The 144179-nt window shown below is 37.8% G+C and overlaps 3 protein-coding genes across 6 annotated transcripts; 1 reads left to right on the forward strand and 2 right to left on the reverse strand.

Moving 5' to 3' along the window:
• Positions 1–6588: 6588 nt before the first annotated feature.
• On the reverse strand, positions 6589–45154 carry VTA1 (vesicle trafficking 1). Of its 2 annotated transcripts, none has more exons than XM_054628959.2 (8): positions 44965–45154; positions 30420–30514; positions 27300–27427; positions 26575–26650; positions 23085–23196; positions 16370–16546; positions 15861–15941; positions 6589–8079 (listed from the first exon to the last, which is right to left on the reverse strand). In XM_054628959.2, exons 1-8 carry the CDS (start codon positions 45071–45073, stop codon positions 7934–7936), a joined length of 924 nt encoding a protein of 307 aa, XP_054484934.2. In that variant the 5' UTR covers positions 45074–45154; the 3' UTR covers positions 6589–7933. The 2 variants fall into 2 exon arrangements, with proteins under 2 accessions (XP_054484934.2, XP_054484935.2); XM_054628960.2 differs by having other exon boundaries at positions 16370–16543; positions 44965–45152.
• Positions 45155–48052: 2898 nt separating this feature from the next.
• On the reverse strand, positions 48053–51856 carry GJE1 (gap junction protein epsilon 1). Its single transcript, XM_054630104.2, has 3 exons — positions 51589–51856; positions 50854–51036; positions 48053–50441 (listed from the first exon to the last, which is right to left on the reverse strand). The coding sequence occupies exons 1-3, from the start codon at positions 51625–51627 to the stop codon at positions 50046–50048; spliced, it is 618 nt and encodes a 205-aa protein (XP_054486079.1). The 5' UTR covers positions 51628–51856; the 3' UTR covers positions 48053–50045.
• Positions 51857–57592: 5736 nt separating this feature from the next.
• Positions 57593–90595, forward strand: NMBR (neuromedin B receptor). Of its 3 annotated transcripts, none has more exons than XR_013181388.1 (4): positions 57593–58534; positions 72482–72830; positions 75138–75595; positions 76326–78338. XR_013181388.1 is itself a non-coding variant. In XM_054630317.2 (3 exons), exons 1-3 carry the CDS (start codon positions 58119–58121, stop codon positions 75537–75539), a joined length of 1167 nt encoding a protein of 388 aa, XP_054486292.2. In that variant the 5' UTR covers positions 57594–58118; the 3' UTR covers positions 75540–78338. The 3 variants fall into 3 exon arrangements, 1 of the variants encoding a protein (XP_054486292.2); XR_013181387.1 differs by adding an exon at positions 89551–90595 and having other exon boundaries at positions 57594–58534; positions 75138–76402; XM_054630317.2 differs by having other exon boundaries at positions 57594–58534; positions 75138–78338.
• Positions 90596–144179: the final 53584 nt, after the last annotated feature.

Genomic DNA, 144179 nt, shown 5'->3' on the forward strand with positions numbered 1-144179 from the left:
GATCACATGAACAAAACAAGCCTCTTCTGCACTCTTTTGCACTTTTTGTCAAAGCTCCTGGTTTTCTGAGTATTTTGAACCTAGCCACCCAGTGAGACCCAGTCAGCAGGATCTTTGCTTTGGAGTGATGATGAAGGAACCTACCAAGATACAGGCTGATAAAGCATACTATCCTTGCAAAGTACTTCTGCCACTTGATGCCAAATTTTCGAAAAATTACTTTAAATCTAAGTCTTAATAGAGAGTTTCAGAAAAATGGCTGAAAAAAATTTCAGTATAAAGATGATAAGATTAGAACCTCCACTCTGGAGAGCTATCAGCATACCACACTTGGACCCATTTAATGCCATTGCTATTGTTCTTGTATTTTACTCAACAGCAAGCAAAGCTTTCTGAACACAGCAAACACTTATGTACATGAGCACTCTTACTGCCTCACTAAGACCATTCAAATGGATGGAGTTACTCAGGCAAGTAAGTGTAGTATGAAGGCCAGATGTGTGTGGTTTCTGTTACCAAAAGCTGTTGAGCTGAAGTGCAGCAGTTATGAGTACCTGCATGCCTGTTCTGCAAACACAGATTTAGAATTGACACTGAATGAAGTATTTTTCCCAAGACTGTGCCGATACACTTGATTAACTTCAGCACAAAAGAAATATTGCTGTTTTTTACAACAGCTTACAGAGATTTCAGTATGGGCTCATTCCTGCAAAGCTGAATTCACACAAAGAAATATGGATTCTATCTTGAGCAGTGCCATTTCTTAACAATATGCTATCATTATCAATCTTTGAAAAGCTTTAAAAGCTTTTCACACTGCAAATTGAAAAGGTGTTTGCATTGAGAAGGATGCTAACTGTGGGTATTCTTTCACAGTCACAAGCAAATGCACATTAGGTATTGAATTAATACAATCACTAAATATCTCTTCATTCTACCCCACACTCACTACTATTCACAAAAATGCTTACAATGCATTGTAGCAAACATAGGGCCTAATACAGATAAAATTATGTGGAAAACATTTTCCCACTGGAAAACATTGGGAGAAATCAGGTCATCATGATGTCTCAAGTTCTGCAATATCTTTTTCAAAAGTAACACCTCCAGCTATTTTGGAAGATGGAGCATTACTCAGGTATTTTGGAAGACGGAGAAAAACCTTCCCAGAAGCCCTTGACAAATCGAAATTTTAACTCTAGAATAATTTCAGTTTTGCAATCCAATCCACAAATTTATCAAGATGTCTTAAAATAAATGCTTCATCATTAATGCCTTAAGAAAGCCATTTTGTATCCATGGTTAACATTTTTTCAATAAGATTTGCATCATCTCAGTAGCCCTTCTTTGCATCTCGTACTGGTAATGATCAGAATCAAACTAGTAAGTGACAATGTAGTTTTTGTGCTGATATAATCTCATCCAATGCATACTAAATGCACATCATAAACAACATTGTTTCTGCTTCCAGTATCCTAATTTTTATTAAAAAAACACCATCTTGTTAGAACCTATGTGAATTAATTGCGTTTGCAGTTTCAGTTGTGTTTTCAGTTTCACTCCATTCTAATCCTTCAGTTAAAATCACAGGATTTTCCCAGTTCTCTGCAGGTCTTCCAACCCTTCCCAACTTCATCTCATCCACAAATTGCATCTGACTTAAATGGTGACCTCAACCTAAGTCACTGACATGTGAAACAGGATGTGTCCCTAGGCTGATCTCTCTCCATTTCCATTATGAAAATAATTTAGAATTTATGCAATCTTTTTCCACCAGCTTTAATACAGTTTTCAATTCTCATCTTAATGTATTTCTATTCAAGTATTTTAGAGTCTTATGTCAAGCATTATTTCATTTTAAGTAAATTAAATTAATTGCATTCATTTTCTAAAAACTCCATGTCCCAAACCACTTGGGATGAGGGGAAGAATGAAAGGGCAAGGAGGAAATATACTATATGCTATCATATCCATATTTGTACTTCCAAGGCTTTTGTTCACCATCTGAAGTAATCTCTTGCTTAGTCTTGTGGTTAGAATAGCAGGTCTGAAGTTGATCACAGCTTTTTTTTTAATACAATTGTCCAATTCTATTCAAGGTTCTTATTACTGCATTTATACTTATCTCAGTATTGTAGAAAGGAGGTTAATTTGGACGTCTGATAAATTCAGTATTTTAAGATTTGCATTAGATGCTACTACTTTATTTATTCCTGCCTGTCATTTACAACTACAATGTTTCTGTATCTCAAATCTTCTAATTTCTGCCCATTGTTCCCTAAATTATCCTAACAAGATTTTTTCTGTTTCTTCATGTAGTGAGTTGACCTTGGCGGGACATCAGGTGCCCACCAAGCTACTCTATCACTCCCCTTCCCAGTGGGACAGGGGAGAGAAAACAAGATGGAAAACAACTAGTGGGTTGAGATAAGCCAAAAAAAAAAAACAAAAAAACCAACCAACCCAACCCAGAACAAAACAACAACAACAAAAAAACCAACCAAAAAACCACCTTCTCTGCCTCACCTAAAATTTCTATTTATTTGGGGAACTTATAATAATCAGCCCTTGTCCTCTCATTACTTGTCAGAATTACAAAAATCCTGACTATATTAATAAGCGTTAAATCTAAATAATCCCATTTTATAGATGGGCTAATTGAGGCAAAGAACAGTTTACAATTGCATCAACTACTTAGCTGGAGGTCTCCAAACTTCTACAGATTAGTTTGTTGGGCTCTGACTTGTGAAATAGCTCTGAGTAGTTAATTTCCATATATCCTTCTTTAGATGTAGCCAAAGAGACTCTGAAGCTTTTCAAAGAATGGAAGTAGAATGACTACCTCTTTCTTTACAGCACATACCAGCTAAAACCCAGACCAGATAATCTTTGCTAATTACCCAAGAATGCCTAAACATGCAGGCTATCACTCAGACTTAGCATTGTATTAAACTACAGCAGACTCAGCATTGTATTAAACTACAGCAACCTCCTCCCAGCTCTGGGAACACCACAGATTGAACACAGACACTGAAAATGGGGAGGCAAATCAAAAGAGGAAAGAAAGCACAGAATCAGTAGACAGCATTTTAAGGCAAACAGACCTCTGTAGTTATTTGCAGATACTAGGAAATAACTTATGCAATCTCCCAAGTTCTCCAAAAGGGCACAAAAAGTCAATTTTAATTACTTAATAAATATGACATATTTAATAAGCATAAATTCTTAGGATGAGAGGATCTACTCTCCATTTTCAGAATGCTGTCAACTTGCATTTTTGTTGCTTCCCTTTTATAGCTAAACTTAATATTCTGCTATTTTGTCAACTAGGTTAACTTCCTCCTGTGCTCTAACTCACATTTGTTCCAGACTGCATTAAAAAAAAGTTGTTTTTTTTCCCCTGTCATTCTAGTGCTCCTTTCCACCTCTTCTATTCCCCTGCAATCTTCTGCCTTAAGAGCCAGCACTTTTTCTCATCACTTTCAAGGTTCTAAAGAAATTAGACAACTTCATTTCAGTCATTGTCCTGTTCCCATTCCATGTGGGATTTTAAGTATTTCTTCTGCAATCACTTCTGTGCCCGCTCTCATTCTGTGAAGAATGCGATTTCTTTTTCTCCCCTGGCATATGCTTTCCCTCTTTCAAGTTTGTTTCCAATGCTCTTATAGATAAGTTTCCTATTCTGAGATCATTTAGGGGATTACAACAGTGTCTCTAATCAGACTGTTCCAATATTCTTGTAAGCCAAGGAGAGCTCTGCTGGCAGCACTAATACTCTTTTCTTGATTGATAGTGAAATATCTAATGGAAATTCATGTTTTGTCCAGTTCTCTTGTTACTACAGCTGTGCACTGAAAGGTGATGATGCAGTAAGAAAAAAGTATTGCTCCTTTTCCCAACAAACTTGGTTAAAATTCCAACTTTTAAAAATAGATACTGAGGTGATTGTGAAAAACGGTTGCTGTCAGTACCTGGATGCTTTGGTGGTTTAGAAACTTGGCATAAAAATCTAGGTTTTCCTAGCCCAGATATCTTGGCTCAGGCTGTAATTCCATTAACCGCACGACAAAGGATATTGTAAAAGTATGCAAGAATTACACTTTATATAAGCATGGGCACTTTCCAATCTCAACCAAAACATTAGCACAAAGACTTTACAATAACAGAAACGACATTTGATCTTTTGTAAATTTAACTTCCTCTGAATTTGTGTTCTCATTCTTTTTGTATTGGGCTCCTATTTTACAGTTGACTTGACATGGAAAAGAAGAAAACTGAAGATCATCCATTTGGAATACCACACAATTAAATGCTAACTTTTGGCCCTATGACAGTACACCTAAAACCTCACATTAAGAACAAAATTTGTCAGCAGTATCTATATATTTGTATCTGACATTTTCCCAATACTTGTAAATAAGGTAATAATTTTTTTTTTGAAAGGCATTCCTATAGCTCACCATTGAATTTACATGCATTATATTGTACATGCACTGATATGTCTGCACACAAACCACCTCCACCCCCCAATTCTGCTTCAGGCAAGAAGTTTATCTGCTGTTAGTTTCTCATAGGTCAGTATTATACAGTCTCAAATGTTACTGTTACAATCACATTCTGGAATGTGATCATACTTAAGCTTGTGCTTCTTAAACTTTACTTACAAAGGACACTGTTAAATATTCCACCTGAAATGACTTCAAAAATTTGAGAACATTGCTTCCAGTATTAGTAAATCCAACTCATTTGAAAAAATCTTCACCGTTTCATAAAGGATGACCTCCTCTGCAATGCACTTTTTAAAGACTTCTGTAGGAATCCTGAACTATAATATGGAACTTTCCCTGGAGAGAAATGAAAATACAAAGAACTGCAAAAACATAAAGCCTTTTAACTAACAAACACTGAACAGGTTGACTAAAATTCTAGCTTACATAAGTAGCAAAATTGAACATGGTATACCTGATAGAAATCTGGCAGAGGCCTCCTTCTCCTTTCTTAAGCAAGACTTAGAAGATTGAGAACTCTCAATCCAAAGAATGGCCAACAAGTACGTAGGTGGCAGTCCGACTGAAAAGGAGAGTTGTTAACTGCAGCATGGAACAAAATCAGCACTCTGTTTAATATTGAACTTGTGTGGGGAAGCAGTTGAGAGAAGCTATGTATTGATACTTTATCACTCAGAATGCCTGTAAAATGAATCAGTCAACACTTAAAAACTCACACAGCATTTAACAATGGGGCCATAAATTCAGTGCCTGTTACAAATTCCAATTTGGAATAGTTATAGCCTATGTACCTGCATTCTCCTGACATTTTCAAATATGTACACTGTTTGAACTGCTTGCAACAGTGGTTTGTACTTTTGGGCTATCTCCTGTATTTAAAGCTGCCCCAGAGGCTATACTAAATGGAATGGAAATGCTTTGCTATAATTTACTTTAGGCATCAGTTTAGATGATAAATATTGTCTGTTACATCAAAAATTAGCAGCTTAAATGTGGGGTTTAAAACATGGTTTTATGAGCTGTTACAAAACTTCTCAATTAAGAATAAATTATTACAGCAAAATCATTTTATGGAAAATAAATTCAATAGGTTATGTCAGGTATTGTGATCTGAAGGTTGGTATTAGGATATGTTCCATTTTACATGAAAATTTATACAGTAATTTATTTTCAGAAAGAATGTGTCTTGTTAGCTTCTCTAAGACATTCTTAAACTTTTGTATTACCGTTTTCATCTCCATTCCCCTCAGAAACATTTACTTTAATTTCTTTCTAGGTGGAAGAAAGATAGTGAATGTGCAAATGATAATTCAAACAAATTGCTTATGGCTTTTACATTGCTTATCACTTTTTTACTGATGATTCCCTGGTTTCATAGAGGAGCCAAAAGGTACACTATAATCATGGCAAACAGAAAATACTTTATACACTTTAAGAAATACTTAAATTTTCATTTTCAAGCGTAGTTACGTATTCCATTTCAGATCAATTACAAAAAACCCCAATAACTTTAATTCAAAAGCCTCAAATCAATACAACATTATATCATAGCTTACTTATTTTTGCATATAATACAAAAGCTCCAAAGTTCTTTTTATTGTTTTATAAACAGAAACAGGAAAACTGAGTTTTTTCCCACAAATTCTGGGGACTGAAGCTGTTTCAAAAAACAGTAGTATGATCCTGAAATGAAAGGAACTTCTGACTATTTTATAGCAATGCTACATATACTTTATAGCAATGCTACAGTGTAAACCAACAACTATATATGCAGAAGACTTGGCAGCAATTCAGTTTGATACTGAAGTGAGAGATCTATCTTGCATGAAACACTGTACAAAACAGACTTACTGCTCAGGTCTGTACAGCATTACTGTCAAAAAAGTTTCAGATAGTTTTATTCTAAATTTCCCCAAATGATTAAAATCTAACCCAAGATTAGCATGCTATACCATATCAGAAAGCAACACAAAAAATACCACATTTTATCTTTTAAGTCTCAGTCAACTAAAGTGCTTAAACACACATTTTTAAGTTTCACATTACCCATGTGAAATCTGCTGTCAAAGACACTACACACTTAAAGGGATTCCACCAGCTAAACTTTAATGCATGCTTATGTTTCATTTTCTTTTTCTTTCTTTTTGCTTTGAACATAAGACTCATTTTAGTCACTCCAAAGCAGTGCAGCTATAAATAACATGGATTTGATCCAGCAGCTTGGAAAGACAGAGAGATCAGATAGAATGTCATTAAAATTTTTACATATATCAGACATGCTTAATGGTGTACTCAATTATTATGTCACGCCAGTTCAAAGACTGTGTATTCTTTCTTTTAAACAGCATGGGGGGCTTTTTAACAATCAGGAGATCTATAATTACAGTGGTAGACCTCATAAAGACTCAAAATTCAGTTTCCAAGATATTTTAATTAAATCCCAAGTCCAAAAGTCTTCACAACAAAGCAGACAGGAAAAATATTAGTTGGAAATACAAAGCTCTATGACACTAATACCAGAGACATAACTATAGTGTTTTAATGGATGAAGAACGAGCTTTTTTTCAGCCTCTTAAAAAGATGGAACAGTTTTGTTCTTTCAGTGAGTCTTCCTAAAATTTCAAATTATTTAGAATCTCTGCCTCCAGTTTTGGGATCATTGTTGATAAATATTAGTATTTTCTCTTAATTACTCATACAGATATATAAAATTTTAAGTGTTCATACAGAAGGAGCAAGAACCAATAATCAAGAATACATGTAGTAACCCATACATCTGTGGGGGATTAAATTGGAACAGCATCAAAATTACTCCCTCTGAAGTATTGGGAGATTTTTTTTCCAGAACATTTTCAAATGAAATACAAATGTCCTCAAGACTCCCTCAACTTAGACTTATGTCTCAGATAATACAAATACCGAAATAATTTACGTATAGAAAAGTCCTTCCCAGTGTGGACCTGTCAGCCTTCTCACATTCAGCCTCTCATTTCAGGAGGAAAGCACTAATCTTAGTTACCATTTTAAAGCTATTATATCTATTAAATAATTGTTTGCAATAATAAAACAGGAGTAAGAATTTTAACAAAACATCCTAATTTTGAAGTTTTTTACATTGACATTTTCCAATTCTGATAGTCCAAATATTGCAAAATTAATTCTAACTCTTGAGTGGTGTTCACAGTACTTTCTTTAATATTTTGCATACATCAAGCCACTGCATTCATGTTTCAAGCTCCACTGTCTTTAAAATGAAAACAGAGATTCCTACTGTACCATTAATTGCTAGTCTGACACTGAAACAGTGGTTTCATAGTCATGAGTGATGGGATTGAGAATTTCTGTGTAACTCCACTTCCCTAACAGGTACAGTAATAAACTGTTAGTTCCTTAGGTGAAAGACATGAATCTGTTGGATTAAAGCTTCATTCTCTGCCTGTAATGAGTAACTTGAGGGCCTTCTGTAGATTTTGCACAGCAGTGCTCACATCTTCATACTGCAACGCACTGCCAGCATATTTGCAATATTTTTGAGCTCTGGCAAAGTCCTCTGGAGTCAAGCGGACTTCTCCTGCAAAAACATAAGTATTACAAAGTTACTACAAAGGAAATGTGACTTAAGCTTCCTTTCTTATGATTTTTGTGTTTTACTGGTGTTTGTGGTAATATTATGAAAACCAGGCTAATATTTGTGGTAGTATTATAAAGACCAAGGTACAGTATTTCTTCTGTTCTGTTCTCTTTTCTTTCCATTCATATAAAGCTTAACTTCTTTGCTATTGAAAAATGTGAGGACCTTTCTAAACACTGGTATTTTCATGACCCAGTGCCTTTCAAAAGTAAGCCAATACCTTTGAGAAAGATCTGCTCTTCATCTAAGACAGCAAAGGAAAGCTTTTATATGACATTAAGTTAGCTGTAATCATATTACAACCTGCAAGAAACAAGTACAGTGCTTTTTGTGTTTACAGCATAATTACTCTGCTTCCTTCAGAAATAATACATAGTTAGAAACTGTTCCTTCCCAACTGGAATAACTTTTCAGAATGTAGAAGCATTTCTCACTGGCATGTTTTCACACATTTTATGTTTCTGTTTTTCCAAAAAATTTTTGTTGCCAATTTTATGTAAGATGTCTGAAAACAAGATTGATGTCATGTAATGTGCCCATTTTTGTGACATTGGAGAACACTAGCAAAAAATATTCCCATAATATAGTATAAACCATAGTATGTTACTTATTAATCAGAGTTCTCTTGAAGTAAGTTAAAATTTTAGGAATTATGTTGTGCTCAAATACATGCATTCAGTCTTGGAGAAGACATAGTAGGGACTTAAGCCCTAAATGGCAGAAGATTTTATATGTGAATAGTATCAGTGACGTGGGTGTAAAATAAACCATAACTGTGTTACTGTACCTCCTTCCACCCACAAATTCACTGTGAGTTTTAAGGCTAATCCCATGCCACTCCAATAATGGACAAATTTTTATATATCCAAATACGGACAAATTATAAAATCTTTACTCAGGTTCTTTCAAAACAACTTGTAAATGATAGATTTTTATGGGCACAGATAAATAAATATATAAACCACGAAATTTTATGCATATATTTAATAACTTCCCACACAGTATGGTATAAGCACTGAATAGATTTCACAGATTAATAGAAAGTGTGCTTTTAAATGCACCATACATTTTACATAAAATTTAGTTACACAAAGATTTAGCTCTCTAAGTACATTTTACTCTTAAACAACTACATGAACATACTTAAAGCCATTTTTATGGCACAATTTCCATTAGCTGAATCCTTTCCTTCAAAATAGAACTGTTGTTAGCAATACTGTGAGAATGTTTACTAAAGAATCTCTTTTCTTATCAAAAAATGTCTGTTATATTTACTTTTCCTTCTCCCAATCTTACTATTTAAGTACAGCTTTTGAACAAATAAAAAAGAAAACCTGGGAACATTAAAAATTAGACTGGTCTGCTGATTTTTAAAACAACCCTACCCAAATAAAATTCGAAAGGTAAGCACACTGAAGATTACTTTTATGAATTTTTAAAATGTACTCTAGAACTCCACTTCTTTTCCTTTCAATAAATAAATATAACCATTGAGGTACACAAAAACTTGGTGGGCTCATTATGATTGCAATGTATATTAATTTCATGCTAAGTAAGGGAAACCACATTAAATCTCTTAAAATACATACACATGTGAGTAAATCCTTGCGAGGGAGTGCATAAACACAGGCACACATCTCAGGTATTCTGTAACCTCAGGAAAGTCACAGACTAAAAAGCAGCTGGGGTCAATCTGTGACCACATTTCTGAAGATCTTTAAGAAATTAAAAAGACCAAGTTTCCCTCAAAGTAGCTTTATGCTGTGATGCCAAAAGAAACTACAAAATCATTCTTTAAAAACTGGCCAGGGCATCAGTCCAGTATTCAAATAATTTATTGGAAGCAAGCCTGAATTCACCCTCTAATCTTATTTTTACAGTATGAGCTCTATTAATGTTTTGCTGGCATAAAGCCTTATTTATTATGAAATCTACCTCAGATGCTATTATGACACCACTTGAGGGAAAAAAATTATTAGTTTTAAATTTATAAACCAAAGTATATAGAGTAAGAGGGTTGATCTTTTGATGTGCTCAGTAGCCTGAGCTCCTATTGAAGTCGACACCTCACAATGGAAAAGCAAAATAGAAACAAACCAGCTCTGTGTTCTGAAGTTTTACAAATAATGTAAAACTTAACTGCAATGACTGTACTTACATCAAAGGTATAACCACAAAAGTTAGTAACCTACCTCAATTTACATATTCAAAGATTAAGCAGTTTTGGAGGAAATGCCCTGGGGGTCCTGGTGGACACAGATCTGCCCATGAGCCAACAATCCACCCCTGTGCCAGAGAGTGACAATGGCATCCTGTCCTGCATTAGGAAGAGCACTGCCAGCAGGTGGATAGAAGTGATCCTGACCCTTTCAGCCATATCCTGAGTGTCATGTCCGGTTCTGGATTCCTCAGCACAAGAGAGACAGACTGACATCCTGGAGACAGTCCAGCAAAGGGCCACAAAGATGACTAAGGGAATGGAGCATGAGAAGCACCCAAGGAAGCTGGGACTGTTCAGCCTAGAGAAGAGAGAGCTCAGGGGGATCTTATATCAAGTACACAAACACCTGAAGTATCTAAAGGACAGAGACAGGCTTTTTTAGTGATGCCCAGTGACAAGACCAGAGGCTGAAACACAGGAGGGTCCTGTCTGAACATCAGGAAACAGTTTTTACTCTGAGGGTGACCAAGGTCTGGGACAGGCTGCCCAGAGAGATTGTGGTGTCTGTCCCTGGAGAGATTCAAAACCTATCTTTAGAACTAGCAGTGACATTTTTTCTCAAACTTCTTCAGTGCAGGAAATTAAACCACAGGGAGAGTGCACAAGGAAGGGGAGGAGAGAAAAAGGACATGGTCATGAGTGACTAGTTTTACATGACCTGTGGGAACGCAGGGCACCAGGAATACTTCCCTGTCTGCTCTGGGGTGCCCTAACCCCCAGGAGAACATTAACTTTGACCCTCATTCATGAAGAAAGTTTCCTAAACTCCAGAATAGACTAGAATCCACTAGAGTGTGAAGTACATTGTAGAGAGTAGTGTAGATGTATCACTTCGGTGGGAAATTTAGGTTTTAGGATTTTTAGTATGTAGTAGAGGGAAGCAAGATGGAAGGCACAGGGTGTCATCCTGGGCTTCTTCTTCTTCCTTCTTTTTCCTTCTTCATGGGTTTCGGTGGCATTTTGTAATTGGGTGAAAAAGTCTGCATTGTGGGCTTTTGGGGATCAGTTATTGGGTTAAAAAGGGAAATAATCTAGGTGTCAGTTCTTAATTGGATAGTTTAGTCCTAAAAGACCTTGTAACAATAGATTGTAGCCACTTTTGCGGTCCAGTGCGCTGAGCCTTTGTGTGCAAAACTCTAGATAAGATAACAATAAACAAGAACCTGAAGACTGAAAGATCCAGTGCATCTCTCTTTCCTGACACAAGACCACTCCAGGAGGGTCTCCCCTGACAGGGGAGGGCCCTGACAGAGTCCCAGAAGTCGGGGAATCGGCAACAGGTACGCCAACAATGACCCTTCCTTGAGCAGAAGGGTTGGACCAGACCACCTCTTGAAGTCCTTTCCAGCCTCAAGTATCCATGATTTTTGGCTCTAAAAAAGTCCAACAGCGCTGAGATATAAAAGGTATGCTTTATTTATTCTGAAACAAACTTGCTCCCTGTGTTAATCTGAAATTATTAGGACTGTAGTTATATTACTGAAACATGACAGGAATATGGAATCTGTAACAACAAGCATGATTCCCTTAGTTTAAGAGAAACACAAAGTGAAACTGATTTGACTAGAGCTGCTGAAATAATTTTGTGAAAAAAAAAGTTTTAGAATGAAAGTAATGTGCATTTTACATAAATACATCTGCTTCTCCCTGGAATCCTTTTCTACCCTTCAGATGTCTTTCCTTTTTACGATGCCCAAATATAAGGCAGATGATATAAGAACATTTCAATCATACAAACTGGTGCATGAAAACAGTGATGGAAAAGGTAACAAATGGATTTTGAAACAAGATACTCTTTTTTCCCCATTAAATCACTTGAAATATTTGAAATATAAGTACTCAAGGATTTCTTTTTATGATCATGAAAACACATTCAATGTCAAATTATTATTTATACTTTGCATGTAGAATATCAAACATTATACACAGAACTACAATGAACAAATGCCTTCTTTATACTATGCCACCTGTGGAAGGGACCATATGGCAACATAAGAAGATCTTATAAAATCTGTGTAGCACAACTATGAATGCCTCTAGTGTTAGTAAAATCTAGGGGTAATAAATTTTTTAAGACAACTACATCAGAGAAGTGCACACACACATACACAAAGTTGCTGCATAATTCTACATTCTGTTGTCAGACACATTAACCCATGCTTAAATGAAAAAGTTTTGACACTTTCAAAAGTCAGTGTTAAACTCTGAAACCTCTTCCCACAGGACAGGACAACTATTGAAAGATTTATGCTAACTAAAAATCAAAGAACACTATTCCTTTAACTTAATCGTCCTTTGATAAAATATTCTACTCCTCTCCACCAGAAGTTTTTCTCCTGTAACAGCTTTAAACAAAAGGCTTCTCTCATGTTACAGGAAGCAAAGCAAAGATATAATTTATCTTTAAAATATACATTTGATCTTACTACAAGAAAGAGTCTTGCAGGAGTATGTGGAATATCCTGTTTGGTTATACCTATACTACCACATTCAACACTGCCAAGGAAGGCATCTCAGCACTCAAACTTGACTGTCTGCAGCATCAAACTGCTGGAACAGATTCCAGTATGGTGTTGGCCCATGAAAACTAGCACTTTCCCAAACAATTCCTGGGCATGACCTGTGGTCAGAGCAAGCTACAGACCATTCAATATGAGCAGTCTTAACAAGCTACCTTGTTTAGGTTTAAAAGTTTAATAATATAGATGTGAGAGGTTCTGTGCCAGCTACTCTCCATGCCAAATATCTGCAAGCCTGTGTAATTTGTTAGCATGGACATAGACATCGTGTGTAAGTCATGGAACAAATGTACCTTGCACTGTGCTAGCTCTGTGGATCTGTTGGATGGAGGGCAACACTGATCCCTCCTTCTCATGCAAAGGAAACCTCAGCTCCACAGGAATGGTACACACCTCAATATGCAGCAAGGATCTAGCCCAGATATGTATATTGCAGCTCAGGAACTGGAGAGGGCTCATGGGTCCCACAGTTTTGTACATCCATTAACACATACAGGCATTTCTCAATCTACTGATGGGTTAGAGAACAAGGCCACTGTTGGCATAGAAAGGACTTCTCAGCAGCATGAGAAGAATGCACAACAAGACAATGACAGGCAAGGACAAACACTTTCCATTCCTCTCAAGCTTCTTAATTCCACACATGCAAAGAAAACTATCAGTGTACCTCTGCTGACACATCCATCCCCTGTGCTCTCTGAGACTCCTGCATAACTGACAGGGTGTTTTCTAAGCTTTCAAATGAACAACCTGTATGACTTTTATCATTTCTTGCCTGCACTTTTGTAGCACTCCCTCATAAGAATGTGAGACTTTGAGCTGTTACAAGACCCAAACTTGTAGTGACACCACAGAGATGTGCAGAGGAGGAACACAGGCATGCAAATACGCAGGTTAGATCAAGTTAAGAGATTTACCATGGTGCTTAGCAGGTGCCTTAATCTTTGAATTACACAATATTACTTATTACGCATTATCATAAACACACTTAATTCCTTCTTATTTATGTACTTATTAAACCAGGTTATCTCAGGTAGGTAGTAAAAGGGAGCAATGCAATCATACCATTCAGATATGAATAATGGAATGTCTTCAACTTAATTAAAAAAACTATGTTTCAATCTAAATTATGACGTTTTCGACAACCAGGAACAAACATTCAAATCAAGAAACAATGATGACCAAAATTTTTTGAGTAGTTACCAAAAAACCTGGTACAATGACTATCTAGAAGATCATGATAAGTTAGTTAAACATGAAAGCTTTGCTTCCAAACATCACAAAATTTTCCTTCCAACTAGCAGTTACTATAGCAAACCTTAAGTAAAGCTTTGAGCCATTTCAGTTGAGGAGCTACCAAAACCCCCACAGCAGTCCCCAAAACTCAAAAACTATCACCAAGTTTAAATGTTACAGCTACAGGTCTGAGGTGTTGTTTTCAATGAAATGAGTTACTGCCACATGAGACATCAGTGCCAGCTCAGCTGGCCAGAGCATGGTGCTAATAATGCCAAGGTTGTGGGTTTGAGCCTTGTATAGGCCATTCACTTCAGAGTTGGACTCAATCCTTCTGGGTCCCTTCCAGCTCAGACTATCCTGTGATTCTGTGATTACAGTAACATGCCGGAAAAAGTGTAGCACCTACAGTACCTTTTGCTCTTCAGGAGAATACTAAGATTAGTACGTCTCTATCAAATTTTGCTATTTTTATTTCTTCTGTAAAAATGGCTTTCTAATATATTAGAATGGAAATATCCTTAAGCATTCTTTATGCCAGCAGATTAAAAACAAGTTGAACAATAAATTCCTACTATAGCATTTGATTGAAGCAAAAATGCTTTTTCTGAACAGCTGTTTTAACAGAGTCTTCAACAACATAATAAAGTAACTAAGTATCTCTAAGTTATAATATACAAGAACATACCTATCTAAAATTTGTAGTCATAACAGGCAATGTTTTACTGTGGTTAGTACTAGAACTTAACATAGCAATGACATACAATATTGTACACTAATGAGAGTATATCCTGATGAGGATAAACTGTAGGCCTCCAAGACCTCCTCCTCATTCAACATCCACATTATATTGCCAAAAAAAATCTGATTATTCCAAACAGATGTAATTTATGGAGGTTTTTTACACTTTTTTCTCTTTTCCATGGACAGAAAAATTCTTAGAAATAGTTAACTCTGTGTCCATATGTACTCATGTACCATATGTACATGAGTGTTCAAATGAAAATCTAGGATGATTCCAGCTTTATTGTCAGTTACTACTCTTCCACAAGCCATGATTTCCCTAGGGTTAGCCCTTATGTGTACACTTCAAAGCATGGGATATGCAAGCAGACATAAAATACATATGTATGATATAGGTTATCAGTGATTTCAACATCAAAGACAAATGACATCCTGGAAGATAAAATCTTTGATTAAATGGTACATCAAAATAACATCATTAGCAGTACCTTACAAATTGATTGCTTCATTTAGCACAAGTGCTACTTCCAGTCAGGAAGCACACACTATTATTCTGCACAAAACTGCAACTTGAATGTTTTATGAATTATTTTGTGAAATTAATAAGTAACTTACATGCTGACCCTGTAGAATAAATTTCAAGTAAAGGGAATGTATATTAATTACAATAAATACAATTTGGCAAGGCTATCAGGAATATAGACTTTGCAAAGTATATCAGAACCTCACCTGAGAAGCAACAACATAAATAATAAAAAACCTTAGGCAATGCTAGCTCATTAGTTCAAAGCAGTCAGACAGACAACACTATTTTGTAGCAGCTTTCAGAAACTACTAAAATCTTAGCAACACAATGCTTAGATGCTGTCCACTCTTTTTAAAATTCTGGAATAGCGTTCAGATAATAGTGACAATATTGCTCAAACTTCTTCCTTCAGTGCAGGGGAGATATAGAGGACACAGTATGTCCACCTACAACAATACAAATGCCACAAGCTTACCTGTAGACTGAGCACTGTAAAGGGAAGGATCAACCAGAGGAATATTCTGAGGAGCAGGCTGAATGGTGTTACTTGTCACTCCTGCAAATCAATGCAAAAAAAGGACTTTGATTATTTTTACTTATTGACTTTAAAAGTAAGCAAAAAATCAAACCATATGAAGCGTTCTTGTACCTGTGTTCACATTTTAGGTACACTCATTTGTTTTGATCGAAAACTGTATTTTTGCAATATGTCCAGAACATACCAGACTATCATGAAGTTATTTCTGCAACATCTGCTGTCTAGGAACATACATATATTCTGTAAAAGTGCTCCAAACTATGATATACATATTTCAAGAAAACATTAAAAAATATTTCCAATGGCATTTTTACAATTTTAGCTTATGAAGACGCTTTTGCCACACAATAATGTGTTATTTTACTTTCTATGTGATGGACTAGAATTTGGGCAAAAATTCATCTCCCATTGAAGGCATGGATTTCTCAGGTGTAATTTGGAGATACCTGTGTTATGAGGTACTTCAGCTGGAGTGTTGGCAGGTGCATGGGCACCTGGTGGTATATGTATGCCAGTGTAATTACTAGTTGGTATGTTGTTAGCTTCATATGTAGATGATGATGATGATGGAGCTGTTCCACTATGGACAGAAGATGACCCCGCTTCTTCCCTTTCAGCATCTGCTAAAATGATACAAAATAGGAATTACTGCAACTACTATGTATAAACACTTTAAATCTTTGGCTTTCCTTAACACCTCCTTTCAAATTTTTATTGCTAAAAAACTTGCCACCACACAGTGGGACATAAAACATCAACCCAAACCACATAGGGTTGATTTGAAAAGGTAAAATGCAACATACCATACAACAAAGATCTAGACACTCACATACTTTCAAAGATCTCTTCTGTTCAACTTGAGGAAACATTTAGTTACTTGTCTGAATATAAGCTATCTGTCTCATTAGAACAATTTGTTATACCTTTGTATTCTGCATCCATAGAAGTGGAACAAGTTATTACAAATAGGCAGTAATCTACATTTTAACATATACATGAACCAGAATATGGAAAAATGTATTTGCCTTACCAACTCTGCATAAAAGGCTAGACAGTGCCAATTCGTTTACCCCAAATCAAACCACAAATAAATAAGAGCCAAGAGGAACTTTGGGAAAGTAATACCAAACAAGAAACTAAATGCAGCTTAGCCAAGTCATAATTGCATCTAGAACAGCTAGAGTACATAATGATCTGCAAGAATAAGGTTCAATATATCCCACAGCATGTACAAAGAACATACATATTTTTCAATCTAGCCATGTTCTTAAGGTTCTGATCTACTTTATTTAGTACTGATTTAAAGGCTAAGGATCCAGTCAACTCAGAATAAATGGTTGATTCCTGCTCCTTCACTTGAATTAAGTTCAATTAAAAAAAACCTGATTTTCATTTACTGTGTATGCATTCACCTGTATCAATAATGTCAGATAGAACAGGCAATTTTGGGAATTGCTTATTTAACAGCCAGTGCTTGAAAGGGAACAAAGAAATAAGGGAGGACAAAACTTGTATGTGTGTAGAGCTAGCAAAAGAGATCCACATTGATCTTCAGTTACACAAGACTATGAGTTATGCAAACACTTCTGCTGCTTAATAATTAAATGGTCTGCTATTAAAAATATTACTATTATAAATATTTGAATTGTTTCCTATGGAAGTTCTTCTACCTCCCAGAAAAAAATTCACATGCTATCTTTAGGAAAAATATTAAAATACCTTCTAATTTACAATACAATTTACTAATAAAAAGGCAGAGTAAAATAAAGTATTGTTATTAGAGCATTTTTAGTGGACTTTAATAAATACACTCTGGTTTATGGCACAATTTCTAACACATGCAAATGAACACCTGAAAAGTTTCTGGAAGACAAAAAACACCTTAAGGTGCCAGATTTTTCTTTTGCTGTATTTTTTGTTAGTAACTCATACTGCAATATTGTGTGGCTAACATGTGTGGAAATAAAATTAAATGTCTGAAACTGGCAAAAAGAAGATGAGATTCAAGAGTAAACATTGCATATGCTATCTTTTAAATAATAATGTAATGATAGGAAACTACTGTTTGAATGCTGTATTTTTCACTGGTTTTGGTGTCAACTAAAAAAAAATACAAAACAGTTTCAGAAAAAATAATGAACAAAACCAGAGGCTTACTTTACATAAAATGAATTAGTTACACACAACACTCAACAGGCCCTCTGAGGGTGAGGCTGCAAAACATTACTTGCAACACTGTTACCAATTATTTACAGCTTGGGCAAATTGTAGCCATAAAGTTGGAGTTTCCAAGTTGAGGGTCTGCTTGAAGCTAGATTTTGGGAAAGCTGTTGTAAAAACTACTAAGCAACTGTTGAGCATGAGGCAGTGAGAGCAAATGTGCTTCCACTGTGCTTACTATCTCAGCTATGAGAAATTACCTCTAAATTCATGCCCATATTTAAGCTGTAAATGCATTTATTCCTTTATTCTGCTCCTTGCAGCTTCCTGTTGCCCTAATCTGGTTCTCAAGGCACATTCTGATTTCCTTCTCTGCACTAGGATTACATATCCCATATTGGCAACCCTGTGCCACATACTGTGTCCCTCTTGCACTGCCCCAATTTTCTCTCCAAGCCATTCCCAGTTTCAGCTTCCAACTTCCTCACTGCACAGTTCAGGGTCTCTACAAAGTCCTGTAACAGTGCAGTGCTGTGGCCAACACTAGCCACAGAGGACATGAACTCAAAGGGTTAAAGTCTGGCAACGTTAAAAACAACCAAAAAAAGTGTTAGAAGTGCCAACCACCAGTAATAACAGTGCCTGCAAGAGGCAAATTCACAAATGAGCAATCTGCTTTTTAATCAGGTTTATGTATCAAAAGATTAAGCTCAACTGTTTGATTTACTCATTGTGCAACTGGATAATGTTAAAACTGTATTAAACATAAAAGTAGTTTTGTTTAAGTTAACTCTCCTTAGTCTTTAAAGTGCCCAAATATCATAAAAGCATTGTAACTATTCTTTCAGCAAAGCAAATATTTAAAATATTCTTTATCAAAGACTAAAGTATTAGAAACATTTTAAGATATCCACTCTCCGTATTTGTGAATAGTTTTTAACAGTAGTGCCAGATAGAAGTATTTCAGGTTGCTATAAAAGAACATTTAAGTCAACAGAGGTTTTAAATTCTATGGTTAGAATGTCCAAAACATAATTGAAAAAAAAATCTTTTCCAGGGAATGAGAAAGAATGCTACAAAATTAGAAAATTATTTCCTCATGCAGCAGTAATAACCTAGAATTCAAAGTTCCTTACAGTTAAAAAAATTCCTTAAAAATGCTGAAACTAGGCTGTGAAACAGTGACACAATTGTTTTACATTTCATTTCAGCTCCAGCTGAGTTTTTTGTCTTGGAACCTCATCAGCTTTTGTGCTTGAATCCCAGCATAAAGAATTCACAAGCTCTCTAAATTTTCTGCAGAGCTACAGTATACCCAGACCACCTGTTTGTGTTTTTTAAAATTATTTATTTACTGAAGGCAAGATTTTGTGAAATCATCAGTGCAGCCCCACAACCAACCATCCAAAGATACTTTTACATAAACAGAGGATTCTCAAGGCTTCATGGCATTCCCTTTTCTAGTGCAAGCAAGCATCAAGCATGACTTAATTTCAGTAGCTCAGTGCACTAAATATAAAATTAGTAAAATTTTTTTAAGGAGTCCAAACTCCTCCAGTTCTCTGGACTCCTGTTTTTCATGAGTTCAGATAATTATAATCAATATAATTTGTTTTTCTTTGTCTCATTCTGCTGAGTTGTTTCTCTTTTGCTTGAGATGTTGCCAAAAGATTCACAATGTAAGGTTCTATTTGAACACTGCTTTTAAAAAACAAACCAACCATGTATTTTTTTCCACAACATTGAGAAAAGAACTCAAATATCCATCAACTTTTCCCACACTGTTCTTTTTACTAGTTGGAACTATTACGGTTTTCTGAAATTCTGAAATGGAAATGTAGCCTACATATTATATATTGCAATAAAGGTGATTAAATTGAATGTATTTACTATGGCTATAGTATGGCTATTTAGGAACTTTTTTCATTTCCATTTTTTTTTCCATTAGTGTAAATCCTTGTTGGATGACCTAGGGCTAATGCTAAGTAATCTTTATGTGTATTCTAGGACTTCTATTCCAACTGCATTAATAAATTAAGCATGTCTTTTAAGGTTTCCATGGTGGCATCCTGACAAAAGCATCCATAAATCCAACAGCAGAACTGCATAAAGCATGCCTATGTACTGTAAAAACATCTCCAAGAGTTACAGTATGGTTTTCAAGAATCACAAAAACAAAAAAAAAACCCACTTTGGAAAAAAATGGTAATTTGTCAAGCTACAGAGACCTAGTTTCACTCTGTTTAAACAGACTTTTTCCACATGCGAGGGGAGGAAGAAAATGAGCAAGCAGAAAGGAATGGGGAAGGTCCAGTCATACATTCAAACAATACTGCTTTTCTTCTTATGATGCATAAAGAGGAACTGAAACTCTTTTGTACTGATTCTTCTCATAAAAATTAATTTGCATGAAATTTTTGTCTTGATTATGTGAGACATTATGGACACCTACACCATGGAGCTAACCATAAAAAATAAACACCAATATGTATTTTTTATTCAATTTCTTAGAAAATTAGGAATGGGAGAAATAATCTCTCTACATGAAATACAATTCAACAACAAAATAAACAAACAAAAAACATATTGTCAAGTTACAGATCTTGCAGGCTCCCTGTCAAAAAGGATGTTAAAATTTTGATTTGCTCAGCATTTGTGTCCCTTTTAACATGCATGTAAGACATAACCTGGTAATGAAAGCAAGTGTCTTCACCAATTCCCATTACCACCTGTAATGAATGTATACCAGGGATTTGAGGAAAGCCTGAATTCTGCTTTCCTTCCTACAACAGTTTCTTTTGTAGCCTTGAGCAAGTCAGTTACTTCTGTGCAATAAATAAAAATGAAGAAAAAGCCTATTTGTTGCTCTACTGAGAAATAATTAGCTTCTACAAGTTGCACACATGGATTTTTAGCAAAAGTTTTGTAATGTTTACTTAGAAATTCTATTTTTGCACTTGTTTAAAATTCATAGATCGCTTCACATACTCAGGTCAGCTTTACCACACTATGAGCCAGACCACTAAAAGAGCACTTATTTAAAGCTGAAAATATTTAACTGAACTATTCATTACATTCAATATAACAAGAGATTTTTCTCTCACGTGTTGCTTTCTCCATTAAATCATTACTCTGCTGTAATTTGACAAAGATGAAGTGATGTTTGCAGCTGGAGTTGCATCATAAGTATCTCTGGCTACAGATGCATGGACAGCTAAGGAAACTGCCTTGGAGAAGATGGTATGTTGAAGAAGAAATTAGTTTGCTAATGCCTCACTTCAAATACAGCTGTGCCTATACTGGAGCACATTTCAGTGGGTAAGATACCCATGCCAGTGTTTAAGTCTGTAGGGTGCCTTTAGGTTAGGAAAACATAATAACAAGAACAAACACATAGCTTGGATATAAAACTACCATACTCGGTATTTGCTCACAAATATTTGAATTTACTTGTGTTGCAGTGTTCCTGGAGCACTAATATATAAATAGTATTTTATCCAGGAAATTTCAAATAAATTATATTTGGCACCCAGGCTCTTAGACACTATAAAGATAATAACAAACTGAAATAGATGTTCGGTTCACATCCTCCTTAAAAAAAATCATGATCATATCCTTTTTTTTTTTAATGTAACACTGTCCAGGATATATAAATGACAATGTGGAGATGCATCAAAATGTGAGATTACATGATGAAAAGACTGAGAACCAGAGAAGAAACTAGTTTGCTAATGTTTTGACATGTTTAAAACAAAAGTACTAAGTAGAAAATTACAAGCCTACTCATAATTTATTTTTAAAAGCAATATTTATATTACTTTATATTAATTTATATTTAGTATGTGTGCACAGGTATAAATACACTGGTCATCTATATTTATATATACAATCAGAAAACTTCATGTAGCCACCCCTCTAAGGTGGCTCTACAGGTCAGATAGATACTCTACAAGGTAGATCTTTCCCTTTCACACTGTAGATTTGTTTATTGACCCTTTTAATTTGGAAAAATTTGTTTTACTAAATCTAAGCTTAAGAGATAAATTAGCATCAACTGAATTGACAAGCCACAAAGTCTCACGTGCCAGCTCAGAAGAAAATTACAAACTATTTGATGGTCTCAGTTGCTCCACTAGGTATGTGAAGAATGATATACAGAGGTTGTCATTGTGCAGAATTAGTCTATTTTAATCTGCATAGTGAAAATATCCATTCCAATACATCTTATCTCATAAAAGATCAACCTTTGAAATTTGTATTCAATCTGCATTGAGGAGAAAAGTAAAGAAACTGGTCACTACCAAAACCAATGAAACTGATTCATGATCTAAAGCAAAACAACTTGTTCTGACACACATTTAGTTTGGTTAAGTGGATGTCCTTGGAAATCATCTCCTTAACTGTTAGATAAAGTGGGAACCTCAAGGAATCCTGTACAGGGAGCTCAGGTAGCCAGGGGAAGCAAGGAAAAGGAGGATGAGTGAGAAAGAGGCAGAAATCCAACTCAGTAAGAGTAGACCATAAACCTGTTTTGAAACTGACATTATTACACAGGGAGGAAGGAGTTGTCTCACAAGCAGGTCTTTGCTCTGAAGTTGAATTCACTTGCCATCAGTCCACTTTTAACTCCTACTTAACTTCTGAGAGAGGATACACTGGCAAAGGGATCACAAGTTTACAGAACAGATTTAAAAGAGGAACTGTGGTTAATGTTAAAGAAATGTATGGTTCTGGCCTGAAGCTGACAATACCTTCTTAGAGAGTAGCTGTATAACAATCTCCACAACAAGGAAAAGAATATTTTATTAAATAAGTCAATCACACAGTAAGGTCCAATAAAAATAACAGCAGGAGAAGCTGAAAAGAAGGCAGCTCATTGTGAATGGAACATCAAGCTGGGAATCCGTGCTTCCTGAGGGGTGCTCCCTGAAGAACTGTGCATACCACCACTTCACCTTAACACAGCCTTCCTCTCTCTTAAAAAAAAAGGGAAACACATACCAAAACTCTCTCCCTCCATTCCAATGGGGCCAGGCTGAGGAGTCTCTCCATTCTTTAAGCAGTTATGAATGTATGCTGCCTTCCACCTGGCGTACTTCCTGTGCTGGGCGTTCTGGGGGACGGAAAAGGCCAGCCATTTTAACCACTCACTTCTGCAAATTAATGCATTCAAAGCAGAAATACAAACATCTTTTCCACTTTCTCTGCTGTCATTTGATACCCTTTTAAAGATAAACATGTAAAATTAATAGGTGAATTACAAAAAATAATTAAAATAACACTCTAACAAGATCTCAGCATGAAAGGAAAATGTGGAGATCTTCAATTAGCGCAGCATATGAGGAAAAGGAAATAAATGATACCAAGAAAAACTAGTACAAAAACATAGCACTGTGTAGTAATTACTGAAATGAAATAATGAAGAAAGCTTCCTATCTCCATAAACTTTGATAATTATTTACTTTAGATTTAAATACTTGAAACTTTAAATGCTACTGCTGAGTATCAGAAATATGGAATTTCTTCTAATTATATTATTTAAAAATTTAAAAATTTAAAATTTAATTTAAAAGCATGAACACAGAAAGGCTGATGTAACTGCAGAATAATGTGATTTGTTTGTAATATTCTATGGCATTAAGATTTTCCATTTTGTTTTTTAAAATATACTTTACTGTTCCTAAGTACAACTTAAGCATGTCAAAACATGAAAGGAAGATTGGCCACTTTGTATCTCCTGGGCAGTTACAATAGTGTTTAATCCAGGAAGAGCTGTCAATTGATGCAAGAAATATTAAACTGATTATGCAAATCAAATGTTTTGCCAACAGTTGCATGGGAAACAACCAGTTCTGACAGTTATGAGGCAACATAAATCAAGGATCAAGGCTGAATATAAATGTTAGAAATGTGGGAGGATGAGTGGAATAATTTGCCCAAATGAACAATGCAGGGTGGGAGACTGCAGTTCACACCAATGCCAAAATTTTAAAAAATAATTTTTTATTTTAAAAAATTAAAAATGAATTTGAAAATTAAATCCAAAGTTTCTAAGAAATTAATAAACTGAAATTCAATACTGTACTTCACAAAGCCTATTGAACTGTCATCTAGAACAGGGTAGAGAGACACAATACAAAAGGTATCTCCAGCAAGCTCCCTTGCTCATATTTAATACATTGTATCACCCAGGATGCTCACACAATCCAAGAGAAAGATCTGGTCTTCATTTTTGAAAACAAGATGTTCTCCAGAAAAAAAGCCTATTCTGATGACATATTTATTAAAATGCATTCACTCTACCTCAAAAAGGTAAAGTGCAATTGGAAAACATGGCTCTCTGTTAAACTTTGTTTTAATAATCATTTCTGGTCAGTCAACGTTACAGATTAAATTCCTTCATTTTTAACAAACACTCTAGAAGCCACAAAATGCAGAAAACACATACCCAGAGCATGCTACTTTTAGGAAAGATTATTATGCAATATTTAAGAGCGTGTACATCTCCCCCCTATTCTAATATGGTGATTATTTATTGACAAAGTGTGAAGATGCAGCTGCATCAGGTGTCCATCCCAGGTGCTGGCAACTCAGCATAGCAGGAGTGGTGTCTGAGAGGACAGGCCAGGGCTGCCCCACACTGGATAAAACAGCCCCAGTGAAGCCACCTTGGGGCACAGCTGAGGCCCTTGGCTATCTGGTGGTGCCCTTGGGAGAGCATATTTAAGGACAGGCCAAGCACTCCCAACCCTGGCACCAAGATGATGGACGGGGAGAGGAGAATGGAACAAAGTGTTTGATGTCTGTCCTGCATCCCCACTGCAAAGCTTATCGTTCCAGAACTGAGAAGTGAAATGCTGTTGGTTTGGTCTGTTTTTAACATGCACTGCTGCCCCCTTTCAGAAGGCTGCCCTATTGAATGAATGCTACTCCTGAGGTAAATGAAAAGAATGCTGCTATTGCAGAGCTTCCTACTGCTCTGATCTAAGCTGTGTCTTGTAAAACTAAATCTTCCAGAAAATCCTTTTGCCTAGGTCTAATATGGAGATATAGAACAACCACTCTTCATCTGTGACAGAATCCCTTCATACTACCCAATAATCAATCACTTGCCATTAAAAACATACGTATTATGCTCAACACCCATTTTCTGATTCTAGGTGTCAAATATCTGCTTTCTATGCCTTCTGCTGTTGCTTTAAAAGCCTTTTCATAATTGATAGTCCACATATGAAGGCAATTTTAACTATCTATTGAAAAAATAGGCAGGTGGTCTGAATACAGATGTCATGCTCTATAAGCAGGTGTCAGGCTGCATTCAACTTAGGCTGAAAAAAACTTCTGCAAAAGTCTAAGACAAGTCAAGTCATACTTCTCCCATCATCCCTTTACATGAGAATGGATAAATAAACTGTTGAAATGTAATGATTCTATACAGTGGAGCAAATATTTTCTGTATTTCTTGTACACTCTCCTTTACCATCGGTATTCTCCAATTAAACAAAATGAGAGAATTCTGCTTCTTTCCAATTACAAAGCATTTCTGTCCTTTCAGCATCAACAACAAAAAACCCCAACACACAACAGAAAATGTACCACTGCTAGCATTCTGCACTGACATTTGTAACAATTTCTTCCATCTTCAAAGCAGGATTGCTTCAGGTACTCTGAGGAGTCAATTGATCAGTGCACTGTCCTGTGCACTGGATTCCTACAGACTAAGATGGTTTTTTTTCAGTCCAATTCAATGTGCAAATATGCATTCACTCTCTGGCTCTAGGAAATGTTATTACTGGATCTAGTAAAGGATGTCAGGGCACAGAGCAGACAGTTTTAAGAGAACACATCAAAAAGCAAACTTATTTGTGCCTCTCAATAAGATGAGTATTTTGATAGAGTCTCAGGCTACGGAAGATGGAGAATCTTGCAAGAACTCTTCACTAAGCATTTCTCTTGGGTAAGACCTATCTTTAGTATCTACACTTACATCCTGTAGTATTCCAGAAGTGCATCACTATTAAGACCATGCCTTACCTTCTTTCCAATATTTACAAATGAAAGTAGTCACAACAACTGCATTTTAAACTGAGCAAGTACAACTGCACTTTAGGCACACTTACCAGATTGGGGATTTACATACAGGATGCCATGCCTGTGAATTTCAAGCAGGACATGGAAAAAAGTGAAGGTGGACAAAGCTAGGAACCTTGCATTACTTTTCCCCCTATAAGCATTCCCACTTGCTCAATGAAATGCTATATGTCCCACAGTAAAAATTAAACTTTGAGTTTCTAATTGGTACTTGTCATGAAGCATCTTCTAACAGATGTCTAGTATTTCTATATAAATCTACAATTTATTTGAAATACTTATAGCTTTCTAACAAGTATTTGGCTACACTGTTCTTTGAAATTCATATTCACGATGTATAAAAGTGATGTCTGTGCTTGGAAAAGCAATCAGATAATACACTCACATGCCTGACACTTACCTCTTCAGAGAGCTCCCCAAATACTGTTAGAACATCTATCAGGAGACTTGCAGTATAAAAGGACTTTATCATGTTTCTGCAAAAAAAGAAAGCATTTTGCTAACTTGGCAATGTCACTCTCTCAGAATCACATTTTATGCATTGTAATCTTAGATCATACTGGCTTATTTCAAGCCAAACATCGCTTTTTTTTCTCTTTTAATCTGATGTTACAGAAGGTGCTTCACAACATTTAAATCTAGCAATATTGATTAGTCTCCTAACTACTATGCAGAAAATATTCAGCATTTTTTAAAACTGGTTACGTGTTCTGCACTTAGTTTCTAGCTTGGAATTTGTAGGACATCAGAAATCCTGTATTAGCTTAGAAAAATACATGAACATGCCATAGTAATTGCTGTAAACCAAATCTATAATGGATCATCACAACTATTCTACTATCACTGGTCAATAGAAACTATAATATGCTTGATAAAATAAAGCACAGTATTAGCATGTGGTTTTAGAAGGCTTGCCAGTAGGTAAGCAACTCCCTAAGGAATATAAAGAGGAGGATACCAGTTAATGTGCGATGCTAGAGACCTATAAGTAGTAACAAATTGAGTTTTCCAGAAGAGAAAAGAATGTATTAAATCTCAATTCTTGCTTCCATTCAAATTAAAGAGTTTGGATATTCACATTCCCTGACCAGTATCTTCAGATAAGAAAAAAAGATTTTCACCTACTTATGAAATTGCCCAGCTCTGTCTTCATTGTCTGCATACAAAAACATTTTCAAGGCATAATTCTCCACATGAGCAGAGCCAACAATTTCCTGAGTAATTGCTTCATTATCACCAAATTGCTTTTTCATCTGAAAAATGTTGGAAAAATACATTAATTACTTTATTAGACCTTAGCAATTCTGCAAACACAGAAAGAACTGGCTGATTTACACAGTCAAGTACAATTTAAAAAGAAACAACTTACACTTTGTTTTACAAATCTGCAGCTTCTAACATAACAAATGCTAAAAGCAGCATGTGAAAGAGAATGCACATTCTTGGGGAGAGAGAAACATTATGAATAAGTAGCTCTGAATCTTCAGTCACAAAATGCTTAGAATAACCACCAACACCCCAATATCTTCTTCACCAAGGTTAAAAATAAACACAGCTACAATGTCATGAAGGAACAGCAACAGATATTTTTCCCCTTAGCATCTTAAAGACCCAGCACTCTGAAGCTTGTGTCAAGATTCAACACAGTTCAACTGGTAAAGTAATGCATGCTTTATAAAGGTGCTGTAGATCAGAGTCATCATGTATCTCCTCTTGTGAGGTTATTTCACTGCAGTTCATTACATCTTTCAAAGTATCTGAGCCCTGCCTTGACCTGCCTGGTGACCTATGGATTTACTGGAATTTTCAGTGTAAGCACAGTATTTCAATTCAAAGAACTCTTTTCAAAGATGTAGAGTACTAGAATCCTCAGGTTTCCTAATAAAAATCAGTAAAGCACACAGCCCTCTAACAGTTACAACAGGTGGATTTACAGCTTCTGAATAGGCTTACTGTTTGCACATAAGGAAATCTCAGGTTATCCTTAGAGAACAAAAACAGGAACACTGCATGATACTAACCTGCAGCCTTTATTTTGCCAAAAGATTTAAAAACAATCTCTGAATGGCAGTTATTTTTCACTGTGCGTGCGAAGAAAATTTTAATCATGCAGGCAGTATTTCCATATTTTTTAGATTGCTGCCAACTTTCTAAGACATAGAATGTTGCCAGAAATGTTACTTCATTTCAGTAGTTAAATATAAGCTTTCCAAATAGAATTTTAAATTTAAAGGCTTTAATCAAACTACTCTATGTAGTTTTCAAAAAGTATTTGTTTTACAAAGTGTAATTTTCTTGTTAAAGTACCAAAATTCGTGTGTTCAAATGAAACATTCAAGACACTGAAGCTAACTCAGGAAGAAAACTGTTTGTATACACATATATTTCCCTAACCTATCTGTATACCTCACTCTCAGAAAAGAACTGATTACTATACTTGATCTGATGCTCAATTACTTCAAACACACAACTGACACTTACATACACTTCTAAAAGTACTAAAGTGTTAACCAAGCTGTTTACTGTTGAAATTATGCTTCACACAATCTATGATTCAATATAGCAGTATTGGTCTTTTAAACATCGATACAAAATTTCAAACTAAAACTCAAGGCATTTAGGCTTAATCTTAAAAAAAATTAAACCGCACCCGTCTGCGCCCCCTGGTGGTTATGGGCAGACTCAAAACAGCAGTTCCTAAATTACGGCAGGAGCTTTTCCATAAACCCCAATTTCTTAGCCCCAAAACTACTCTATTAGACTTGACTAGGAGTGCTCTCTCCATCCTTCACCCACCCGGATACATAGAAGAATATTCAATACCTTTGCATAAGTTGTCACCCAGACAATCTTACCAGTAACCAAAAGGTGAAACTATAGATTTTTGATGCTTTTTTACTCTTTTCAATTTTGAAACAGAAGGGGTAACTGAACGCTGCAGATAAACTGCTGCAGTACCACAAGTAACCCAGCAAATCCCAACATTTCTTAGGAAACGAACAGCAAAATCCTTTTGAGTTTTAATCTCACTTCTCCTGCTATCTCTCTCTCCCTTTGAACACAAACCCCAGTCCTATTAAAGATGTCAAAATCTGATTAAATAACACACCAAGAAATCACTGTACACTGAATTTTCCATTGCAAAAAATCAGTGATAAAAAAGCAAGAAGTACAAGTTATGAAAAAAAAGACAAATGTTTCATGTTTCAATTTTTTTCTGAAGAATCACAGAATGGTTTGGATTGGAAAAGACCTGAAGGGTCATCCAGTTCCAACTCCCCTGCTGTGAGCAGGGATGCCATTCACTAGAAGAGGTTGCTCAGGACCTATCCAACCTGGCCTTGAATACTTCTGTGGGCAAGTGATCCATCTTTCATAAGTGAAGGCTGTTATACTAGTTCCACACAATCTCTTCAGGCACTGCTAGACTTTGGATGGAATCACCAGTACTGAACAAAAAAAGAACTGCTGCTTCATTTTTCAACACTACTTTCTGCTTCCAAATGAGCGCTTAGACCTTAGAATCAACAAACTTCTTCCTTTGAGAACACTGAAAACTACAGGGTATGAACATAAACAACTCCTGGAACTTAAACTGATCATCTGTACCACAACTTTACTTTTCTTAAACTCTCTTCTACTTAAGGCTTTCAATTAGTATCAGGTCCACTTAGAAGAGCATGGCATAGCTATCCCTTACCCACACAGAATAGACTGTGTTTACAAGATTTTATAAAATAAAATCTCCAATCTCTAACACAGGATACAATCAGAAGTATCTTTATCTTTTAAACAGTATTTTTAAAAACTCCCTGGATACAATAGTTTAGGTTAGAGATTTCAAAAGCATCCCAGGACTAGGCTATTAAGTCCTACAGCAGTGAAAATAACTGTACAGACTTCAAAGAATCAAAGGTAAATTAATTTTAAAAAGTCTTCTAGAACACCTGCATTAACTTCCTAATGAATTAAGATTTGTCATGAGAACATGTATAAATAAATCATTTTAATTTATGCTGTCTACACAAAATCTTATGGCAAAATTTCAATTCCATTTGTGCCTGCATACACACATAGAGCTTTATCTCCTTCCAACCCTTCTGCAATTTGTTACATACAACTGAAGTTCATGCACTATGCTTGCATGCAGAATAGCTGCAGAGAAGAGACAGCATTTCCAGAAATTTAAATAAAAATTAATTAATATTATGATAATTTTTGAGGAAAGCAATAAATTCTACTTACAGCTTCCAACTGATCCATAAGTTTGGACAAAAATTTACGGCATTCTGGCGTTTTACTGTCAATCTTCATCCCTGTCTGCATTGCATACAAACGACCTTGAAATGATACAAAACACACAAAAAACACAGCAAGTCATTATCTGAAGCAGAACTCTTAAGCAAACAATGCAATGCCCCCCAACATACATGAAAGTCAAACTCATCATTTAACCATATACTGACTCCCATAGGAGTGAGCAGTGACAGCAAAGTGTAAGGTTTGGCCTTGCAGAGATACTAGGAGATAGTTTGGGGAGATTTACATTTTATTTTCCCCCAATGACTATTCCTACTCATTTTAAACTGATGTTTGTACCGCTGTTATGCAATATCAAGTGGTTTTATAAACTACCACAACCTCACTTCCAACTCACCCAAATAGGAACTTGGAAGTGATTTGAGAGAGTGTATGTGTATAAATGGAACTTCATGTAGCAGGAGCCAGTTATCCTTAAAAGCCTTGAGCAAATGGTACTAAGCACCTACTATCTCCATGTATATGCATACATAGCATCAAACACTGATCTTTACACAAACCTGATCTTTACATCAGGCAAGACAGACTTTATCAAACTTCCCCTCCAAGTAGAGTTGCCAGTTTTTAGTAAGATCTTGAACATGAATGAATAACATCTTCTGATTAATAATTATCTTTTTACTACCAAAAAACTGTGAGTTTTAGATTTGCACATGGCAGAACTTTATAGGCTTCATGAAACTGTGAGCTAACACGAGCAAGCATTATTTGCTAGGATTAACACACGCGGAGAAGGGAAAATAGCCAGAAACATTCAGTAATCAAATGCAGAACATCTCCCACAAAAAAAATTCCTCTCTCACTTCTGACTGTTAAGGGAGTCCTACAAAACACTTTCAAATGCAGAATTTAAGAATCAAAAGCCATAACTCCACCAAATATTGTCCTGAGGTAGTTATTATGGAATACCCCATGTCCTTCTTGCAAACAATCCTAACTTGCCTCACAGCTTTAGCATCTTGCTCCTCCCAAGCACCTCTTCATACACTAGAGAGAATCTTTTCCCTTCAAATTACCTTAGTAAACATGAATATAACACAATTGCTATCACATTGCACTTATCCTGATGGTTGCCGCAGAAGAAAACATTTTAGATTCACAAGCTTGTCTGCCTTTTCCATCTATTAGCAATTTGTCTAATAAAATTCAATCTCTTTCTACAAAACTTAGATTCTGCTGGTGAGTGCCATAATTTAAGTTTTCTTGGATTTTTAAAGTAGTATTTCCTATTTTATATACAACTGAGTGTTCAAACCAGACGAAGCACACATTCCTTATTTGGGACTGCAAAGCTCACTTATTTTTGAATGATAAAGCTGTTGGGTTGCCTAACCATTTAAAGACACTCTCCCTGAAAAATAAAATACTTGTGCTCTCCAGTGCCTGTCTATTTTTACTATTACAATGTATAGAAGGATCTAGCATATTGGTATTCAAGTTTTCAATAAAGAACAACCAAGTGAAAGTCCTAACAAAACTGAAGGAATTAGTAAAAACTTAAGAACAACTACAAAACTTGAACATAACAAATGGAAGAATTTCTATGTGGGTTTCAAGTGACACATTACTATTAAGTTAATTACTGATAAGGGTACTCTTAAGCCCACCTAATTTACCTTCCGGATGCTGACATGTTGATGTTAAACATTACAAAACTAGCACATGTAAGGTTGAAATTAGATTTCAAAGACAGTCAAACACAGAGAGAGACAGAATTGCATCTAAGGCACTAAAATAAATATTAAAAGCACTCATCAATTAAAATACCATCATCACATGACAAGGAGCTAATTTGCAGTCTTCAATTAAATTGATTTTAAAGTACATAATTGATTGTAAGCTCCCCTGAACCCATTTCATGGTATAATTTAACAATATAAAACTTAAGAATTAACGTAAGGCTGCTAAACCTATGAACCATCTTGATCAGTTATTTCTTTTTGATGAATGTCAAGATCAGATATTTTCAGAGGCAAATAAATTAATTTTAGACTGATACGCATTAGAGTGACAAATTCAAAATACATTTGTTCATTATGGGATATAGGTTTACCTTACTTGCTGAAGTACGCATCTTCAGATCTCATCCATAATTCATTTACATAGAAAGAACTCTGTTTCCATATAAAGGGACCTTGAAAATGTCTTTAGCCTTGATCAGTTTAAAAATTAAAAGATCTTCTACATTGTAACTGTTACTCTTGTGTTATCTGTATGTAGGTTTTTCCACTCTCATTCCAAATGCATCCATTTAAATTGTGAAAGCCAGATAATTTTTCCTTCACTAATATCCCAAGGGTTGTATTTACTTGACTGAGACATCTGTACGCTCTGTACAAAGCCCTAAAAAACCAGCCTTCTCCCCTCTTAGGATTTCAACAGCTGAGAAAGACTTTAAGACTCTTTCAGGCACTCCAATGAACAAATGCAGAACAACTCTTGAACACACAAAAATAACATGTCAGAGAACAATAGTTACAGAAACAAGAAAAACATTTTTCTTGTTCATATATAAGTTTACACTGTGGGTGACACCAAGCAATCCTCCCCACCAACACCTTCCTCCTAACAGGATTCTAGGACCAAGGTACCCAAGGCTCCTAGGTTGTTAAAAATCAAAGTACTATTATCCAAAGCACAGACTGTCAAGAAAGAGTGAAGGTGCTCTTGCAGCAGCAGCTCTAAGATGCCAGGAACAGAGACAGACTATTAATGTCACCTGAGATAAGATTAAATGTGTTCCACCTGTCACAGCAGTTACCCTTCTGGCCACACAACTGACTACAGCAGAGTTACCACATCCAGCCATCAAGTCACAATTTGTATCACTGCCTATAGAAATTAAGATTTCCTGAAAGATCTCATGAACTAGCAAAAGGTCAAAGCACACTTAAGTTACCCTAACAAGAGAGTATACTGTGATCTTAAAAAGCTTTTGGAGTCTGGAATTTTTGCATACTCACTTCTTCACATAGATTTATATGTTTGAAAGAAGGACTAACCTGTCCAGAGACAGGCCTCTGATGAGGCCATCGTTGAGATAAAGGCAAAAGCTATTCCTTTTTTGTCAAGCAAGTGGTGATCAAGAAAGAGCACGATGTCTGTGAAAACAACTATTGACAGAGTATCACTACCTAGAGGCATGCAGAGCCAAGAGGTAGTCTTGGCTCAATGCTATTGATAAAACACTGATAAAACCTGATTGCAATGAAAGATGACACAACCTTCACGTCAGGAAATGCAAAACAGACACAACCAGTCAAAATCTCCACAAACATCAGTTTCAGTTGAACTGAAGAAACAGAAGAAAAGTACACTCTACCAGTTTGAATCTCATCAGTGACACACAGAATGTTGATAAGTTTGTTTAGGTACACTTACTGCTTTACTCAGTGCTGGTCTAGTCAAAAGTAAAACTTTGGGATTGAAAACCTCTACCATTAAACTTACCAAACAAACAGAAGGTGAAATAGTTGAAAAACCGAATGAACTAGAGATTTCTAGGAAAAAAACCCAAAATTGGAAGAGGAGGAAATAAATTGGTATTTATCTTGAAAGACAATACTGAAATAAATTTAATAACCTTTTAATGTTTTAAAATTTTAGTTTTGAAATTATCTCTATGATAAGCAATATGGGAGTGAATCTGAAAACAGTAAGCAATCCTTTGCCTTACCGCTGACAACAGGAAAAAGCATCTACTAGTTATAATTTTTCCATTTTTGAGTATTACTATATCATATTCATAAGAAATTAATTTATTTCCAAATGCAAGTTTTTCCACATCTGTGTCTTCTGTTGTCCTCACTGCTCTAATTTTGAAATGTCCCAAGTATTTTACAAGAAGGCTATCTGTAAGACTGTGCTGGTTTTATCACTACTACCTTTGCCAGTTAAGGTGTTCTCTTGCATATCTTTTGTGTGTGCTTGATCACACAAGTATTACTTATTGTAAAAACACGCGTTTTTACAACTGAAAAACCTACTTCACACCTAGTGAAGTAAATCTATTAATGTCCTTTTCCTGCCTAACTTGCAGCAAACAGACAAATGCACCTCATTACTAAATTTTCAGCAGCAAGAGCAAAACATACCTTTCCTTTGTGAATATAATCAGACAAATTTTAAACTAGCAATTAATGGTCAAAGAACTCTCCTCCATATTTACACTGACAAGTAATCTCAGTAGCAAATAACTCATGAGTGAGAGGTCAAAAGTTTACCACCTCCAGGATCTCCACTAAGAAAGTCAACAGTGACATGAGTTCAGTTGCCCCCTTTCCCCACATCCAAAAGAAAACAAATTATTTACATTCCATTAAATAAAGCTGTTCTGATTTCTGTAATTTTGCAAAAACAATGGACAGTATTATTACTATGTTTGCTAAATCACAAAACTTTTGCTTCAATGGAAGTGGTTCAATTTCTAATAGGTGGAAAGTAATCTCCTGAACAGTATAGATGCCACAAAAGAAATCCTCACAGTGTTATGTATTACAAATGCATTGGTTTACCTTATAGAATACGACACTTGAAAGACCATTTTACATCAAAATCATTTTGGTTTTCTCTTCAGAACTTCTCTAAAAATTGAACAAAATGTTTAAAGTGCATGTCCCTAATGACCAGTGACACACTCTTAAAACTAAAGAACTTGACTAAGAGGAGGCATTTGTTTAGGAACTTCTAATAAAAGAAAATCCTCTGTGAACAGCCAAGGTTCTGAAAATGTTGATGTAAAAGAAAACTAAAACCATACAATGTAGCTGCAAAAATTTTCAAGTTTCAAAGCCTAAATGTATATGAAGAATGTAGACAATCTTGGAATTAAGTGACCTGTATTTTTTATCTCTCTTCACTATTTATGATTAAGATCTGGAATATCTGGGATCAAACAGATGAATGAACTTATTCCTCCTTTTTGTTTTACGCACTCAGTTTTATAATAGATACAACTATTTTCTGCCCCTCTCTATTCAAACTAAGTAGCAAAAAAGACTTTTATGTGGCCAACAAAGTAGTACTGTATGTGCAGAAATTAAAGTACTAAGGAGGTAAAGGAGGCTAGAGAGAACTAATGTTTAAATATTAAATAACATCAGAAGTAGAGCTAAAGTCACTTGTAATTTCACACACAAAGACACAACTGTTTTGCCAATTATTAACTAAGAGAGTTTGCTCAGAGTTTGTAGACAGGACATTTATCTTCAAATTCATAAAGACTTGGCAAGTAATCATTCTCACAAAAATGTTTTGCCAAGACAACTACAAAATATACATCTTGATTTGCTGCCCTTAATCTTTGTTCAGTAAATACTAAGTGTGGGTGTGCTGGCTGGAATTATACAGTGAGTTTTACAGAAACTTCTCTGCCTTTATTTATGTCACGTAATACCATGTTATTTTTCCTTTGCTAATACATAGCACAATTTCAGAGCAAGTATTTTGTCTCTAGTATGTGCCAGACATTCATTCCTCATACACAGTAAGTTACTCCAGATTTATGTTTGGATAACAACTGAAACTCCCCTCACTCCCATTTTAAACTAAATTTGTGCCAAGTAAAAAATACCGGAGAACAAAAGTTCCAGCCAGCAAGCATGCACAATAGTTTTATTCTCTATCTTCTAAATTCTGTCCTACTATCCATCTTTCTTTTTCCTGGCCTAACAGGATCAAAAGATTATACTTCTTTTTTCCTGTGTGCATTTAATTCTCTAGCATAGAAAATAAATTATTAGCAACTGAAATATTTTTGACATTTGATAGTAAGAAACTGACATAAAATAGTAACAAATAACATTGCAATAAATTTTAGTAATATTTTGATTCTGATTAAGGGATGAAAGCTTTACCAGGCCATAATTTATTACTCATTCATATTCTACATCCCTTTGTCAAACCACTGACAGAAAAACGTTTGTTAAATGCTTGGTACAGGAATCCAACAGCTGGAATACAAATGTGGGAAGCAAAGGGCACAAAGACATTAAATCGGATTCTACTCAAATCCAAAACTCCTGGAAACATTTTCATATAAAAATGTTCTTGCTCTCATAAACATTAGTGTGTCATATTTCAATCATGTAATTTCTGCATGCAGGTAATAAATATATTTCTACATGGCTGAGTCCAAGCTGTCTGAATTCAAGGATTTTTACAAATAGATTTAACATACTGACAAACAAACTTGGAAGGTCTTACACTGTCTCTTCACTACATGATGCCAAAGGAAACTTGCAAAAGACAAGACATTAGGCGAGCAGCATCAACTGAAAATCTAAAACATTCCAGAGAAACCAAATTACTTTCAAATACTTATTTTCAAGTAAAATTAACTTAAGGAAACCTGCAAGAAAAAAAAATATATATATAATGCAAAAGTGGAGGAAATAAAGACTAAGAAAATATAATTAAGAAACTCAAAAGAAGATAGCATCATGACCCTCTTGCCTCCCAGATTCTTTTACAGTATTTTAAATCTTACTGAAGAAAATGAGCGGGTAACAGTATAGTATGTTACATGCCAGACAAATTTTATTAAGTCAAAATGATCTCAAATTCCTCTTAAAACTCCTGAAAGTAAGGACTCAAGTAAGTCCCCTTACAATTCATTTTAATAATAATAATAATAATAATAATAATAATAATAATAATAATAATAATATTAGAATGTTATAGACAAGCTAAATAGGCAAAACAAAATTTCCAATGACAAACATGACTGGTAACTATTAAGGTTAGATAACAAATCAAATAACATAGCAATACCTACTATGAATCTCAGGAAATAATTGTATTCCACATTACCACACTTCTGTGTGGTTTAAGGACTTATTTTGGTCTTGTAAAATTTGAGCAAGAGTTATAAGTACAATTCATAAACCTCTTAGCTTTCCTACAATATTTAAACTACGCATATTTTTAAAAGCTGGTCTCTACAGTTAAATAAAGAAAATAAAGCATTTCCAAATAAAACAGAAAAACTATATTAAACATAGGATTTATAGCAATTGAGATCTCTAGAATGCAAAAAGAGTAGAAGGCAGCTACTCTGGATTAGTTGTGGTCAAGTCACGAGGATAAAACAGCTTTTAGTGATTATAGCACAAATCTGAAACACCATTTTGTTTAGTTTAAACTGGAAGAAGCCTATTTCATGTGTTTAAACTACTGTGAGGTGAACCAAAGCACCCTAGATGACCAGGAGCTAAGCTTCCAAAGTGTACTCCTAACCTTATTGGCTACCAGCATCCACAGCTGAATTAGGAGAAGTGTTGCCAGCAGGTTGAGGCGAGTGATCTTTCCATTCTACTCAGCACTGGTGTGCCACACCTGCAGCCCTGGGCTCCCAGTAGGAGACATGGGAAGGGCCACAAGGCTGATGAAAGGCTAGGGACGTGTCACACCAGGAGAGGCAGAGCTCAGATTGTTTAACTCTTGAAAAGCAAAGAGGGTCTTATCACTGTGTCTAAATACCCGACGAGAGGAGGGGATCAGTGGGGAGTGAAGACAAAGCCAGACCCTTCTCAGTGGTGTCCAGCAGACAGGATGAGAGGCAACGGGCTCAAAATGAAATACAAGAAATCCCCCTTAAACATAAGAAAAATCCTCTACTGTCTGGGTAATCAGACACTGGAACAGGTTGCTCCCAACAGTAGAGTCGCCATCCCTGGGGATGTTCAAAAACTTCCTGCAGAGTCCTGACCAACCTGCCCCAGTGGTTATGCTCTGAGCAGGGCATTGCACAAGGTGATGTACAAAGGCCTCCAACCTCAACAGTTTTGTGATTCTGCAAATCAGAATGCTGATGTTGATGCACCCCTTCTTCAAAGGCAGCAGCATACCTCAGGCAGGAAAAGACAGCTGTTAATTCTACTTCCAGAGAAGTAGAGTAAAAAAAGATATATATAAAAAAAAAAGGTGAATTATATGACGGAAAAATGCACCTTAGTATATTTACACTATACAAGTGAAGTTTAGGAGTTTAACACAAATACATGTAACTCAGAAAAGGTTTCAATCTCTGAAGTACACTTGTTCTATACGTTCTCATTCTCTGTTAGAACAGATTATTTTAACATATTACCTACGTAATCAAAGCAAAGCCCAAAATACTACACAACAGTTAATATCACCCTAATTTTTGCCACTACCCACAGTCTGCTTTAAGGATTGTGGAGTTTATACAATTATCTTTGTTATTCCCACCACTTTTTTAGTTTTTCTGTCTCCGCAGACAAAGCAGTTTTAAAAGCACAGTCTTCCCCAGTTACAAATCTTTGAAATAATCAGAGCAAACAAAAGACTTAAAACAGAAAAAAAATAGAAGGCAAAGGGAAAAGTTTAAATTGAGAAAAATTTTTAGCTTATACTCATAGCAGAATCAAGACTCACAGTACACTATGAAACTGGTATTTACTTAAATATCTGACTTACACATACTAGTTTACCCTGAGTAAAGAACAGATTAAATCTCTTCTTCTGTATGCCAGCTCTAATAAAAGCCTTTAAAACATTTGTTGTATTAGTAGTCCACAAAATAGTTCTCTGCCACAAGCAATATGAGAATATAGAAAATGTACTTTTACAAATGGACTAAATCTGAATATTTAAACTGGAAAGCTCAGGGATTTTATCATATTAGATACAGAATTCTACAAGCACGCTTTTTATGCATTTGAATTCCACAATATCCCAATAGAAATGAGGTTACTTAAGCATGTGCTAAATCTCTCCAAATACAGCAAATACCACTTACTTTTAATTTTATTAATAATTCCTAATTACGTGCATCTTCTAAATTAATCATTCAGAATGCACCAAGATACAATTAAAAATTGAATAATTTAAAAGATCAATTAAAATATTTGACCATTATCAGTAATTCCTATTAAGAATGACTAATTGGATAGGTAAAGGATAAGAATTGGTAAAAAATAATGGTATTTCAGTTGTAAAATTGCACAGTAACTATATTTCCCAAATTCTTAGTCTGGCCATGAACTTCACAGTCCTTTTTTTCTAATAATAATACTAAAAATCTCTTATCATTTGTATGCAGAGAGAAGCTTGTTTCACAGGTGTCTGACTACACTTGAAAATGACAAGCCAGTCACATTTAACAGATGGATATTTCTGTTAAAAGCTGAATGACTTTTGGTTCAAGAGGTTGTCAACTAGTTGTGTAATAAAAGTTGTCTCTTGCTTTTCTCTCTTGCTTGATCTCACAAAACCCACAAATGTTAATACAAGAGTCTGGAAGCATTTCTTTGATGCTTTTCTATCTCAAGAATTAAAAACCAAAGGTTTTTTTCATGTCTCTTTTATATAAATCATATCTACTTACCTTACATTATTTTTTTCTGATATTTAGTAGACTGTAAAGCAAAAATCACCACACTTTGCTTTTTGAAAGTTACTAGAAACATAATTTCTCACATGAATTCATTGATTATCCAAACACTGTTCATGAAACATCAGTCCTTTTCTGGTAACCCACTGGCATTCTCTCAAGACTTTAGAATTAAAACATTAATGTTCAGTAAATACAGACTACCATACATTTCTGCAAAGAGATTAACAATGCAACTGGAAGGCTGAAACAACAGCCATTAATGAAAATCTTGCTTTTAACTCTAAACTTTAAGTTTTTGGAAGATACAGTTACCTCTAAAACCTTGCAATTTGTAAAAAAAACCGACAAAACAACTCATCAGTCCAACTGCTTATGCCACAGTTGGAGACAAGATTTCTTCAGTTTTTACAGGCCAGAGATTTTTTTATTGGAGTCTGCCTCCTTGTGTCTGCAAAATAACATCTCAAAGTAGTCAAATAGTTAGACTCAAGTACGTTTTTAACATAAAAAGTTATTTTATTGACCACCAATTGCATATTTGCCCTTTGCTAGGCAACCAATGTAGCATACTTTTCAGGTATTCCATTATACCTGCTGAATAAACTGACCTTTACTGAACCTGAAATAGCTACATACTTAATGACAATGATTAACAAATAACACAAAAATGAAAAAAGTATCATATGGGGAAGAAACAATTTTAAAATAAGGCGGTAGATTACCAGAGTGCTGGACACTTATGTTAACCATTAAGTGTCTAATCTCTTTAAAAGGATAATTATTTTGTGAAATCATGTCCTACTAAAAATTTCTAAAAAATAAACCTGGTTGCTCTACAGCCTGTGTTCTAGGTAGAAGAAATGTTACAACCATGTGAATTTATGGTGAACACTGGCAGGAAAAAAATATTTTAATTACTTCAATCAATTACATCCATCTACTAATAACAGGGCTAAAAAGGTAATGGTATACACACAGCATATAAAGCTACGGATCATATTCTGCTTTGAATCTGAATCATATTCTGCTTTGAATCTGGATCTGAATAAAAGAAGGTTAAGAATGAAGGTTTTGTAAGGATTACACAGGATTACCAGCAACAAACCAGTTTTTAAATTTTTGCAATGTGGAAGTACCACTACAAGAAGTGTTGTGTTAGAGTGTACAAGAACATCAATGTTCAACATTTTACTTTTCATGTGGAAAACTATGTGATAGTTGTAAAAGACAAATAATCCCTGCTGTAGCTATTTATATTGTGTAAAACAGATTAATGTTAATTAAATTACAGTTTCTGTAAATCAACATACGTCAGCAATACCAAAAAAGCAGGAGTCCTGCCTTTGCCCCCAGGCACTGTGTCTTGTTCTTTTTCTTTGTGTGGGAGCACAGCTGTTTAGGCAGCAGTGCATTGGCCTGGCTGAAAAATAGCTTATTTTTGTCTTTCATCATACAATTACATCAACATTTGCTTCTAAAGCAGTCCAGGGTTGGGAATGAGTAGTTAGAGAAGGACTACAGCATTTTCTTTAGGTGGCATTCTGATTTATGCTAGCTTAATGCTCAAAATGCACAACAAAAGAAAAAAAAAAGGCAAATACACTATGCAATTATCACATAAATTTCCAGCTTTAAGAGTGGCCCTACAGCACCTATGATGAGAGACAAAAACATTAACAAGAGCAGTAAGTAGTTTCTCGGAAAATTTTATTGCTAAGCTATAGAAAGCAATATGTTATGTTGCAAACACATCTTGCCAGAGTCCACTTGCATCCGATCCTCAAATTAATTTGCATTATTATTATTAATAACACATTATACAGCTCTTACTATTAGACATATAAAAATGCAATTTAACTAAAATTAACATAAATTAAAACCTAGCATACATATGCCCATACTACAAACTACTGTGCCATGGCAACATTAATAATATTGTGACTGAAGCTTTTTTCTGGGTATGACCCATTTATGGCAACATTCCAAAGCTATAAACACATCACTGTTTCAGACTGATGGTTACATCCACTAGCTAACCAATGATCCCCCTCACAGAGTGGCTGCATAAGCAGCTTTGTGATGGAACACGGCCTTTCAACAACACAGGGTGCACTCTGCTGTGCCTCACCAGCCCCCTGCTCCTGGGACACGCAGGGTGCCAGGCACAGGCCACAGGAGTCCCCCGCTCCTGGGACACGCAGGGTGCCAGGCACAGGCCACAGGAATCCCCTGCTCCTGGGACATGCAGGGTGCCAGGCACAGGCCACAGGAGTCCCCCCACAGGCCACAGGAGTCCCCGCTCCTGGGACACGCAGGGCGCCAGGCACGGGGCATGGAGGGTGACAGGCACAGCAGCCCCCTGCTCCTGGGACATGCAGGATGCCAGACACAGCAGCCCCCTGCTCCTGGGACATGCAGGGTGACAGGCACGGGGCATGCAGGGTGACAGGCACAGCAGCCCCCTGCTCCTGGGACATGCAGGGTGACAGGCACAGCAGCCCCCTGCTCCTGGGACATGCAGGGTGACAGGCACAGCAGCCCCCTGCTCCTGGGACACGCAGGGTGCCAGGCACAGGCCGCAGGAGTCCCCTGCTCCTGGGACACGCAGGGTGCCAGGCACAGGCCACAGGAATCCCCTGCTCCTGGGACACGCAGGGTGCCAGGCACAGGCCGCAGGAGTCCCCTGCTCCTGGGACACGCAGGGTGCCAGGCACGGGACACGCAAGGTGACGGGCACAGGCCACAGGAGCCCCCTGGTGCCAGGACATGCAGGGTGACAGGCACAGCAGCCCCCTGCTCCTGGGACATGCACGGTGCCAGACACAGCAGCCCCCTGCTCCTGGGACATGCAGGGTGACAGGCACAGCAGCCCCCTGCTCCTGGGACATGCAGGGTGCCAGACATGTGCCTCAGATGAGGCTGCTGGGGAAGCACCAGCTCAGAGAATACCACGCAATCTAGCACACAGCATTTTCTGCACTCTATTCCTTGCACACAACACATTATATAAAATGCATAGAGCTCCTCTGAAACCCATTTCAAAATCTCCACAAAGAGATGCTCCTTTTTTTCAGTGAAGCATCTAATGAGAAGTGTTACTTTAACCCTACATAAATCCACATGGCTTTCAAAACATTATCTGAAAGGAATACTGAAATCTTTTTGTATCCCCTGCTCTACACTTCTAAAACTCTACCTTTCTAGTAAGGCTTTTACTTTTCATAGCATGCTAGGAGTATATACAGTATATTTTTTTTGACAAGTAGCAATATTAATAATTAATACTTTGGGATTCCATGTAATTATACCAAACCCCTGATGTTAAAAATTAATGTTTCATAAACCTTACTTTTGCTTCAAAGCCAGAACTAAATGAAGGAAAAAACAACAACTATGGGGTAGGAGTACTGCATTTTCTTCAATCAGGACAAACTCATCCACCATGGGAGGATGTAAGTGTCATCAGTGGAACACTGATGAAAACACATTCTTCTCCGTTGTATATTTAAAAAAACAAAGGATCTGAGCAAGACCTAACTTGAAAAAGAGCTTCAGTGGTTTTTACTTTACATAATACTGTAATGAAACAGATACCTCTAGAATACAGTCTTTGCTATATTCAGTAATGAACTAGATGTGTTGAAGTACTCAAATGAAAAAATAATATTTTCGGACTACTTAGGATAGATAAGGCAAGTGACTTTACAGAAAATAGTAACTATCCAACACAGGCTTTTTTTCCCTCGACACTAAGATGTAAGTTTCAGAATGCAGAAGACAAAGAAAAGTAGAGATTGAACACTAAAACATTTCTGGTTTAAAATAGACTTGTATTTTTTCACCTACACTAATGCATGTCTTTTTCTTGTATAGGCAGACAGTGTGCTACATCTGGCAGAAAAATCCAAAGAAATAAAGAGAAACAAACAAAAAACCCCTCAGTGCAACTTGACCTAGCTGCTGCTTCCTGCCACACACAGTGTCACTTGTCCTGTGTTCTTCCAGTAAATAAAGAGTGAGTACTCTTTATTGTGGGTGAGAACATCCAGTGTTCTAGTATGTGGCTACCTCACCTTCCTGGCTTCACTTTTCCATGTTAGCACACTATTCCTGTTTTACACAGAAAACGTAAAATTATTCTTCTGTCACTCAGACAACAGTTTTTTCAGAGCTGTCTGAAACCTGAATTTCACTCATTCTTCTAAATTAGTATCACCTTACAAAGAAAAAGTACCAGTTCTACATCTATTTTTTATTTCATTTTTCTTGAAGACAAGACACGTAAACCCCTCGAACGACCTCCTATCTCAATAAAAATACCAACACTGTGACGACCCATCTTCCTTCCCTTTAAGGGTGAGTTGTCAACAACATAAACATACTTTTCTGGTGACCTGCTAGTGTTAGGCCCTTTACCACTGAGGCTTAGCTGTAAGAGGAATTTAAGACTAACAGCAAGCTTGTATGCTTGTATTTCTTAATTCACTATAAAAAGTCGTTTAGAAAGGCTCACAGTCCATGCTGACAACCATTAGCTTAGAAGTCATATCAGCTTGAAAAATCTACATACTAATTTGCAAGTTTTACAGTAAGGTTTTGCTGTGCTCATTTCAGCGAAAGAAGCAGAAAAAGAGCAAACCTCCCTTTGAGAACTCCGAGAAAGTGGCAAAGCCTCACAGAAGAGAAAATGAAAGCTTCTATCAGCACTAAAGCTTCTCAAACTCAAAACACTTATTCAGGTTTACACACGACCGAAGGGAGGTCTTTTCAGGAAAACGAAAAACTCTGAGAAACTTCTTAAACGTTATTTTTTGCCGTGCTTATTAGGACTGTCGCATCAGGACCACTTTACACGGTGTCGTACAAGCCGGCGGCGGGGCAACCGGGACGCGCACTCCGACCGCCGAGGGGCTGGAACTCCGCAAGCACGGAGCAGGGGAAAGGCGGGTGCGGCTGCCGCGACCACCCCGCACCGCCCAGAGGTGGGGCTTCCCCCCGCCCCCGCGCATCCCGCGGCCCGCCCGGGCAGGAGAGGAGCGCTCCGCCCGGTGCAGCGGCGGCCGGGCCAGGCCAGGCCCGGCGGGACGGCGCCGCGGCCGCCTCCTCACTCACAGTAGTACGCCACCACGGGCTCGCGCTTGTCCAGCTCCTGCGCGGTCCGCAGATGGTGCTGGATGCTCTTGAGCTGCGGCGGCAGCGGGGGCAGCGCCGGGGCCGCCATAGCGCGGGCGGCGGCGGAGGCGGCGGCGCGCGGGTCTCGCTCCCGGGGCTGGCGCGCGCCGCTTCCGCTTCCGGCTCGGGCGCCGTGGGCGGGCGGGCGGCGGGGCGCGGGGAGCGCCCCCTGCGGGCCAGGAGGGGGCGGGCGGGGCTGTCCGTCCGTCCGTCCGTCCGTCCATCCTGTCGTCCGTCCGTCTCTGGGGACCTACAGCCTCGAACGCCACCTGCGTGGCCCCTTGGTGCTTGAAACGCATCCCACAGCAGCCGTGAGGAAGGGCTGGAGACTTGGGGGCGGTCAGGGCTGCTCCCTGGCGCAGCTGGCCTGGCCTCGGCTGCCCAGGGCTGAGGAGAGACGCCCTCCCCGTCCCTTCTGCCTCCCTCCCCTTGGCAGGCCAGCCCAGAGAGCTGTGCACACCTGGCATGTGTAGGTACACCTGCAAGTAAAATCGCTTCTCAGACTGAAACTTCTCCTTGGGCTGCCCAAAGGCTTCCCAAGGTCCCTGAGGCCCTTGGGGGCTGAGGTGCACTTTTTCTTCTGAGCCTCTGCCCTTCATCCCCAAAAACTGTTGTCTGCAAAAATCGCATTAGTTACCCGGTATGCAACAAGTCAATAAATACACATTCGAGAGAGATACTGATTATTCATTTCAGAGTTGTACGAGCCTGGGTGTTCTGGGGTATTCCATAAATCAAGCACCCCAACTATCAGCACTTTGCTATTTATACATTTTAGCAAACAAAGGCTGCTTTGTTTTTTAATAAGAGAACAATAGTTCTCTTATTAATTAGTTTTCTGTATTCTGTTAGTTAATGATTCTCTTGCTTGTTCTGCTAATTGATGACCATGTTTAGTCTTTCTCGTTTGAGTCACTGGGTTTCTTGGGTCACTTGTCCATGAGCTGGTGGTGACGATTTCCCCCTGCCAGAACTGCCTTTTACCTAGTTGGAGCTGATTGCAGCACAGTAACTGCGTGACCTTATTAGTTTCTTCCTTATTTTGTGAGTTCTGCCAAATGGCCCTGTGGCCTGTAAATTCCTTGTGTCAGCTACCAGTGGGCATCCTTCTTTCCAAGCTTTGTTAACCTCCCCCAGGGTCTGAGATGGATGAAGGATGTCAAGCTCTAAACCTGGCAAACAATGTAAACCTGGCAAACAATGTAAACCTGGTAAACAAGGCAATTCTACTACCAAGTGATTTGTTTTTCTAACACTTGGAGATCAGTTAGAGCTTGCTTGTTAGCTGCTGTCTGTTTTCACAGATTAAATCTCCCTTGTTGATTAAGCTTGAAAGTATTTGAAGATTAAACAGCAAAGAAAATCCTTCCTTAAGAAAATTTAACATATTCCACATTTTGTAATACTACCATGGCCTGGCTAATAGGACTGGGCTGCTTCCTGATGGCTATCAGAAAGTCTGTCAGCTCTGGAGCATGCATCTTAGAGGATCACCACTTCCCAGATAACTTTTTCTCAGAGGAACTCCCAGGGCTTTCTGGTTTTGCAGAGAGGGGATAAGAACAGGATGAGAACTGTTGAAGCAAAATGGTTTTAAATGAATCTCACAAGTTATTGTAATATAAATTTAGTGTCTATATATCTCATTCTGATGGCATAGTTAAAACTATTTTTACATTTCTTTTAGGTAGCCCTTTTGCCAAACCTCAATCTCAAAGTGTCTTGTTTGCAAAGGAAGGGAATGTATAAAGGGCATAAAGAAGGGTGCTTGCTGGAGGGAGGCACAGGGTAGGAGAGGTGGTTGTGTTGTCTCATTGCCGGCATGGGAGTGTGCCAGAAAGGGAACAGAAGGGAAATGATGTCTGAACAGAAGAGAGGAATCCATGAAAGGAGAGAACAAGGAGTGGTTACAGGACTGGGATGCTGTGGTGCTATACTAGAGGCTGTCTGGCCTAGAGCAGCTATACCTTTGATGTAAATGCAATCATGTCACAATTACGGCTCTTTGTTAAGTGAGAACTGAAATGGTCATGATGTCTGACTAGAGACAAAACTGACTGCAAACACATAAGCTGGGGATTGCTTTGAGTGCTATCTGTGAAAATTAGGTGGCTAGAGTATGGTGGAAAACAATGAAAAAGTCAAAGAAGCACTTACAGTGTGAACCTGATGTAAGCAACAAAAATGCTTCCTCAGTGTTCTGGGAGACAGGACTTCATGTTCGCTGTGTAAAGAAATAGAATTGAATCAAAGAATCCCCAGCTGTATTATAAATTCCTTTCTTAATGGCAAAAACAAACAAAAAAAAAAGCCTTCATGATTGTCTCAAATACTTGCTAAGCCTTTGAGCAAAAATCAGCTCAACACTGAGAAATGCATGAAGGCATATCAATCTCAGAGGGAGTAAGGGTGGTAGGAAGCCAATAGAAAACATTGTAAATGAGAATGAAAGTGGTGGGAGTTTGGAAGACTAAGCAAAAGAAAAGTTTATAGACATTTGAGAATACAATGAGCGCCATGAAAACAAATGGCAAATATAGGAAAGAAAAGTGTTGACATCCATGGGGAAATGATTTCTTTACATGGACATAATATCTCCATCAATGTGTTCCAGAAACTAATGGCAGAATGAGGCACAGAAAAACATTTGCACTAAAAGGCAATAATGCACTTTTTTTATTTAAATGAAAGACTGAGGAATTTGACAATTTTAATTCCTCAGGAAATGCAGAAAAAAAATCAGTGTATCTGATTTGGAAGAAGGGAAATATTTAATATGTTCCAGAATGTGACCAGAAAGAAAAAGGCCATGGTGATCAGTAGCCCAGCTCCTAAATCACTCTATGCATCCTCAGAGAGTCCCATGCTAGTACGTGTTCTTCAAGGCTCTTGATGTTAACAAGGACTTAAAGAACTCCTGAGGGCTTGGGGGTCTTGGCACTCTTCTGACCCTTCTGAAGTGTTTGGAAATTTACAGAAGAACAACAAGCAATGACATATTGAGCACCAGGGAAAATACTGACAAGGCTGTGATTAAGTTATTTTATTATTATACAAATAACTGATGAATTGGCATTCCAAGTGTACCGTTGGTAACAACTGTTCCTAGCACATGAAAGTACATTCTTTTTCTTAGTAGTTCTATATACTGTATATTTTTCTAAATATTTTTTTTACCTGAGATTACAATTTTCAATTGGAAAGAATAATTCCAGATGGATATTGACATATACAGAGAAAATTTAGACATGTATCAACCAAAGAACATGGCATATTATGTAAACAAGAAGTTAGCACAGTGATTTTTATTTCACTTGTAATGCTTGCAAATATCAAATAACTAGTTTAATATTGCATAAATCTGATAGCTTTGACTGGACATTTCTTTAAGACAACATATAACTTATTTTCATAGGGAAAAATAATATTAATGCTTTAATATAGCAAATGTATTGAAATATATAGTTTTGTTCTTGATCAGCATATTTAAAAAAACCACACATCTAGTTGTAGCCCACTTTGTTTTAAACAGCCCAGATTCAATCAAATCCAAGACACCTAAAACTTGCTATTCCATTTATTTATCAGGTTTACTTTTGTGGGCGAGAATTACAAGGCTATGATAATTCAGCTGTGCTTTGGACTAATTAACTAACACTTGGTGGTAAAACAGTTGGTAAGATTTTTTCCAGAATTTTCTAAATATTTCTGAAATTACCCAGATTCTGTTATCAGGATCTCAGCTTTTTATGTTTGAAAAACAGATGGAAAATAGTTGATTGTTATTATAGCTATTTGCTATATATAATAGCTATTATTATAGCTATTATAGCTATATAGATATTTTATACAGGAAACTTCCTCCTCCTTTCTTTCTGATTCTGAAATCTGTTTTTTTTTTCCTTTATCTCACTTCAGCACAAGGAAATCACTTCTAAATTTAATATGTTTATTAAACCTTAAGAAGAAGCTGTTGCACACAAAAATATCTGATGCCTATAAAAGGTTTAAGACCTAACCTAACCCAATACACTTACTGCATAGAATAATTTTAATATGCAGAGTTCTTTTTCACTGTTATTCTAGCAGCTTTAGTCAGAGCAAGAAAAAGTTAGATCTGACACAAACATCAGAAAATTCTGTGGGCCCAATTCTGCAGTCACACACAAGCAAAACACATTGAAATCAAATCATGATTGGGCCTAGGAAAGGCTTTTCTCTAAGATTTTATTTTGACACTTTGAAGCCGCTTATGCAAAATTGTTAAAAAGCCCTTTTCCTCCTTCAAAATGTGATCATACTAAATTGGTAAAAATCTTCTACACGGTAAGCCAAAACATAATGAGGCATTGCAGTCAGCACAAAGAATACTATGCTACTCTTTCACTTTTAAAAGGGGATTCTGAGGAGGCAGGTGACAGTAGCTGAGCCTCTGCAAAGTAAGCTGGTATCCATGGATATGTTGTCACCACAGCCTAACCAGGAGCCTCTGCCCCTGGGGGCTGAGTTGCAGGTTGCATCTCAGTGGCACTTCTTGGGAAGACGTTGGAATGCTTTCTGGTACACAGAGAGCATCCACTATTATTGCTCAATTCTCAAGCCATAAGAACATGTAAAAAATTTGCAATAATTTTTCCTAGAAGGGCAATGGCCTTATTAACTCAGATAGCATGTGTTCAGAAAAGCTGTGAATAGAAGTGTGTTTATAAATAACCATCTCCTCACACACAGGCACTCCTCTGGAGGCAGAACTATCATAGGTGGCAGGTCATGAAAATATATTGCTCTTGGAGATCTTAGTGCCTTTGACCTTCACATGGAAACAAAGATTGTTCTCATAGCGTGCAAGTTTTTAGATGAGGAGTTTACGTCAAGTGACCATTCTGCCTCAGTAATCCTGAGTGTGGTTCTCTTTTGCAGCACTGCATAGAGGACGGGAGATGTTTTTCTGCTGTGGTTTGAAACCATTGTTACAAAACTGCAGGTGGACAGAGCAGTAAATGAGTGCGAGGTATGTGACATCACTGAGTTTTTAAGATACCTAGCCTTCTACATGAGATTTCAAAAATTTCAGCAACACACAAGATCACTGTAATCACAGTAAATGTGTACATTGCAATAAGAAAGATTGTCTTTTCAAAGTGCTCTGGCACCATGCACCGGGTAATGTTAAACTTTTTATCAAGTGCTCCCACATCACACATGTAGATTGCGTTCACTTTGAAACCAAAGAGCTGAATCTGAAGCCAAAAAGCCACAACTTCAAGGACAATCCTTAAGAAAACAGAGAAGATATAAAAACCAGTGTATGATGACTTTTGGAGAATATCTTCCTGTTTGATGCTCTTACAAGCAGCATAAAGGTGAAAAAAGGCTCCAGGTACAAGTACAATCACCAGCTGTAATGCCCAGAATACCTAAAATGTAGCAGAAATGTACCTGTTAGATCATTTACAACTGCTTTGGAACAGCTAAAACACATTTTATTAAAACACATGCATATTGGAACATTTTGCAAGTCTGTTTTTAATATATATCAAATGTATAAAAGCTTAGATGACAATAAAGGTAAAAAGCAGTTATGTTTTGATTTGAAAAGTTTAGTTGGGTTCTGAAACATGAGTATAATTTTGAAGGACAGGAAACACAGCTCCATATTTAGTCACAGTTAAAGGGATAGTAAAAGGAAAATATTAATGAAAAAAAGCTAGTGATAATTAGCCTAGTCAGTTAGTACTTATATGGAAAAATCATGCTTTAATTTTTGCAGTTAATTTGCTTTACATTGGATTTTTACCATGAAAAAAAATAACAGAAAAAGATAATTACCTGAGGAGTTATAGGTCTGAACTGGTTGTAACAGAAAAGATTAACCTCTCTCTTGTCTGGGTCACAGCTGAAATGCAAGGCCTCATTTCCATAAACAGCAAAGCCCAAAACACCAAGGAAAAACATTCGAATTGAGCCAAAAAAAAGAGTGTGGAATTGTCCAATTACTGTTGGCGGCCTAAGCTGCAAACCAGAGGGTTCATTCAACACAAAAAACAAAAATGAACAGTGTTATTGTTGGAGGTCTACTTGCTCTTTTTCATTATCCAGAATATTTATTTTATTCTACTTGTTTTAAAGGAGACAGTTTGCCTATGAAGGGTGCAGTAGCTCTCTAACAAAATAATGTTCTTACAACACTTTATTGTTCCTTCTAACTTTATATAAACGTTAATTTGTCTAGCACTTGCCAGTTCATTTGTTTCACTGCCTTTATCTGTATTCCGCTGCTGCAGAAGGCGCCAGACGGAGCTGAGCGCTTCGACCCAAAGGCTATTCGTTTTGCTGTTGTACTGATTCATTCACATGATGTCAGGTGATGGCAAAGCACGGACCGCCGTGCCACCATCAAACCTAACCATGCTTAGAACCATCCTTATTCCCGCAAATTAAAGTTCACTTTCCCCAAAGGGGCGATTGTCAGCCCGCTCCGGCCGCCTGCCCCGCCGGCCCGTGCGCGCTTTGGGGCCGGACCCCCGGCTCCGGTGGGGCCAGGGGCGCGCCCCGCGTACTCACACATCCCTCCGAGAAGCTCCGGATGTAGTTGGGGGACATGGCTGGGGAAGATGCCCTGTGTGGGCGGCGGCGGCCGGAGCCGGAGCCTGCCCTGGCCCTGGCCCCGGCCCCGACCCCGGCCCCGGCTCGCTCCGCCCTTTGTCCCCAGGCGGGCCCCCGCGCTCGGGCCGGCAGCGGGCGCAGCAAAAGCGGGGCCGGCCGGCGCCCGCCGATAATCCCGGGGAAGCACCGTCAGCAGCGCCGGCCGCCACCGCTGCCCGCTGTGCACCGGCCCCTGCCCCTGCCCCTGGCCCGCCGGCCTTTCACCGCCGCGCCGGGGTACCCGCTGTACCGACTGTCACCCCCGCCGGGCCCCGGAGCCGCTCCGCGCCCTCGCCCCCATCCCCGTCCCGGCTGAGGCCCTGGCGCAGCGCTCCTACCCTGCTAGCCGGAGCATCTAGAGTTTATCAACTTTATTACTAAATCCAATAAAAAAGGATGCTGCAGGACTTGGAAGCTGTAGTTCCACGATTCTGAATTCAAAGAAACAGAAATTGAATGAAAACAAATAGTATTACCCACTTCAAAGTTGCTACAAATAACTTAATGGCAATAATTGCTACTAATAGTTTGCCAGCGTGCTCGGTATGTGGAGTTGAAGCAGCTCCAGAAGAGCTGTGCATGCGAGTCCATGCATGAGCCGGACACTCCTGTTGGTAGACTGCCGCAAGGAAGTACTTCAACTCAGTAGTTTGAACCCAGTGGCGGTTCTAAGGGAAGATGGAGAGTGGAAGGATGGAGATGGGAAACCAGTAAAGGGGAAATGCTTTTGTCATTCATTTTGTCATTCACTCAGTGGTATGCAGTAGTTTATTTGGCGTGCGAAAGAAAGTGAAATCAGGTCACCAAATCCAGTGAGGGGCAGTTATTCTTTTGCCTCTAAACTCAAAAGAGAGCCTCCCTTGTAACTGGCTGCAGCATGACTTCAAGCTGATGTATCAAAAAGCATTCTTCCCTCTGTCATGTATGCTCATAGGTATGGAAACATAGGCAGAAGGGGGGAAGTGATGGAAATTGGTGTTTATTTTATTTATTTATGGATTTAGCTCTTGTGTCTCTAAGAGGTGCCTCAATGACTGTATTAATGATATGGTTGAAATAACTGTTGGAAGACATCAGAACACCCTTTGTAAAGGGAACCCGCCCTGCATCTACTGAAAGAAGTTGAAAAGTGCTCCAATAAGTGCATGTTATTTACTGCAGCCCCTAGTTCAGGCAATTAATTAAATGTCTGTCTCCTGGAGTACTGTAAAGGTACTGTATCTGTAGCACTCAGACTGGGTTTCCAAACGTTTTTAATGCAATCTGCTGCTCTGCTGCATAGAGAGAACACTGAGGTTCATGTATGTCAAATGAACTAAAAGCAATGATGTCTCTCAGTGGTGTGTGATCTGCAATAAAGTACTGTGGTTCTCAGTGTGGTGACTGACTTTCACCAAAATGCAGTGATTTTGGTCACAGTGAATTGTTTTTCAATACATATGGAACTTAATTATCATCCAAATGCAATTCTAGTGCTCCCACAATACTATGAACTGACTAAATTAGTTCAGCATGTTTAGTATCAGTAATATTTCAATTATTTAATTATTTTAAAATGTGAAATGCCTGTTGAAAATCTGCTGTTGAATGTACGTCAAAAAGTAGTTGTGTTTGTGTTTAGTAGGATCTCTTTAAATAGAAATGTTTAAAAACACCAGAGAAAAACTCAACAACTCCTAGTTGCTAAATGAAGATAGATCTTTCAATATCATGCTTGGTAGAGTAGTGATTATTTGCACATTAATTGATGAACATGAACCCATAAAGTTTGGTCAGCATTTGATTCCACTATAAATAGAAACAGTATTTCAGAATACATTTTAGGTAAAAATCAGCACAATACAAATGTTACTTTCTATCTTTTTTAATTTTTAGGTGAGAATCACATGATTACTTACCTGATTGGATTGTCTAATACATGACAATCAACAATCAACCTCAGTAACAATATAGAAACTTGAATTTCTGTCATGTGATAAAGATGCTAAAAGAAGACTTAGCTGGTAATGCTCTGATTTTTTTCTAGGAACACATAAGGAATACAGCTGCACTGAAATATAAAAAACAAATTAATTCTGGAGAAGTTGTCAGATAAACCCAATACAAACCCCATGGGTGTCTGCAGTAAAACCCCACTGAGTGTGATGAATGGGCCCACAATAAAATTGTCACTTTCTCTGAAGTAGCCCCAGTGTCATGTGAGCTCAAGCACAGGAATCCCATTATCTTCGCACTAGGAGGAACTAATAGCAATGTTTTTCTTTTGGCATGTGTGTTCAACAATGTCCTTCTTAACACCACATTAGGAAGATAACTTGAGACGGAAGTAGAGTAAGCTCGCATTGTGCAGTCCTTTTGAGTGCAGAGGGAACTCAAACCATCCCTTGATACTTCCTTTGACAGAAAATCATTATTTGTTTTGAATCTGTAGGAGCAGCTGTCTGTTAGTTGTCTATCATGAACAAATGGGATATAAGATGTTGATATCACATTTGTTTCTAAGTGAGTCTGAAGCCTGGATCTTGACTCCAGTTGGGAGCTCAGCGGTGTGCTCTTTAACCTTTCAATGAGTTGAAGTCCTACTGAATGAATACAGTAAAATAAATAGAATGTAAATGCATGCATAAAGCTACAGTTGTGCTTAGAGGGATGACCTGTGTGTTTAACATTAAGAACCCAATTCATTCCTTTATTAATGTGGTTAAAGATAATGGCATCTCTTACCCTCATGCCATAAATAAAACCAGCACCATGAAAATGGTACAAAAAATTGAATTGATATCAATAAGATAAGGTTTTGTTTCCCAAAAGAGAACTTGCATGAATATTGGAGAAAGCTACTCCTGCTGGCTTTCCAGCTTTGTCTAGTGCTGGAAGCACCTGATTTCCATTTTGGTTTGCAGAGTTCCCTCCATCAAAATAAGAAAGCTTCTGTTGAAATAACAAGAAAAAAACCCGTGAGTTACTTTAGGTTATTGTACATTTGACTGCCTGGAAGAAGTCACTCTCTGCTACAATGCATGCCCACTTTCCAGCTGTATCTACTGGTGTAATGAGTGACATTACAAAATTTATTGAAGGTTTGGTTCCTAATGCTCAGTGTTTAAATTCAGGTAGTATTTGTTCCTTGGCTGTTGCTTTGTTTCTTTTTAAAATTTGACTGACAATCAGGCCTTCAAACATGATCACTTCCAGGGCTCCATTTGAACCCGGTTTTCATTTAATGTGCAAGTACACATACTTATTTAAAGGCTACTTACTGCAGATAGCTTTAGTGGCAGATATGCTTGGCTCTTCATGGGACTACACATGTTGTGATGTGCAAATCTGGAATTAGCTCTGGAATTATCAAGTGCCTTGAGCTGCATAAATGTGTGAAAAGAGTGTTTTTTCCTGTCAGACCCACTTCTCGGTAGAGGGCATTTATGAGATGTGTGGAGCTCCTCATTCCTACATGAACTGATTATGAATTCCTACACATGGGAATTACTGATGAAATTTTCCCTCTCATGTTTCCAAGTTGTTGTCATTTCTCCCCTATGGTGTTGCACTCCATCTGTGGTGGCTGATTGTGCCTGTGCAGTTTCTTTCCCACTGGGGAGATTCACCTGTGGCACTCTGTCCCTCACTCTTGTGCCAAGTACTATGTCAGAGCTCCACAATTAAATTGTCTCTTGGCTGTAATCTGAAACAGCATCTAGGCATGGGTGGACTCTTGTTTGAAAAGAGAATGATGAACAGTTTGTATGTGGAGATCTGAATTCCAACTGGTTTATGTCAGGGTCTGTGGATCTTCCCCACGCATGCCTTTTTGCCTCTGCATTCAACCTCATACTGGTTGAATATGATAGCTGGTTGAATTATATTTATACTGCAGTAGAAGCATTATCTGACTGTCCGTCTTCCCTGAGCTGGAGCCACTTACTTTCTTCAAAGCTTATTTCCTTGCTGTTAGAGTTCTAAAAAACATGGAGTAGATAAAGTCAAGTACTGATAAAAATCAGGAATATAAATTTCCACTGAAAATGTTTCTGATTCTTCAACCTTAGGAATTCTATCCTGTGGACTAAAGGACAGATAAAATTAACTAGGATAGAAGAAATTCTCCTGGAAGGCAGCAGTAGGAGTGGTAGTGTTGTGAAACAAGAAGCAAGGGGTCTCACCTCTCTCCATGCAAACTGCAACAAGTTTATATCAATAGGAGTTTCTAAAGGGTTCTTTTGTTGATATTCATGCAAAAAGACTCAACTTCCTCTTGTCCCAAGAAAATCAATATTAAAGACAATAATTCAATATTAATTGAATTCAAACTATTCTCCCAGTGGGAACCATATTGTCTGTTGATATATAAACCCATTTTGAAACAAATTAGCAAGAGGACCATACTCCCACTGTTAAACTCACAGAGTTAAAGACTTATGTTGGATCCAGCCAATGGGAACCAAGAAGAGCGATTTGGAGTGTTAACAGAAACATGACTATAGTTGATGTTAGAAAATTTCACGTATGCTCAACAAAATAGAGGGTCACAGCAATTTATGTATGTATGTATGTATGCATGTAAATATATGTAAGCCATCAGTAAGGCTGCCTCAGAGGGAGCATAGCTGAATTTAAAGCTGTGTGGAAGGAACTTGATCAGTAACAAGAATCACCTCCAGAGGAGCTCTGTGATGATTCTGATGAGCTGCTTAGTGGTAAAGGTGAAGCATCTAGCCTGATCCTTTCTGAGGTCTAGCACTGGTTGGGTTCAAAGAAATTACTCATTTATATGAATCAGTAATTTACACAACTTTGACACATTTATATATTCAGGGACCTGAGAAGAGTCACAACGATCAATGAATAGATACAGAGAAGTGTAACTTTAAAGAAACATTCTTTAATTCTTCAATTTTTTTTTATATAAACTTAGTAAAACTTTATTTAAGAAGAAATCACTGATTTAATTCCTGTACTAGACAGCATGCCATGGACAGGCCATGCACATGTGTCATGCTTTGCTTCTGATATTTCAGTGGTCAGATTCTCCATAGACCTGTCATAAACTCACAGAGCTTCTAGAGAACTGCTGTAGTAATATGAACAAGCTAGTTCTCTACAAGCTCATGAATCCTCTCTTTTGAGGAAAAGAAATAAAGGAATTGGTCTGCAGTGCATGTTACTGGACAATGCTGTTATTCTACCTAAACATTTTATCTTGGAAACTTCAGTCCAACTGGTCTGCCTGTCTTCCAGCATATTTACATGACTACCTACATTCATGACTTCTGCTGGAAACAGATGGAGCTGTTTGGAAAGCCTGTACATGTGCAGACACTCGGAAGTAAAAGACATTACCTCACTGAAAATCAAGAAGCATTAGAGACAAATTCTACTCTTCAAAGAGGCAAACAAAATTCATTCTCCACTGTGTTATACCATTTGCAGAGTAAGTAATAGATAAAACACATCACCTGTCCCCCTTTCCATAGTCAAGACCACCATGAAATGCAGCTTCACAAATCAAACCTTAAAACTTTAAACACAGCTGATGTCTTTGAGTAAGATCTATGCACACCCCACAGCTGGATGTCAGGAATAAAATCTCTTCATTCTCACGCCCCTCGCTCCCTGCCACCCTGCGTTTCAAAGCACTGTGGTTTCACCTGAGTAAGATGCTGGAAGACGAGTTTCCGGAGGCGATCCTGCGATCTGTCCGACGTGTCGGACAGCTCTCCGGTTTGCCGGGCAGAGCCTGGCGGAGGCTGCTTTGCGGTGGGCAGCGGCGGGGAGAGCGGCTTCCCTCTCCCCTCCCGCTCACCACGTCGTGCCCATCGCCCTCAGGGGCTGGGACCCGCGGGACGGCGGCAGCTCCGGGATCCGCCTCTCCCTCCCCCGCAAGATCCACCTCGGCGGCGCGGGGCTGGGGCGAGGGCACGGGCGCTCGCAGGAGGAGGGCGGGGCGGGGCGGCCCCTCGCCGTGCCAGGTATAAGCCGGTGCTGCCGAGTGAGTGAGGAGCGGGCTCGCTCTGCGCCTCGCACCCGGCAGCCCCGGCAGCACCGGCGCCGCTGGACAGCGCTGGCGGCTCCGCGGGGGCGGCGCCCGGAGCGCGCATTCGCCGCGGTGGCAGCGGCGGCGCACCGAGGGCGCTCCCGGGGGACGCGGGCAGGGGGCGGCTGTCCCGACGGCGTCCTCTGCCCCCAGGCTCAGGATCTCCTGCCCACCGGGAGAGGCTCGTCCGAAGAGCCGAGGGGCAGCGCACGGGAGTTTTTATTTCCCTCCCCGGCCACTGCTCCGGCAGACATTCCTCTGCATTTCTTAAGGGAGAAAACTCGGCAGAGAAGGAGTAGGAAGAAAGGCAGTAGAGGAGGGGGAGAAAGTTGATTGACTTGCAGAGAGGTGAAGCTTTGCTGTGGCTCCCACTGCACTTTGCCCTGGAGACGTCCAGTCCACGCGAAGCTGTAGGATGGAGCCAGAGCCCCCGCCCGAGCTCACAGCAATGCCCCTCGGGGAGAATGGGAGTGTCCGCCTGGTGCCCGACACAGCCCTGCTGTCCCCGGGGAGAGACACGGCCGTGTTCATCATCCGCTGCGTGATCCCTTCACTTTACCTGCTCATCATCACTGTCGGCTTGCTGGGCAACATCACCCTCATGAAGATCTTCATTTCCAACAGCGCCATGAGAAGTGTGCCCAACATTTTCATCTCCAGCCTCGCTGCTGGTGATCTGCTCCTGCTAGTGACCTGTGTGCCCGTGGATGCCTCCCGGTATTTCTCTGAAGAGTGGCTCTTTGGAGAAGTGGGCTGCAAGCTCATCCCTGTCATCCAGCTGACCTCTGTTGGTGTCTCTGTCTTCACCCTCACTGCCCTCAGTGCTGACAGGTAGGAAAGTTGGGCTGCCACTTCATCTCTCTGCAACTTGGGCTAAGGCTGATGAAAGGTAAAGCACCTCTCTAGATAAGGCATCCCTGGTTTGCAATCCCCTCTTTCCAACCTGTGAGGTGCCCATGCTTCTTCTTCCCTAGGTGGTAATAATTGAAGCTAAAGGATATCTGGAAATGGCTGTGCCTGGCCCCCAGCTTCCAGGGTATCAGCTGCAAGAATTGAGTTTAGCCCTGTCTTCTGCACCTCTGGGATGGTCCTGTAACAGTCCATATATTGAAATTTTATTAATTAGGTTAAGGTTTTAGATGCCAGATATGACCCTTGCCAAGTCACAGTGTTGTGTCTACGGGCAGTGAGTGACTTAAACCAGGTTAGGCACAGATGTATTTTTAATCCATTTATTTCTTTCTGCTGAGAAGCTGTACACATGTGTGTGCATATGTGTGCCTGTGCTTAGTAGAAGAGCAGGTTACCAGAGGTGACTGCCAGAACTAGCTTAGCTTCTGGGAATTCAGGGACACCAAATTGCTCTGTATTAATTGTCAGTCTTAAACTTTTGTTCAATATTCTTATTATCTTCTGAACTTTTAGAAAAGAAGGAGAAAAAAAAAAAAAAAGGAAATACCCCCAAACAAACTAGAAAGTAATACTTTTATCTCCAGTACTTGTCAAATTAGGAAAAAACAAAAAGCTGAATCCCCATTTTTTCCTCCCAATTACTGTGAATGGGTACTTAAGGAATTTATAGCAACTGAGTGGCTGTAGAACTATGCTTCAGGCTCTGAAAGACAAAATCTTGCAGTGTAATTGCTAACTTAAATTATATGAAATGATCTTTATTTTTTATCTGAGCAATTTTTTGGGCCAGAAATGAAAATGTTTAATTCTTTCTCCAGAGACATTCATCCGTTTTCTTTTGTTGGGTTTTGAACTGAGCCACTGCATTATATTGGTGCATAATGTGAAGAGTTGAGTTTAGAAATACATCTTCACACTTAGAGTAATGTTTAGGATGTTAATGTTTAAAACTTTTAATCCTTTATTTTCTGTTGATTTTTTTCATTTTTTTTTTTTTTTTTAGCTAATTCAGTCCATTGTTTGATTTCACTTGAGGGTAGTTTTCAGTGAACATTAATTTCAGCTCTGTTTGAATCAGGACCTAATGTATTTGTCTATAAAGACTGTAACTTGTGAAAATGGGTTATGGTTTTGAAGAAGAGATTGCAAAACATATCTTAAAGTGAACACCTGTAGCTCTGTGATTATCTCAGTTAAATAGTATTTCAAAATCTGTCCTTACAGATCCAAGGAAACCCTGCAGTTCTCTTTCTGCTCTATTTCCACTCCTTAATATCTTGTGGTGTACATCTTGTTTGAAAAGGGAAGAAGTTAGTGGAGATCATTTCTCTAGAGAAATGTAACATGAGGGAATGCTGTTGATTTAGTGTTTAAGGATTCATTCATTTGCTTTTTATATAGCTTTGGAACATTCACTGCTTGATTTTTTTCCAGATAATTTTATATCCCTCTTTTTATATCAGTAAAGAGTCAAGAATTTAAAATACTGACTCTATTTATGCTTTATGCATCTAGAATTGCACATACTAAAAAACAGTTACAGTTGGAGTGCTGAGACCAAATAAGCTCATAATAAATACATTTCTCCAGTATTTTGGACTCCACAGTATATGCCAATGTCAGAAATGGTTATACTAGGAATTTACAACATTTCTTTAACATTTGTAGTTTTATTTTAGATCACTGAGATAAAAAAACTTTTATTTTCCAGTCAGAAGATCTTCCACTGACTTCAGAGACCAGTCTCCTAGGGTCCAGGAGATTGCTGAATGAAGCTGGCTGAACTTTCAGCTGTGTCTGGGTTGGAATCAAATCTACTCTTTGTACCACACTTGTGTTGGACTAGAGGGGAGGCACTTCTGTGGAAGGGTTTCTGTGACAGTAATCTATAGCCAGATTCTAATGTGTGTCGTAACTAGATCAGTTGTGGGTAGTTATGCTGGCAGATCAGAAGTGTTGGCAGCATCCTGCACCCAAGAGGTGCTGAGAGGTGAGGCCTGGCTGTGGGCAGTGTTTTCTCCAGATAAGTGAATCTAGGGTTGGATGTTAGCAGTTTGTAAGCAGTGATGCCACCAAGAGGGCTCCATTACAATCCAGTATTTGGTCTGGTGCACAATGTCTTCTTAGTGGCCCCTTCTTTCACAGATAATGTTCAAAGTACATTTTAATTAAAGCCCTTCATGCTTTTTGCTCTTGTAACCATGAGGCTGTATAGAATGCCAGACACGGATTACACTACAGAACAGATTTAGGAATACTTAGGATTCTTTGGAGCATGCTTGTGTAAATTAGGATGAGGGAGGTTGTCTTGGTTTCCACAGTCAAACTAATACTTATTGTTTATGTGGAAATTCTGCATAATGATTTCCTTGTGTGTGATACATTTAACAGAAGTAGCTACAGAAGCTGCAAACTCTGAATGATTGTTGCCAACAAACTGAAGGAAGAAAAATTATATACTACTACTTTTACTTCAGTAAAAGTAGTAGTATATAGTTGCATATGTATATATTTTGTAAAGTTGCTTGATTTCATACAGATTTTTTTTTGTCACAGAAGTCCTTTTCAGCATCAGTAATGCTTTCAGTGTGACAAACATGCACCTTTTATTTGGAAGCTTCATTATCTTGTATTGAGATTATTTGAGTTTTAGTTTGGGGGTTTTTATGTGCATGTACAAATGTAATATGTGATTTTTAACACTTTCCAGACCTCCCTTCCATGCAGATGGGATTTAGCAGCATATCTGCCTGAGGTTCCCCATCCCCATCACAGGAATAGCAGCTGGTTCTTCCCACCCCTGAGCTCCTGGAGGTCTGGCTGCCAGGTGTGGGGAGAGGTGCCCTGCTGCAGCCCTACTCTGTTGGGGCAGAGAGGGGTGGGAGGTCAGTGGTGCAGGTGGGGATGGTGCAGTGGTGGCACTGGTGGTACAGGGTTTTGGTGTCAGAGCAGGATGCAGTCTCCCTCTCCTATGGGATGGAGAAGGCAGCACAGGAGATGTGCTGCTGGGCCAGCTGTCCCTTCTCACTGCCATGCAGGATGCATAGGGACAGCAACGCTGCCCGTCATGGCCACTGAGTTTTCTCTGTGGTGGAGAAACCAGTCCACCTCTACAGACTCTAAAACCAAAGGAAAAAGAGAAGGTGGGCAACAGAAAGAGAAAACTTAATAGACTGGATGACAAATGAGGAAAAGGAAGAGGGCTGAAAGACAAAAATGTACCAAAAAAAGAGGGGAACTAAGGGGAGTGTAGGACAGAACACTCCTAATGGCACTCAGCACACCCTAAAAGTGCTCAGAGAGCTGGTGCATGGTAACCAGGGATGCACTTCCTAAAGATGTGGTGGGACAAGAATTGATAAATGGGGCCTTGATGAGCTTGTTTCTCCAGGGCCCATGGACTGCAGTTTTGGCAAGGATGTTGATGAGAGCATCTCAGGACTTGGTGTGGTCTTTGGTAAGAAGGATCAAAGTAAAGAAGTGAGAAATGTTTGCCAGAGGGACAGCAGCATGGCACACATGAAGAAAATATGTGCCAGCATCTCCTCACTGCAAAAAGGGCAGAAGCCAGGGATGAACCTGACTTGAACCATGCAATGAACTTGCCTAAATGCTGCATGAAGTGTTCTTCCAATTTGTGTCCATGATGGACCATACATTTAGCTCAGAAGGCAAACCGGGCCCCTAGGGATCGTCATCTTATTCTCAGGGAGAGGGATCTTGCTGTTTTGTGCATGGGAAGGAATCTAAGTAGGGTAAGAACTTAAGCAGGGCAGTATGGAAAGGTGTTTCCAAGATGCTTTTCCGAGTTAGAGATCTGGATGACATTTTAACCTTGGTGTGGACAGCTCTGGGTGCAGTGAATTAAGACTGGGTGCTACAATGTGCACCTCTGGCATTACTGCATTGTGTGGTGCCCACAAAATGCCAAGACATCTGCAGTGAACAGCCTTTGGAGGAATAAACAGCAGCCCCTGCAACCAGCTTTAATTTGTCCCACAGAGTCTTGGCTGTCATTTATGCCTCATTTTTAAGTGATCTGTAAAAATAGGATTAAATTTAATTATGTTTCTTTTCCTACACTGAATTTTATTTCTAATGAAAATTTTAAATATGTTAGATCTAATGCAATTCTGCTGCACTCTAATGGAGACAGCAAAGCTGAACTCACCCTACTACAATTGGAATAGCATTGTATTTGCTTTCTTTTTAAGTAATGTGACATAGACACCTTTGATGAGACAAATACTTGATTAACATGTAACAGTTTGAAAATTTAAATTCATACTTAAATAGCTTAATATAGTGCCTGAGATGCTTAAAATGTATTCTATAGATTTTCATAGCTAAACTATTTGTTCCATCTATTTTTTTCTTTATATTTGTTTTAGATTTTGGAGACTGCACTCTGTATCTAAAAAAAATAAAAAATGTTTTTTGCACGTTTGCACTCTGTGCTGACTTCTGATGACATCTGATAGCAAAATCTGGTTTGGTTCAGTTTTCTAATCTGTCTATAAATCTCCTTTTCTTTGGGAACTTTGGAAATATTCTGAAGTGTGAAAAGCTGCCCTACTACCTTCTGCCAAACCCCTTCTTTGGTTTTTTCATTAGTAATATCACTTTAATGAAAACTTCTTTTTACTTTTCTCACACTTTATTTTTAGTTTCTTCTTTTATTATGGCAGATGCTGATTCAGGCTGAAATACAGTGATTGAAAAATATAAAATCTTCATTTCTTATTACATGTAGTGAAGCAGGTGAAGCAGGACAGTGGACATGATTTCCTTTTGAGCTCTAATAGCTGATAGTCAGGAACTAAGGACTTCTTTTGAGTAAAACAGTAATAAATGACATATTGAAAATTACTTATAATTAATCAAATAATAAATAAAAAATAATCAAAGGTAAAATGGAAGATTATAAGTGAAAAACTATTCCTTAGCACTATACAGTAGATGGGAAAACAAAAATACACGGACCAAGTAGAACTATGATATTCTATAAATATTTATTTTAGATACCGTAACACTTGAGGTAAGTGTATTGAATGAATGAATTAGCAAAGTACATGAAAATAAATGATGGTCCAGATGTTTCTCTCACTGTAGGCTATAGCAGTATGGTTATAATTATGCAATAACCGGCAATGCAAAAGAAATTTAGGAGAGGTTTGGCAAGCTTTGTCTGTCACACTTTTTCAACTTGCCTTTTAGTTCATACATGCAAATTGACTCTCAAAATAAAGCTTCCCAGAAAACCTTTGTCAAATGAGACAATGAGGCCTGTCCCCACTCAATAATTTTCCAATTAATTTATATCTATCTTATGCAGATAAAAGGAGTACGATGTAAAATATTCGAGAAAAAAAGAGAGATAGCAGAACCACCCCCTCCCCAACATGTTTAGACCTAGAGATTGCGGAAATAATTTTATGTCTGGAGTAGATTAAGGAGTTAACTATTATAGGGTAATATTGTCCAAGCCAGGCAATTCAAATCAGCCGTTGGAGAAGTTCCTCTTGTGACTGTCTTTGCACAGCTGAAAATGATTTCTCAGCAAATAACATTTTCCTGCCAAGTTAGGCAACTGTTTCTCAAACTTCATACAGACACATGCATCTGTTAAACTCTTGCCTTTGTGCATGTCCTGTGTGTACTCTCCAACCCACAGAGAAACAGCTTAGGTTGAGGATGGTGAAGTGAGAAATGGCTGTGGTGTTTATCCCAGTCAGTGATCAATGCAGTGCCTGTGTTGAGCTGGCAGAAGCCACTTTGTTTTAACTATTGCAAATGGCGGTGTTTGGATTGCCTTTTGTAGGCTGCAACCTAAACAGGGAGAAACAGCTTCAATACCATCCCTCCTGTTTCCTGCTGCTTTGAGCTATTCAGTAAAAGCCTGTGTCTGTGACAGACAAAATAGCTGCTAAACAGCAGATCCAGCCCAATTCTTAACAAGCATGGATATCACCATTCATTTATTTTATTTGTTTGCCCCTCAGCATAATGTGGTACACGATTCCCTTATCTATTACACTGCAATGGGTTAATATGAATTGGAATGCTGGAATTCTCAAGTCAGCATTTAGCAGATCCTCAGAAATGATGTCAAAGATCAAGTATGCTCTACCAAAGCTTTGTCTAGGGAAAAGATTTCACATTATAAGTTTGTTAGAGAATAAATAATACATCTCTGCAGTGTGATGGAACTCTTCAATATCTTCCTGAAAGGGATAATTTAATTGAATCTTCATTTTAAATTGGTTAATTACAGAAGAACTTGTGTATTTATGATATGAGTTCTGCTGCAGAACCAGACTATATATTTCTGGTGCTAAATTATTTTATGGGTTTTTATCTGTATTAATGAAATAAGGTATACGTAGTCACAATCCCTAGGTCTAAACATGCAGCTTCTAAACCATGCTGAGATTCAATGTAATTTGACAGTGTAATTACAAATAGCAAGTAAGTTCTTCATTAAATTTGTAGAAAAAGAGGAAACCTACTTTGGTGTCCATTGAAGAGAAGCATATTTTGGAACTAAGTTGACACAACTTTTCAGGTGTCCAAGATAACAACAAGATAAACAGTCCACAAAAGCTTTTCATAATTGCAGCTGCTGCATGTAGATTTGTGTATTTCTAGGTTTGTATGAGCATATATCAAAATAAAATTGTGGTGTGTGTATAAACATAAGAGAAATGGGTTATTCTGATATGATGTAATTGTATCTCACATAATTTTATCTTTTCCTTCACATGATTATTCCAAATATTGTTTCATTTTTTCCAACTGCTTTTCATAGTGTTTTTTAAGAATAGTTTCATGCTTGTGTTTTGGCTCCAAGTTTATTTGATTAAATGCATTTTAAGGATTGCTACATTAACTTTTCCCTCTATAATGTTTTTATATTCCTTTTTTTTTTTTTTTTACCATGGTATGTACTTCTGTATTTTCCATCTACACTGATTACAGGGTAGCCCAAGATCAGAAGTTGCAAATAAAATTGAACTGGAAATGTGTTTAAAAGAGAGAAAGTAGAGCTTTTAGATGATAATACTGGAGCAAATAGATGAATTTGCTGATTTTTGAATTTAGAAATTAGAGATTTAGGGTCTATATTCTCAAATGGGAAAATCTAAGTCTGTTCTGGGTATATTAATAGAGGTTTGGTTATTTAATTCTTCCTGGCTTGTAACATTTCTAAAAATTATCTGACCATGTTATGTTCTCCACAACAGTATGTTATCTGCTGTGGCCTGGATTATAACCGAATTCATCAATGAAATGGGAGAAATTGTTTTGTAACAACAAAAACTTTATAAAGGTAAAATAGCACTAAGCATATTTTACACTTGGGATTTCTTCTTTCAGATACTCTAGTTTCTGTAGCTGATATTTTTATTGGCCCTCTGATCCAGCAGTGATGATTTTATGAGATCTTTTTCATTCAAGTATGTATAGATATTTTTGCTGAGAGACATGCAGTAAGCACATAGTAAATATGCAGACAAGCATGCAACTCTGTGTCATCAGTCTAAAGGTTGGGGTATCAACGGGATTTGGATCAAACTCATTTGGAGAAATGGATTTCTCTTTTCTCCAAGTTCTTTGACCCTTCAGGATTGAGACTATAAACCCTGAAAGAATTAAACAAGGTTAGTTGTGGTTTTCTAAGCTTTTTTAACAGGAGAAAAGAGAACCAGGGGACAAAGCCAAAAAGTACATAAGCTTGTCCAGGCTGCACACATTGCAAGGCCTAATATCTAGCCTAGGTACTGACTTTCCCCTCATTCCTCCACCCCTCCTGAGCACAATCCAAATCCAGAGTTAGCACTGGAATGAGATAAATAGTCGAGAAAGGTGATAGAAGCCAAGAAACTACTCATGCTAAACTTCCTTATACTTTCCCTTGGGAAATAGTATATAGAGTTGTTTGTGTGATGCAGCAGGCTAAAAATAAAGTTCTCTCCTCACAGGTGAAATGTTAATTTTGAGTCACTGTCTAGTGGCCTGGGCAATGGCTCCCGGACACCCTGGCTGCACCATTTTGTTCCTGGAGAGGCACATGCCAGAGCTGCCTTTGCCATGGCAGTTTTGTGAAGGGTGATGACTTTGGTGTACCCCAGCCATTATTTAAACATAACTTTGAGATCAGACCCCTTAACTTTGGCAGTGCTTAATGCACTTAATTGTGCATTACAATGGATTGTAAATGAAGCTCAGGTGCAAACAGAGTAGATGCAATCCAGGGAGCTCCTGGCATGAACAGCAGGGGAAATAAGCTTGCTTATTTTAAAAGTCAAGAATGGGCACAGTGGGTTGGGATGGGCCAGCCATTGTGTAAGGCTGCTGGATGATGTTTTCAGGCATCTGAAAGTGTGTGTGGTTTTTTTTTTTAATGCACATACATATGTCTGTGTATATCTATCTATATATGCACAAACCCATATTCAACAGTGCCAGGGCATGGGACTGAGGACTGGCAGTCAGACACTTGTCAAACTGGTTTTGTAGAGGTCCATGAGGTGGTTTTGACCTGGGTCAATCAGTATTCTCTAAACAATTTCTAGGCATGATTCAGGATTAAACACAAGCCCAGTGGCCATTACCAACAGAAGTGTAAACTTCCTAATTTGTTTGGATGTGGTGGTCTTGTACTGGGCAATTAGAGAGATTAATTAAATAGTCATGGATGTTTGGCCTCCAGGCCTAAAAATAGACTGTGGCACTGTTTAGTTTGCTCATATAGATTTAGCATCTTTATTAGATTTGGTTCTCCTCTGTCCTCGCCTCCTTTTCACAGTAGAAACTTAGAGAAACTGCAACTCTAATGAAGACCTATTAGTCTGTCTTAAGATATGCTTAAGACATGTTCATCAGTGACTTGAAATTATCAAACTTAAATATAAATTTACCGGAAATACTGACATATATGAACTTTTCTGAATAATAGCTGGTGAAACAACTTACTAATATTGTTTTCAGGAGCAGAATTGAACAAATTAATTATGGAACTTTTAACTCGTGCTTTTAACTAGTGCAGGTATCAATAAATGGCTTTAGAGAAGTAGAAGTAAAGTCCAGATTGCAGGCAATGAGCTGGCATTGCAAGATTTGCACAAGCTCATAAGAAGCATAGTTAGCTGATGTGAGGCAAATAGTGAGTAGCAGAAGTAGAAAGAGAAGAAAAAATGAAAAGGAAAGAGAGGATTTCTCCTCTGAAACACTGGGTGGACAGGACAGGTAATACACTTCATACAGAAAAAACCCCTTCCACCATCCTGGGAAACTTCAGGTTTGATTCTTTTCAGGGTGGAGAAATCATCAACAAGCGTTGAACCATTATTGATAGTCTTTGGCTCAACAGAGTGTATTTTTACAGAGTGGAAAACTTTTTCCACTTAGGAAAATCTTAAGATTTTCCCCCTGAGAAACAGAACACATGTCATTGACATTGACTTTAAGTGTGTTTGCACATGGTCTTCTAGTCTGCATTTCAAATATTGTTCATTGTATTCACTATCAGACCTCAGAGATGCTCATTCCTGAGTAAATGCAATTCTTTGCTCTCAAGAGATAAGCACAGAATAATATTGACATTACCTGGAAAAAAAAATAGAAATGTACTTTACATTGCAAGAATTTATGAGAACAAAATAGAAAAATGCACATCTCAATTCCAGTGATAAAATGATACCACAATGTTTTCAGCTAGATAAATTGTTGTGCTCTTAATGATTCAGCAGGAGTTGGGCCAATAGAACTGCCCATACAAGGAAAAGGGCTTTGGAACATCCAAAATTTCATTTTACTGTAGAGTGGACTGCAACTGGACATGATATGAGTATTTTTAAAAAGTATTGATTACACAACGAGGTTTCCTTTTTGGATATATTTATAAGCTTTTATGTTGTTAAAATTTTTGTGTTTGAAAGCACCATGCAGGGACACAATAAAAGACTAACATATGAATGGTTTTGATAAATTACTCTAGTTTGCAGGAAATGCAGTACAATGACACAACAACATCACTTTAAAAAGCTTATTTATAATGAGGCAGATAGTACCAACCCCTCCAGCTCCAGGATTAAAATGAAAATTAAAGCATATTAATGTGAAACTTCCCTGCCTGGGGTCTGACACTTCATTATTATATTTATTTTCATTGTGATGTCATGTAGGAAATTAGGTGATAATTTAGGGTCCCCTTAGTGGTAGGTACTATATAAACAGCAAGAAGAAGTCCTTGACCTGAAGCATTTTTAAAAAAGGGCAAGAGACCATGCAGAATCAAAAGGGCAAGGAGATATTGAGGCTAATCAAGTTAGAATGGTAGGCTATTTTCCAGTGGCTGCCTAAGTATTGACTAGTTATTTTGGGGTTTTCTTTTTAGTTTTCTTTAAGGTCATCACAACAAAGTACTCTAGAAGAAGATGTAGGAAAGCAAAGGAAGGACAGCACAGGTCTAGTAAAGGAGCTCCTTCTTTTGAAATCAGCTGTGTGGGAGGGAAACAGCATTGTGGATGCAGCAGAAACAGGAATAGAGCTTTCCATTCTAATTTGGAGCTGAGAAATACCTTTAGAAAGTCTTTGAAAACAAAGGTCAGGAGAAGTAGATAAAATAGATTAGAGTTTAGAAGGTAGCAAAATGTTCTATCTCTAGAGAAAGAGGATATTCTTTTCATGAATTTATTTTGGGATTGTGTAGAAGGGAGGAGATTGGTTTTTTTGTATAATGTTTTTTTCCCATTTTAAAGCAATCTGCTGAAAGAGAGTGGGCAAGTTTGTGCTTGTATCTGTTGGCAGAAACCACAGCTCCAAAGGCAGGAAGAGTTTCCTGAGCTGGGGTTGCTTTGTTAACAGTGATAATGACAGAAGATATATGAAGACAGAATTTACGTGACAGCTTTTAATTAAAACCAAATGCATATTTATAATTATTTCCTGAACTTCATGGCAGCCTACAATTTTCTCTTTTTCATCAGTGAAGTAAAAGAAAATATGAATTTACTTACTAATTTGACTAATTTGCCCTGTTAGTCTAATTTACTGACTTTTTTTTTTTTGATGGAAAATAAATGGATGGTCTTTGTAATTTGAATGGTTGGTGGTATGTTTTAGCCTTGCGCTGGTTTTATACAAAGGAAGAGGTTGGGTTTTCACTTTGGGAACACTTCTCATTCCACTCAGTTTACATTTCATTTTATCTGTAACCTGTTTCTTTTCACTCTATAGTTTTTTAAAGATATAAACAAGATGACAGGTTTTTTGTAAAACACAGTGCGTTTTTCTTGACACTGAGTACTGTGAAGGGCTGATCCTAGGAAGAGTGCCACCTTGTAGCCACTAAAGTAGCAAGTGGAATGAAAGGAGGGATTTGTTTTGCACTAAACTCATCTGTTTTGTGAAAAAGGGCACTCTGCTTCAATGCCTTTCCACTTGGAGTAAGTTATGGCTCAGGGAAAAGCATACTATTTGCTGAAACAGCAATATATGCCAAAGTACAAATATATGTCACATCTTCTGCTAATGTAAAGACTTCTGAAAAATTATTCCATTTAGAGATTAACTAGGCCAATTTGCTGTTAAAAGAATTATTTGTGATGTGGTCATTTACTTGGGTCATAGGACCGTGGTCAAAATATTTTGAAGCCATGAAATGGAAAAGGAGAGGAAAAAAAATCTGTACAACAAAACATTGCTTTTATCCAATACCCCAAAATCCCCAACTGGCTCTCTCCTAAGAATGCAAACTTTTTAAAAAATGAACAGACGTAAGGACTTGACATCATCTCAAAAATAGAGGGTCTGTCTTTATGTAATGAAATAAAGGCAGACAGCAATAGGAAGCAATTATTGAATAATAAGGTCACAGTTTGTGCTGGGGAGTATTCATGCTTTGTGCAGAAGCTTCTATCCTCCCTATGGCAGTATAAAGGCTTTCTTTGCACCTTGGTGTCCAGGGAGTTTCTCTCTATGTGTTAGCAGAAATGGTAACTATAAATTAACAGAGACAGTTTGCTGAATTGTGTTTTCTATTCCATGATAGGGATGAAAATACAGTAAAAATGATCTCTGAATTTAGAGAGGATATGAACATTAATAGCTATTATTTTTAATTATTTAATGATCATATGATTTATCACAAACTTGAGAAAGAGAACCCCAACACACATTTTGACTGACATATTCTGTGAAGGAAAGGTTTCCTTGGGTACCATGATAGTGCTCTGCTCCAGATGTTTTCATGGCATAGCCAGTTGCAAACATCTGCTTAAGGTGTTGAAGGGCTATGAACTACCTGTCAGGACCTGCAAATTAGCCCTGAGGGGTGTTTGGGATCACAGTTTCATTTATCATCATTCCCTTCAGCAACCAAGTTATATTTGGGTATAAACTAATCCTTGGTAAGTATTTAGTCACTTGCTCATACTCGTACGTATTTATACATCTATAGGCATGTACATCTATCTACATACATGGATATGGAATTTTATCACAAAGTAGAGGCATCTAACTTACTCTTCTCCTTAATCTAAGTTCATTGTGTAGCTAGCAGAGAAAAAACCCAAGCACCCTAGAGGGTGATTTAATAGAACTAAAATCTGAATCACTCGTTGAAAGTGATTCATACTTCTTCACAGACTACAAACACTTGAGGATGAGCAAAGTTATGTACCTGAAGTACGAACCTGTACTGACTGTCCTTATGCTGTTAAACCTTTCCTTGAATATTAAAGAAGAATAATTTTTTCCATTTCTCAAAACTTTTGTTCTTTCAGAAGAAGTAACAGCCATCCCAATCAAATTGAAAGTAGAAACAAGAAAATTAATTCAGTTAAGAAAAATCCCCTGAGCTTCCATATTGCCACAGCTTAGACAAAATGAAATGTCTTGTATAACCTTTGTTTAAGATTTAGTTTTTAATAAAAATATTAAAGCATAATTTACTTACATTTAAAAAAAATTAAAATAAATTAAAAATGTAAGTGGAGCTTTAAGGCATCCTTGAAATATTTTTCTCAAATTCTATTTGTCCTTATAACAATTACATTTTCTTGTGGAAAGTTTGACTTTGTATCACCTCCTGAAATGATTTTTTTAAATAAAAAAAATTCTGACCAAAGTCTACTTCTATTAATTTATTTTACTTTGCTCTAGAGTGATATTTCCATTCTCTGCAATTATTCCTATTTCCATTGCAGAGGCTATGAAATTATCAGTTCCACAAAGGTTTATATGCAATCATACATTATGAGATTGTTTTCCAAAATGCAGTGTAGAGCAGCAGCTTCCAGCTATTGATGTGGAAATGTTTACTTTATGTAGGAGTTTATACTTTCTGCACAGGCCATTGGGAGTCATAAATGCCTGACTTTATGAAGATGCATATATTCCTTTGAGGGGGGCTGGGAATGTCCTGTAGTGGGAAAGTTGTGGTGGCAGCAAGAGAGAGCCCTGGGCTTCAGGAGCTGAGGAAAGAAGGAAGGAAACACTAAGTGTGCATGTGCTGGTACACGTGGAATATCGAAGTAGGATGCACATGTGGATATTTGGGTATTTGAAGAAGGAAAGGGTAGAGCCATAGCTGATTCTTCACTTCCACCACACTGGCACAGAATTGGCACCTACAGACACAGGTTGCATCCAGGTCTTCTTCTGCCTCCTCTGATGAGTGTATACAAAAAAAAAAGGTGGAGATTTAGAGAATGCAAGTTAAAGAAAGATTAAAAGCCCCTTGACATTTCAAATTAGAAAAAAATATGACATTGCTTTAATCAAAGATATGAAGTAAGCTTGTGGATTGCATGTTGAATTTGAATACATTTTAATTTTTGTCTGAATTTTGGTCAATTTCAGGTACAAAGCAATTGTAAATCCCATGGACATCCAGACCTCCAGTGCAGTGCTGTGGACTTGTCTCAAAGCCACTGCCATCTGGGTAATCTCCATGCTCCTGGCAGTTCCTGAAGCAGTGTTCTCTGAACTGGCTCACATCAATGACACAGATAATGCCACTTTCACAGCATGCATACCATACCCCATGACAGATGACATGCACCCAAAGATCCATTCTGTGCTGCTTTTCCTTGTGTATTTCCTTGTCCCTCTTGTAATTATCACTATCTACTACTATCATATTGCAAAGAGTTTAATAAAAAGTGCTCACAACATCCCTGGGGAACACAGTGAGCATTCCAAAAGACAGGTAAGCAATTTGCTTTTTACATCCTGGTAAAAGACTTGTGTGCTGTATACACTTATGAATGAAAGTAAAGGAATTATAACATCCAAGTTGTTGGATTTTGCAGAGGATTAGTTCAGTTTCCACATGAAATAAACCTAGGATTATTTCAAGATTTTTCACAATTACTCAATATTAAGCCCAGTATGTAAATGAATATGAACAAGGAAAATTATAAATTCACTGCCATGAATGCACATTCCTAACAGCAAATGAGATTGGTATATATGTTTGTATGTGCTGTTACTGTAACCACTACTTGTATTCTTACTGAGGAATGATGGTTTTTTTGTTAATGATGGTGGCTTCACCTGCCTCTATAGGCAGTCATTTTAGAAAAGAAATCTTACATGAATGTTTTGAGAATTGTCATTTTATTTGTCCTTGGAAATGAGAAAACTGACATAGGCAGGGAAAACTTTACTTAGGGGATCTAAGATTCTTTTCAGATTAAGGAGTGCTGGAAACATGAACATAGAGCATTAACTGATTTTTTTTACTTGGATACAATACTGAACTTGCACTTTTCTAATATCTTTTCTGTTAGAGATGCTATAAAACTCCTGGTGTAGATTCTGTATATCTTTGAGACAAACCATTACAAAATGCTAGACAAAGCCAATCTTTCCCGTAAGGCACAGGAAGCAACAAGATAGTAACATTAGCAGGAACACACATATGTACAAGCAACAGCTTTTGCAGTGAAAGTACCTCAGCTGCTTTGCAAAAGCATTAGTACTGATAGGGAAAAAATAATTATGCTAATTTAAACAGTTTTGAATTGTTTTCTCTGCCAGTAACTTAGACAACTACTTTCATACTCAGAAATTTCTTTGCATGCACACATTCTTTTCAAAAGACTATGTTCCTTTACGTCCTTTTCGAGCTACATTTCATTTCTACTCTAGTCTGTTTCTTGTCAAAAGTACATATATATTAGCACTTCATGTATTATTTTATTTCCCTGTGAAATATAGAGAGCGCCTTTTGGCTGAACCCTCTGGATGGAAACAATATTTAATTTATACCACATTTCTAAATTCACATGTATTTTCAAAGCAAGAACACATTTTTTCATTCTACTTAGTTTTTTTTCTCTTTGTTAATCTATGAGGCTCTGAAGAATAGAAAATTCTGGTGGACTTACATATCTCCCAGCAAGAGGAAATAAATTCAGACCATTGCTTATCAGCTCATGTTTCTTTAAGCCAAGTGTGATATTCACACTATACTTCTGCACCTTTTAGTCTGCTCTTGCAATCTGTCTGAGTGCAAATGCTACCAAATTTGAATGTTAAGAGTTTTCCCATATTTTTTGATTTCCCCAGTTTTTTGTTTAGATAGACCTAAGAAAACAATTAATTTCACAGGTTTTGAAAAAATGTTAGAATAAATTCACTTGTTTGTTTTTTCTTTTTTTCCCAGAAAATTGAGCAGAGTACAAAACTTTCCTTCCTCTGCAAAATTTCATACCTGATATACATAACAAATCTTTTAGGAGGAATATGAGGAAATTTTCTGTTTCTCTTTGGGGCCCTCTACCCAGCCAGTTTATCTCCCTCTCTCAGTTTGAAACCTCTGTGTAGGCTCTTACTGTGCCATCTTTTCAGCCACTTTCAGTATCTACAATGTAATCTGTTATGCCTTAGCACTGCAATTCAGGTACATTTTGTGATGTTATTGCAATTAATGGAACCTTTCACCTTACCCTGGAATTAAGATGCTTCAGATGGTATAATACAATTTTGGTGGTTTCCCCAGGAGAGAGGTGCAAGCTGAGACCCTCAGTGAAAAACAAAGGGATATGAGTACCACTGTGTAGCTAACACCCTAGTATCTCATGATACCTCTATATTTTGAAGCCAGAAGCTATTTCTAAATAGCTTTCTAACTAAAACTTAAGTTTTGAGCCAAGCACTGAGATCTCATCAGAAAAGGTTCCTTTCCTAACACCCTTTGGTGCATGCTTACAGGCTAAAACCCAGTGCTTCCTTGGGTCATGAATCACCCTTGCTGTGTATATCATATAGAAAGAGCAACCTTCTGTAACTGCAAACAGCTAAGAAAGTTCACTGAAAGTTAACTGAAAGAGGAAAAGGAAAGTAAATGAGATAGCAAAAGTAATTCAGGCCCTGAAGGAAGCGTTTTTGCTGGCCTTACTCATGATAATTGCTGAAGCTAATATATCAAAATGCTACATATTTTAATGAAACCTGTTATGTGGGATAGCTCTGTGTGTTGTTCATTTGGGTTCTCTTCATCTTTTTATAGATGGAAACTCGGAAGCGTCTGGCAAAAATTGTTTTAGTTTTTGTTGGCTTCTTTGCTATCTGCTGGTTTCCTAACCACGTGCTATACATGTACAGATCCTTTAATTACAATAAGATTGATCCATCAATGGGACATATGGTTGTTACCTTAGTGGCCCGAGTGCTAAGCTTCTGCAACTCTTGTGTCAACCCATTCGCACTGTATTTCCTCAGTGAGAGTTTTAGAAGACATTTCAACAACCAGCTCTGCTGCAAGAAGAAAGCTCAGAAAGAGAGATCTGCCAGCTACTTGTGCAACTCTTCTGCCATTCAAATGACTTCCCTGAAAAGCAATACCAGGAACACAGTAACTACCATGACACAACTGAATGGGCACAACTTGAAACAAGAAATGTCATTATGATCTAATGAGTGTGATTTTTGACTGTGAAACAAATCTGAACTTTTCCTTTGCAGCTTGTAAGTCACTTTTGGCTCTTGTTCTTAGACACTCCTCAGAAGAGAGGGTCTGTTAAATTCTGGCCAATATGAGGTTATTTCACACCATCTGACTCTTAGAAGTGAAGAGTATGTTTTATTGAGAGAAAACAAAACTGACTGACATAATATTGTACTTTAAAGGAGATGCTGATATATGTTTTACATAAAGGAAAGCAGTGTATCTGATAAAACATTGCTGTAAAAAGTATAGATTTTCTGATATCAAAATATGTATTTTTAACTGAATATTGATCCAGGCTCATGTTTTGCTTTAATTGAGTTTGCATGACTTTAGCTCTGTGGTGTGTGTGCTAGCTTTGATGATTAATATTGTTAGGCATTTTGGATTCCATTAAACTTTTATTTTTAATTTATATTTTCTTTATTCAGCTCACATGTCAGCGCAGGTAGTCAAATAGACACGATGACTGAAGCTTATTGCCACTACTTATACAAGGCTGTTCATATAAAAGTTTGAAGAGGGGTGTCAGAGCTAAATCCCCCCCTTATACAGTGGCATAGAATCTGACAAATAATCATTCCCAAGCCAGGTGAGAGGTTAGCTTTCATGTCTGAGCTCCAGAGAGAAGGTGCTCGCAGTGTCTTTCTTAGAAGGGGCAGTAATAGCAGACAAAGGCACCTTGTGGAAGTAATTTTTTATGGTCAGTTCATGAGCCAAATGTAATTTTAAGTATGTTTTTCTTTACAGTTGGGTGGAACTGCTCCAGCACAGATCTGTCTCTGTCACAACACTGTATCCTGTTCTTCTGCAGTGACTTCTCTAAGGTGAATACTAGAGAGTACACTAGAAATTTAGATTGGACTTTGGAATTAGTTGCTAGTCTTATTTCAAGAGATGAAGTGCTAATGCTATGTATCCGTTCATTTTTCCCTTTGTCCTTAATAATACACTTGCCCTTATTTAGTTCTGTTTGTAACTCTGACAATCATCTAAAGTTCAAAATTTCTTTTGCAATTCCTCTTTTTTCAAGACTAGTTATATCCCTATCCAAATTTTAAAGCAGTGAGAACTTATATTGATGTAAACTGTAAGTGTTCTAGCTAAATATCTAGGAAAAAAAAAAGGCAAAGTAACAGATTGAAGTTCTTAATGTCAAGCGGCAAGATCTAGCTGGTGAGACCTATAGGAGGATGTAATGCACTTAAAGTTGTGTGCAGCATTCAAATGAGAAAACTTACCAAGTTCAGTTTAGACTGGCTCCATATGGCCTACCCGAGCTGGTTGCAGTTGCCCTGTGTCTTCAGTGGCTCCTTAGAAGTCTTTATACAAAGGAGATGACTGACATGAATTGTAAATCTATGTGGAATGGCTTAGAAAGTTGTTTTTTTGTCACAGTTTAGGAATGGAATTCCCCTGTTTAGTGTTCCCACTGAAACACTCCAAACCATGTGCCGCTGTCTCACTCCACACTTCACTCTCTCCTGCAGTGGGGAGGTGAGGAGAAATTGGAGGCACAAAAGGTACATATCAAGGGTTAAGATGATAACAATTTACTAGAAACAGCAATGAAATAAGCAACAAACAGTAGCAACAATAACATTAATAACAGAGTGTTATTAAAATTAATAACAAGAAGTGAAGGATTCATATGCAATCACTTAACACAGGGAACCTGGCACTTCCTGGACCACTCGCTTCACCATTGGCCTGACTGGAAGGAACCCATCCCTCCCCTGCCCCCTGCTTTGCCATGAGGTGGTATAGAGTAAACCCGAGGTCCTGGTCATGTCCCCCCTGGCGACTGCAGAAATGAACCCTTTTCTGGCTGGAACCAGGACACATCCATAACTGCCTAACACTGCCTCATCCTTCTTTTTCTTCATTTTGTCTCTTCTCTTTCTTCTTGCCTTACTTCTGAGAACATGCCCACATGTTCTCAGAAGTACTTTTTAATTTTATATCACTAGTTCTTCCTGGATGCCAGACATGGTTTTGGATCCTGCTCTTCTGATCAGTCTTAAGTCCTTTTCACTCACAAATATTTTACACCTGCAAAGCACTAATGCTTAAAGTCTTCCTTTGTCAATTCTTGGTGTTTATCATTGACTGTGATTAAGTTTTCTGTTTATTTCTGCTGGGGATTTTGTGGTTCCCTGCTCCTCATTTTGTTTGACAATCTTTCTACACTGCATAGCCTTTCACAGAACTTCTAAATCCACTGTAGTTTTTATTTCCAAAATGAATTTTTCTGATGTGAACATTACCACATGATACAGGTGACCTACTGGAAAAATAGTTATTAATTGTAGTAGATTTGATGTTTTCTGTTTGATTCATGCTCTCCCCCTCAATGTCTTAAATTGCTGTTTGTGGTATGGACAGCATGAACCAGCTTTCTGGCAGAACGGAAAGCTACAGTCTGTTCCTTTTTGTTGTGAGGGGAAGGTGTTCAGAGGTAGACTATAACTCCTTGTTGTCAGGAAATCAGCACAGTTTTGCTTCATTATATCCCAGACCTAATATGCAAAGTCTGTTTCAAGTAAGTAAACAATTTTATATACCTCCTTTCAAATTCTTGTAGCATGGCATGGGGGAATGAGTTAATCTGTCTGGAGATTTACTAGGAGTGTTGCTAATACAATGTGCACATTTTGGAAGTGTCTGTTGTTGTGTTTTTGTACATGTTGTATATAAGCTGTATGTATAAAGCTATTTTCAGACAACTCTGCTTGCTAACAATTAAAATGATAGTAGAATGCATTTTATGAAGTATTTTCTTCTAACTGTAGTCAAAGGAACAAAGAAAATCTGCAAATAAGATCATGTCAGCTTTTCATATACTGCATTGAGATCTATGCCAAAATAGTTGTTAAAATGCCATCTGATTTTTTTTCCTGTTATAAAAATATTCTTATTTCAGGAACATCAGTTCTTTTCTATCTTCCTTTCCTGAGTTTTGAGATGGCTTCTTTCAAAAATATTTTTGCAATGATTGAGAAAACTACCATTCTTTCTTAGTCTTTGAAAAATGAGAGAATAGAGGTAATTACTGTTTCATCTGTGTAAGACATTTATTTTTTGTAGACTAGAGCTAGTACAATGTAAGTCTGATAGCATCTTCTCACTTCACCCTGTCAATAGTAGAACTATAACATACTACTGAATCCTGAAATGTCAGTATGGTTAAATTCTCAACCAACCTGAGAGATCTCATTTAGCGTTACACTGTGATGTGATAATTATCTTCAACAAAGGCACTTCACTTTGAATACAGGACAAATTTTTACAACACACCTACCCTATAGATATTTTTCTTAACTCAGTCAAGACAGACTCACAGAAACTATGGCCCAGGAATTAGCAGGGCTGATTGAGAGGTATTAAACCATGCTCAGAGGAGGAAAGGGATAAGACCAGGCTACTAGAGATCAGTCTGGGGGTAGCAGGCTTGTGATGAGGGCAAAACCATTAGCCCAGCTGAAGTGCATCTCCACCAATGCACACAATATGAGCAGCAAGCACAAGAAGCTGGGAGCCATTGTACAACAGGAAAGTTATGTATTTGCTGTTATGAAAATGTAGTGGGATGACTCTCATTACTGGAGCGCTGCGATAGATACCTATAAGGACTTTAGAAGACACAGGGAAAGCAGGAGAGGTGGTGGGATGTGCCTGTGGGTAAAGATCAGGAGGAAGGAAGCAGGGTGGACAGCAGGGTGGTGGGAGTCTGGTTTATTCCACCCAGCCAGGATGAACAGAGGAGGCATTCTACAAGCAGCTGGCTGAAGTCTCATGATTGCTGACCCTTGTATTCATGGGTGACTTCAACTTGCCAGATGTCTTCTGGAAACACAACACAGTGAAGAGAAAACAATCTAGGAAGTTCCTGGAGTGTATTGAAGACAACTTCCTAACACAACTGGTAAATAAACCTACCAGAAAAGGTGTCCTGCTAGACCTCTTGTTTGTGAACACAGAAGGACTGGTGGGTGATTTTGTAGTCAGTGGTTATCTTGGACACAGTGGCCAGGAAATGTTAGTTTCAGTAATGGGTGAAATAAGGAGAGGTACCAGCAGGACTTTCACCTTGGAAGAGAGTTTGGAAGAGCAGACTTTGGCCTGCTTAGAACATTGACTGACAGAGTCCCTTTAGTGGTCAGTGAGTTCTGAAGAGTAAAGGAGTTTAGAAAGGCTGGATGTGATTTAGAAAGGAATTGTTAAATATTTAGGACCAGGCTGCCCCCAACTGTAGAAAGACAAGTCATCAGGGAAAAATACCAGCCTGATTAAACAGAGAACATGGGCTGGGATTTTGGGGGAAAAAAGAGAATCTATCATCTCCCAAAGGAGGGTCAGGTAATTTGTGAGGACTATAAGGATATTGCAAGGTTATATAGGGAGAAGATTAGAAAAGCCAGAATACAATTTGTATTTTTTTGAGATGTGAAAGTCTGGAGGTACACTAAGAGCAAAGGGTAGATGATCTCAATATAAGAAGTATGATCTAAAACCACTGCCAATTCTAAAATTGCAAAGTACTTTTACTTTTGAACATCCCAATGTCTGCAACTGAATGTTGCTGAGCCCCCATCAGCTTTACCTGTCTGAGAGCAGATTTAATTAACCTCTGTAACAGTGCACACATTTCTGAAAAGCACAGCATAGCTTTAGGTGGGCTCGTGAATCTACAGCAGCTTTTTCAATCTGATTCTGTGGCTGTGGAGAATGGAACTGTCAGTAGCAGAGGAGGTATCTACCTGTAGAAGAGAATGACAGCAATGGCAAATATTATAGCTTTCACTGTGCACCAGCCTCTGTTAAATGCTTCTCCTATGTCTACACACTGTTTGCTTTATTTTCCTCTGATGGCAAAAGCTGATGTGTTTGACACATTTCAGTATTACCACTTTCACACAGATACAGATCAAATAAAACACATGGACTATAGTAGATTTCCATACAGTGAAGGAATGATTGTGTTCTGACAGTGTTCGAAAACATCTTTGTTCCCCCAGGAGTGATATGAGCATCATTATAACCTCTTGATCCAGATAGTAGTCCTACCAGAGGGGATATCACTGAATCTGCTGGTAACCAATGCCAGTGAGCTAGCTGGGGATATCAAGATTGGAGGCAGTCTGGGCCACAGTGGTGGAGTTTGCTGTCTTTAGGAATATGGGTGAAATAAGGAGTAAGGTTAGACTCCTGAACTTTAGGAAAGCAAAATTTCAGCTTTTCAAGGTGATAGTCAGCAGGATACCTGGGATATTGCCCTCAGGGACAATGGTCTAGGTGGAACAGAGCTGGTATATTTTTAAGGATGTCTTCTACAGAGTGCAATTAGTTAGCAATCCCCAGGAGTAAGAAATAGGGCAAAGGAGGCTTTTCTCTGGGCAACAACAGACAGAACAAGAGGACATAGTCTCAAGCTGTGCCAAGGGAGATACAAGCCAGAATTAAGGAGGAAGTTTTTCACAGAAAGAGTGGTCAAATACTGGAATCATCTACCCAGGGAGGTGGTGGAGTCACCATCCCTCAATGTGTTTAAAAAAAGACTGGATGTGGCACTTGGTGCCATGATCTAGTTGAGGTGTTAGAACATGGGTTGGACTCGATGATCTTAAAGGTCTCTTCCAACCTAGAAATTCTGTGATTCTGAGGCAAGGGATCAGCATGGCTGAGTTGGGAAGTGCTTGTCAAACTACAGGGAAAGAAGCACATACACAGACGGTATAAATAACAACAGGTAACCTTTGAAGAGTGTAGAGATGAAGTTTGGTTGTGCAGGGAGGGGATGAGAAAGGCCAAGGTGAAGCTGTAACTGAGCTTGGCAAGGAACACAAAAATGACAGGAAGATCTGCTACAGGTATATTAACCAGAAAAAAGAAGACAAAGAAGGTGTACTCCCCCTGATAAACTCGTAGCAACAGATGAGAAGGCTGAGGTACCCAACAACTTCTTTGCCTCAGTCTTCAATGGTGCCTCTCTTCCTGCACATCTCAAGATGACAGAGAGCAAGATGAGGACTGGGGGAGTGAAGTAAAGATCACTGTAAGTAAAGATCAGTTCATGACCACCTGAGGAGCTTGGATGTAGGTCAATGGGATCTGATGAGACACATCCCAGAGTCCTGAGGGAATTGACTGATGTAGTTATCAAGTCACTTTCCTACATTTGTTTGAAAAGATGTTTCCTTTTCAAAGATCTTGTTTATGAAGATATTTGAAAAGTTATGGCAGTTTGGTAAAGTCCCAGGAGTACAAGGGAAAAAGCCTGCAAGAAAGATATGGAGAGACACTATTTACCAGATCATATAGTGACAAAGGAGAATGGGATCAAACTGAAAGAAAGTGGTGAGAAAAGGTTTCCCAGAGAGGTTGTGGATGCCCCATCCCTGGAATTGTTCAAGACCAGGTTGGATAGAGCTCTGAGCAACCTAGTTTAGTGAAAGGTGTCCCTGTCCATGGCAGGGTGATTGGAATTAGATATCTTTAAGATCCCTTCCATGATTTTAAGATATATGTTTGCTCTAGCAGTCTGGCTCAGCTTCAGATTAGAGCACAGACAAAGAAGAAAAGGTTAAAATCAGTGGTGTGTCTCTTTTGAGTGAGGCATTATTGATATCATTATTTCTAGGACCACAAACTCTTCCACTCCCACAGGACTTTGCTTTATGCACTGCACAGGGAAGGATATAAACATAGTAAGGATCACTGTAAATCCAGTATTTACTTATTTTGGAGATCTTTGCTTTGCCACTTGAAAAATGACCTTTTACTATGATTTTCTTGAATGCTCTGTATGCTGTTTACAGAGAAGAGTAGTTTTTTGGGTTTAGCCTGTATTGAAAAAAAGTGTCTGCATTACCCTGCAGTTTGTATCACAAGAAGTCAGGCTGCATTTTCCAGCATACTGACCAGTACTAGCAACAGGCTCAAAAGTACATTTCAATTAAACATCAAAGCTTCAAATCAGCTTATACCTGGAAAAGATTTAGCAGCAGCTGACCAGAAAATCAGCTAATTAAGATGTATTTTGGAATAATATTATTAAAACCTGAGCAGATGGAAACTCCCAATTTGAGTCTTTTGCCCACAAGTGCAATAGAGAACAGAGACTACGTGCAGAGAGGAGGAAATGATCCTTTTACACAGTATGCATGGGAGGACCAGCATGATGATGATCACACCCTGTGAGACTCCCAAAAGGGCAAGCACATGCTAGGAATTTAACCAACTTCTGAACTGCTCTTCAAAGATGTAAAGATGTTTTATGATTATTTTATAATGACAGTAGCAGCCTGAATTGGGCTAAACAAAGGAGCATGTTGCTAAGGAGTTTTTGGTAGTTTTTAACAGTACGTAATCAAACACTGAATTGAAGACATTTAGATAATAGACCAAGGTCCAGAGAAGAGCAACAGAGCTGGTCAAGGGCCTGGAGCACAAATCTTATGAGAAGTGGCTGAGGGAGCTGGGGCTGTTTAGCCTGGAGAAAAGGACTCAGGGTGGACCTTATCATTCTCCACAGGCATCTGAAAGGAGGTTGCAGCCCGGTGGGTGTTCATCTCTTCTCCCTGGTAACATGTGACAGGATGAGAAGAAATGGCCTCAACTTACGTGTACCAGGGAGGGTTTACATTGGATATTAGGAAAAAAATTACAGAAGGGTTTGTAAAGGGTTTGAAACAGACTTCTTGGAGAAGTGGTGGAGTCACCAGACCTGGAAGTGTTCTGAAAACATATGGCTACAGCAGTTCAGGACATGGTTTAGGGGTGAACATGGTGGTGCTGCTGAGTTGACAGATGGACTTGGTGATCTTAGATGTCTTTTCTAACCTTAACAATTCTATGAGTGTATGAATGCTGTGGATCAATTGTTGTTTACATGGCGGTTGTAGAGTCTTTCCTCCTCTTTAGGAACACTCATCAGCTTTCTGTGGCAGTGCTTGGATTGTAGATGCAAGTCTGATCTGAGAAGTTATGTGGTGATGTACAGTATCAGCATTCAGTGACATTCAGCTGCCAACAAGCAGAGCTGTTGGCAATTCCCATGGCATATTAGATCTGCAATCAGATGTGTAACTGGAGAAAAATAGGTACAATAAATATGTTTTTAAGCTTCTTATATGTAAGAGAATGACTGAAGTCAGAGGAGCTTTCCATTATGGAGAAGAAGGGAAGTTTTTTAGGTCATACCACAACACTTAATACTTGTTACCTTACTGCCATTACTGCCATTTAGCTAAGCTGCCAAACCTTGTCATCATTTTGATCATCCAAAAAATTGTTCTTAAAATATAGATTATTATCCTACAGAAACCATTTTGAAAACAAAAAATTATTTTTGGAGAAAAAAGCTTGAGCTTAACAAACTAATCTAAGTCCACATCAAATTATCTTATAGGAAATGCTAATCAGGTAGGTAATTAATTGTTAACATTTCCTGTTAAACATTAAAAAATAAGGAATGTCAGCATTTTGTGACTCCAAATTTCACCAAAAAATATTAGAGCATGAGTCAAGAAAGGCCATTTGTTTAGGCCTCTTTTTCTTTACTGTTTTTGACCCTCCTGATCCTCCATCGTCTTGTACCTTATGTTGTGCCTTATGTAGAGAGAGCATGAGGATCTCTGCTCATGAAGATTTCTGGTCTAAATTCTAGTCATATAATTAATTAGAAATCTCAGATAAAATCCCTTAAAGGCATCAAAGAAAAATGGTGGAGGTAAGAAAATAGTCTGGATCTCTGTGTTATTTTGTTGTTGTTGGGGATTTTTTTAATAAATTTTATTTTAATGGATTCACATATAGCTTAGAGATATTTGTTAAAACTTCATTTTAAGTCTGGAATATCTAGAAGTCATGAGTTTAGAAGTATTATTTTGGGCTCACATTGGAGTGAGTTCAAAATAGGAAACCTTATTTTGTATTTTCTCTGAACGTTTTTTTTGTACAAAGGAATATTAAGGTGATACTGGTCTTCCTGAAAGATTTTCTCTTTATCTTTCCACCAGAAACTCTCGGGTCCTGAAATATAACATCAATTTATATATGTTTATTCTTAGCAATGTAAAGCCATAGTAAATATATAGTAAAATAGACATTCTTATATAACTTTATTTTAAAATTTTTCTCAAAGACATGCAAAGAAGCCATGCAATTCTAATGTACATTAATAGGAAATGCATATAAATATAGAGAAAACAATAAGGTAGTTCTTCAAAGTTCTTGTAGATTATAAATCAGATCATATGGGACTGAGTATCCATTGCACTACCTCAGCAGTTACCTCAATTTCAGTATAATTGGGTTCTAATTAAATTTTACTTTTGGAAAAAGGCAGCTAAAAATTAAATCTTAAGAGCTTTATGTTTCAAGCTGAGAACATGTTGGCAAGTGTTCATAATAAGCCTGTTGTAAATCCATTTATTCATCTCATTTAGCTTCTATAATTCCCACAGAAGCACAAAACTAACAAAGAACAACTAAAATCCAAAGTGTCCTGTGTGATGCTTTCCCTTAGGATTGTCTTAAAAATGGAAATTGCTCCCAAGAAAAGAAATTATGCAAAAGATATCAATAATTTCTTCTTGAAAATATCACATTTTATGTAAGAAAACCCCAAATTATAAACCTTCTAAGAAAAATTACAGTATTTCTTATATCCAAGCAAAAATGCAGAGAAAAATCAGATATTTTACTAATGACAGAGATTTTCTGGTTTTGAGGAGAAGAACATTTCCATTTAGCTCAGTTGGTCAGTGCTAACTATGTGCTGGTTGTGGGTTTGATCCCCAGATGGGCCATTCACCTAAGAGCTAGACTTATGATCTTTGTGAGTCCAGCCTAGACTATTCTGTGATTCTGTGAACCCAAACTGCCCAGTTGAAGCTCCCTGGCATAAATCTTAAATCTAGGGAACTGTTTGGCAGTCCCCATGCAGAAGTGATATGTGTAAAAATGATATGTGTAAAATATATATATCCAAAAGTGATATGTGTCAAGTCATGTATACTGTGAATTTTACTAAAGAATTGTCTTCATATTTAGCAACATTATGTATAGCTTTTATTTAATGTGAAAGATATTGGTACGAACAAGCACAGCACAGAACGTCAGAAAGCAAAAGTGCTTATTCCATCAGTCTGTCAGGTGAAAAGAAAGATATTTTCTGACACAGCCTAATATGAGACACTGAACGAGGGAAGCCATGGCACATCAAAACACTTCAGTGTTTTCCCAGAGTTTGCACTACAGCAGAACTAAGAGAATGTTTCAATGCAAAAGCAGTTTCTCTTCTTACTGAAGCAAGAATATACACAGCAGGTATAGTTCTTGGGTACACCCTTCAGACAAGTCAGATAGATTAAAACTTTCCTTTTTTGTAGCTGTCTTTCATGTAATCCTGCTGGATCAATGGCTGCATGCAGTACTCATAAAGAATAAGAGAAAATGTCAAGTCTGTGACTTCTACATTCTCTTGTGCTTTTGAAAATGCAGCAAACAATGTCTGCTAAGTGAGCAGAAAATACCTCAGGGGGTGTAATCAATGGGAAAAAACTCATTTTGCAATGCATGTGCTTTTGCACTTTTTTGCTAAGTGACAAATAGGTTTGAAATGATACAAAATTGTCACAATCCATAATTTCAGGGAACCAGAATAAATCTCATACCTGATACTGCTGAGTAGACACTTCCATAGGGCTGCTGTGGGCTTCTGTACCCTTCAGAGAGTGTGTTTGTTGCCTTATGGCATAGGTCAGAAGCAGGAATGGATAACAGCACCGGACTCACCATGAAAAGGCACTTGACAAAACCCCACAAAATCAGATCACTATCAGTCTTCTGATGAATCAATTAAGATATTAAATGTTAAACATGTTAATTTAACGTAACAAAGTTAAAGTAAAAATTAAGAGTGTGCTTCATCTGGCTGTAATTATTCATCCAAATGCAGTCTAGACATGTCTTCCAGGATTGGTGTTCATTTTACTTGCAACCCACTCCACCTGGCATAGATGTGTAATTCACCTTCTACAGAGTGTGTTGCTCTGATATACAGAGTCTATGCCCTCGTCCAGCCTGAATGCCTGAATATTTATACAGTCCTTTAAAAGAAAGGTGTTTGCTGGGCACTCATAAGTGAGACCACTTTGTTTTCCATACATAGTCCTTTCTCAGTATAATCAGAAGTTCTGCAGAAAAGAAGGTGGAAAATCCTTCTTGCTTTTGAAGACTCATTAACAGAAGAATCTCATAATCTGCAAATCATGGTGCTCTGCCAGGACAGAAAGGCATAACTTCTGTAAGACCAGTGCTGAAAGCAGAAGTGGTTGAGTATCTCAGAGAACACTGTATCACTACCATAGTGCATGCTTCACTGATAACCCTAAAAAAGCTCCCTTCCATGTCTGTGTAAGAGTTTGATCAGTCAGTCCTGCAGCCTTTCCTGTGCAATTCAAGAGCTGCTCAGCATGCCCAACAAGCTGAGCATTACATGTGCTCTTATGAGGGTGCTACAGTGGCATGCTCACCCAGAAGGAGGAATTCCTCTGTATGGGATGAGGAAATAATGAAAGATGACAATAGGTGCTTTTATACCTTCACTCTCCTAGTCACCCATCTAGTCTTGAAAGATGACAATAGGTGCTTTTATACCTTCACTCTCCTAGTCACCCATCTAGATGTGTGACAGTGCAGGTCACTGCTGAGAAGTTCCATTAGTGCAGTGTAAGGAACACAGACACAATAATTACACAGAATTGTAGAATGGATTGGAAGGAACCTTAAAGGCCATCTAGTTCTAACCCCTGCTAAGGGCAGGGAACCTTCTACCAGAGAAGAAGCCCCTAAGGTTCCTCAAAAGAGGAGACATTATTCTGAAAACCTGACTTGGTTTCATTCTGGACTTAGAGTCCAAGTGGAAGCATACTTCAAGGATCTCATTGTATTTTCTTAGGTTATGGGGAATAAAACAAGTTGATGCTATACATGCCTATCTTCCTGCAGCCATAAGAAGCTGATTGAGTTAAGGGTGTCATGAAGAAACAGGAAAAATAGCGATACGTCATTGGGGATTTTGGACAGAGATGGAGCTTCCTTTGCTTCCCTTCAGCAGGCATTTTTAAGTGTGTATTGCAATGTAATGCACACACAGACTTTCCATTCTGTCAGGCATTCTGATTGTTCACACCATGATAAACATCTGGACAATTTAATATGCTGCAGTTTGTGCTGTAGCTGTTAAGAGAACTATTTTTTATCTTCCTATTTAAATTCAGTAAGTTTTTCAACTCCACAAGAGAAAGAAAAAAACCCAAGCTAGAAATTAATCTTTTATACAGTAATATTATGATAGAAATGCTTTAAAAGAAAGAAAGGAGGAATATGATAGTCTCAGTCTGTTTTTACACCCCCAGGTTATGGCAATAAATAATATTTGGCTTTTCCTCTCCTTCCCCATTCCAGTGCCAAAGTTAGTGTTGCTCTTTCTGGAAAAAACTCCATGGTGCAAGTAAGAGGACAAACTTACTGTCACCATGGTGGGAATTGAAGACAGAACATTAATTTGAAAAATTAATGGTTCTCATAAGATTATAACTTTATGGATGGAGAAAGGAGGCATCTGAGGCCAGCCTTTAAGTCTTAAGAGGTAATATATGAAATTTCACAGGCTATGCAGAACTAACTATACCTCCAAGATGTTTTTGGTGTTTAGGAAGGAAAATTCCTGAAACTGTCTACAGCCTTCTGTCTGTGATGTGCTGGAGGATGTAGCAAGTACCAGAGTCTTGTGATGATATAGGTAGGACTTTCACTCAGGCCTGAAAATTGGAAAATGCTTAAAAATACAAGACATTCTTACTGCACCAGTAGGCCTTCTAGGAAGAAAAAACATACAAAAATATTAAGGCTGGTCTCAGAAACTTACCACACAGAAGGAGTTTTAGTAAAAAGGGAACTTCTCCTTTTAGCCATTTTTTATTAGAAAAAAAAAAAAAGAATGGTAGGTCTTTGTGGTAGGACCCTTACTGTGATCTAGATGAGTGCTTTATTAGAAGTATGACAGAGAGAGAGAGGAAAGTACCTGAGAAGGAAGGCAAAAGGACCTTAAAACACTATTATTTACTTTTAAAAGTAAATCCCAGCACCCTGTATTGACTGAAGAGGTCCTATATTTGTTTTAAAAGCCTTACTGAAATAGGACACTGTTACTTTACTGAGACCAGATAAAGGAAATTTCAAGGGCAGATCATGCCTGGAAAAATTCTCAAACTATTGTAGCCCCAAAGAAGATTGAGAAGCATCAGGCTCCCAGTGCATGAATGTGCCTTTTGTGCTGACTGAGCCAGCCTGGTCTTGCTGCAAAGAAAACAGCCTGAGGAGAACTGGCAACCACAGTACATGTCCCATTGCGGACACCAGCTGAGCAGTCTGACGTAAGGACAGTTTGTACTCAGGGCTCTCAGGCATGCAAGATATGATGGTAGCAATGTGCTGGTGCTCTGGTCCCTCCTGGAGCTGTGTAGTTAGGCTAAGTAGACCTTATACTCCCTAAACATATTCTATAGCTTGTCTTATACACATATCGAAAACTGCTGATGGATACACTACACCTCCACTAAATCCTTCATATGTACACCTGTCAGTCACAGGCTCTGTCTCTGGGCACAGTTCAGCAGAACAGAATCATGGCCCATGACAAGAGTCCAAACACTCCTTTAACACACACACACACACATAGAGACATGAAGTACTAGTAATAATTAATGCTAAATGGATTACTGTGACGGTGGTCACAGGGGTTTGCAGGTGAAGAGAGAGATGAGAATGTTGACTCCATGATCAGAAAGCTTGATTTCTCCAGCTCCCTTGTAGAACCCCTTCAATACTGGAAAACTGCTATTTTTCTCCAGTTTTACCTTCTCCAGATTGAATAACTCCCAACTCTCTCAATTTTTCTTTGTAGGAGAGCTGCTCCAGCCTGCTGGTCAACTTTGTGGCTCTCCTCTAGACTCAGTACAGGAGGTTTAAATTATTCTTAAGTTGGGCCTCCAGAGCTGGACACAGTACTCCTGGTGGGATCCCTCAAGAGCAGAGTAGAGGGCAAGATCCCCTCCCTCGACTTGCTGGCCATGCTGCTTTTGATGCAGCCCAGGATCTGGGTGACTTTCTGGGCTGCAAATGCACACAGCTCATGTCCAGGATCTTATCCACCAGCACCCTCACATCCTTCTCAGCAGGGCTGCTCTGGACCAGTTCTTCCACAAGTCTGTACTGCTATCAGTCCATGACCCAGGTGCAGGACCTCACACTTGCCCTTGTTTAACTTCAGGAGGTTTACACAAGTCCATCTCACCAGCCTCTCAAGGTCCCTCTGGATTGCATCCTTTCCCTCCAACATGTGGACTGCATCATGTAGCTTGGTGTTGCTGAACTTGCTAGGGGTGCACTCAATCCCACTGTCCTTGCTCCTTACAAAGATGTTAAACAGTGCTGGAAGAGGGCAGCCTTTTCTTGGCATGATGTGTTTTAAGATGTGTCACCTATTTTATTTCCTTTCCTTTCGCCAGCTTCTCTATTTTTCCTGTAAATATGTGTACATGCAGGACCTTTGAAGGCTTCCACTCTTTCTTGGTGTTTTAAGCATTAGCAGAATGAAACTAGTGCTAATAAAAATAATATCATGTTATCTATTTCTTAAATCAGACTGTAACGTTAGAAAAATATTTTCAGTACATCCTACTCAAAATACCTGCTACATAACTCTTATTCATTTCTATAAATGCTGGTAAATAAATTGGTTACTTTTTATGGTCTCTATTAGTCTCAGTGATTTAACATTCCAGAAATCACACTGAGGGTTTGAGAGCCTGAATTTTGCCTCTCTTGTGGTTTATTTCTATATGAACATTTTATAAACTTAGACTTACTGTCTCCTGCACTGAGCTGACAAGTAGATGTACCATTAAACCATATAAGGATTAATTTATGAAATATTTTCCTTCCCCCACCCCCTTTCTTGGCATGGTAAATGAAATCTTAGAACAAAAAATGTTGCTATTAACAATGCCTCAGCTTTCACTTGAAAAATATCTTTGATGAATTGACAAAAAATGTGTTGCTTGATTTGTCATTCCCTATCTATAAAACTATTCTATTCAGCTGTTAAAAAGAGAAAAAATAATATGCAGAAAGGGGGTTATTATGTAAAAAAGAAGGGGGAAAATCAGAAGCCTAGTCCCTAGTTTGCATACATTAACCTTAGTCCTCTCCCCTAAGTACAATACTCATTACCTAAACATATAAAAAATTTTTTTTCCTCAGACGAACCTTGCATTTCCACAAACTGCCAAGCAATTTCCTTGTTCCCAGACTTCATGCTCATTCAGCTGTTACCCTATCTGTAATGACTCTCAGGAAGAGGGTTGATTAGTACGTACTATGGTAGTTTTTAAAATTAAGGCTTTTTCCCCAGGAGTGAGAATTTCACATTTTGGTAGGAATCCACAAAGGATTAAACTTTTAGTTGACGTAGCTGAATAGGATTTGAAGTTACTTAATCCCTAACAACTGGCCTCTCTATCTTTTTGCCAGTTCACTTCCCCAGAACAGTATTTCATAATCAACCTCAATGTTTTTGTTTTCAGAATTTTTTGATGTAGTACTTTTAAGCAGAATTGTTGCTTTTTACCAGTTTTCGGCAGACATTCTGGCTCTGCAGAAAAATAATATATTTTGATGCAGATTTCCAAAGTATTCATGTACTCAAAACTGACCAAAAAGGTGTCCAAATCTATGTTTCTCTCTAGTAATTAATGCTCTAGCTGTTTCCCTAAAGCCAACTCTTTTGTTATGCTGATGTTTTTCCATCAATATAAGCAATGAGAAGATTTTTCTTGGGAGGAAGAAATGAAGAGTCAACCCTGTAAAAAGAGTAATATTCCCTGTTGGGCAAAGGGGTGCTCTTTTGGTGTGTCAACAGCTGAAGCGGTCCAGCTGGAGAAAGATTGTCCTTCTCGGACATCCCGGCTAGATATCCAGCACCGCTAGCAGTACGGGGGCACTATCCCGATCTCCGTGGTTTGGGACAGCACCTAAGGCAAACACTCTGTGCTATGACAGCAGTGCTACCTTGTGGTACAATGTGGCTTGGCTTGTGGCTACAGTCAGAAAAAGAAAGTGCTCTCCAGCTGCAGTGAATCCCACTTTATTGGGTCCCAGTGGAACCAATGACCGAAGAGGAAATTGGGGAGGTTGAAACAGCTTATAAGGAGGGAGGGAGACAGGGGAGGAGTCGGTCCTCTGGCGAATAGAGTTTTAGAGGGGAGTGGGATACAAAAGATTGACTTAGGGAGAACACCAATGGGGATAACTTGAGGGTGGGGCCCTGGCCCCTGAACCAATCACTCGACGCTCCAGCTGGAAGTTTCTAGAGAGAAGGGTGGGAGCGCTGAATGATGGACAGGGCACTGGGGGGGGGGGATTTGAGAAAGGATACATTAGTCTCCAAGACAGCTGGGGAGGAGTTGGGATAACTGGCAGCACAAGGGAGGGAGGAGAGAACCAGGGCAGAACCATTACATAAAAAGGGGAAAAGGAACAGTCCAACTTGTACAAACACAACGCAACAAACAGCAATGTTATGGACCAAAAGTAGCTGTGGTTTAGTCCATCACTCATGACTGAAGTGACTGCAATTGTCTAAGATACACACAAAGACTATTGTCATCTTTGAGAGGAAGTATTCCCTGAATGCCCTTTTAGGGATTTTCAAAATCAGAAAAGCATCACAATGGGCACTAAGGTAGTAAGTAGACAAGGAGTTAAAACTTACACAGTGACATTCAACACTGAATGTTTTTCAATAGCGTACTCTTCCAACCTACCAGCTCCTCTGGGGATTCACAATGAAGTTAAGTCTGATAATTCTTCAATTAGTTTTCTGATTAACATGCATATGACATGCTCTCATCTTCCACCCTTTGCTTTAGCATGTGTTCCACTAAGCCTGTCAGAGGAGCCAATAATCCTAGCAGAGTATGGACCATGAGCAGTTTCCACACATTGTACTGAATCGTAGATCCTAAATCTGAAGCAAGAGTTGCCTGCTGGAAAAAAAAAAAAATAGCAATCTGCTTGTGACCATCTTGGCTTGGGTAAATGACAAAAGTGAATGGGAGAGGAAGGAAAGAATGATTAAGTGTCTAAAGTTTCCAGCATTACTTAGAGTGAAGTAGGTGTCAAAAGATAGACCAGCTGTGAAGAATAGGGAGATGCCAAGAGGCTGTCACGCACTCATGGGAATACGAGAGGACACACAGGAAAGGTTGGGATAGGCAGGGTCAGCCTGAAGGTAAGGAACAGGCAGCAGTGATATCTTGGAGACTGGAACCTGGGTTAGGGGAAGCTGGAGCTACCTGGTGAGTGTGTCAGTAGCCTGCTGTCACATAAGCCTTTTGGCCATGCAGAAGCTCTCACAGCTTCAAGGAAGACAGCTGCACTAAGAGATAATGACTCTGTGATAAAACCATGCAGCACCTGTGCTACTTCTGGCAGCTGCTGTATCAGCTTGATTAATTTTCAATTTACTGTATACTGTTTTCTGGGGAAAAGATCTAGCTGGGAAGCAAGGAGGAAGGTTGCTTATTTCTGGGTCATGCTGACACATGCAGCACTCTCTGGAGTCTTCATCCCCTGGAAGAAACTAGGAAGAGAGGAACACCTGATATCTTAATTTTCTAAAAGTGATTAAATATGTTGATTCTAGCAGTGGATACTGTCATCTCTCAGTATATGGTCAATGAAAATCAGTCAGCCCAAATCCTCCAGGACCCATGCTCCAGGGAACATCTAGGTATTTTCCGCAACAGCTTCCATGACATAGGCAGAGAAAGTACTCCTGAGACTATCTTTTGAAGAGTCAGGCTCAAACAATGAATAGGACAGAAGCCTTGTGTGCCTTTGCTGAAAGCTCCAGATGCTGGTTCATTGGCAGCTGCTCACTGTCACTCTAAGTTTTTTATTATTTGCAGAACAAATTGGTTGTCCTTCAACATATGTCTGCCTAAAGAACACCTGCCAGACAATTAGCAAATTGATAGCCAACAATTTTTGGGCAGTGTGTTGCAGGGTCTCTAACATTTCAGCTCATTTTTTTTGAGGCAGTACAAAGTAAGAGAAGGCTGCTTCAGATGAAAAACTACTTTAAAGCTGTTCTAGGTAATGTCCCTGTCACTCCCAGTTGCAGTGCAGGAAGGGGTCTGGCACAGAAGGGCAGTGTAGACTTATCCCAGAGCTGTATTAATGATTTTGCAAGGAGAACTTTCTGCCTTCATGGGCGATGGACTTCATCTCTTAGTAATGAAAATATACATTTTCTTGCTCTATTTCACTCTAGGTATTTTATTAATTTATTTATTTTCCATGGTGGACACTCAGTTGTGCCCCAAGGCAAAACCTCCTGTTAATGATGGCCACTGAATAGCATGGACCAGCAGAGATGAAATGTCAGTAGTTTTTGCCTGGTAGGGTACATGCTTGGTTTCCTACCATTCTTTACCACAGCCTGCTAACTCATGTGAGAGCTACAAGAATGCTCTTCCATCACTGGGATTAGTTGCTCTATTTCAGCTGCCACACCATGGAAATGCCTTTTTCAAGCACCAAGGAACTTGAAATTGAAAAGACAGTTTAGGCATTCTTTTCTTGCTGAATTGCTTGCAGGTGATGACAGAAACATGAGCATCTTCAGTAATGTGGTAAGAAAGAGCTAAACTAAGGGATGTGCAGTTGTAGAAAAGAAGGGATGGTTATAAATGAAGTATCTTTCATTTAGATCTGAATATGTAGATCCACTTTGATGAGTTAACAAAATCTATTGCCTTTTCAACACAGTATTAGTTCTTAATAATATTAAAGGCATTTGATTTCTTTGACTGGGAAGAAAGCCAAACCTAATCACAGGCACTGTAAATACTGGTCTAATCTCTTTCTCTGATTTATTTTCCAAGTATTAGTACAACAATATTTCTATGCATTTCTATTTCTTTCTATGCATTGCCAACACATGACAGAACAGTCCTCCAGGAGGTAGATTATTTTATGTTCAAAAAAAGATTGCTGCAACTACTCTTCTAATCTCCTGATTCATTACAGGGACACCATGTGGGTTTTGAGAGCATGAGTTACTGTTATTACAATTATTGTAGCCAAGAGTGAACAGAAAAAAAAGAAAGCGGGGGAAGAATAGTAGAAAGAGGATAGAGAAAAAAAATACAGAATCATTATAGTGAAAGGAAAATAAAATCAATTTAAAAAATCTGTTTTATCTAGTCATCATAGTCCCTTTACAGATAATAGACTGGTATAATTTTATGGGAATTCATGCACAAGATTAAATCCCAAGGAAGAATGTCTTGCTTAAACACATTTAAAGAACTTTGTTAGCTTCCAAAATTTTTAATTGTTAATAAGTGATCTAATGAATAGCTCTGGGGAATAATTTGGACAAGTTAAAGGAAAAGCAAAAAGAAGAAGAATTGAGCTCAGCTATTTGTTCAGGTCACCGGCACACAAAGTAGAAATCACAGCCCTAATATAGGCATCTTGTGCAGATACATTCTTTAATGCAACTCATGGCTAAACAAAAAAAGAGAGGGTTGATCCCATCTGTCTCACCCATCCTTCTTGCTCTCAGTATTCCCTTCTAGTGTCACAATTTCATTTTAAAGCAACCTACTCCCAAGTATTTTATGCTTTCCTGGGAATTTATTACATGTTTTGTTGTTTTGTATGGTATATCAACTGTTAATAATTATAATCTACTAATGCAAAATCATGTTCTAATGTTGTGTAACACAATTCCTTGATACCATCTTCAATATACTGATTTATTCCTCTATATTAACATATGTTTTTAACTTAAATCTTCATAGTTCTTCTTTTAAATAATCTTTTGACTTAGTTTAATGTTATTGGTGTTAGAATTCTGCACTAGCATTTGTTAAGACTTTGGCTTTGCAAGCTAACAAAACATGAAAAATATCATTTTTAAGGACTATATTGAAAAGACCTATATGCTTATGTACATGTATAATTACTATGATGTCTATAGAATATATTTATAAAAAGAAAAGAATCAGTGCCTGTTTAAGTGATAACTCAACTGGTGGTATAAGCATAACTTCTTTCACTAATTTCAGTTTTGCAGGTGAAATTTGTTCACAGCTCAACAGAGTAAACATTGGGAGTGGTTTCTTTAGGTGACTTCTGTAATCAGGAATGCCAGGTGAAAATAAAAAAAATCAGAATAATTTCTGACATATTAAGTATGGCACAGGGTTCAAAGACTGCTACAGGCAACAGGGTGAAGGGATTATTGTATGAGGTGAATTTAATGACACTGTCACAACTGGCTTCAGAATTCTGCAGTAATTATGATAACTGGGATAAAATAAACCAAATGACAAAAGCCACATGTACCTGCTCATGTTTCAGTAGTGCAATATATAGGTACATGGTTAATGGTGGTGCCAGCCTCTGCTATGGCAAGTGATGTTCCCCCAATGGCCAAGATGCCACACAGCAATGATTCAACAGGTTCTGCAGATGGGATGGGCTTCTCTTCCACTGACACCTTCTTTCCTAAGAGACAGATAGTAGTACCTAGATATTTTCTTGGTTGTAAATATATGCTTGTGTATCACTGTTATGTAAATACAGTATTGCCATTTCAGTGTGTACTCAATGTATTAAAAAAATCATAATTTATTTTTAAAAATATTATTTTTCAGTTGTTTTATACTGACTGGGAGTATACCTACTTGATTTCTTCTAATAATGGATGTGAAAAAAATTAGGCCTATTTCAGTGTGAATTTTCAAGGAGAAAACAGGACTTTTAAATATTACACATCTGTGGTCTTATTACATGTTCATAGGAATTTATTTCAAGCACTGAGCCTAAATATAGTATTACAGTCAAGTCACAAATTAAAGACTCTACAGTGATTAGGACACCTTTTGTTGCAGATGTTGGTAGCCTGTTGTACCATGATTTATCAGCATTCATGCTTAAGGACATCTCTCATGATCAGTTATTTTTGTCTTAGATAATTTAAACCTATTTTTCTGTACAGATGAAGAATAAATGATATTAAAAAAATTCACTTTAGGAAGACATAATTTACAAATTTCACAGAGTTGCCTGCATTAACAGTATTAGCTTTACATCCAGTGTATATCTATGAAGTAACATGTAATTCAAGAATGAAGTGAACCAGAGTTTAACTTAGGGAAATTAGAAATAATTACTCCACAAAAGCTGAGGTTCAAAGACCTAACTTGAATATTTCAGGCCGGAGAAGAGACAAATCATCAATTTTGCATTGCAGGTGCTAAATGGATATGTTTGACTTAACTATCACCCACAACAACCTATCAGCTCAGTGTGAAAGAAGTGCCTTCACCTATAATTTCATCTGTACTATATTTTCCTGAAAGAGTGTCACACAAAGAGAAACATAAGGATCTGAAAATTAACAAAAAAGATAAAACAAAAGTGAATTTATAAGGTTAGTATGGGGTGTAAGGAAAACCTACGTGATCACTAAGACAGAAAAAATTATACAAATGTATTCCATCAGATCCCACTCATAAAATATTGTCTAATTAATGGAAAATAAAGTTTTCATAGCTGCTGCCACTGTCTAAGTTTTCATGACACCGTTTTTTTTCCCAAAAGTTACAATACTCAGCTGTTGAGTGACAGGGATTTATTTCTCATCATAAAAATGGAAAAAATTCTTGGGATGTAAGAAGAACAGTACCTCTCCCTGATATTGTCCTAGTAAAATAAATAAAACAGGAAGACACAGCTCATACCTTATTATATTTTTAACTGTACAGTATATTTCCACTTCTAATGTTGGGTGACCAACTCTATCAAGAACTTTTTTCCCAACTAATTTGCATATTTACTGGAGTTTTTGAACATTTATACAAGTAGTTAGCCTTAAATGAACGAGAAAGAACTTCATTAAAAGTAAATTTCCAGACAAAGAGGTTTTTATTCCGTGAAATATACTTCAATCAAATCCACCACTGAACAAATCCATTATGGATCCCTTCCAACTCAGCATATTCTATGATTTATACATTCCAGCAAGCTTTGATCCCTTCCCTTTGAGAAAGTTGGAAACAAAGCCTTCTGGTAGGCAGAGTTCTCTTTCTTCTTTTACTGTGGACTGCAACGGGCCTGATGAAGTATCATAATTCAATATATTTGGGTCTCTGTTCATAGTTAATAAGCACCCAGGCTAGTTTAGAAAAAGGATTAAGTTGCTGCCTACATACCTCCTTCCTAGCTCCATTATTTAATCTGGAATAATCAGTCTCCAAAGCATGACTTACTAATTGGGAAAACTAGGAAACACTAAGAGCTACTAAGAAGAGGAACATGCCATCCAGCAAGGAAGGGTGTTACCAGTGCTAGTCCCTTCCACTATTGATGGCAAAACACTTGGAGATGGGAAACAGTATAAAATGGAATGAAGTATTTCAATTCCACAGCCACTCTTTCATCAAAGAACATACTAGAAATATTTTTTTCATAAGCAGCTTGCTATTGTAGTACTAGCAATTCCCATGTTGACACTAATTGAGGTTTCATAGGACTACTGTCAACAATATTTTGTCAAGTAGGAATAGATAAAATTGGTCTGATTTTCAGCCCTTTCAATGAGGCCCATTTCACGTGTTAAAATCAGGTTACAGAGAGATGCCCCTGCCTGAATTAAGGTGCAAAGGTAACCATATGATGACAAGATACAGATTTTATTTAAGATAGATTTTATTTAACAAGAAATGTGAGGGAGAGAGATAGAAAGAGGAAATAATACTAATAATAGTAATAATAATATCAATTTCTTGATCTTATTATTCTTATTTTTCTTATTATTTTTATTATTATTATTCTTTTACTTCTTTTAATTATTTCCTGCTATTACTACTATTTTTTCTTATCTTATTCTTATTATTATTGCTTTTATTATACTTATTCACATTTTCATTCTTGTTCTTTTTCTTCTTCTTCTTCTCCTTATTTACTATGACTAATTTTTTTTTACATCATGTGATTCTGATTCAGATTCTGATTATTTTTCTTTTTTTATTTTTCCTTTTTCTTATTATTCTGATTTCTATTCTTCATACTTTTATTTTTCTGTGTTTTTTTTGGGGGGGGTTATTTTGTTTGTTTGTTTGGGTGTGGGTTTTTTTATTTTTTTATTTTTTTCCTACTACTGTTTCTTAAAACCAACTTCTATTTGGTTTGGATGAATTGTGTGTGTTGCAGTCCTGCAGTGTGCAGCGGGGTACTGGGAGCAGTACCTCCTGTATATGCCCATTCCTCATGGATAAAATCCCAAAGGATCACATGTAATCCTTTCAGGAAGAGAGGAAATGGCTTTAGATTCCACTAGGAGAGGTTCTGATTAAATATCAGAAACAATTTTCCCTGTCAGAGTGGTCAGGTGTTGGAAGAAGTCGCTCAGGGAGGTGGTGGAGTCACTATCTCTGGAAGTGTTCAAGAGCCACCTGGATGTGGCAGCTGGGGACATGGTTTAGGGGTGATGCTGGTGGTGCCAGAGTCATGGTGGGAGTGATGACTGTCAAGGTCTCTTCCCTCCCTGGTGACCCTCTGTGATTCATTACTGAGCCACCTGGCACCAACCCATGGGTGCTGGTTTGGGGCAGGCCACATGGGTAACACTTGGTCTTGGGGAGGCCCGCTTGGGGTGATCCAAAGCAGCCAGGGATTGCTCAGCCTGCAGGGACATGTCCAGGCAGAGGAAACCTGTGTGGCTCCCTCAGGATGCTGGGCAGGCTGCACACCAGCCACCATCTGTGGGGCCCAGCCTGGCACTGGCAGTGGGCACTGATTTTCTGGCGGTGCCGCCAGGCAGGGGCAGCAGAGGAGGCTGTGTGGTGCCTGCAGCACTAGCCAGAGGTGGGAGGGACGTTTCTGAGGGGAAGCTGGCAGCTGGCTGAGGTCCTGGGCTCCCAGCTGGGGAGCTGAGGGGCTGGGGCAGCTGTGCAGGCTTTGCCTTCGGATACTTCCCAGTAGATACCGGCATCTCCAGGGGCCAGCTCTGGCTCACTTGCAGGCTACTGTTTCCTATGGAACACTTTTTCGTAGCTACCAGACCAGCATTTCCCTGGGATGGCTCTGGTTCCATTTGGGAATCTTCCCAGTAGATACCAGCATCTCCTGGGGTTAGCTCTGGCTCACTGTAGGTTTCCTCTTGGGGCACTTGGTGGTAGCTATGAGACTCTCCCGGGGATAACAGTCACTCACTGCAGGACTCCCCTTGGGACACTTTCTTGTAGCTACCAGCATCTCCTGTGGAGAGCTCTGGCTCACTGCAGGCTTCCCCTTGGGATACTTCCAGGTAGCTACCAGCATCTCCTTCAAGTCAGCTGTGGCTCACTGCAGGCTTTCTTTGGGATATGCTCCAGTATCTACCAGCATCTCCTGGGGACAGCACTCGCTCACTGCAGGCTTCCTATTAGGAAACTTCCCAGCAGATACCAGCATTTCCCTGGGACAGCTCTGGCTCACTACCCGCTTCCCTTTGGGACACTTCTGGTATTGACCATCATCTCCCTGGGTCAACTCTGGCTCATTACAGGCTTCCCCTTACAGCTATCTACTGCCATTCCCTGGGGACACCTCTGGCTGACTGCAGGCTTTTACTTAGGATACATTCTGGTAGCTACGAGATTCTCTTGGGGTCAGCTCCCGTTTAATGCAGCTTCCTAATAGCTACCAGCAGCTCCCTGGGATGTCTCTGGCTCACTACAGGCTTCTCCTTGGGACACTTCCTGGTAGTGACCAGCATTTCCCTGGGACATTTCCGGCTCACTGCAAGATTCCCCTTTGGATTCTTCCAGGTAGCTAGCAGCATCTCTGTGGGGAGTGCTCTTGCTCACTGCAGGCTTCCCCTTGGAAAACTTCTGAATAGACACTGTTCTCTCCTGGGGACAGCTCTGTCTCACAGCAAGTTTCCCCTTGGGATACATTCTGATACTTCAGAATGTATACCTTCTGACATGAAGTGATATGTTCAGCATTTCCCTGGGGTCAGCTTCTGCTCCATGCAGGCTTCCCCTTGGAAATTTCCTTGTAACAACCAGCATCTCCTGGGGTCAGCTCTGGCTCTGTGCAGGCCTTCCCTTGGGTCACTTCTTGGCATTTGTTGCTTTCTCCTTTAGATAGCTCTTGACCTTCTGCCTCATCCAACTGGGAAAGCTCAAGCTCGCCAGCCAAGGCGGCTCCTTGCTGTCTTCCTGTGGCAGTACTGTGGGGTCCTGTTTCTGCCTCCTCCTGCTGCTCACTGAGGGCGTGCGCTCCCAGGGGGCTGGGAGGGCAGCAAGGGCTGTGTGGGATAGAGATCTGGGTCTCTTCCTTTTATCCTTGAGCTGCTGTTTCTAGTTGTGCAGCCATGCTCTGCTCCAGGTCCCTGTGTTCTACTGGCTGGCAGCCAGATGCCTGAATCTCCAGCACAGCCTTGCTCACGCTAATGTTCCACAGTAAGTCCAGCAGAGCCTGGCTGCAGCCTGGGGTGGGAATGGGCTCTCTGTCCCTGCTGATGGCACCTCCTCACTGAGGGCAGGGAATTTCCTTCTACTATACCTTCTTCAGCATCATTTTATTCTAATTGTTATTCTGATTCTGATATTCTTTTATTCATTTCACGACATCCCATTCTCCCAAGCACACACACACTTTTTTTTTGCAAGAATAGTTCACTTGTTTTCTTTAAAGGGGGCTGGAGAGGTAGAGACTGTTTTTTGAAGGGAACTAGACATGTTCAAAGGAGAAGCAAGGTCTTAAACAGACACAAACTTGCCTTTTGGGAAGCCTGTTGGTGAGTAAACAAACAGCTAAATGCAATCCTACTTGCAACATGCCTAAGGGAACATCTGAAAGGGAAAGCATGCATAACCCACATGGGAGCACAGAGATACAAAATCACATGTTATCTGATTGTTCTAAGTGTATTCATTTTGTTCTTGTTCTTTTCTGTTACATCCAAGCACTTTCTATGCTATTCTTTTCTCCTGAATCCTATTTCATGTTCTTGTATTAATTGTGCAAATAGCCAGCAGCACCTTTGTAGAAGGGGCCACAATGTTTAAATTTTTTTATTGCAAAGGAATCTCCAATGAAGACTTTTCCAGGCTTAAATAATACTGTCTCTTGGGGTGAAAAAAGACATGTAGCAGAGACGCCTGAAATCACATTAATTGAGAAGAACTTTAAAAGCTGGCTTTTAGTTTTTGAAGTCAGTGTTCTATAACAGAAAATTTAACCACTTATATTTTGTCTCTGATAAAGAGATATAAATTCTTACTTTAAATAATGGATGATTACAGTCATTGTGGCTCCACAATCTGCCTTGCCAATGAATACCATTGACCAGATGTTTGATACACTGGTATTACTAAGCTTTCCTTCTGCTATTTAAAGTTATGCTGGATTATACTTAATTACATTAATCAGTGTAGTTCTATTATCATCTCCCTTAATTACAAAATCTTGACTTCTCTGCTTGAAAAATTGCCGGCTGTGATCAGGCACCTGACAGCTTTTGAAGAAGAGTGACCTTTAACATGAAGCCAAAGAGGATGTTTGCTCTTATTTATGCTTGGGTGAAGTTCAGCTCATGTGCTCTCAGATTTCTTTCTGAGAAGGAAATTTGTGTTAGACACAAACACTCTAGCAATGTTTTCTGATACTGTAGAGCTTGCAGGTGTTATGAATCTAAGTCTAGCATCAGGAAATAATTCCGATACCACACATGGCTGTTTTAGTCATCAGCTTTTCTCATTTTGAGTTGAAGATTTCACCATCTTCTGATGGCTAGACCTAGAATCTAAGCTGCTTCAAGCTGCTTAACAGATACTACAAAGAATAACTTAAAACATTTTGAATATTTTGGAATGTAATATTAGATCTCAAATTATGTTTGGATTAGGTTCATTTCTCCCTGTTGTTAAAATAGGGAGAAATAGTGTATTGTCACTTATTAATACAGCCTTTCCTTTCCCAGAGATCCTTGGAGCATGCTCTACTTTCTTCTGCATGATGGCCTGTAACAAATAACTTTTCTCTTTCAGACAAAAGTCCATGTTATCACTTGGTAACACCAGAAAGAGTGCTACCACTTTACCATATGAATACCCAGTTCTTGCTTCCCTAGCCCCAGGGGAGGAAGGATGAGGGAAAGCGAGTGTCACGAATGTGAGCTCCTGTCACTTCAAAGTCCGTGTTTCATTAAGGCAGGGAATTTAAACTCTTCCTTTCTGCTTTGAAAAGCATTTAATTTGCCATAAGTTACACTAGCAACAGCACTCCAGTGTGTGTGGCTATATGAGCAGAAAACCTAGAGTTCTGAGGGCTCCAGTTCCAGATTTTGTCAACTGTTTGCCTACTAAGAAGAGGAGCAAGCCACATATCCTCAAAACATGCAGCTGCCTTTGCATACTCACATAGTTCCTGGCAGTAAGCATCATTTAGATTTTTGGGGTGCAGTCTTTTCATTCTAGACTGATGCAGTAACAAAATCATACCCCTCCATTTTCAGTAACCTGGCAAACTACCACATCATTTTGCAGTTACAGTATCTTTATTTTTTTTTTTCCAAAAATTCAATCAGTTCAGAAGATTTAGATATTTTGTGAGTTTTATTCCCTAATCCATGGCTTCAAGCACTTTAGTTAGATTATATCAGTATTGAGTATATCCGACAGTAGCACAAAATGTTGGCTTACAAAATTTATATGGAAGCAATAGCTTATTTCTATTTTTGCTCAATTTTGGGGTTAAAACATAAAATATTAGAAGGTTTTCTTTGATATATGACTGACCTTTTTCTAGTAGTTTTATTTTCTAGAAAATGAAAACAATTTCAATTTTTCTTTACTTTCTTGCACCTATTTCAGCACCATAGTTATTTTCTTTCTGTTTCTAATTGTAAAGAAAAAAAAAGAAGAAAACAATGTTTGAAGTGTCCTTTTTATTGAATTATAACAAAATATTAAGTACAGTGTCTTCTTGTTTTATCTTGATGAAATAATCTTTGTTACACTTCAACACAGGAGTTTGATAAAAAATGGTATTTACTTTAGGAATAACCACGTATATTTTTTGTTATTATCATCAAAAAAAAAAGCCTAATTCTCTTCAATTTTAAGACATTGTTCTCAGCAAGAGACTGCAATATCACAAAGAATGATCTCCTGGTGAGAAGAAGCAAAAGACAGATTTCTCTCAGCAAAATGCAAATTAATTTCACAGGGTTTTGCTCAGCACAGTAAAAGGAACCATAGCAACATAGGCAAGCATATACATTCAAAAGCTGTTGTTGACTGATACAACTGAGACAAAAATTAAAGGGCAAAATCAATAGTGATCAAAGTTTGCAAGCAAAGATGTGATCATCATTCAAATTTTGTACTTGGATTCAGAGCTCATACAAAATCAGGTATAAAGGTCACAGATAAGTAAATTTGAAACCTCTGGGTTGCATTTCTACTGATATAACAAATTTTAGTAACTGGAAGGGTGCCTTGTGAAATGCAAGTCTTTGTACAGTGTGTAGGATGTTTGGTGGTAATTTCCCCAGTTCCTGGAGATTCAGTGAATTAGAAAGACAATCTACTGTGCTGGTTGCTGCTGCATATATTACACTGATTAACAATCCTGATCTTTTTCTGTAGCTAGCCTGTCATGACACCAGCATTAAATGCTCTTTTACTTCTCCTGCAGACCTGACATTATTTTGTTTGGAGAGTCACAGTCTTCTTGGGAATAATAACAAAAAAATTCAGACTGGATTCAATCCATAAAGAAGCGATGGGAGACAATTTTATTAATGCCAGCCACTGTAGCCTCCTTTGTGGGAAAAGAAAACAGAAAAAACTCTCCAGAAGCTAAAAAATCCCCCCAGAGTATATCTGTTTTACAATATATAGCATCAATTTGAATTGAGATAATGACTTTGGCTGATAAAGGCTCTGTAAAACACAAAGCCTTTGAGTAAGCAGTTTGATTTGTACTTTATGATCTTCAGATTGAAATCTGGCATTTATGCTCAAGATAATTAGATGAGAGCTGACCTGAAGCTCTCAAACCTTGTCATTAATAAGAAATAAGAGGTGAATGGAGTACCTAGTGCAAGAACTTCCATTGAAGATTTTCAAGGAGTAGTTTTCAGTGCAGCATGACTCAATATACTCATCAGTAACCAAGAACCAGATTAAAAAAAATACCACTGTACACATTAGACAAAGAGTCTAGTGGTATCCTTATTTATCGGGGGAGGGAACTAGAAAATACAGGGCTTTACCTCTGTAAATGGTTTTTTTTCCTATGGAAGGAACACACTGGATCCCATGGCATTCCACATTTTTAGAAGGATTGTGAAAATTTGCACATAAGGAAGGTATAAGACTAGAAGTGATGAATGATCTGTAAAACATGTCTTCCAAAGAATTGAAGACTTAACTTTTTTTTAGTATGTTTAAGGGAAGTAAGAGAGGCAGTGTGATTCAGTTGTAAAAGTATCTTCAGGAGAAGAAAATGGTAGGTATTTTAGGATTTTTCCAGCTCACTTAAAAAAAAGTAATGAAAGTGAATGTTCTGGACTTAAAGCTATATAATTTAGATGAGGGAAAATAAGTACATTTTTCAAAAGTCATAATTGCTCAATTAGCCAAACCACCAAGATAAGCTCTAAATATTAATGAGAACAGTATTTTTACTATCACACTTATTCTTGAGATCTTCAAATGAAGTTTGAATTACTTCTGAGAATACATGTTGGCTGAATTCAAATTACTGAGGTTAATATGAAAATAATGGAGAGAAATTCAAGATACACTAGAAGTCAAAGAACAGGCTAGTTCTTCCTAGCTTTCAGGTTTTTCATCAGCATTTCCAAATCCACCTTTTTAAGCCAGTATACTGTGTATTCAGTAGCAATACATAGAACAGACATAATGGGTATGTGTGTGTGTAAATTAGTAATGGTGAAAAGGGGAAATAGGTTTCTGTACATCTCCTGCAATACTCTTCTCTCAACTTTTCTTTCTGCCTCCAAAAAAATCTCATGGTCATTTCCTAACAGTCAGCTTACACTGAGAAGGATTTATCTCAGAAAGATAAGGAAGGTTGATTGAGTAATACTTAGTAATATGGTTTTATGTTTGAATTACCAGCAGCACTTGCCAGTTCAACTGATCAATTCATAAAGCTTATTGAAGGAGATGGGCAAAGGCTGCTTCCATATACAAATATGTATGTAAATATCCTCCAGCTATATAATCTGGAGAGTGGTAACACACCCCACTAATTTCTGCTGCAAAATGCAAAGCCTGAGCAGATGGACAGTCAGAACATCACTGTAGCTGACATCAGGACTTTGCTTATAGCACTGGAATTGTGACTGTGTCTTGCTGAGCAAAATATTTGCAGTGCAGAGTGAGCTTGTATTCCCTCATGCTTTTAAATCAGCCATGGGCAGTCTTTTAAAATTTTTTTAAAAGCACAGTTGCATCATTTTAAGGCTCTGATTTTCAAAACAACAGCCTAGAATTAGAAAACCATACTAGTCAAGCAAATACTCCTTCATGCAGAAGGTTACCTCATTTTTTTAGTAACTGAAGGCTTTGAACAGATAGAAGGGAACTCATTTTGCAATGGGCAAACCTGAGCAGACTGGGAGCAGCCAGAGATACCCGGAACATTTGTGCAGCTGTGATGAAACCTTCTGATTAATTTAGTATCTTCAGAAGCAGCAGATACCATGGATTATTAATGCTCCTGAAAGCATGCTTGTGGTACAAATGGAGACCAAGGCAGGGAGTCCCTAATTTATCATTGGACCTAAGCTCACAGGGTGCAGGCACAGTGCCTGGCAGGTGTGGGAGGTCACATCCAGCAGGAGGTGATGTCTGGAGGCAGGGTGTGTTGGTTCAGAGGCAGTCTTGGGCACACAGAGCTTCCAGGCTGTCAGCCTTGATGGGTCAAGTAATGGTAGCAATGGTATGAGGGGTCTGCTGGCACAAAACTCGTCTGGGAAATGTTACCTCATCAGGGAGCTATACTGAAGCATTAACTAAAGCAATGTACCACTTGAAATCTGGATAATTTTGCTGAAACTTCCCTCCTAAATGCCTGTGCATGTAAAATTGATTGTTTATGATGCAGCTTTTACATGAGAATGCTTTGTTATCACATGCTGTGTCATGTATATGTTTTCTTTCTAGATCAGTACCAACAGTATTTTTTTTCAAGCTAATTTTCCTTGCTTACCTTATTTTTCTTTCCTGTTTACCTATAACAGCTATTTCCAAGCTGTTTGAAGTCAGCAGAAACACTACTAGAGACTTCAAAGGAACGTGAATATCAGATCAGAATGTGCCTCCTGTGCTGGAGGATCAATTAACCCAGGGAATGTGAAGTGCAAGCAGAGACAGCACCAGGCTCGGTCATTTCCCACGGAAAAGCATAATTCTTCTCAGCAGAGAAGATAATTTATGCAAATTACCTGTCATGTTTGGGGAGGTGTGTTTAGGGTGGCATTGATCAGTCTAAGAAGGCAGAAACCATTTTAATTTGTGACTGGTGACAGGTTTATGGAATTAAAAGTTTGCTGGTGGAAATAGCTATACATCTTGTTTCTATCACATCTTTGCACTGAAAATGTATCCTGATTTAAATCTGATTTGGTCTGATTTCAGTGAATCTGCTAGTTAATGTTTCTATTCCACAGTCCCATGCTTCCCCCCCACAGAGCCTGATTGTTTTTAAAGCAGACACAGTGCATTTCTCTTTACTCCTGACCCACTTCCTAAGCCAGGGTCTTGACTTAGTCGTGATGTCTTAAACAATATGACATTTTTAGTAAGCTGAGGTTCTAATTGCCTCATCTGGAATGGCAGTAATTATTGCCAAACCAGCTTTCTTTTTGTTTTTTTTTTAAATACTGTTCCAAGAATGATGGCCACTTATTTCTATGTGCTTTATGATTTCTTAGTGTATCCAGATATCTCAGCTGGTTTTTTCTTGTGCAAGGGAAAATGCTCTCAGTCTGCTTTGCAAAATGCATCTACATTAATCCTCCCTGCAAGGCTAAAATTCATGAACTTGGTGGCATTGGTTGATTGTCAACAAAATCAACTAAATGTATCTGCAGTTTTCTATGTTTATTGTTCTATTAATTATAACTCATATAATTGGCTTTGTGATTTTTGCATTGCAACTGGCTTATCACTCACCATTTAGCTTGTCTTTTCCAATAGAATACATTTGCTGCTTAGATTTACAATTGGTTTACAAAGCAAGATCCCATTCAATCTGTGTGCATACTGGTTTCTACTTTAATTCTTATCATGCCTCCATTTCATGATAAACAAGCACTGACACTGCTCAGGGAGTGACTTTCCAATTACAGATATCTGAAGAGAAAATTTTTTTTTTTTTAAATTTACCTGGGAGAAAATTTCCTCTTTTAAGCATAAATAGGAACTTATACTGAAAGGATAACTTAGGCAAAGTTAGTGATTATTTATGTTGTGAACAGAATTATGGTCTAAATTGTATGTACAGAAGCCCAGCAATTTACTTGAGCAATTAGCCTGAGGCTAATGTGCTTCCTTGACTGGTGATGTGACTCTGTGAGCTCTGTATTTTAAATAATATTATCCATATAATTAATATAGATTGAGGAGATGTTCAGAATTATAATGAATATGGTAACTCTTCAGCTAAACAGATAATCATATCAGGAGGAAAGAATTAGCCAAATTGTGTTGGGTTTTGGCAGACACTAACATTGGATTGCTATATTCAGCTTCATTTGTCCCCAGCTGATGCAGGCGACCCAGTCTCCAGAGTCAGATGCACATGGTTCACTCTGTCACCTGGTTCACTATCTTCTCGTCTGTGCAGTTCTTCTTATAGCAACAAGCTGCTGCTGGTAGAAATTTGGCACAGAGAATCATGAGCAAAGCATATAGGCATTTATCTAAGCACACAGCAAAGATTTGGAATACTGAAATATTTTTTAAAGTTCCTTCATGCCCACCCCCTTTATTTTGTGTGAATTTTGATTAATCAAAGCTCTCTGAAGCCAAAGCACTAAGGTTCAGAGGAAAGTTGTTATTTTGGATTCAGCTACTAGAATTTTAGCTTCTTGGAAACAGTTAAAATTAATCAAAGTGTTCTTAATTTTGAAATATTTTGATGCCAATAATCTGCCTACTGTGTCTTACTTTGGTCTTGGCTGTTTTAAATTTCACTGCACACTCGTTTAGTACTTGCTTATGTGCCAAGTTACTAATAACTGGTGATAATGTTGATAAAAATTACCTAAAACTAGGCCAAAAATGTTCCTCATTTGGCAAAGAAAATATGCATACATGTTATGAAACTATAAAGGTTTTCCCAACACCATAAAATCCCAAGAAGTAGGGAGTTTTTACAGAGGCAAGTCTTTCTAAAGAACAGTCCTTGCTTGAAGTTTCAAAGATGCTCAAATCGAAAAGGTCAATATTGAAATGTCATAAATGCAGAACATATGTATGTGCATGTATATGAGTGCCTCTCTCTCTCTGTATATTAGATTGTAGCATGCTATTTCTTTTTGGTATGTTATATATCAAGCAATAAAATCAAATTATATGCATATGTGTATATAGACATGCTTGTTTTATATAGGTAGTCTTTAGGAATAAAATATAATATACACATAATATATAAATACATGTATATAACCATATATAGTATTATGCAGAAACTATGAGGCCCTGAATATTTTTATACTGCCTGTTTATTGACTGCTTTATTCTTAATTCTGTCCCTTCCTGACTTTACTCAGAATCACCTATGAAAATGCTGTTTCTATAAAACTTATAAAATCTATTATATTGTTGGAGCCACTACATGACCTCTTCAAATTCTTGTGCATCAAAAAATGTGTTTATTGAGGGATACAAATATAATATGCTTGGAAAAAAAATTTTGTCCCTTTTACCCACGTCTTCTGCTGTTTCTACTTTCACAGCTTGTTTGGTAAATTAAAGGATAGCTTCTATGGTGCTAATTTTCCTGTAAGCATTTTCCTGTAAGCCCTAGTGAGGACTAACATCTTTCCTTGTGGTGGGAGATAGTGTCCCAGTACCCCAGGGAACTGGGTTTTTGGTGGATTCATAGCACTCATTTTCAGTAGTGCCTAACCAAAACGTATAGAGACATAGGACTGAAAACACAAACAAAATTAAAATAACTTTGTATTTGGTGTGTGCAAAGAGTCATTCACCCTTGGTAACTGTAATAACAACTCTATAATATAGACCTTAATCATGGGCCCCTTTTATGGCATCCTCTGTTTTTATCAGGTTTCTATCAGAGTGGTGTACTTTCACTTTTTGGAGGCAAAACAATGTCTAATTTTTCTTGAAGAGTCTTCATCTTATTAAAATTGTTCAAAGAGAAAAAAGAGTTTTATTTTTTTCCATACTCAAAGAATATTAGGCAGGAATATAATTCAGAACTATAAATACAGTCCTATTAAACTTTTTTTTTCCAATTAAAATGAAGTTATAATATCCTTCTGTATTTATCACAGAACCATAGAGGAAATGACTCATTAAGGTTGGAAAAGACCTCCAAGATCATGGAGTGCAACCTTTGAACAAATACCACCACACCAACTGAAAAGAGCACTGAGTGCCATGTCTAGCTGTTTCTTGAACATTTCTGGGGATGGTGACTCCACATCCTTCCCAGACAGCTTGCTCCAATTCTTAACCACCCTTTTAGTGAAGAAATCCTTCCTGGTGCCCAACCTGAACTTCCCCTGGTGCAGCTTGAGGCTGTGTTCTCTTGTCCTGTTGCTGATTCCCTGGAAGAAGAGGCTGATCCTGTCTCCATTCTCCTTTCAGACAGTTGTAGAGAGGAATAAGGTCTCCCCTGGGCCTTCTTTTCTCCAGGCTTGACACCCCCAGCTCCTTCAGCCACTTCCCATAGGACTGATTCTCTAGACCCTTCACCAGTTCTGTTGTCCTTCACTGGAGTTGCTCCATCACCTCAATGTCTTTTTTTCAGAGAGGGGCCCAGAACTGCACACCTGACTCTAGCTGTGGCCTCACCAGTGCTGAGTTCAGGGGGGAAATCCCTGCCCTGGCCTTGTTGGCCGCACTGGTTTTGTTATAAGTCCATTGACCTTCTTGGCCACTTGGGCACTCTGTTTAGCATTGTGTTTAGCTGCTGACCAGCACCCTCAGGTCCTTTTCTGCTGTCCAGCTTTCCAGGCACTCTGCCTCAAGAGCTGCATGGAGTAGTTGTGACTCATGGCTGATGACCAGCACTCTGTCTTGTTGAACCTCATACTGTTGGCCTTGCCATACTGATCCAGCCGGTCCAGATCCCTCTGCAGAGCCTTCCTGCCCTCCAGCAGATCAACAGTCCTGTCCAACGTGGTGTCACCAGCATTACTGTTGTAATGTCTTAAACTGTGACATCCATTAAAACTTTCCACTGATTTTAATGACCTTTGAATCAAACCCCTGGTGTTTTACTTGCTTTTAATTTTGATCGATTTTCACCGTTTCAGAGCATTTTCAGCAAACAAAAACAGACATCCAAACACACAACAGAATCCCAGTAAATTCTCTAATAGGAGATGAAATTTATATGTAGTCCACCAGTTAGACTACTCCATGACTCATGGAATGACATGCATGGTGAGTTTATAAAATCAAGCTTGTAACAAAGAGGCCAAATGGGAGGTTTAATGAGTAAGACAAATAATTGTAATCTCTGTGCATTGTTCTGTTTGTGCAAAGTATTTGTGTCATCTTCCCACTACGTAATTAAGCCAAACAGAATTTTTACCTTAAAGAACCCCCAAAGTATCTCACTGACTTCCAATGACTTCCAACACCGATGTTGTCCAAACACACACAGAGCTGAATATTAAATAAATAATGTAAAAATATATAATTTTTTTGCAGCTGCATCAGTAAAAACCTTTAGTGGCTGAAGTATTCTACAGGCTTGAACTCCTTTCTTAATGAAGTAAACTCAGACAGCTGCTGGGACTGACAGGTGGTCTAGCTAAAAATCCACAAAATTCTTTGGGACAGATTGTTTGTTCCCATTATCAACTTCTAATATTGCATTTTGTTAAGAATAAAGGACTCCTGACAGGATGAGTTTAGGGCCAAAACATCTTTTGAAGATGAGAGCTCTGTGTAAAGCAGTGTAATCAGTATAAGTGATAGATAAAATCCCTTACAATTTAAAGCAAACAGAAAATTGCTTATATATATTATTTATTTCTATGGTTTTTATTCCTTTTAAACAGAAATTCTTTTCAATTTTTTTTTTTAATAAAATCCACAGGAGACAAAAATTCTGTCTTATATAAGCCTATGATTTGTAATTTAGTAGGAAAATTTCAGTGCCTCCTCTCCTTTTCTCATATGTGCATTGCAATCACATCACATCCTCCCCTCATTTTCATGTCAAAATAGTCAGGGAAATGAAGCAAAAAAAACCTCATCATGTCTTCCTTGTCAACCATGACAAGTAGGAGGCTCTACAGGCTATATAAATTATCTGCCATTTTCCTCTGGCCAGGAAATTAATTTGCAACTGTTTTTAAAACTTTTAGTGATCATCAAAATAAGTTAGCATCCAGAAGTACTAAAGTACAACAACATAGAAAAAGAAACCCTATACTTCTTATCTACTTATGCCTTATGCAGTAGTTGCAGTCTTAGTCCTAGCTAGAAGGAAAAATAGAGATTTTAGCCAATAATGAGTGAATACTTAGCTCTCAAATAACAAGCTTGAAGCTACTTTTGTTGGTTTTCCAGTGGTGCAAGGGAATTAAGATCTGAAACCTGAACAAATTTTCTGCCTTGAGTCTTATCTCACTGACCTGAATCTCTGTCCATTGCACAGTGCTGACCATTTACTGTGACCCTGAAATACAATGCAGATCTGTGAGACATAAGTTTCTCATGAGGTCTGCAGCATATGCTTGGAGATTGTGTGTGCTTGGCTCAGCTGCTCCCAAAGCTGGGAATTTGAACTGCTTGGGAACCTTTAGACATCAAAAACACATTGCTATTTGTGTGACCTTGCCTGGGAGTGGGAGCTGTTCTGGAGTTGCTCACAAACTGCAGGAGATTGAATGGCCACAGATCAGTTTTCTTGCACCACATCACGTGGTGTCCCTAAATCTGCTCTCCTTGGTGACTGTCAATGGGAAAGGGGAGCGATTCATTCCAAACCCTCACTTGATGCAAATCAGTATCACCCATGTGAGCAGAGGGATAGCACTGTATGCTGGCCCATGCTGAGCTTTGCTCCTTTTCCTCTCCATTAAATGTTAGGGACTCTCACAGACCAAAAGTATTACTTTACATTATGAAAAGCATGTTTTATTCATGTGTTAATAATGTCCTAGATAATTTAACATAATGTATCCTTAGCTTGCTATTTAATGCAAATAACACAACTATCATAAAGAAGCACACACAATTTTATGCAAAGATCATTCTAGCTGTCTGTTCCTGATATCCACATGAAAAGCTGTTACTCTAATATATCTTCTGGGCTAAATATTTTTCTACATTTCAGATGTACTTGATTGAATTAAAAAAACCCCAAGAAAATATATTAGCTAAATTTAGCCCAATCACAAAACTTTTTCTTGAAAAGGTTTCTTTCAGAACATACATAGAATCTGGGCTGTTTAGCATTTCATAAAGAAAGAATGTTCTCTAGAAACTTTTTTCTCCTTTGTTGTTTTCATTTGTAAGCCTATTGTTTATCTTGAAAACGTTCTGCTGTACAGGAAATTATTAATTTCCTCTGTCTGTTTCCATTTTTTATATGCTTGCTCTGTGATTTTCAGGCTCTGTTGCTTCCTTTTAGCTGCTCTACCATTTGCAGGGGAGAGGGGGAAAATGCTGCCCATTTTTATTTTATACTTCTCTTCCATCTTCCCTCCCCTGTTACATTTGTGCAAGGCCTGTCTTACCTTTTTCTAGCTATTTTCTCTCAGAATTCCATTGATATGAATTTTAAGAGAATTTAAAATATTTTTTTCTTGACACAGTTATTGCATTTTTCTAATTTCACTAGTGAAGAAACAGATTTAACTAATAGGATCTGATCATCAGACGTTTTGTAATGAAAGGATTATACTGAGGGCAGCACCCTCTAGGGAAAGCTGTAACACTGACTTACACTTGCATTTTAGTAACAATGCTATTTGTAAAGAGAGGGGAAAGGGGGGATAATTTAATATATTTCCACTTACACATTCCCAGTTTCTGCTATAGATGTGCCAAGGATCTGATTTTCAGAAAAAGGGATGGGGATGGGGGATACATTTAGTCAGGAATCCTAAATGAAGTGCACCAATGTGCAGAACACTGGGTGACACTGAGCAGACATGGAAAGGTATTTTGCCAGGGTTCTGGTTGGATTTTAAATGACTACACATGGGAAAATGTGTCAAACCCTTGAAGATGAGGTCAGTGTGTCTGTTTTCAGTTCAATCATGTCACCAGCCTTTGATAATGCTGGCAATCCTATGTGACTGTATTTTGTGTATTGCTCTATATTGCAGCTATGTGAATTACAACTCTTTATTTACCACAAAACCTTTTCAAGAAGCAGAAAGAAATTGCCCTTCACATTGTATCTGTTAGCAGAGAAAAAATAATGAATACACATGGGAAGTTTTGCTTTGCAGGGTAGGGCAAGGCAGGAGGCATATTAGGGATATGGGCTCAAAGGAGCCATCCATGCAAGATCCATATGCCAAAAAAAAAAACTGAGAACCTGCTTCAGAGGAAATTCAATAGCACATGTAAATATAGATAATTAGGGAAAGTATGATAACACTGGCTTTGTGTAGAAGAGTAAAGAGGGAACAAATGAGTAACATTTTCAAAAGTTACACTCTAAAACTCAAGGAAACCCCTTCAAAATCTGCTCCAACTCCGATTTCAAAGTTCGGAAATCACAAAAGGAATGTAATTTCTGTAAATTTTCTTAATGCTATTGACTGTTATTTCACTGTCAGGCATGGGGAATGTCAGAGGTGTGCTCTTAATTTGGGTATATGGGGTGACCCCTTCCTAAGAGCTTTATACTCCTTGGTGATGTCTTTCTGAAGATTTCCCTCCTGGTCCTGCAAGGTCTCAACCAGCCCTCTGTATATAGAAAGAAGTTCCAGTACTAAGATCTTTTTCTTATCATGCCTGGAATCTCTGGCCACTGAAATTTATATTCACCAAAGGCATCATAAAGTGTAGTGGGAATTATGAAAATTTGGTACAGGAAAGAGTCAGTAAATATATGGTAAAAAATTCATAAGATAGCACAGAAGATCCAGGCTAACCAAAATGTAGTCCTTCAGAAAAAGCTGGTATTTGGTTCATGTAATGCCTCTTATGAAAATTTTCTTAGCTTGTGTGTGTATCTTTTTAACATTCCTACTGCTTTACCACTTTTTTTTTTTTTTTTGCTTTACCACTATTTTTTTTTTAATGAAATAATGAGCCTGAGGGAATGTCAGCATGCTATTGATCTGCCCTTTTTTTGCTGTAGGACATAGTGTTCTTTTATGGTGAGGTACAAATATTCTCATCTGTAGTGATATCAGCTTGTCTTGTAAGGCTGTAAGTTTGTGTTCAAGGCTGCTTTGTAATTAAAGGTGGTTTAAGTTATTGTGGTTACCCAGCTGTGTCTCTTGCCCTTAAAACAGTGACCTAGGAAAAAAAGATCTGAGCTTGGACAGAAGTGTGATGGCAAGGTGAAAAACAAACAAACAAACCCAAAACCTTAAAAGTTTCAGTTTACAACTAATTAAAAAAACAAATTTAATGCTCAACCTCAAGAAGGACAGAGCTATTTCTGAATGCTCTGCTCACTGAGCTTACTGGAGCCAGTAGCAAGCAGTGCTACTCCATATCAAAGTCACACTCGATGCATTACTTTGCCACAAAGCTGTCAGAACTCCAATAGATGGAAATACTGAGTCATCTTGTATTTTCTAACACACCCTGTCATATCAACAGGTTGGTCAAACCTGTGGGTTTTATTGGCCTCTGTCAGTTCTTATTACACTTGTGCTCGCATGGCACCAGAGAACAGTGACAATCAGAAGCAAGATACTTCCGTCCTCTATACCAAGGATTGCATTTGCTTATCCTGTCCTGTATACATGGAGATGAAAGATGCAGTAACACTACAGATCTCCCTGTCCTCTCATCAAAATGCACTCTTCTATTGTACAAACCTTTGACTATTGTGTAAATGTTTGACTGTTACTAACAGTCAAGTTTTGTAATATGTGTAAGCTGCCATTAAGCACACTATGCATTTTAAATGCATTGGTAACTTGCACATTTATCTTGGCTTCTTTGTAATTGCTATGAAATAGAGTTTCAGATTGTTATTTACCTGCTGTGTTATAATTAGCATGTTCCTAATAGCTACAAAATGGGAAACTAAAGCTGAACATCTGAGTCTAATTAACAGTTCATGTCACACTTTAGAGGAACTGATACTTGTTGCTTCTGGCAGAGTTAAGAGCCACTAAAATTACATTCATAATGGTCATATTAGGGTGCCAAACTTTAAAATGTAATTAGTAAAAAATGAATGTAATTTTACTTCTGGAGAGACTGCTATCTGAGGAAGAGAAGGATATTACATTATGTTTTGGAGATTGATGGAAAAAAGAGAAAATAAAACTGCATTCTTCACAGTGCAAATTTGCCCCCAGTAGAAGCTGGATTCATTTTCATAGGCTTTATAATGTATAACAATTACACACAAGGGAATGATGGTTTAGCTGTCTCTGACCCACAGTAGTTTGAGAATAGCAAGTGGCATCCAGTTAACATTGTCAGGAAGGCATGAAAATCCTCATTTGTACTTCTCTCAGCACTTCCTTGAAGGGTTAATCTAATGGTATCACCGAAGATCCTCTGAATTCTGTCTGGGAATTGTCAGCCTTGTTCTAATTAAATAGGAGCCTTGGAAGAGAATTAGTCTTGAAATTTATTACAGAGTGAATTCTTCATTGCTTTTCAGAAATAGGTGTTCTTGTCCCTGGCAGAAATACTTCCTTCCTGTCCTTCCTCCAGTAAAAGGTCTATGGTTCCTCACATAAATCTGCCTGATTGTGACGCTGGTATTAACCTTCAGTCCTGCTCTTTATGTTCTTCCTCTTGCATTCATTTTTCAAAATGTTTTCTTTTATTTCCTACTTGCCATATGATATCCTTGAATACTGGTCTCTGCTTCACTGACTTTTTTTTTTTTTTGAGGGATGTGCAGGCCAGGAGTCTAATTAGAATTTTCTTTTTTCCCCTCTAGCATTCTTACAATAAATGGTTCAAGGTTCCTATTTAATTAGATACCAGCTAACTATTTTCAGAGATTTAGGTGAGATTCAGTGATGTTACTAAACAAACAGTGAAAGTGCTGCAGAATGATTGGATGGTTTAAGTACCAGGAATAAGAAGGAGATTTTGGTCTTTGTAACTGAAATGTTTTCACAGTAAGAACTACTCTAGGGAGATGGAGACTGTGTGAGTACTGGAACAATAGATGTTTCATGATTATAGGGGAGCTCTATTAAGGAAAGAGTTTGGGAAGTTATGTTGGTACATAAGAAGAGGAAAGTCAGTTATACAAGAAACTTAAATGTATGAAAGACTAACAAACAGCAGGAAATCAAACCAGGAAAAGTGCAAATTTTCATGAGAATAATAGAAAACTACATAAAGACAAGACTTTTTCCATGGGGAGTATAAAAGGGATAACAATCAAAAAAATACAGCAGCAATGCTTCTAAAGCTGCTTTAAAAAACAAGACACTTCTATTCATCCAAAATAATGCTGCAAAATATGGTAACAGAATATAGTGAGACTTGCAAACCCACCAATCTTCATGCCATTGAAGACAACAGAAGATTTGTGTGTATTAGTCCAAGAATTTACATTATATAACACCAAGAGGTGTTTAATTTCCAAAGAAGTCCACCTTCGTTTTGGATAGAGAGACAAAATCTTCAAATGTTTTTAGATGGAACTCAGTCCATTCACCAGAAAGATTATTGTCACAGCTGCTTCTGGGAACTATCTGGGACTTGTTCTATTTTTGTTGTTGTTGTTTCCCACAAATGTACAACAAATCCACAGTCATTAAAGCTAGCTGTTGGAAACCCATCAGATTTTTCAATTATGTTCCCAGGAAACTCCAGGTTTATCACTTAGCACATATTTCATCTTGGTCTCAAGTCTAGACTCTCCAGTCATTCACACATTAGCACATACAACTGGCATAAACTTCAGTAGAGATTTTTTCCTGGCTTGGCTTGCCACAGAACAGCTATCTGGCACCTACCTCCTCATGAGCACAGTGTTAACATTTTAATCCTGACCTACAGACAGGTCATCAGCATGAAACACAGGATACGTGAGGAAGGAGATTCTGACCTGATAGCTCTAGACAGACTTATTTCCTCTAGAATTTTTCTGACCTTCAGCTGCTGTTCCAGACTGTCTCCATCTCATCCATTTTTCCCTCTGTTCACTCTATCTATCCTTACACTTTTGCAACTTGGCAAATCCATAAATGTACATGGCTAACCTCTGACATACCACGCAGACTTACTGCAGAGATCTGCCCATTCATCTTCCTTATTATTTTAAGGAGCACTAACTGCTCCATCTCCTGAGTGAAAAGCAAAGTTCTGATGTGTTCATTGAGTTCCATCTCTAATCCTCATAGATACAGATGATTCTTGGATCTCAGTCATTAGCAGCTTTCATAATAGTATTATTTGTATGAACGTTTTTTCTCCCACTTTTTTCCTCTCCAAGGGGTCAACAGTGGCTGATTTCTATGAAAAAATCAAATCAGACTATAACAGTCCTGAAAACAGTTTAAACATTCATTGTTTTTTAATGTGTAAGCTTACTTAGATTGGCAAAATGGATTAAAAGAGCACATTTTAGTTCAAATAGCTCCTAGAGAAAAGTGGAGCTACTCCAAGCCTCTTGGATTTCCTGACACATATGGCACTCCTGCCTGACAGCTTCTACTAACATGTTTTTAATTGTACCATAACTGTTATTACAAACTGTAAGACTGAATTTCTTCTGTGTTACACTCACACCAATTTTTAGCAGAATTGCTTTGTCAAAAAATAGGGATTTAACATCTGCAGCAATTTATCTCTGTAATCAAGGGACTCTATCCTGTACCAAAACAACCATGGCAACCTTTTGCAAAATGACTATTAACCGATAACATCAACCAAAGGTCAGTTGTTTGGACACACGTGCTTTGGTTCTGGCCATGAAGTACACGGAGGCAATGGAGAAAATGCAGCGCCTCATGGTTCAGTTATAAATAGCACAGAGCTGGAATTTTGGTCCAGTTGCTGCAGAGGTGTGCAAGCAGCTGACCACTGGAGGGTTGCAGTGCCAACCATCTCCAAAGGGAGAACCGCAGTGAGACTGTGCTCTGGCTTTCCCTCCCTGCACAGATTCAGACTGGCACAGACTGGTGGCTGCTACAGACTTCTCTGGGTGAAAGAAAGGCGGCTTTGTAACACCGTCAGAGAAGAGCCGGGCTAGAGCCAGAGCATCCCAGCGCTGTGCCAAGGTGTGGCAGATTTCTTGTCACACTTCTCCAGAGTTAACGGCTCACTTGCACTGTGGGAAAGAAGCAGATGCATTCTGCTTTTATGAAACAACAAAAAGGCTTTTATTTTCCCCCAATGTCTTTTATCACTGTATTACCAAATCTCCCCTATGAGTTCTTTCTCTGAGGGACCATTTTCAGCTCCAGAGGCCTCTTATGTCATACATTTTCCTGCTATTCAGACATAAGAATATAATGTTTAATTCTTCTCACCCTTTGGGATTTAAAAGCAGCTGAGACACCACTGTAAAACTCATTCTTTACCTTTCAGTATACAGAATATCAGTCTCTCTTTTTCCACAATGGAATCCACTGAGGATTCATTTTCTTTTAAAAGATGTCTGCTTATGCTGGCAGATCTGCTTGTATCCTGACACCTTTCTAGAGACAAAGGTATTATTTTTCTGATAATGTTTCAAAAGTTCTTTGGCAATTAAGTATGCCTGAGTTAGTTCCATAACTTGCAACTATATATATTCTGTCTTTGCAGGTAGAAATGCCTTTTAGAAAAAATGATCCTAGTACAATGAGCAGCAGACCTGTGAACTTTACTAAGATCCCCCTCACATATAAGGATGTAAGATGATTCCATTTAAAATGGAAGTAAAAATGGAAGTTTAAATGGAAATTTTAGTTCCATTAAAAGTAGCTACAAGTAAGATTTATTTATTTCCATTAATATTAAGTTTAAGGTAGTAAGATATTTCTTTTTGGTCTGGCTTTGTTTTTGTAAAGAACCCAAATTTTCTGCCGTCATTTCTAATTCTGAATGGCAATAATGCCTATAGTACAGGACACCGTTCTAACTGATTGAATACAATTTTCAGAATTATTTTTATAGATGGCAAAGATCATACCCAACATATTTTCTTCTGTCATAGTTCCTTTCCAGACTAGAAAAGCTTTTACTGATTCCAAAGTTTTTAAGGAAAGAGCCAAAACTCCCAAGGAAAAAAATGAAGTGAGAAGATATAATTGAAAACTGTGCCCTAATGCACACAAGGAAAAAATTAGGATTGCATAGATAATCTTGAAGTTTTGTAAGATATTGTTAGGTAAGATTAAATTTCTGTGCTAATTCTAGCAAAAGTTAATTTAAAACTTTCCTTGGAATGTGACTTTAGAGACAGCTGAAGTTGTTCCACAACACTAGAAATCCAGCCATCCAGTCTTTCCACACATATGATTCCATTATTTGGATCCACGTAATTGTCTAAGAATGAGAACTCTGGACTCTGGGTTCACCGCCCAGACTAACTTCAGTTTTGAGTGGCTGTGTACCTCCTGCCCCTCTCTTGCTTCCTGTACAATTTACTTGTAGGACAGAAGTACATGGCTCATCCTTAGGTCATAAAGCAGTTCTATACCTCATGCTGGAGCAAGAAATAAGATGTGTAAATGCACAGGGCTGCACAGACCAGCTTAAGTTTCTGGAAAAGCAAAAAGGTCTTTTTGGAAGAGAGAACAGTAATTATGAACGTGGCTGTGGCCTGAAATGAATCTTGATGAAGAGATACATCTCTTAGGTAGAAACCAGCTCAGGAGATAAATTTGCCTCTCTCTTCTTATGCAGCATAGAACAGTACTATGCAAATTTATATGCTTCAGGCTATAGGCTATGTACTTGCAGATTCATAATCACAGTGTAATATGTAATGCACAAATGTATTTGTACTGTATTCACACCATGGATAGTTTAGGTGTTACTAAAGTGGGTATCTGAACCAGCATCCCCATTTACTGGCTGTATGAAAAGTCAAACCTGTTGTATATGGCTGTGTGATTCCAAGCAGAGCCAATTTATTTGTTGTTTTTCTTCATCATTTATTTAAATCTCTGAACGAATCTGTGGTATTTTCTGGAGTTTCCCATGACAGGAAGGAATAAATCTGACTCCATGTTCTTAGAAGGCTAATTTATTATTTTATGTTACTATATTGTATTAAAGAATACTTTACTAAACTATACTAAAGAATAGAGAAGGCTTAACAAGATACTACTGAAAAACCCATGACTTTTGCTGGAGTCCCGACACAGCTGGACTGTGATTGGTCATTATGTAAAAACAATTCACATGTTGGATAAACCATCTCTAGCCACATTCCAAAGCAGCAAAACACAGGAGAAGCAAATGAGATAATATTATTTTTCTTTTTCTTTGAGGCTTCTCAGCTTCTTATGAGAAGAAGTCTTGGCGAAGGGATTTTTCAGAAAATATGACAGAGACAGGAATCACAGCATAATAATCCATGAGAATTACTAACTCCTTTTATTTTTATTTTTAATAACTTCCATAAAAGGGACTTATCTAGATTTTAGGCAGATAGAATGCCGTCATTGCACATGTAATTACACAATCTGTCTCTAATACTTTAATTAACACAGATACAATTGCTGACAGTGCACTTATTTTCATTTTATTAAAAGTGAAGCTTAGGATTTCCAGAGTCACCCAGAAAATTTAATGAAACAGCTAACTTTTGTAGTTTTAAACTGATCAGATTTTTCTGCATCTAGCTATCTCAGTTTATTTTAAATAGATTTAAAGCAAATTTTACATTCATGTAACAATTTACTTCAAAAGTGAACTGCAAATAAATACATGGTCCAACATCTCATTCCCAACAGATTTTCTATTTGGTCAACATCTGATTATGGAGTTCCATTTCTGCTTAACAATTATTAACTGCCTCTGATGAGTGTCTGCCTGGGAATATACTGAAAATATAATATTTGGCGCTGGTACAACAAGCAACATCTGCTTAGGTTTTGACTAAAACAAACACAGCCAGAATTTTTGATGTCAAAATGATGACTTTGGAACTTTAAAAAGTATAGTAAGGCAAACCTTGCAGCAGTTTTCCACATTAGCTTTCAATTCTCTGAGTTCACAGGTATATATAGAAATCTCTCTAAACCATGGGCAGAAAAGGGAAGGAGATATTTCATTGCAGAAAATCAATAGTTGAAGTCATTGCAGATTGCAATGGTTACATAAAATACTGCTCCAAGAAACCTAGGACATTGTAAACATGACATTGTAAATAATATATGGTGAGGACACCATTCGCTTTCAGAACATTACATGTACATTTGTTCTAATAAGTTATTTTTTTTCTTGAGTAACAACATTGTTGATTAATGAATAACTAATTGATTGAACTATAATGAATCAGAAAATTCTTAAGATTTATTCTAGTTTTTTATAAATTCAGCTTTAAAAATTGTTAGCTTGAATTAGCTAGTACAGGAAATCTGTCTATATTTGCTCATTTAAAATATAAATAAATTAAAACATTTAAATGAAAAAAAGAAAAAATTAAAACCATGCTGAAATAAAAAATGTCTATATGTCTATTTTACTTTCAGAAAAGAATAAGACAATTTTGAAGTGGTTCATATAAATATAGGAAAAGCAAAAAGCTTTATGCAAAAGCACTAAAGTAAATTATTTTAATAGAGCTAAAGAGGAATTTTATGATGAAAAGTAAGGCTAAATAAATATCCTTTACTATTTGAGCTGGTTAGTAAAATTTTAAAAGGACAATTTGAGTGATACTAATCTTTTTTCCTCTGAATATCCAAAAAATCCCTCTATTTTTCTATATTTTATATTTCACATTTTTTCTCTTCTCCTTGGTTCACAAGACAGGCAAGGAACATAAATGTAAATAAAGATATCTGTCAAGTTAAACTGTGCCCTTTGGAATATGCATAAAACACTTCAGCTGGATTTCTCTGCTGTATTTTATAGTATATCCATTTAATGCCAGTTTTTCAGTGAGGTGGTAAAATCAAATACGCTTCACAAAATTCCAGCAGAAGCACACAGTCCACACATGCAGTATTACAAAATGTGCACACTGAAATATTAATACTGCATAGTGAATTGCCAGAATTACTAAAGCTGTTCCTACTCTACTGCTCAGTGCATTGAGATGCAGGGATCCCCAGACACCAGCTTCACTACCCTATCAACCCCAAATTCTAAGTTGTTCAGCCGTAGCAGAAAGCTAAAATGTGTGAGCTCCTCCTCTTCAGAATGGGAAATTATTAAGGCACAGTGCAAGACCAATGGAGATTGATGGTTTCCTAGATTCATGTCCATGTTTTCTGTGCTCCTCTCCTAATTGCACTGGGTTGGTTGCATGATGTCAGCAAGCTTGCATCATGGGTGACACTTCTGTCATTGTGGAGTGGGTGCTTCACAGCTGCTACAACCACACTGAAACCATGGAATCATAGAATCTCCTGAGCTGGAAGGGGCTCACAAGGATCACTGAAGTCCAGCCCCTGGCCCTGCACAGGGCAGCCCTGAGAGTCACCCAAGAGTCACCATGTGTCTGAGAGCATTGTTCAATCTCTTCTCGAGCTCCATCAGGCTTGGTTCTGTGACCACTTCCTAGGGACCTTGTTCCAGTGACAAACTACCTTCTGGGTGACAAATCTTTGCCTTATAACTAGCCTAAACCTCCCCTGACACAGCTTCATTCCATTCCCTTGTGTCCTGTCATTGTCACCAAAGAGAAGAAAACAGTACCGGCCCCTCCACCTTCCCTCACAAGGAAGGTGTTTTAAGATGGAAATTATTTTCATCTGGGAACCTTTAGAAAAATAATAAAATAAAATAAAATAAAATAAAATAAAATAAAATAAAATAAAATAAAATAAATACTTTTGTAGCTATCTGAAAGACTTGCAGGCTATTTGCTGTTTGCAGATCTTTTGATAACCATGGGAAATAATTCTGCTTGCATCTATGTGCAAGAAGGCAAGAAATCTATTTAAGGAGAAAAAAATCAACACTGCAGGGTGACAGGAAAGTTTAGTGTGTATGTGGCTTCTGGCACCTTCTTCACTCTGGCTTTAGAAGGAAGCAGTTCAACCTCTCGACCTGCTTGCACATTTTTGAGGGAGAGGTCTCCCAGATGTACAAGCAGCATGCAGAATGAACAGTGGCAGGATAATAAGTAACATTTAACCTACTAGAACAGATTAAAATGAACTAGTGCTGAGGCTTATAACAATGGGTTGCTAGTATTATAATGGTCAGGCTAAAGAATTCAACTCATAAGAAAAGGAGAAATGTATGTGTAGGTTTTATCAAGGGTCCACCAACATTTAACACAGAGTAACAAAAGACTACCAGATTGTCCTGGGAAAGACAAATGTTTCAGTGCAGATGTTTTCAAGGACCAGTTTCTGTTTCAATAGAAAACAAAATGGATTATTTGATGGAGGCTTCAGCATCAGACCAAGCATTAAAACCTAAGCTAAACTAAATCAAACACTATTGAAGGGAAGGCTTTGCTGTATGTCATGTGTACTGGACAGAAGCAAAGCTGAGATCTATCACAAAAAGGGTAAAATTTCACACTGACAGGCAAACTTCCCCCTCCCAATGTTGTGCAGAATTACCTTAATTAAAATCTTACGATGCTCATAATTTATTGCAGAAGGTGCAACTGAACTTCTGCTTTTTGAATGAGACTGAGTCATTCAAAGTTACTCCCATGCTGAATGCACCCCACTATATTTAGGTAGAACTTTTTTCTTAAAGGATAGGCAGTCTTAGCCAAGTATAATAAGAGTCAGAAGCAGCAGTATAACCCTTGGTAATTGATTTTCATTGTTTAATCACTGTAATGGAAAATTATGCCTAATCTTTTACTTTCAATTTCTTTTTATCAGCTATTGGGTTTATTATGCTTTTCTTCACAAGATTGAAGAGCTGTTTGGTGACTGGTAGTTTCTACCTTTCAAAAAACATATACTTTGTAAATAGATAATTCCATAATCCTTTTGAATTTTAAAGGTGCAATCCCTCATTTGTTTTTTATTCTGTTCTCAGCATTGTCTCATTTCTTCTACACCTCTAAACTTACAAAAGTTAGAAGTAGATGTATTACTCTACTGCCATCTCAATAAAGTTTGGATTTTGCAGAAGCCGTACTACATTCTAACAGTATGCTGCTCTTTAGCACACAGAATGTTGTTATTCCCATAGATCTATTACTTTGCATTTGCTATACTGAAACATTGTGCTTAAGCAAATTTCATTTGACAAACAATTCAGAGCATCCTCTCTGATCACTCTCTCCTTATCAGTATTTACCAGTTTGTCAGCTCTGTGTCATCTGCAAATATTGGATTGCTTTTATTTGCTTCTCATAACTGAGGTACTGAGAGCTTTCAGTCTATTATAGTACTGTAAATGCTAGAAATACATCTGTTTTATGATGATTCCCCTTGAGAATGGAATTTTGTTATCATTGCTTGTATATATTGAAATCTATTAAACTTATGCTCCATGGATGCTGTGTCTACTAATTTTTTAATCAGACTGTTGTGCAGCAGATAAATGCCTTGGTTTTGCCTGTATTGTGTCTGTCTCTATTATGTCCTTATGTGCTGTAAGTGAAATCCCCTCCGAGGATATCACATTTGTTTGAAAAGATCTTTTTTCCATAAGAATGTGTTGACTGATATTCATTATTTACTTTCTCTTTAGTTCTCTATATAATCTTAAATAATCTTAATTCTCCATATTTTTACAGGTGCACTGGCCAGGCCACAGGCCTGCAGACTGACTGCCTGATGCATAAAGAGAGCTAAGAAATATTGGCTGTTCCGGGTTCAGCTGCCACAAGATCTGGATCTGAGATTTCTCAGTGGAGTCCCATACAGCAGTTGTCACCCCCCCAGACCAAGCCCACTTTTGATGGCAGCAGTTGTAGTTTGGAGTGCTGGGGAGTCCGGGAAGTTGAACACTCCTCCAAACTTTACTGAAAAAAAGCATCAGCAAAATAATAATCTCCTTGGCCAACACTTTGTTACTCTGGGCAAACTGTCTGGGCTTTCCTTAGCTTACGTTATTTCACCACCATTTACACTGTTGATTAAAACCTTCCTTAAGCACTCATATAATGAAAAGCACTTAGACATTCGTATCTAATAAAATATTTCCTTGCTTATTTTCAAGTAAAAATCAGAAACATTGGTTACACAGTTCACATCATTATATTTAATGGAATTTTGGTATTCATTCCCTATTCAGGTATTCAGTCTGTTTTCTTCTTTGCAGCAGTAAATCCACAGTGTACTATAGGTTTAGGAAAAGTCAGAGCTTGCTTGTATATTCATGGTATTGGCCTGAAAGAGCTTAGAATATTTTTGTTTGGTGGTGTACACAAAAGGCATCTTCTACTTGAACGGGTTGTCCTGTTATACTTGTCTCATTTTTAATTGCTGTTTTATTTTCCAGGTCTGTAATAAAAAATATAACAGATAAAATTTATTGCTTTAATTCTCCCTGGATGGGGAGTGAACACTTTCATGCTGAAACATTAAGGATATCAGTTTCTTCCTTGAAGCATACAAGCCTGATTTTCTGCTGGCTCACACTGTGAAAGGAAGAGTCAGGTATGTTATGCCTGCTTAATGTCTTCCCTTTGCAGCATGTATCCCTGTTTGTGTGGGCACATGGCAAACTGCATTTCCTATAAGTTCTACACCTTTCTTTCTCAGGTGGGAGGACAGAAGTCTCATTCATGCACACTTTTTGGATTTCATTAGTTACCTGGAACTGAAAGCATGCACAGAGACCAGTGCCAGTGCCAGACTGGTGTCTCATCTGAGCAAATCTTCTTGAGGCAAGTACTCTGGCAATCTCAAATTGGACCCAAAGCACACCATGCAAGAGCAGAATTCTTTTGTGTATCTTCATAGCTACAGTGATGTTTCTGCATAATGTATTACTTTTGACTTAAAGGATATGATTTTATCTCTTTTTCTTTTTAGTTTTTTTTTGGCATTCTTTTAGATACAAATGTCTGTTACAAATGAAGGAATTGTCCTTAGCAGGGAGGAGAGCACGGCGCTTGGTGTGTCTCAGGTTGGATCAATGGGACCATATAAGTTTGATCACAAGAATTGAATTTTGATAGTTTTTGCAGCATTGAGAGCACTGGTACTGCAAAAGAATATTATATTTTTTTTTTTGTTTATATTACATGTATTACTGCTGGAGAAGTTGGCTAAAAGTTTTAAAAGTAATGAAACTGTGAGAATTTCCATAGAAATCAGGATCTTGCAGCATATCCTTCCATGTTCTAAATTCTCAGGAAACTCATTCCACAGCTGTAGCTGGTTTATTTCCAGCACTTTCCATTTTCTCGGCTTTGTAAGGTGTATTGCCAAAAGCATTAAAATCTAATCTGAAATAAAATGCAATAAGTGAGTGTTAGAACAAAGAACAAAAAATGGGAAAAGGGACTTAACACAAATGGCTTTTTTGAGCTTTGATTAAACTGAGATATTTCAGTCAGTCTCCTTGAAAGCCTGTTCTTCAGATTTAGAACTATGCAGAGGAGAACAGCAATAATTTAAAAGTGCTTAATGTTTTATGCAGAAGTTTTTGTGTCTGAAAAGAAAAGGAAAAGTGTATTATCTAGAAATAACTTAAATGGTTGTTTACACTGCATTGCTTATATTACTCTGGTAATGCATTTCTGTATTCTACACTTGAATAATTTCTACATAATTTCAAAATTAACAGAGACAAAGACATTAAATAGCTTAAAAGAAATATTTTTCAAAGTTTGTGATGGTAATGAACATACCAGTACAAGAGTTCTGAAGAAATTCAGTGTGAAGCAATTCCTTTTTTCTTATTCATAAGATTCTGAATACCTGGAAGTGAGCTAGTGTTCCCAATGCTTGAGAGTGGACATTGCATATTGTATTCTACTTTTCAATAACCTTCTGAAGCACTGAGGGGCTATAGATTTTGCTAAGAGTATCAGTAAAGATGTTTTGGCCTGTCCCTTGGATGAATTGCTGGGGGATACTTGCATTATGTCTCAGTTTTTACTCGTAGAACATGATAAATGGATGTTGGATAATCAGTGCTCCAGAGCACAGAGTAATTGTTGTGTGATTTCAAGTTTGTGCAAATGCCTTCACTGTAGCTTAACCGAGACTGATGGTAACTTGTTTCTCCTGAAGTCAATTTCACAGCACTATGGAATCAGCACTAATATCCAGCTGGTGTCTTTTCCTGTTTAAAGATATCATTGATGCAAACTTCCCCCTGTTAATACATCAGCAATGGTATTTTACCCATGTTCTTCTACTATTCAAGTTGGGGCAGTGCAAGTGTGAAAGTGCTGCAGTTTCCATATTCCATGTGGTACTAGAATACCTATAACCAAAGCCTGGCAAGTCTCACAAGACCTTGCCTGCATTTATGAGCCTGACAAAAGCCACTCTATTTCAGGCCAGAAAAAAGTGAAACTGCAAGTACTAAAAATTGTCACATCACAATAAAGCTTTGGAAATAAGGAAAACAAATTAGGGAGTTTGGCATTCACATCCTATTGCGGTTTAATGGGACTTAAATTCCTCATACACAGAAATCTTGAGTTTGGGACCAGATTTTGAGAAGATTTTACCTATTGAATGAAGTCATGTCCTCAGGAGCATCCTGGCTGCTCAGCACAGTGACATCCCTGTGTTACAGCTGGAGCCAATTAATACCAAAAGTAGGTAAAGTGTTTGAAACTCTCTCCTACGATTTTCTTAGGTGTTGTTTGCTTTTAATGACCCTTAATTATCTGAACACTAAAGAGTACTTTATATTTATTCTTAGTCAGGAGGTAAAAATAGCTAATAGTATACTGCTGTCCTATATTAATCATGAACAATCTTATCCCACTACTGAAAAATGTATCACAGGAATTGTGTGAAGTTCTTCCTTCACAACAGTAGCAGAGATTTAATTGAATCTTTCTTTATCAATGATAAAGATAGAAGTATATTTCTAATCCTTTACTGATTATTAAAAATACTTTTAAAAGAGCTTTTAGGATGTTCATTTTTGAAATCTTCAAACAAATATTTTCAGAGGACATTGATAACAGAATTTTTTTCTATTAAATAGTTCCTACAGAGGCTAAAATAAAAGACACCATGATTTTTATAATCCAGTTGTAGATATGTTTGAAAAAAGGACTTAAAATAAAGCAGTAAAAATAGTTGTGGGTTTAATATATACAAACTCCATTTAACCATATGCATTATATTAAGACCTTAAAAGAGAAAGTAAATACAACCCTGCCACTTTGTGAAAGAACTTGGTGTAATAAAGAGGTTAATTTTTCCAACTTCATGTGTTCCCAGAGGAGAAGAGTACAGTGAATTAATAATATAATAGTATAATGTAATATTAAATTATACAACATAATATAATTGTATAATGAATTATAAGAGTTTATCAATTAGTACTCCAAAGGAAGAGTTGCAAACCTGTAGTAATCCCAGTGTGAAGACTCCCAGTTAAATCAAACAAACTACTTTCCAGACCCAACACTTTCCCAAAAATAATATAATCCTCTTGAATAGCAAATTCCTTGAGTTCTTTTCTGTATTAGTGAAACATTTCTTCATTCTCTTCCCAATAGATGCAGTAAAGAGACAATGATTATGGTAAAAAAATGGCTTAATAACATTCTTGCCTCTTCCCAAAGCCTGTCAAATGTCTTCTTACAACAGGATCCCACTGTGTTAGTAGCTGTCTAATTAAAATTCCATGCCGCTCTCTGAAAGCAGAGCATGTTTATCACAAGATGATATGCACTGTATTTTAATATGCTGCCTCTTTCCTACTAAATAAATGTTGCATTTGTTTGATACCTACAGTGCAATATATAATTGCTAACAGTGTCATGATGCCTAATATATTCAGTTACTCCTGATGTATAATATTTTTCTTGTAAAATGCTTCACTGCTGTAGCTAGATCTAACAATTGTGCTCTGGTATATAACTTTTCATTTGGAGAAAGCAGTGAGAGGGCTGTCCTGTCAGATGGGATTTTGCACAAAGTATCCTGGGCAATTGCTCAGACACGAGGGAAAATGTTATGATGCTTCTATCACAGGAGCTTCTTGCTGCCAAATAAATGAGCCAAGCATAGCAAACTGATCTGTGCTCCCCTGTGTTAGCATTAATGGAAAACATCTGAAAAGCTTCTGCTGGGATTTTCCCTCAAGTGTGAACAGGGATCTGTGAGGAATTGTGCCTCTGCTTAACATTTAATACCTTCCAATGTTTGAAATATTGATCATCATCTCTGCCCTTGTGCTCAGCTGTCCTGTCATGAATAAAACATCTGGGAGTAGAACTTCAACCATTTATTGATTTGAGTCTCATTTCCACAGAACAAGATCACTGATGTCTCTCGTGTGTCAATCAAGATGTCTAAGAGAGGGATCTTCAATCATTTTTCCTAATCTCTGAAATTTCAGCATTCCACAGAGCTTTTTCTTACAAAATACATATTTAAACAGAATGTGCTTCATTGCTTCTCTACATAACATATAGCATAGGTTTAAAACATCTTTAGGACAGCTATTTAATTTCATAGATAAATCTTACTTATTTTTTCACTATTCCTTTTTCTCACCCATTGCACCATTAGTTATGACCATAAAACAGTCAATTAATGAAGATTGAAATATTTGGTTATAGTTCAGACCTCTGGCAGCACAATTTCACTCACTTTATCTCTCTATAATATTTTTTAAAGCTAAAGCCACAGCTGAATATTAAGTAAAACATCACTGTAAATAAGTCAAAAAGAACTTTAGAGAAGAGGTAAAAAGAGAGGTCTTGAATCTGATAGCTTGAAGACAGCAAATGCTTTATAGATATTGCCTACTAAATTAGGAAAAAAAAGCAGGAAAATATTAATTGAAAAAAAAGAATAATAACATCTGTTTGGAACGATCTAAACAAACAGCAGTAATCTGTTCCAGTACATATCTAGCAGACATTATGCTCTGACATTTAAAACTTGTATGAAAAGAGAATGAGAGTATTCTACAGAAGCTAGTCTCAGTCTTTGCTGTGGGAGGATACCTACTTGTAATGTAAAGGATGAACTTTACAGCAAATTTTGGCATGTTGAATTTGGTAATTTTTAAATCCCATTCTTATATTCAGGGGGGAAGTAACTTAATATAACTAGCAGTTAGTGTGCATGACTACATCTATATCTAATCTGAATAGAGGTGAAACCCAAAGTATCTCTGGGCACTCCCTTTTAGATAGTCGTCCCTGAGGTAAATTGTGTGACAGGCAGGGTTCAGTGTTAGTAGTGTGCAAGTCTGACTTCACAGGCCAACTCTGCTAAATAGGTAGTTTGAACATGATGGTAGTTAATGGCCTTCAGAACAGGTCCATAGCAGGAACACAGCAATACAAATCATGTCAATACAGACAATGCTGTGCTTCCAATGAATATTTTCAGCTTCTGATGAGAGAATATGGCACTTGCTAGGTTCACAGGGTGACGTGAAGGATTGGAAGGGACCACCAGAGGCCATGTAATCCACCCTTCAGCTCAACACAGGTCCAGTTAGAGCAGTCTGTACTGTACCTTAATGTGAAGGATAGCTACAGTTTCACCTATAAATCTCCCTTTCAATTCATGCAGATAATCAGTGAAAAAAATCCAAACATACATTTATTTTCCATGCAGACTTTTTTCTCAAGAGAAGTTCAGCGCTGTGTTCTGAACCACTCCAGTCTGAGCAGTAGGCATTGAGCTTGATCTCTCAGTTCTATAACAGGCTCTAAATACTGGAACTTAACCTTTCAGTTTTGTTTTCCTTCCTCCATTTTCATCAGGTCATAAAGGTTTCTCCTAACCCTGTGAGATATTTGGTGAAACGCTTGTATTCTTCTGTGCTAGAAGAATGAGGCTAGCATGTCAGGGTCCTCCCCATCTTGGCCTCATGGATCCTAGTTTGGCATAATGAGACTGCAAAGAATTCACAGAGGCACAGTGAGAAGCTCACTCTAATTAGGCATCAGATCACTGCATGGAACAAAGCACAGGATTCTTTTTAAATACTGTGTCCCTGTTCACATCAATTTAAAAGACAGGCAGATATATTTTTAATGAAATATTTTTACACTAATTAGTTTCATGTCAAAAAGCTATGCAATATGAAATACATGAGAAAAACAATTTCTCTGTTGTTGTTCTATTTCTCTAGAGTCCCATACTGTTGTTATCAGATTTCTAAAGTCCATACCTCCTTGGTGTGTTCTTATGGCTGCAGATCTTCACAGCACAGACTCATTCTTCTGCACACTGTTGCCTCTCAGGTCAGGGCTCCTCCAAGGCTCTCCCTGACTGGCTAACCCACCCCCTTTTATCCCAGTCATCTTCATTGGTCACAGCTGCAGCCCAATTAAGGACATCACAGCTGCAGCCCATCAAGGACAACCAGGACCTCCCGGGGCAAAGCCTCTATACAGATATTCAAGTACAATACGTGCATTTTGCTAGGACTTAAAGGCCACTTCTACTATATTTCTTTAAAGAATGAAATTACTACACTATAGATTAAAGCAGGACAAATGTTCTTGTGTAATATATGTTGTGAGATAACTTCATTGTTAGGTACAGGGTGCAACTTTTGGTCTTTGATATGGATGAGAGATCATCTTACATTTGCAAATTTCTTTTGAGACCAGAGAAGGAAAACTGGAGACAGAAGGAGAGTTGGGAAATGAGTGATCTTAGAATTTCCTTAGAAAGAGAATGGAGAAAAAGTGGACAGGGAGAGCAATCTAACTGGCAAAGAAAGAGAAAAGATATATTAAAATGTTGCTTTCTTAATCAAATGGGTGAGTAATGAAAATCCAAGAACTTCCCTAGTGGCATAAATAAGAAGACCTTCATAATTCTTTTCTAATGCCACAGCACTCAGGAGCAAAACAATACATTTTCAGCTTCGCCTCCCCTCAGAGAGCTGATGTTGTTCTTGTTCTGAAGAAGGGGAACAAAATTTAAAAAATAACATCTGGCAAGAATTTTAGAACAGAGCAGTGGGAACATAAGGAGTAAGAGAAATATGAACTGAAAAAGCATGAGAATGTAAAACAAAATATAGTGGGAATGGAGAGGAGGGAGGATTTGGACAAAGGGTGAAGAGAACAGTAAATGTGATCACTGAATGCCCTGAGAAGGAATACAAAAAATAGAGAGCATTGAATCACCAATCCATCACAAGGGACTCTAACCCTATTTAATAGACAAATTTGGATGAATATTCCTGTAGTTAGTTAAGGTGTTGCACTTTGAAGAGAGGAATTATATAAATATACTAATCATTTTAGACTGTGCTGTGTTGACCCTGGCTGGATGACAGCTGCCCATCAAAGCTGTGCTATCACTCTCCTCCTCAGCTGCATGGGGGAGAGGAAACACAACAACTCATTGGTCAAGATAAGAGCAGGAAGAGATCACTCCCCAGCTACCACCATGGGCATGACAGACTTGACTTGAGGAAAATTGATTTAATTTATTGCAAATCAAATTAGAGTAGGATAATGAGAAATAATCCCAAATCTAAAAACTCCTTTTACCCACATCTCCCTTCTTGCCAGGCTTTGCTTCACTCCCTATTTTCTCTCCCTCCTCTTTCCCCACAGTGCAGGGGGGAATGGGGGATGCAACCAATTTGTCACATATTGTTTGTGCCATTCCCTGCTCTTCTGGGGTAGGACTCCTCACACTGCCCCTGCTCCAGTGTGGGTTCCTTCTATAGGATGCAGTCCTTCAGGCACAGCCGTCTCCAGGATGGGTCCCCCTTGGTCCCCAAGTCCTGCCAGTGAACCTGTTTCTGTCTGGGTTTTTCTCTCCATGGGTCCACAGATTCTGCCAGGGCCTGCTCCAGTGTGTGCTTCCCATGGGGCCACAGCCACCTTCAGGCACCCACCTGCTCCAGTGAGGGGTCCTCCATGGGCTGCAGGTGGATCCCTGCTCCATGGTGGACTTTCATGGGCTGCAGGGGAACATCCTGCCTCACCACGGTCTGCACCATGGGCTGCAGGGGAATCTGTCCTGGTTCTGGGACATCTCCTCCCCCTCCTTTGACACTGACCTTGGTGTCTGCAGGGCTCTTTCTCCTTCCTCTCCTGCTGATGTTACTGTTGTGCAGGTTCTTTTCCCCTTAACTATGGTACCAGCATTGCTGATGGGCCTTGGCCAGTGGGGGGCCAGGTGGCATTGGCTCCATTGGACATAAGGGAAACTTCTCGTAGCTTTGCACAGCAACCAGACCTGAAGCTAAAACCTTTCCACAGAGATCCAATACATAGGCAATTGTATGTAATTGTTGTAACCCTGACTATGGTCAGTGGAAATTTTGCCATTGTTTCTCTGTAGTCTGTTGATGTTAAAGTGAAAAATGAAGGATAAAAATGATCTGTGGTGCAAGCAAAGATGTCATGTGGGTGGCAGAATACCCTGGAAGATTTAGGGTTGAGGATGTATTTTTGAAAAAATTGACCTAAAAGGTGTATTTTGTACAGCTTGATAATAGCTAGTGATATTGAGCTGAGAATAACTGAGAAGATGGATTTTATTCTATAAGTGGAAATAAATATTGGGATGAAATAAAAGGTTTCAAACAAAACCTCCTTTTGCTTCAAAAGGCAAAAGCAGTGAGGCAGTGAAAAAATCCCTAAGAGATAAGCTTGGCAGTGCTGTGATAATGTACAGTCAGTCCTGTAGTATATGTACTGTAAAAAAAAAATCTTCTTGTTGTGTGTTACATTTTCACATCTTCACAACCAAAGCAAGATTCATACCCAGGAAGTTCTGTGGGCTGGAAGCCTCACAGCTAAGGCGCCTTTCCTCACATATTTCACAAGCATTATTATCCCATTGGCTAAGGAGGATGCTCCTCTCTCAAGTTTTGTACAGCTGGTAAGCTACCTGTTCAGAAAAATTCTGTAGATCTTCTCTTAGAAGTAAAATTACTGATTATTGTTAAAAAAATCTACTAAATTTATCAACAGTTAAGCCATGCTAATTTACAAATGATACATAATAATAATAATTCACTTTTGAAGCCCCGAGTTATTTTCTTTTAAGTTTTTTTCAAATTAATGATCTGTACATATTCATTAGTTCCCTTCCTAATCATAACATATGGCTGTGTTATTTATTTGGTTGCTTTCTATTCAGAGCAGGTAGTTTTGGTGAGAACCACACATTTCATAAAACATGTTAAATTCTGTAATTTTATGTGACAAACTTTTACCCACTTGTGATACTGCTTCATAAAGGCATTTTCCCTTTAAGATTAATTGCAAATTAGAAAAAATTAATGTTATTTATAGGTTGAACAGTGATGCAATCACAAGCTTGAAGATTAGAGATTCAAATTTTGTGTGTGAACACAGATATATTTCTTGAATTAGGGGACGGAAACTGCTTTATAGATTTTCAGAGGAATCTCCAATTTAACAAATACTTGAGCTTAGGTGTCTGTTTCTTAACTCCCATTGAGAGGATTACCTCTTGGCTGACTTCTGAAAGATTTTCAACAAGCTACTGCAAGTTACATATGAAAAAAATAAGCAACTGGAGATCGATTTAAATGGAACAATGTCAAAAATATATTCTCACAAAATCAGTTTTATGTATAAAGCCATATCCACTTCTCTGGATCTGAAAAAACTTACTGCTGTGTCTAGACTCAACAAATATAGCTTTTTTTCCCCCCATAAATTATTGAAGTTACTTGAAGCATCTCAGCTCTGTTCATTTCTGCTATCCTTTTTCTTCTCATAGCTCCATGAGAATATAGACCAAAAGTATTTATTTAGACACTGTTCATATCTAAAACACAGATGTCAAGCAATAAAGAAAAAGATACCAGGCCTTGACACTCAGAGGTCAGACATGCTGAATGTAAACACAGACATGAAATTTGCCAGGAGTAATGCCTACTGTACCCCAACATTTCTCTAAGGGACACATGCAGCTGAACTATTGAGTAAAGAATTTTCCTTTCCTACTATGGCTCACAAATGTTCTCTCACCTACAGTGTATTGTGAAAGACTTACAATAAACTGCAGACTCGGTGACTTAATTACAAATGTCAGTGAAGCCCACCATTAAAAAGACCCTAAGCCAAACCAAAACCCAAAAAGATTCTAAGATCTTTTGAATATGCTTTCCAGCATATTTATTTCTGAATATTGGCTGGTTACAAGAATGAAGAATGTCCTCTCTGCTCTTGTAGAATTTTCCCTTTGTAAATGCACTTTAGAAGAAAAATAACAATTAAAATTTAAAGAGTTTCTTGTTTTTTGATTTCTAAAATGATACATTAAAAATGTTTAGTGGGTGCAGTTCATTATTGAAAAAGCATGTAATTATTTTGCTCTTTAATAAAACATATACTAAAATATGGTGGAATTGAATAAATAAAACGAAGCACCCAGAGATTGCTAGCATAATTACAAAGTAAGAAGATATTTGAATATATTGCTTTAGAAGTGAAGGGAATTGCGATTGATGATATTTTTCAATAATTACAAGTCCTGAAAATATTTTGTTCTCCCTAAAAAGAAGGACTGAACAGATCCTGTGAGTCAGTACATTTGCATAATGACTTTCAAAGTCTGGCTTTTGGAAACTCTCCGGAAAAACTGTTGGTTAAATGAGAATGAGTGGCCAAACAAACTTAATTTTTAAAGACAATCCATTCTAGAATGTAGTTTGAAAACTCATTTGATAATTTGAAAAAATAATTTGAAATTATTTCTTGATATTCCTTTTTTGTTTTTTGATTCTAAATACAGAAAATCCTACTACTTCGATTTATGTTTGTTCAGTCCCTATCAGGCTGAATGAAGAACCCTGACTCAATATTGCTTTGGTTCCACTCTACATAGTTGCTGTAGCAGATAATTTAGGACATTAAATTTTGCAAACCGCTAACAGTGCTAGGCTTTAACACAGACAATAATTTTCAAGGAAGAAATAGTAAAATACCATGGGTGAAAAGGAAATTAATTTTCAGCCTTAAGAAATTTTTTATAAGGAGTCGATTTACAATTAGTCAATTTTTAGATCAAATTAAAGTAGTAACGTAAAATATAGTTTATACAAAAACTTTAGTAATAATCATAATATGTAGTATTAAAAGTTTTGGATTCAGTTTTCACCTGTTATTTGGATAACTATTTAAGTAATCTAATTAAGTTTACTTAATTTAATGTGAAATTAAATTTACTTATAATTTATTTTAAGAATAATTAGTCACTTTAAGCATCTAATAAGCAAAACTTATGCAGCACTAAAGAGCTGTTTAATATTTAAAGGCGTTGGGACAAAAAGTATGTTTTATACACCTGAATAACCTTGAATTTCTGCAAGTAAAGGAAATGTTCTGGCAAACTTTTGTTACTGTTTTCAGTTATTGGATTTTCTCTACTATATTTTTCCAACTTGTGGTCAAAAGCACATTTCCAAGATTTAAAAAAGCATACAATGTAATCCAAAATGCAGAATAGGCAGGTGGAAAGATTCAAATACTGAACCCACAGGTAGAGGGATTGCAAAATTTAGCAGACTTTTTCAGGATGTGCAAGATAACATATATTAGCCAAAGAAGAAATATATAAACCATAGGATCATATTACAGAATAAAGATTCTCTTTTTGAGCTGGAGTAGAACTTGCTAACAGCTACCTGTCATAGGGAGCAAGGTGACTCACTCCTCATTTCTGACCCCTCCATTTTGGATGAACTGACATCAAAAGTCAACAATTTCACAACAGAATATTAAAAGGCAATTGAAAGTAACTTCTAAGTAAAACAATAAGCAAAACTCATTGACATATACTATTAAAGTTAGGTTCTTTGTCACCAGAAATGAACTTTGTAACAATTTCCTAAAATATCACCAATTTATATTGCATATATCCTCTATATGTATGATGCATGTACACTGTGCATGTGTGCACCCACAAAAACATTCACATATATATGTAAATGTTTACAGATGTATGTAATGTAATTGGGCACGCAGAAATGTGTCTCCAGTGTACATTTACTTGTGCTTACATGAAAAGCAATACTTTTTCCAATAAGTATTTTAAGCAATACTTAGTAGTATCCTGGACCATATGGGAGTGTATACACTTACACATATGTGTATATGCTTACATATATACATGTATGCATAGACACACAGATACATAAACTATAGGCTGTTACTGATAGCCATATACTTTATTAATACTTTATTACTGCTTTTCTACTATTAAACCTAACTTTATTATTGCTAAATCTGACTATTTCCAAGGCTTGATCTTAAACTAGTCATTAATATACCCTAATATAGAGAGTGTACTCTACAGGAATGTTGGTTTATTAGATATCTATGAAGAAAAATAGTTGACCTTGCAACTTGATTTCTAGAGGATGTCAATGGACATTGCATTTTCTATTAAATTTTCTGCATTTGGCCAAGCTAACTTTCCCAGACTTTCACAGTCAGTTGTGAAAACATTCCCATGTGCACAGGAATCATTTACTTGTAGCACCCAGAGAGGTTCAGGGAACATTGAGCAGGGAATAATCAAAATATCCAGTAGTTTCTGACAGCCTTGCAACACAATCCCAAAGAAACTCTCTTCTGAAGGCAAAACAATTACATGGGGATGTTGGAAATGCAAACATAAGACAGTAAGTAGACATCTGGTTTCTTCACAAGTCAGGCTCCAGCTGTTCACGTGGTGCTTTGGAATGGCAGAGTTATCCATTTGCGTTATGGGCAGTAGCACATGTGGACCTGCCCATGCTCGGCCCATCCAAACCTTGAGAAGGTGTTATGCTGAGCATGTCCATGCTCTCAGCAGCAGCCTGGAAGGATTTTCAGGGGATTTCTTAAATGTAAAGGAAGTGTGTTGGCTGTAGATGGTGACTTGCTAAATCAATTGACCTAAGCATTACAGCAAAAGTGTTTTGCTTTATGGGTTTTTTTATTTTTCTTAAGGAAAACTGGAGGGTAAAGGAGAAGTGCAGCGTTGATGGAGAAAGAAATGGAAACCTCTTTTTGGAAAAGGAAGGTTTGAAGCAACATTTCCCAGTAATTCATGATCTCAATATCCCATAAACCAAACATTATGTGATGTTACCCCAGGAAAATATTTATAGTTATTTCAAAACTTTCTCTGAGAATGATACACACAAATACCAGGTGTGTTCTATTTCTATTTTCCTTCTTTCTTGTTTACTACCAATAATCCTTGTTGCTTTAGCTGAACTGTTTAAAAGGCCTCTTATCAAGCTCTGGAAATTTTCTTATTCTAATTTAAAGGCAGTCACAAGGATTTGGGGTATTGCCTCAAATTTGACTTTCATTAGGTTTGCATGTATTATTTTGATGTTTGGAAAAATATGCAGTGATTTCTTCACTGTTAATAGTCGCAGGAAGATTTTTCATGTCCCTCTTGAAGTTACACACAGACAACAATATATTTGGCACTCACTGAGTCAAAAATTCATTAAAATCTCCCTGAATATTACAAATTTTTCTTAAAAGTGTGGATTAAGTGGTATTAAAACTATTTTAGAACAGCTAAACCTTTACCGGGGAGCACAAATCATAGGTGCAGACTAACCTAACCTATGTTACACAGTAGGATTAGCAGCAAAGAAAAATACAAGTATATATTATATCCTAGGGATTACCCACTGAATCATACAGCGTGACAAAACCAGAAATCTTTTTCCCAGTATAAATCAATAACTTTTTAATGTCCTGTGGGTGTCAGAATCAGAGTGCAACCTGATGAAAAATTGTGGCTTGAGAAAGTATCCTGGCAGCCATCACATCAGGTTCTTTTCCAAGACAAAGTGATTATTTTTATTTTTGAAGTGAAGACTGAAATAGAGAGAAGGACTTCTAGCTGTGCACTTTCTGCTTCTTTTGAGATACAAGAAAGAGCTCAGTATGCCTTCATCTATGTTTCAGAACCAGGCCCAGTTCTGATTTTTGCACAGCACATAAATTATTTTTGTAATCCATTGTCAACATACATTCCTGAAATCAGCTCCTTAGTCTGCATAAGAATGACTCTAACAGTTCTATACACAACTAGGGATGCAGTCTTGTGTAAAGAATGTGGACCTATAAAGTGATGATACTCCTTTAGTATGAGGCATAAGACTATAGGAGAGATTATTGAGAGAGGAAAATAAATTTTCCCTGTGGACAGGCTATTCCACGATGAGGTTTCCTGTATCTTTCTTTCACTTAAACATCTGCTGTACTAGAATCATTTTTATGGCTCCCAGTGCGAATCTTTCATTACTCACTGTGGCGGACATAATTTATAAAACACAGTCCTTAATCACATTTTTCACATCATTCCTTTAAGGTCATACATACTTACATGTCAGGCCCAGTGCTAGTAAATGAAAACCTTAAATGTAATTTCTCAGCTGCCACATCTAACTTCTTGTCAGTACCCAGGCAAGTTAAAACCCCCTGAGTCGCACTTGTCAACGATATATCTCTGCCAGAAAAGTTACAAGGCCTTTATGCTCCAATTTCATTTCTTTACAGGAAGTGGAGAGATGCTTTCTTCATTAGAATGTGATGTGGCCACCAGCTTTCAGCTCATGAACCAAAGGTGTGGTGGCAGCACACATTTCTACCAATCCTTCCAGCTTTATAGTATGGTTTACAGAGTGAGCAATAGGTAACCATGGTTTCCTGAAGGAGTTTCTCCTCTACTATCCATTTATGAGAAAGTAATTGGGCACAGAGGGAGCAGATCAGTATATCAAAGCAATCAGTGTTTGTGCCCTTATACCAAAGCAGAATCTTTTTTGACAAGTTTGTCTTCTGAGTAAGTTTAGTGTGGTCCTCTGGACTAAACATTCCTGGCAGGTGTGTGGTTTGAAGTCAGTCATACCACCACCACTAAGAGCTGGAGGAAAAGCTTCTAATACCTTAAAATGCATTTGGGCCATAAGCTGATATTGTTCTTAGTTGGATATATTTGAATACATTTTGGATATATTTTCTTGGATAGTTTTTGGTATCTCAGATATTTTTCAATGCATACTGGGGACTTCACTTCCAAATCTAAACTAAGAAAGACTCTGGTAGCCACAGGTAAATCAGAAACAAAGCAGAAAAAAGGTTGCCACCCACTTTTAAACTAAAGGTTAACTGTGTTACTTGACTCTGATGCACAGAAGTAATTGATGTTGTCTACATGTGTGAGTGCTGGTGTAACTGTTTTCTCAGGAGGCGCTTATCAGGCTCTTTAGCGGGAATGAAATCAGGATACACGAGCAATCCCAGGCCTGTGACTTCCAAGAGACTGCAAACATCATTCATCTAGAAATAAAATATTTCCCAAGTTATTGTATTCCCAACTTGGATTATCTTTTAGATCATAAAGTGTCTAACAAAACTTTGTTAACACAAGTGCAGAGACCAGATGATTGTTTTTATGCATTTTATCATCTAGCAACTGTAAAAGTGAAGGGACTGTTAAATCTCACAAACCTTTTTTCTGGCACACTGCAGCTGGGGCTGCTGGACCCACGCACATCTAAGAAGTATTTGGGAGAGGTAAGTTATGAAACTTGACATCATTTGCATTGAGAAGTCAACTGGTAAAATTCATTACATGGTTAGTGTGAAAATCTTATCCTTTCCCTACTTTTATGTAAATTGATGGCACTGCCCTGAGTTCTGGCTGATTAAGGGCATCCTTGGTGAAGGAAGTCTGGAGGCAAGCACAAACCTTTTGCAAAGGAGCCTCATAAGTTGAAATTTTTAGATATATTGAGGACAAGTCCATCAGTTTTGTTTTATCTCAGGCATTATTCTGGATCAGCTCATCTGGATCTCTTGATCTCTCATTGCAGCCAACCTGTGTGCATTATATGTTGCCCAGAGAGATTTTGGAGTCTTCCTTGAGCATATTCAGGAACTGCCTGGATACAATCCTGTGAAATTTGCTCTTTGATGACCCTGCTTGAAAAAGGAGGTTGGATCAATGAATCCATGGTGGTTCTGTTTGACCTTACACATCAGCCTTGATTTGAACTATGTATGACATACTGGACTGTATCAAGAGAGGGTATTAATTATAATTTACATTACATATTATTATTATTATTATTATTATTATTATTATTATTATTATTATTATTACTAATTCTATTATTTCTGTTGAAGTCAGAACTTTGCAGTCATCTGTATTTTGAAAACAATGAAGCCCAATATCCTCAGATTTGCCCCATAATCTTTATTCCTCCATGATATAGGGGCTCCAAGTCCCACTAGAAACAGGAGTGGGAAAGAAAGTAGAGGTCTTCATGCTAAATCTCTACAAAACTGAAAGAACCTGTGAGGGAAGGACTCTGACCATTAGCTGCAAGGCTCATGAAGATCCATGTTTTCTTCATCGTGATCTCTGTGAGATGTTTCAAATAAAAGAGAATGTCTGCTGAGTTCTGAAAAGCACCTGAAATGATACCTGTGAGAAATCTGACTGATTCCATTCATGGCAGTGTACTTCTGCTGTGGTTTCAGTGCCTATGTAACAGACCAACAACAGCTGACTCATTTCTGGTGCATCAAACATATTGTGTCCTGGGTATTAGTGCTTCCTTATGTGACTTCAGGACATCATTGGTGTATACTCTCATGCTGACTTCTCAAAATGTGATTTTCAATGTGAGAACTTGAATGTCATCCCAGCTTAAAGCTAGGTTTCCTGTCCTGAAAACAAAACAGTCTGCTAAAAACCCCCAATAGCCTATCTATTAGTCAATTTATTCCTTTTTTTAGTAATCAAAATTTTTTATGAATTAAAATTGTTCTTGCAAATATTATAGCTGAAAATGTGTACAATATTTATCAGAAGCTTACATTCTCATACTCTCTATGTGTATACACACATTTTTACATGTATTGGTACAGGAAATAGATTTTGTTTAAATCACTTGTAGATCATGTTTGAAAATTGGAAGACCCTGCAGATTGTTTTGTTTAAGTATGTCTGAAAAGACTCTGTTGATGTCATCATAATAAGTGCACTTGATATCTTTTGTGGTACAGAGTCTGAACTTCACAAAATTTGTCTTATTATCATCCATCACCACTCCACTCAAATCACACTGGAGGCAAGAGAACACAAGATGCATTTTAAGTGTGATTACACAGAAAAAAAATGAGACTGTGGATTTCTCTGCAGCCTTTGTCAACAGTGTGTATGAAATACTTATTTTCCAGGCAGAAATATGATTATTTTTTTAGTCATCTTCCTTTTTACTATTAATGGAGTGGAACAGTGAAAATGAATCACCGTATAAATTATTTGAGAGTAAAACTGAAACACAAGCAAATATTGGTTATGATTTTGCATGCAAATAATCCTTTATGCAGCTGTAACAATAATGCATTTTTTGGCAATTAAAACTCTCTCATAAGACAATAGTGCCTATATCATATCACTTAAAGACTAATAAGTAATTTGTCCCAAATACTTTTTACCAAAATGAAATCCAATAATCAAGCACCTATTTTACTATCTCTATTTACATACACATTTTACATGAAATTTCATCTCCAAATTCTACCTGCATTCTTTCTCAAATACACTATGTTTTTCAAACAGATTGCTTGTATTGGTCATTTTCAGAACTGATTAAAACTCATATAAAAGTACTTGCTTGTAAATTTTGTTATGCATCTCTCAGAGATGAGACAGTTAGTGTGCTAAGATTTTGATACAGGGTATTGTGAGAAGGCTTTTGCAAGCCAAAAGCGGGCTGCAACTGCTCCCTTTGGGTGTGTGATATCACTTTAGAACAGCCTCAATGTAGGTGGCAGGACATTCAACTGGACATGGTCCTTCAACCAGTGCCAGGCTGCCGT

This window comes from Agelaius phoeniceus, chromosome 3 (assembly GCF_051311805.1).
Source record: "Agelaius phoeniceus isolate bAgePho1 chromosome 3, bAgePho1.hap1, whole genome shotgun sequence".
In the NCBI taxonomy this organism is placed as follows: Eukaryota; Metazoa; Chordata; class Aves; order Passeriformes; family Icteridae; genus Agelaius; species Agelaius phoeniceus.

Coding starts and splice junctions, on each gene's coding strand:
- VTA1 (XM_054628959.2), bottom strand. CDS start 45,073: ATGGCGGCCCCGGCGCTGCCCCCGCTGCCGCCGCAGCTCAAGAGCATC. Junction 26,651..27,299: donor AGAGCTGGGCAATTTCATAA/GTAGGTGAAAAT, acceptor CTTTTTTTGCAG/AAACATGATAAAGTCCTTTT. Junction 15,942..16,369: donor TGAAGTACCTCATAACACAG/GTATCTCCAAAT, acceptor ATTGATTTGCAG/GAGTGACAAGTAACACCATT.
- NMBR (XM_054630317.2), top strand. CDS start 58,119: ATGGAGCCAGAGCCCCCGCCCGAGCTCACAGCAATGCCCCTCGGGGAG. Junction 58,535..72,481: donor ACTGCCCTCAGTGCTGACAG/GTAGGAAAGTTG, acceptor GGTCAATTTCAG/GTACAAAGCAATTGTAAATC. Junction 72,831..75,137: donor GTGAGCATTCCAAAAGACAG/GTAAGCAATTTG, acceptor ATCTTTTTATAG/ATGGAAACTCGGAAGCGTCT.
- GJE1 (XM_054630104.2), bottom strand. CDS start 51,627: ATGTCCCCCAACTACATCCGGAGCTTCTCGGAGGGATGT. Junction 51,037..51,588: donor GGAGCTTCTCGGAGGGATGT/GTGAGTACGCGG, acceptor TCTGGTTTGCAG/CTTAGGCCGCCAACAGTAAT. Junction 50,442..50,853: donor TCAGACCTATAACTCCTCAG/GTAATTATCTTT, acceptor GCTACATTTTAG/GTATTCTGGGCATTACAGCT.